At 42.1% G+C, this 144,179-nt stretch overlaps 1 protein-coding gene across 1 annotated transcript; it reads right to left on the reverse strand.

Moving 5' to 3' along the window:
* Window positions 1-10,304: 10,304 nt before the first annotated feature.
* Window positions 10,305-110,467, reverse strand: rexo1 (REX1, RNA exonuclease 1 homolog). The gene is made up of 16 exons (XM_078555913.1): window positions 110,060-110,467; window positions 77,526-79,420; window positions 65,192-65,287; window positions 63,340-63,544; window positions 61,581-61,744; window positions 54,025-54,159; window positions 52,892-53,015; window positions 49,768-49,893; window positions 46,584-46,724; window positions 35,286-35,399; window positions 30,982-31,055; window positions 25,519-25,629; window positions 24,505-24,620; window positions 22,218-22,356; window positions 12,156-12,276; window positions 10,305-10,885 (listed from the first exon to the last, which is right to left on the reverse strand). The coding sequence occupies exons 1-16, from the start codon at window positions 110,232-110,234 to the stop codon at window positions 10,797-10,799; spliced, it is 3,825 nt and encodes a 1,274-aa protein (XP_078412039.1). The 5' UTR covers window positions 110,235-110,467; the 3' UTR covers window positions 10,305-10,796.
* Window positions 110,468-144,179: the final 33,712 nt, after the last annotated feature.

A 144,179-nucleotide genomic window follows, 5' to 3' on the forward strand; every position in this document is an offset into this window, starting at 1 on the left:
GAGGAGGTAATGAAGTGATGGATACTGAACCTTCCGGATGTTTCCATCAAGCTGCAGTTGCCACCATGGAAATGCCAAGCCAAAAGCAAACATTTTAATATATGTCTAAATTAAAATTTACAGCAACGGAGGTTGCAGTGGTAACATTGATAGTCAATGGTGTGAAGTTAGAAATAAATGATCTGGATGAGAAGCTTGAAAATCATTAATTTCCCATCTGTAAATGTCCTTTTTGTTTTACAGTCCTGAAATACATCAGCATCTGACGCCGCAGCTACATCTCCCAGCTAGATTCTGTTCTGACTCGAATGCATTCCCCTAAAGGATAGAATATCTCTATATCAAAGTCTTAGTATGACCCTGCTCTTACATCTCCTCCTCATTCTCTATGTGGACTTTGCTGTGGTTCGTCTGGGTCCTTCTTTATGGCATCATCCCATAATAGGTCCACTTCTATCAGTTTCATTGCATTTAGCACTTCTCTTAAATGGTTTCTCCACTATAACCATATCCCTCGAATGCTCCTAGACTCCATTAGAGTTGCTAACCCTGCCGGATTGGGCTATGAATCTCTCAAGCACCGCTCTTAGCAATCTTGGGGAACTTGTATCACTGTATTCTGTGACATCACTGACCACTAGCTGAAGTGATGTCAAACTCCGGTCATTGAAATGAGCATTTGACTTGGACACCTGGAAGTCAGCAATTCCTAATTTAGCAGATGTTGCAATTCCGGGGGTGATCGAGCCAGAGAGATCGTGCCCTGAAATTGATCTCCCATGCTAATTTTTATTTTTGCCCACACATAGGCACAAGGGGACCATTTCCCCCCATTCCGTTCAACTTCCACCAGAAACTACATGCAGCAGAAACTGATCATGTTTCACCAATCAGACTGGTGCTGGTGGTTTGCCAGCTCTGATGTGTACAACATTGGCCTGAATTGATTTTCAAGCTCCTCATCCAGATCATTCATTAACTTCACACAATTGACTATCAATGTTACCACTGCAGCTCCCTTGCTGTGAAAAGCCTCGACTCCTTAGTCATTGCTAAACTTAATACCGCCAATGCTCTTCGGAGCTGTGCCTCTGTTACGTTTTGGGATTTTTTTCTAATCTTCTTATCCTTGAGTATTTTGGTTTTCATAACTTAGATAATTCTCATGTGTGAATTCCAATTTCTTTACCATATCCTTACCTTGACTGAATAATTAGTTAAGCTTTTGACAATGAGCCCAGGAAATGTCAACTAATAGCTTATATAGCTACTGGAAATGTCTTATGCCATCACGAGTCTCACTTCAGTCTTCGAAAGCAACAATGCGATATCAAACCTAATGGTAAGATAGTAAATTTATTTTGAATAAGTGCATAATCAGCAGCTATCCACTCATCCACACCTTTTCTTAATTGGAAAATATAAATTACATCTCCGAGAACACAAAGTGAAAACTCGCACCTTTCATGACCCCAGGACGTTCCAAACCAATTGCCTTCCAGCAAATAAAAAGTACTTTGACGTGTAGTCCTTGTTGTCGTGTAGAGGAATGGGCAGGCAATGTGCGCATACTTACATCCCAGGGTCAGCAATGTGATCATAACCAAATCAAGTGTTGACCCTGGGATGATCAATAGCCAGGACACCAGGGGCGAACTCCCCTACTCCTTTTCAAAGTGGTGCTGTGGGCGAATAGTTTCATATCTCTGCCGCAAGGCGGCACCTCCAACAGAGCAGCGCCGTCTCAGTAACGCACTGGAGTGTCAGCCTAGAATGTGTCCTCTGACTCAAGGGGCGGGAGTGCTCCCAACTGAATCACAGTTGAGATTAAGCTAGCTTGTTGTAATCAACTATTAAAAACATCGACATATTTCTTTCCTAACAATTCTCTTACTATGGTTGGAACTTAACTTCCTTGGAAATTCAAACCAATTTTTCTCTTTTAAACCATTGGTCCTTTTCAATTTGACTCCTCTGAGATTTTCAAACTGTCCCTTCGATTCGAGTTCTAGGGTTGAATCACTCAGATTTAAAAGGGAATCAGTAATGTTTAAATTGAACCAATTACGCATCATTAAGTTTGAATTACTGTATTCATCTTTCATTCTGTAACTGTCGAAAACTAGCCACCTTGCACCAAACTAAGCTTGGCACAGGAATCTTATCTTTATTTGTGCATTTAAGCAGCTCATGGACTGTGACCAAATTTAAATGACAGTCACTAAAGCAAAACTAGACTAAAATATTTTTTTTGTCCTGGCCCTCTTTTGAAATTGATACTTTGTGACACCTAGGGTCGAAACTTCAATTCTTCCCTATGTGACAATGCGTTCTCATTTTGCAGATCACAATGATGTTGTCAATCCATGTTTATTCTTGCAAGGCAATGATCCATTGCAATAGATGTGCAGTTTCGACATTGTTTGTTTGTGAGTTTATATAGCGGAATGCACTTTAAATGCTGGTCTGCATAAATGATTTCTGCAATGAACAAAGTATTCTTTTTCATGTATGCAACAAGTAATTTGCAATTTAAGATCATTTACTTGGCTCCGCATAGCACCTATTTGACTCTGTATCAGGAAGGAGCTTAAAGTGAGACCAGTCTCCAGTCAGGCATCTTTGCCTTGAAAAACTCGATCAATTGATTGGTCTTCCTCTTCAAGGTGAACTTAACTGTACAGCTACTGGACTGTAATTGGGAAACGGGACTGCAATAACAGCTGACTAACACGAAGAATCTCGTTTCACAGTCGAAGTGCAAGTCCACTGACATCGAATTCAAAATAAAAACCGCAGCCATACGTTTTGTGGCCTTCACCATGGGCTTTGCTTTACTCAATCATGTCACGCAGCGGCTCAAGGCGGCAGCTCACCACCACCTTCTCAAGGGCAATTAGAGATCAATAAATGCTGGCCCAGCCAGCGATGCCCACATCCCGTTAATGAACAACAATAAAACACAATAACATGGGCGAGGTGTTTCCATCATGTCCAATTAAAACTGGCATCACCAATATATGACAGTAAGTAATTCCCAGGGCCTATCAGAAGGATACTGAAAAAAACTGAAGGGAACAGGACCTCTGTGCATAAACTTTCTCCAAATCTAGAATCATCAGAGCCTCTTCACAAAACTGTGTGGTCTAATGCCACTGATGGTCAAGGGCTTCAGTGAGCTGCATTACTCTTATTCCTCGTGTCTCTCTCCCTCCAATTTGCCACTACCAGCTGGACCTCCATCTACCTCAAATGTTTCACGAAAATTCTCTCACTTAAATACTTGCCCCATCTTGTCTCCCCTCTCCATTTCGAGAGTGCTCTCAAACCGCAACTCTGACAATACTTTCAGCGACCTTTCCAACTTCCTAGCAAACTGATTGCGCCACTTTGAGCTATTGAGCTCGGGGATATTACAAATACAGGTAGGAATGAGGCCATTGAGGTATTTGAAAGCAAGGATAAGAATTTTAAAATTGATTTGTTGCTTAACTGGGAGCCAATGTAGATCATCGAACACAGGGGTGATGGGGGAAACAGGACTTGGTGCAAGTTAGCACAGGGGCAGCAGAGTAAGATGACCTCAAGTTCATGGGGCCAACCCATTCCTGTCCAGGAATGTATTATCACCATCCCACATATATCCCACCATAGCTTTCTCTAGGGTGAACAGGACTGCACATTGGGCAACATCAGTCCCTCATGTATGGCAGCAGATTACCCCATTGTGCCAAGTGAACAACAAAATTCGGTTTACCGTTCAACCAAGAAAGCAAGCTGGCTAGCATTTCAAACCCAAACACCTGGCTCAGAGCCGGGCACACTATTGATTTTTATATTCAGCTGCCATCAATAAGTAGGTAAATTTACATTGCCCTAGAAACAATACTTTAAATTCCTCACTGAAGCTTTTGTAACATTGACACTCAGTATAAATGTCCAATTTGAAGACAAATGAATAAAACCATGAAATAGCTTTTTTGTAAAACCTTTTGTTTCAGAGCAACGCAATACTTTTCACTTGTAATGTATTAACAGCCAATTTTCCGCATAGGGCTGGCCAATAGTATTGACTATTAACCCATGTGTTTCATTGATGTTGATTGAGGGGTACATATTGGCCAGGACAGTTGACAACTCACTTGCTCTTAAAGTAGTGCCATTAGATTTTCTATAGTCACCACAGAGGACAGATGGGGGCTCCAATTAACACCTAATCTGAAATAGAGCAATTCTGACTGTACAGCACTCCCTTAGCACTGCACTGAAACGCCAGCCTAGATTAAGTGCTCAAGTATCTGGAGTGACAATGATGAACTGTTTCAAACCCTAAGAGCAAAATTTTATATCGACACTCCATGTGAACAAATACAAAGTCCATCTAGTTCACTTTCTACATATGCTAGCGACACGTACAATGGAGTTGTTGACTAATCATGGAAACCAATCTCGAGCAACTATCCTGATGTATTGCATTTGTTTCAAATTTGCTTCTCCAAACAAAATATTGAAAATTAGCAGCAGTTATAACAGCAGTCATTTTACTGAAGTCTTTTAAAATTATTTTCCTTGATAAAGGTTCCTACTATAAGAACTGTGCAGGCAAGATGTGTACAGACTTCATAAACTATGGTTGCATATTCTTATAAGATGTATATGTCTGTACATCTAAATATTCAGTGACCTCAAAATATTAACATGGATAAAACCTTAATTTTACAATGGATACATAAAATGTACAAAAGTACATCTATTTGTAAACTAACTCCACAAATTGCAAATGCTCGTGAGATGCCAACACATTGTGATCTCAAAACATTTGCCTGGGGGAAAAAAGTGATCAATATTTATAGAGAAAGCAAGTATACTATTCAAATAGATTAAAAGACTACATCCTGCAAAAGCACATACATTTATATACTGTAGTGCATAATATAGCAAATGACACAAGACCAAGACATTATAGGCAACCATGTTTTGATGATTGCAAAGCTCTGTTATTGTAATGAAAAGCCATTTGGACCATCTAAGTTCTATATCCAAGATTTACTCTGAACTCTAAGCTTTGAGCTTAACTAATAGCCTTTTGTGTGGAACTTTGTCAAATACTTTCTGCAATATGTCTGGAGGTCCAGCTGAGTGTCACATTCTCAGAAGTCAAGATTGGTCAAGCATGACCGTCTTCTAAAGCAATGTTGACATCCACATGCTATGTTATTGTACAAATAATCTTCACCTGATAATAAATTCCATTATTTTACAAAGGAATGAACAATTTCTCCCATTGTCCTGGCTATTGTTTATTTTTCATTTGCACATAGGCTACTGATTGATAGCAGAGAAAAGTAACCCACAACAATTACTTGTACCTCCCATCAGGTTGACATAAGTGTGGCTCTGAAGTCCACAGAGCTCTATGTGGCCTAACTTGTCCAACTATTAGCTAATCAATTGAAAGGAAATTTCACTGGTTCACATGAAACTGATTTTATTTTGTTTTGTCATTCTTAGTCAATATACTGAGTAATTAAAGAACAGTTGGAACATGAAAGAGTGCATTTTATTTAGTTTCAAAATTACATTGGTGCGCATCTTCAGTTCAGATTAGCAGGAATTTAGTGCTACTGAATCCTTCATTGTACTTTCAGAAATTAAGTATACTGGTAAATTTAGATAGTGCTTTTCAACATTCCAATATTGTTCAGATTTGTTTATAAAATACAACTTTGAAATTAAGGTGGGCAATATTTTCATATGTGGGGCAGGTGAAAACATGGTTTCTAAAATTTGCATCAGCTTTATCTTTCTACAACAGATGCTCAGCCAATCTGTCCAAGGTTAATTTGATAATCACCAATCAATATAGAAATTAACATTGGTATTCACTGGTCAGTTAAGCACTTAAAAGCTCTTTACTGCTCTGCAAAACTCAATTGGTGATCAATACCACCACAATGTAGCCTTTCAACTTTAAGAAACAGACGACAACATAGCATGTGCTTCCAAAAGCACAATAAAGGAAAAGTTAAAAGACTTCCTGATTACCAAAATCGATCTCCTTAGTCACCTATAACCCTTAAGGTCATGGACATTGTATAAAGGTCAACAGATGAGGCTATCCTCTGGAAAAAAAACCTACATGGATCAGACATTCAACCAAAACCTGAGCGTTTCTACCCAACAGGATTTAAGATATAACAGTTTAAGATAAAATGTCAGTAACTGTTAAAAGGAAGGACTGCAATGTAATGAAATTCTTCAATTAAATAAACTGTTGCACTGGTGAGTTACTTGTATAAGCAGCTTAAAAAGTGAGCATTCAATGGTTTTCCAACTTTAATATAAAAAAGACAATTTATTCTTAGTTAAGGTGTACTTTTCATCTGTTTAGAAGCAGGCTTTAAATTACCAAATACTTTGCACTCATCCACAATTCTGCAACCAAGGCAGTTCAAATCAATGATTAACACCAAGTGATGTGTTCAGTATGTTATAATACTTAATGTCCACTTGAATATTTCAAATGTTTTATTTCACCTCCTGTTTATTTAACCCCCTTCTGAAATTTTGGACAATGGATTTTTCCACTGATATGTTCCATAGCTTATTTTTGGGAGTGGCACAGCAAAAAGTGTTAGATTGAAAGTCCTCTGCCCCAGCAGCCTCACCCCTTCTAATAAAATTAAATGGAATGGTTGATCACAGTATTCCACATAGCTAATTCCTGAGAAATGCAATGTGACACAAACCAACTCCGCAGAACTACCCAGTTGGAAGGAGTAGTAGTTCAGTTACTTGTGCCAGCAGACTCACTGTAGCAATTTTCATTTTCACAGTAGTGAGATGCACCTTAAACAGCCATTTTAACACTAAAACATAAATCAAGTGCACAAGAAATCTTTTGATTTTTTTTTAAAAAAAGATTTATTGCAAAACAGGAAATGTAAATTACTACAGAATATATATATGTATATATACTCTCGGTTCCACCTCTTAGTAATGCTTAGTAGATGCTACAGAAGTTTAGTTTTCTATCCAATGTGGTTTAAAATTCAGTACTGTATTTAAATTTTTCAATTAGTCTTTCCAAATCATTAGCAATTATTTTCTGTTCAGAGACCAGTCATAAAGGCCTACAAAAAGAACATCTTTTGAATACTATAAATCTTTACATTACTCACTGCATTTTCATGCTTACTGTACATCAGGGCACTGCACTGATTGAGCATAACCCCTCCCTCACTGCATTATTTTCATAGAATCTTAGTACTATACATTCAAAATTAAACATGAAAAAAATCACAAACTTGAAACATGTAATACATTAAACTGATTAAAATATTAACAGATGTCATGTTTTAGTACCAATTTGAGGGGTCTTTAAACAAAACTTAAAAGGTGATGATGTTTCCCAATATTTTCTCTAGCTCTTGTACATTTCAAATGAAAATTCTACTGTTATTCTTAGTACTTATAATTACTTATAATTAAATATAAAAGTATATATAAGTACTTATAATTAAATCATAAAGTCAAAAGGTCTTGATGGATAATCCTTCTCCCAACTCGCAAATTTTGCTACCAATTATAACATGACTTTACAAACGTGTATTACTTCATAATTTATCCCCAACAAAAATTTCAACTCAGTCAAAGTATGACTTGCAGCCCACTCTTTCTATTACTTTAAACTAAGATGATAGGACTGTCTGGCCCAAAGGTTTTTCCCTCACACTAATACTGTTCAATAGCAAGCAAGAGGTGTGACTCTACAGCATTTGTTTTGTCCTATTCTGTCATCATGAAGTAGCCTATTTAATTAGTAGCCTAGAAGCTGGTTTTCTGAAACAGAATGAGTGCCATTGGAAGCAGAGAATCAAACTCAGGCCACCTGAATAGAGGCCTGGCCATTTAAAGAAAGTACTATCCCAATTTATTAAAACTTGGGATAATGTGGGAAAAAAAGGCTGCCCAAGTATTGCAAGCACAGGGCAGACGAGGCATTCATTTTTAAGAGTTTAATTCATCTTTATTCCCTTGAACACCATCACCTTTTCTGAAATAAGCCACAAGAGAAAGCCTAAGACAGTGAATTTTTTTAGCTGCAGTTCTAAACAATAATGAAATATTGTGCATTTAACAAAAAATTAAACAGTATAAATAAGAACACAGATTTCCCATTTGCTCCTTTCTCAATTCCTGGTGGGGTCAATTCCGTGTGCCAGCAGCACTCCAGTCAGTAACTCAATCATGTGGCCACAGTAAGTGTTAGGAGGCTATTGTCATTTGCAGCCCTTCACAGTTAAGTCAGATTCTGTCCTCACCAGACACCTTTCTAGCAGTAGCGATAGGACAGCAATCAAGCACAGGATCCCTAGGTGACTGTGCTCTTGGGTTAAAGAAAAGATCAAAGGCGAATTGTGGTAGCCCAACTGCTGCTCTGAGATCAGCTAACCCTGTTCAAACCAGGACTAGAATCTATGAACTTTTGTATGGCTTTGGACCACACCATACGATGCATTTGTTGACTTAGTCATCAAGGTCATTAAGGAAGTTTGATAAAAATAATTTGAAGAAATAAAATGCTAACTTTTCCTCCCAAGAATATTCAGTGCAGCTATTTGTCTTTACTTACTATTCAAGTTGTAAAAAAAGACAATGTGATAGCACCATCTTCCCCTCCCAACAGGAAAGTATTAATTGATGTAAGATATGTTTCTATGCAAACTAACAGCCCCCATGTACCCCACCCTGGCCTTCAGTTACCCTTGAACATGTACTGTCAGCGGCTAATAACTAGGAGTGGGAACCCTAGTTGATCTTCCCTGCCTTAGCTCAGAGATTAGAAGTATTACCCTTGTCACCCACTGCAATTAAACAATGCAGCAAAGATTTGAGACTAAAACTGAACCTTTCCAGCCCTAATGGTTCTTTTCCACACTGAATAAATCAACTGAGCCTTCAGGAAGCCGGCAGTAGTTTTCTTAACCAACAAAGTTTCTTTATTTTACACTGTTGCAGAATTGCCTCCTGCAACATTAGCCCTTTGTCACATGTTGCAATGTACCCAAAATTACTCAATGACTGTCAAACTACCTTGTCAAGTTTAGATTGAAAACTACTGCCTTCAAACAACAGTTCATGGCAGACTCCAGTGTGCCAAGCCACCTTAAGTATAATATTTACCATTTCAGGAATATGTAAAGCAGTTACAAGGTACAACACAATCTTAGGGCCCCAAGTGATTTTCACAAACTGGTGTCATTTAGGAAACCTTAGAATACCTGTAATCTCTCTAGTGTTTCACCCTTGAAAAAACACACAAATATTTACATACATACATATATATATATAAACTTTAAAAAAGATATTTCTACCATTTGCTGGATAAGCAATAAAATCAACTGCAACTATCAGGACATGATTATTCTGCAGGTCAAATATCATAATGTGCAACTAAAGCCCTATCTGAATTCTTGCTAGAACAAGTGTTTAGTGCTATCATAGAAGCTTATAAAGCAAGTTCAATTCATCTAATATTCAGCATGTAAAGCAGAACTTCCATTTTGTTAAAGACATATTGCCATTGAGGTACAATTTTAAGCTACTAAAAGCAGCCAAACATTTACTGTAAAAATACCTATATTCCATTTAACAGTTAAGTCCAACTTTCTTTCTAAAATGCATTGAGATTTTAGACTTATGCACAAAAGAGTGTGTGCGGGAATGTGTCCTTGCTGTATGTTGTCGCTAAACAATGTGGCACATTGTTATGATATATTCACTAAAGTTAGTCCCTAATAATTTCTCATTTCAGATGCAACAATTGGTGTGAAGATAGAAAGATATAGTAAGAGAAAGGAAACCAAATGGGCAATAACATGCATGAGATCAATCTAGTAACAAAGCCACAATAAATCTGTCAGTATGGAATTAGGCAGTAACATATGATTAGGTAGTGCAATCGATATGAAATTGGAAGTCAACATGTCTTGTTTGGTCTACAATTGTCTCAATATGGACCCGCATGGCCAATTAAAAAGCATAACAGAGAGGTGAGAGGTGAGGCTAGGCTTAATGAAAACGAGACACAAAGAAAAAGTCAGCCAGTCTGTCCTAAGTTCTGGAGTGGAACGAGAAAGGAGTGAGGAAGTGATATCTGAGCAACAACTCAAAAGTCTGTTGTTTCTAACTATAATGTAACTGTAGACACGAAAGATAATATATCAAATCAGTCTTACAAAAACACTTCTGAAAAATTGTGTGCGGCTAAAGTGAAAAAGTTATTCAGCAGGCTTTACATATAAAAGAATCAGATTTTTAATCCTTTCAGCATTGAAAATCACATAACACACAACATTGAAGAAATGAAACAGAAAAGTTAAGAAAAAGCATAATCTATCTTTGGGCCGATAGTCAAAATGTTTTTCTTAAATCGGATTTTTTAAAAATCCACTGGCTTTGTATTGTTGAGTTATACTTACCCATACATACGAGTTGCTTAGCAGCAAGAACAACTGCATTTCTTGGAATGCCACTTTAAAGAAATGTCAAAATGCTACTAAGTCTAACTGTGGCCACCGAACATTTACAATGGGTGTGGAGTAATTTTTATGACAAGATTTTTACATATATAAAAACAAATAAATACTGTAAACAAAAAAGGCAGTTTTGGGTCATCTTTTAACAGCCTAAACTTTGCCTTTTGTTCTGCAAGACAATTACAAATCACAACATCTTTATGATTTTTGTTGGCAACGTTAGTCCTTTGCACATGTGACAAAAGACAGGAGATGTCATCTTCTCAATTTTGCATCTTCTTTTAATCGCCACATCATTAATTCCATGCAGGCACTAGCATCTTCACTGGAATCATGTCCTTCAACTAGTAACAAAAATGAAAAGAATTATTGAGGAGATTACGTATTGTAACGGTCTAGAATTATCAAAGCCCACACCGACACAGTGTGCTGTGATTAATAGGGTTTATCATCACATTACTTCTCAAAGGGATATCTTATGACTAGTTGGAGAACGAGCTGAAGTAATATTAGATCATTATATAAAAGTAAATTTGAATGCATTACATTGTCTACAATTACCAGAATATCTTGATTGCACACTGTGGGAAAAATAAACCGTCATTAATAGAGATGGTTGCATGCTGAAAGCTGCAAAATTGGTCAGGGCACGGGGCAGGGCAATATGGTAGGCAAAAAGCACTCCAGGAAGAATTTTTAATCCAACACAAGCAGCTGTGAGGTAAGTCACCTCTCTTTGATGGCTTTGAAGGGTTACCAAGGCTACTGAACATTGCTGCCTCAAATCAGTTCCAAGACAACATGATTCCACAGCAAATACACACTGTCTTTAAAATTACAAAGGGCAGAGAATTAAGAAATTAAGTTGGTGCTATAAATGGAATTCATGCTTGTGACAGTGGTACATCAATGCCCTTTATGTGTCCGTATTAATTTTACTTCATCCTCTTTGAAACAGATAATTTATTTCGATAATAACACTCTAACCAAGAAAGAATAAGCAATTGAGAAAGAATGGACTCTTTTTTTTCTCAGACCTCGACTCCAAAGCCATCTACTAGGTGATAATGCATGCGGCTCAGGGTTATTTGTTGGCCTACTCGTGGCACTGACATTCAAAGTTATGGATCCAACAAGATAGACATTCTCTATACTATGCAGTATAAGTTCAATAACAAAACAAAATGTTTAAAATATCAAACGCCATTATACACAGGGGCACTTTCAACGGAATTTGAACTATGGCTTCATAACCAGTCTCTTTCCAGTGGGAAGGCAACAGCCATAGCATTCTATTTAATTTCTTAAACAGATAATGTGTAAATTCAAAACATAATACAAACAATGGTAATTGGATTCCTCCCATGCTTTTACAAGTTGAAAAACTAAATGTGCTTCCAGTATAACTGTACAGGTTTCTGATCTTCCAAAAAAAAATTAGGCATCTGTACTTAATTTGGAGGAGTTATGGTACATTTATAGTATGCTCAGGCAATAAACAATTCCAAAGCCTAAATTATATTCATTTAAATATAATAGTATAAAGTAATTTACACATAATTGCACCTTGGAAATCCCAGATACACTGCCTTTTCTTCACTAACTACTACATACCATTATCCTGGATGATGCGTTTGAGGTAGTCTGCCATCAAATTTTTCAGTGCTCTTTTATACGGGAATCCCAGTCGATGTGGAAACACAACTGCTGTGTCAATCACTGTGCTATGTATAAGCTGGAGGAGAAGAAATACAGTTACACTGTCTATTCTGCCATCTCCACTTATTCCCACCATAGTTAATGGAAATCAATTTCCTCCCATTTTTAGTTTAGTTCAGCAAATCATACTTAAATGTATTAACATTCAATCAACAACTTATATCAATAAAGCATTTTTTACATAGTAAAATGCCCTAAGGTGTTTCACAGGAGCTTTATTAAACAAAACCATGAGACATTAGGACATGTAACCAAAGGTTTAGTCAAAATTATTGGTTTCAAGGAGCATCTTAAAAGGAGGGGAGGTAGAGGCATGGAGGTTTAAGAAACGAATCTCAGAGCTTGGGGTTTAGGCAACTGAAGGCTCCACCATGAATAATGCAGCAATTAACATCAAGGATGTGCAAGAGGCAGGGATTGGGGGAGAGCAGAAATCTCGGATGATTCAAGGAAATTATAGAGATAGAGAAAGGTCAGATCATGGAGGGATTTGAAAACAAGGAATTTTAAAATTGATGCACTGCCAGACACGGGGCCAATGTAGATCAGTGAGTACAAGGGATGTGGTGCGAGTTAGGCTATGGGCAGAGTTTTTGATGAGCACAAGTTTATGAAGGCTGGAAGATGACAAGACAGCCAGGAGAAGATTGGAACGGTCAAGTCTTGCGGTAACAAAAGTAGTGGATGAGCGCTTTACCAGCCGATAAGCTGCAACAGGGGTGGAGACTGGCAATTTCTATTGAGGTGGAAGTAAACAGTGTTGGTGATGGAACGGATGTGTAGTCAAAAGCTCATCTTTATCAAGTATAACGCCAAGGTTGTGGACTGTCTGGTTCAGCTGCAGATAGTGGCCTGGGAAAAGAATGGAGGCGGTGGCTGGGGAATGGAGTTTTTGGCAGGGGTTGAAGACAATGGGTTCAGTCTTCCCATTATTTAATCTAAGGAAACTTCTGCTCATCCTGTTCTGGATGCCAGATAAGCAATGTGAAAGGTCAGGGGGAGTGGAGGGAGAGAGAGACAAGGTGGTGGTGAGGTAGAGTGGGGTACTATCAGCATACAAGCGGAACCTGATGGGTTTTCGGATGATGTTGCCTACAAGCAACATATTTTTGAGAAATAGGAAGGGCCCAAGCCTAGATCCTTGGGGAATTCCAGAGGTAACAGTGCAGGAGTAAGAAGAGGAGCCATTGTAAACGATTCTCCAGCTATGACAGGATAGATGAGAAAGGAACCATGCTAGGAAAGTCCCATCCAGCTGGGTACGGGGAAAGACAATGGAGGAGAATGGTGTGGTCAAACATGGCAAAGGCTGCAGAACAGATCACTTGGAAAAGGAGGGATACTATGATCACATGCATACAAGATATCATTTGTGATTTTGATGAGGTCTGTTTCATATTGTGGTAGGGCCTAAAGTCTAATCGGCAGGATCCAGACATTAAAGATGGGCACGGATTTGGGAGGCAACAATGCACTCAAGGACTTGAAAGGAAAGGGAAGTTGGAGAAAGGGAAAGTCCTTGTAAGAACTTTGTTTTTAAATTCCCTGACCTCCAAGAAAGGTACAACTTGAAAAGGAAAGCTCAATAATGGGAACCATGCCACAACAAAAGATATGAAAAAAGTAAACAAAGACTTGCATTTATATTTCATGACCACCTGATGTTGTAAAGCACTTTACAGTCAATAAAGTACTTTTTAAATATGTAGTCACTGTTGTAATATAGGAAATGCAGCAATTTGCACACAGCCACAAACAGTAATGTTATAATGACCAGATAATTTACTTTTATGTCGATTGAGGGATAAATATTGGCCAGGAGACCAAGGGTAATCCCTCAGTTCTTCTTCAATATAGTGCCATGGGATCTTATGCCCACTTGAAAGGGCAGATAAAGTCTCTGTTTAAGGCATGTTGTAACAAGTAAAATTTTGCAATATATTCAAGATTTAATCAAATTCTGGACTCTAAATAATATCCCATAAACTACTCAAACTACACTTCTGTGGTACACGAATTGAACAAATTTCCATCTGAGTGCTTTGCAGCCTCACAGCATCTTATATTATCTAATACACCCTTCATGTATGCATATATAATTTTAGGCTACTTCTTACCAACTTAGCCTTCCTGTCCTGAAGCTAGTGATTCCATGTTAGGATATATTGCCAATGGTGCCAAAGGTCATTTGATATTTAACCCAAATAATAATTTTTAAGGCATGAACCTTAAGAGCAAACAGTAGAGGCAGCAATTTGATTGGAGAGGCATCAAAGCCAACTTTGATCTTGGACTCATCCAAGATTGAGCATGTGCACTTCTGATGGGAAGCATGGACTGGGGATGAAATAAGGGGCATATACTTGGTCTAAATGTTTCAGATATATGATCTAACTGAGCCATTGTGGAGCACTGATAGTACTTTAATGAATTATCTAGAAGTGGCAGTTTTTGTCTGCTCTTACTTAAGCTATTGCCTTGGTAAACAATCCCATAGCTCAAATTTTCATATAGCAATCTGTAAATCCATTAGAGGGCATTAGCATTTTACTCTTGAAACATCATAAGCTATAATAATTTGCCAAGTTGAACAAAAGAATCAAAACCTTAATTGTTCTGCAAATATGTAGTCATTTGCCATTTTTTGTCAAGAATAATGATATCCAAATTTACATGATACATCCTCCACAAAGTGTATGTACAGTAAAGTCCCAGGGGAGCTGCCTTCAAATTCAGAATAAGCAGAGCTTTCTGATAGCCAAGGAGGCCCAATTTGCCACATGAATGCATCTCTATGCAATCTGATATGCCTCCAAATGCTTCCAACATTTATTTACTTTGTTTTTCAGATTCAAATGCCAAATTAAAAAAAACACATTAAAACTGTAAGAAACTGTAAAAAAGTCTTTATTACATTTGTTCGTAGTTTACATTGTGTTGGTCTTGAGAAAGGCCAGGATTTAGCACTGCAAAAACTCTAATCTTTTTCTGCTTAGCGTACTGTTTTCAGATTTGTGCCATATAGTCTGCCATGCCATTACTGCATTCAAACAGGTTTTCAGATTTTGGGCAGCAGTGCGAAACCCCAGAGCATCTCTACAGTGTTCACAGCATCAGCCAGAAAAATGGGTGGGCATTCATCAGAATCTTCAGGGTCATCAGCTTCCTTGGCTGGAGATCGTACTGCATCTACGATAGCATCATCTGGCAGTTCCACAATGCATCGATCAGTGTCGTCCGTCTCCATATTAAGTTTCCATGGTGGGCTCTGCCAGAATCTCCATACCAGCCTCCAGTAAACACGTGAAACTTGTCTAGTCATTGGGTTGGTTGGCGTCACCTTGCTCCTCCTCGTTCTGGTCATCTTGTGCAGCTGTAATCTGTTTGAACCCATCATGGTTAAAGCAGTTCGAGATTGTGGCTTTCTTCAGCATCAACGTGGTCTCTAGTACAGTGGGATTGTAGTCCTGCTTCTTATTGATGGCCTCCATAAGCTGAGAGGTCAGCTTCCATTGGTTGTGGGATTTCAAGTTCCTAATTACCTCCTGATCCATTAGCTGGAGCTTGGCCGTGGTACTAAGAGACAAGAACATCAGCTTGACGCTCTTCAAGCCCATGATGGCAGTTCGCAGGGTAGCTGTCTACAATGAGGGCAGTCTTTTTTTACTGTTGGCATGTTTTGTCCATTTTCCTGACCTAAGTATCCAAAATGTTGGAGGTCGTTCAGGCAGTTTTATTTGCCTTGTACTGTATCTTGACTTTCACAAAGCACTATGGCTTCTTGGACTTCCCTATCACGAGAAGTGGCAGCTTTTTAGTGCCATTCATGCTGGCACCAATCGTAGCAGTGACACATACCTGCTCTGCTTTTCACCATTACACATGTCCCCCTTAAACATCAAAGAGGGGTCTGGAAAAAGATGGTAAAACAGTCCAGTTTCATCCACGTTAAAAATGTCCCTTTGTGCATACTCGTTCAAAATGTGCATGAGACCATTTTGGAGCCAATCACCGGTCATTGCTGTCATAATGTTGGTGCCCCCACCACTTACCGAGTAGATGATGATACCGTGCCTTGTTTTGAATCGGTCCAGCCATCAGTTGCTGCAGGTAAATTCCATTGTCCCAGCTCCTTTCCTTCAGGATTGAGCCGGAGACCAGCACATTCTTTGCTCGGGCTGCCTTGAACCATGTTAGCAGAGCTTCTCTGGCGTTGGGATAAGCAATCATTCTCATCCTCTTCTATGCTGGAGAGAATGCCTGATGAACTGTTCAAAGATGTTCCCCATGATTGTCAGAATGGTGGATAAACTTGAATGTGGAATCTCCCACTCTTTCGCAATGTCTGCCTTCACACCACTGTTTCCCGCTTGCCCTATCAACTTCATCTCTCTGATCAACACTTAGCTTTCTTACAGGTTTGACCATACTTGCACACTTTGCAAATTACTTCAGAGAAATTTGAGCGCACTTGGGTCCAACTGCTCTGCTGATTGGTCAATGCAGTCAGATGAGCCCCGATTTCGGCATTATTTTTCTTGCCAGCGCCAAACAAAAGCTCAGCCAACCCGGATCAATCACTGCAGAATTTTGGCTAATCATGGGCATTGTTCCATAGCTTTTGCTATTCTGTTGGTGGGAATGGTTGATAACTTTGACACATGCAGAATCTCATGTCACCTAAGTTTGACTCATCAAGGTTCCAATGTACTTGAATGGTTCTAGGGAAACAAAATGCTATATATGCCCATATAAATGTTAGTGATATTACAGCTAGACAGTGCAAAACCCAGTTTCCTAATATTGTATTGTATGAAGCCTCAGCACCTGTGCCAAAGCATTAGTTTATGTTGACCTGAAGCAAAGTAAACTATGTAACCATGGGTCGAGAACACTTCCCTCCTCAAGATACGATGCCTCTACAGGCTTGGATAGATGGGATTATAGCACGAGTGGAATAATACAGGTGGAGGAGGGGGGAGGGGCTGGGGTGGGTGGACGGCATACCACGTGCCCCTCCCCCGGAAGCCAGGTCGGCATGAAGCTGACCTACCCACAGCCATAAAGCACTGCGGGGCAGACTAACGAGAGGCAAGTGGAACTTCTACCCCTCAGCGAGGCAGAATTCCAACCCTCTGGAGCTGCTGGTCAACCCAATTGGCAAGGTGGTGGTGGGATGGGCGCCAACCAGACTTTATGTGCCCACCTCACCCCTCCCCATTTTACATGCCTCCCCACACAGGAAATATGCCCACTGGTGGCAAGTAAAATTGAGCCCAAGGTGTGTACATATTATTTGATGAATTAGGAGCATGCCAGATACTTCTGATGAAAGGTCACAAATCTGAAATGTTAACTGTTTTTCTCTCCACAGATGCTGCCAGGCCTGAATATTTCTAACATTTCCTGTTTTTATGCCAGATACTTTGCTTATCTTCATTTAAGAATCCCACATACATTGTAGGAGCATATCAGAGAGTGAATGGGGAAAAAGTGGGAATGGATAAGCCATAAAATTAGCTGTTGAGACTAATTTCCCAAACACACATTTAGCAAATATCAATATTAGGAATAGTAGGCCATTCAGCCCTTTGAGCCTACTCTGCTATCCAATTGGACCATGGATGATTTGCACCTCAACTTCACTTACCCACCATAGCTCCATATCCCTTAATAGCTTTACCTAACAAAAAAAGAAAAAATCCCTCAATTTTGAAGTTCCAACTGTCCTAGTATGTTTAGCTTTTTGGTGGAAAGTGTGTTCCAGATTTCTACGATCATGTGTGTATGAAAAACACTTCTCAATTTAGTTCCGGAATGGCCTAGTTCTAATTCCAAAGATATATCCTCTTGTTCTCCATTCCTCTAAGAGAGGAAATAGATTCCCTGTATCAAGACTATTCAGCTCATTTAACATTAACACTTTGATCAGATTCTCTCAATCTTCCACACTCAGAAGAATACAAACCTCGTTTTGGGAGGCCTGTCCTCATAATTTAACCCTCTAAGCATAACTCAAAGTATAACTCTGGTGAATCTGTGCTACATCCTCTCTAAGGACAATATACCCTTCCTGAGGTTTGGGTCTAAAACTGAATGTATTCCAGATGAGGTCCCATCAAGACTCTAAACAACTAGAGCATAACTTTCTCCCCTTCGTATTCTAGTTGTCACTCCCACATAGCCTTGAGAAAAAGGTCAAAATTCCATTCGCCTTGTTAATTGTTTTTTGTATTTAAAAAAATTAATTTACAGGATGTGGGTGTCGCTGGTTCGGCCAGCATTTATTACCCATCCCTAACTGCCCTTGAGGTGGTGGTGGTGAGCTGCCTTCTTGAATTGCTGCAGTCCATGTGGTGTAGGTACACCCACAGTGCTGTTAGGGATGGAGTTTCAGGATTTTGACCCAGTGACAGTGAAGGAATGGCAATACATTTCCAAGTCAGGATGGTGAGTGGCTTGGAGGGGAACTTCCAGGTGGTGGTGTTCCCATGTATCTGCTGCCCTTGTCCTTCTAGATGGTAGCAGTCATGGGTTTGGAAAGTGCTGCCTAAGGAGCCTTGGTGAGTTTCTTCAGTGCATCTTGTAGATGGTACACACTACTGCCACTGTTCGTTGGGGGACAAGCGAGTGAATGTTTGTGGATGAGGTGCCAATCAAGCAGGCTGCTTTGTCCTGGATGGTGTTAAGCTTGAGTGTTGCTGGCGCTGCACTCATTTCAGGCAAGTGGGGAGTATTCCATCACACTCCTGACTTGTGCCTTGTAGATGGAGGACAGGCTTTAGGGAGTCAGGAGGTGCGTTACTCATCACAGGATTCCTAGCCTCTGACCTGCTCTTGTAGCCACAGTATTTATATGGCTAGTCCAGTTCAGTTTCTGGTCAATGGTAAACCTCAGGATGTTGATAGTGGGGGATTCAGTGATGGTAATGTCACTGAATGTCAAGGGACGATGGTTAGATTCTCTCTTGTTGGAGATGGTCATTACCTGGCACTTATGTGGTGTGAATGTTACTTGCCACTTGTCAGCCCAAACCTGGATATTATCCAGGTCTTGCTGCATTTTGACACGGGTTGATTCAGTATCTAAGGAGTCACGAATGGCGCTGAACATTGCACAATCAGCGACAAACATCCCAATTTCTGACCTTATGATGGAAGGGAGGTCATTGATGAAGCAGCTGAAGATAGTTGGGCCGAGGACACTACCCTGAGGAGCTCCTGCAGTGATGTCCTGGAACTGAGATGTTTGACCTGTAACAACCACAACCATCTTCCTTTGTGCTAGGTATGACTCCAACCAGTGGAGAGTTCCCTCCCCCTCAATTCCCACTGACTCATCTTGCTTTAAGTGATTTACATATGTAGACTCCAAAATCTCTCTGCTTCTCTACAGTTCCTAGTTTTACACCATATAAAAAGTACTTCCATTTATCTTTCTTGAGTCCAAATTAAATGATCTCAATTGCTACTTAATTGGTTTATGTCCTTTTGCAAATTCTTATCTGCACTACTTACTCTTAGTTAACTCACTGGAGAGTTAAATCTAAATGGCGTTTGATATTATCAAGCAAATGTCATCAACTGGAACCATAAAATGATCCTCGACATTCCCCTGGACATTTTCCTTCTAAGATGGTAGCAGCTCACAATGTCCTCCATCATCCATTTAATTAGCTGATATTTCGTCACTAGTTCACTGTGGTTCTTCTCACGGACAATTTGGGATGTGTAACAAATGCTGGCCTTGCCAGCGATGCCTACATACCATGAAAGAATTTTTAAAAATCACAAAAAAAAAGTTGTCCAGTCTTGTGAAGCTGCTTTGTATTTAATAAGGGAGGGAATTAATGGAAACTTAAGGTTTAACCATTAAACCTGAGGAATATTCTATAACTCAGAAGTGTATTGCACACCAAGTACATTACCAGATTTTAAGTTCTAGGAAGAAGTGATCAACATGTAATAGGTGTGTGAAAACCAACAGAGATTGGGCTTGATTTTGCAGTCAGCAGCAAAGCAACAGCACTCACTGCTAACCTCAAAGAAAGCAGCCCAGAAAGAAGTACCAATCTCTGTGAAGTGGGTTTCCCCTTTCCCAACAGTTTGCTGCAGTCAAAGAAACTGAAGTATTCTCAGGCAGCAAACACCATTGAAACCTTCACTTTTAATTTTAAATCTTATAGAGAGTGAAATGACTGGGACATATAGCTGGGATTAAAGTAGAAGATAAAATAAGGAGACTTATATGTGAAATGTTTCATTATAATGGAAAAATTTGGCATTGAACAAATATAAAACTACTCTTTCAGAATCAGAGAGTTTGTTTAGCAGTAATAACGAACTTCTTACAACTATTAAAAACCCAATTACACCTCATTCAACAAGGTGTAACTCTTCCCAAGGGTTTTCACACCAAGACTATTAAGAATAGTGTGGAAGTTCCTGTCAGTTAATGATTTCCAATTGACTACAGTCTGGGGAGGCCTCAACAGTATACCCCCTAGTGAGGTGCAGAATTACAGAAGCCTCTAGATTTCCATGTTTAACTGTGCATCTGCAGACTCCAGAAGCTGCTGTCCATTTTGGAAGAGCAATGATGATGAATATGGACAGTTCTGTCATCATTACTATTGCAAAATCTGGTGCATTTTGTTTACTGATCGCTTGTAGGCTATTAAAAATAGGCATGAAGTCGGTATAAAAGATGATCAGTCAGAACCAGGTTACAGAGAGAACTGCTAGAAGCTGTTGCTATTTGTAGCAACACCAAAAGGCAGAGCAGGTTGTGCAAAATAATTGTGTTTTAAGTAACGTTAAGTAACATTACTTCATATGATGAAAAAATTTAGATTAAGCTGGTCAACAGATTTTAGATAGCAAGTGGTATAGTAAATTGCACACAAAAAAAATCCCGTGAATGAATAAAAAAAAAATCTAACCTATGGCAAATGTGTGCGCAATTGTGTGTCAAAACAGCAAAAATAAAAATGTTTAGAGTGAAAGGAAAGTTTTTATAGCAGTGTTTAAAAAATATATATAGATATGCTTAAAATAGGAAGATGCCCATTAACAAGTCTGTTCATTTAAAACCAGGTCCAGAATTTCAACTTAATATTGTGACACAGTTCACGAGAAGCTATAAACAAAATAGAGAAAGTTTATTGCTCTGGCAAAAATAGAGTCAAAGGGAAAATGTAACATGATATGTGACTATAAGACGAATGCCAAAATCCAAAATTTTAATATCTGCAACACTAAGTCGTGCATACTTCATAGCTACATTCCCTCACTTTTAAAACAGTTCTTTTGCCCACTTGTGCAAATAGGCCAACTTGTGCTCAATCCTCACAGGAACTTCTAAGCTAGGGAGAACATTGCTTCATAATATTTATGGCATAAATGCAAATAGTAGAAAGTTCTTTACAAATACAATAAATGCCATATCAAAGTTTAAGATTTTGGTATCAAGTACCTTATGCAACAATTACGAACATCAGTAATTGCAAATATGCTGTTGCAATTTGAACAAATTTTGCCAGATTTGATACCAGGACATTCAGACCCAACATGTGAAGCACACAGCATAACAGAGAGAAGGAACTTCCAGGTATGTATTTACAAGTACTGTGTAGCATACACAGTAACATATACTCTTGTTCTTCCCTGTGAGTATGCAAATTTCTGCATTAATTAATAGAAATATACATTTTTAAAAAGCACGAATGCTTCAGATATAAAATTCAAGACCAGTTCCGTTATTAAGGTAACTTAAAACATACAAATTTCTAATGGTTCATGAAACATAATATGCCCATTTTTCTAAATACAGAACAGTAAATTCTTGCTAAGTCGTTGTGCTGCAGAAATATTGCCGCAAGGTTCAGGTTAACAGCTCATTAGTTGCTTGAGAACACGAATATTAAATTATCCATCTTATTGTTTAAAAATGCATACCTTTAGTGCAAATAAATCACTTTCCAAGCTGTGCCCAATTAATATGGTTCCAGCACTGAACATGTTCAGTAATACTGCCTGTACATCACGAATAGTTATTGTTGTACTCTCCATATCCTCCTCTGTTACACCAGAAAATCTACATAAATAAAAGAAGAAAAAGTATGAGCTGCCTCATTACAAACAGGGTACCAACACAGAAGAAACACCAGGCCACTAAGATACAACAGCAATCTAGATGCAAGCAAGTTATGGGCTTTAAAATAATCATTGGATTTTGAGTTATGCACTTAATTACAATACCCGTCTCCTTGATCGTTTACACCTGTCCTTCATACAATCCATCAGAACTGATTTGGAGAGACGCAGGGTTCTCAAGAGGGTTGCAGGGCTGGTGGATGTAACAATGCACGAGGATGAAAATTTTAAAATCAAGTCATTGCTGGGCCGGGAGCCTACTGGGTCAATAAGCACAGGCATGATGCGTGAACAGGATTTGGTGCAAGATATGGCCAGCAAAGTTTTGGAAGAGTTCAAGTTTATTAAAGGTAGAAGATGGGATGTTGGCTTGGAGAGCATTGAATAGTCGAGTGTGAAGGTAATAAAAGCACAATGAGGGAAACTGAGAGAGTGGCAGTGACAGGCTATATGATGGAGGTGGGAATAGGTGGATTTTGTGATGGAGGGAATAAGGGGTTGGCTCTGGGTCAAATAAGACATCAAGGCTGATAACAGTCTGGTTCAGTCATTGGTCAGGAAAAGGAATGAAACAGGTAGCCAGGGAATGAAATTTGTGTCAGAGGCTGAAGGTAATAACTTTTAGTTGGAATTGAAAGGCATCCCTGAATGCAGGATCCTAAACTTGCTGAGACTGAATGATAGTTAAATGAGTTGAAACTAAAATTTTCATGCTTAAAGGAACAGCGTGTGCGTTTGGTGCTTATCTTGGATTCTGATTGTTTTCACTAGTTTACACTCATTTTAAATTTGACCACTCTAATGAAGTTGGGAGGATACTTGGATCTAAATTGGCACTGGCAAACTGGGCACAAAATTTGGTGCATTTTCAGGTCTGAATTTCAGCTTGCATTCAAGGAGGAAACTCCAAACCAGTAGAGCTAAGATTTTGTATGAATAGAAGGTTCACTAATGCAATTGCCTAAAAGTAGATCAGTACCCAAACTTCATAAGCATTGAATTTAAAGGTTTTAAGTTATACAACAGAGTAGAAAGGAGGACTGGGTGAATAACAAAGTAGCAATACAATCAAGGGGTTCAGATGATGTCTAATCTAGAGAAAAACTATTGCAGCCCATTAGTCAACTGATGCCCAAAACCAAAGTAATGTCTCAATCCCAAACCATGTGCATAGCATTTTTATTTCATAATTTAAAGTAGTTTCCCCATACCCTAATTATGTAAAATGACAAGTCTTTTCTGCAGAAGCACCCCAGCCCAAATGGAGAGCGGATTGTTTTAAATGGCAATTACACGAAATTCATCACTCCACTGCTTTTGCTGTGGCTCAGTTAATAGGTACATCACCTTGCATGATACTGAGCTAGCTCCGACCCAGGTTTGATCCTCGATTCTGCCGAGTTAGCTGACCTCATCTGAGCAGCAACGGTTGGGAAGGAGTAAAGGGACGGGGGATAATATCATCCCACTGCTAAATAGCGTACATCTGTGCACAGGATTGGGCTTAACTGCCATGCCCGGTTTGGCTGAACGACCCGCTGACAATCGTTGTCTGGGCTTGCACACAGAGTTTCCACTTAGGTCAGACATCAGTGTGCTGATGGCATGCAAACGGTATCCCAGCAAGAACCAGAACTTTGGCAGGGAAAAAGGTGAGGGAGAAGGGAATACCAATTTTCAAAAGGGAGGAATTGGATTAATGGGAAAGTTTACATTCATATTTATTATGGAAATTAAATATGACTTGCATTATTATTGCCCCCCCTCAATTACATCTGAACAACTCAGAGGAACAATTTGCGAGTTGCTGGAAAGTTTGGAAATTACAGAATTTGATCAAGACTTTTATTTTCAGCATAAATGCTTCAAGCCTACATAACTACTTACAAAGATAAAATTTACATTGTGGAAATGACCAGTCTCCTTTCTGCATAGTTATGGTCATCCCTCATCATTGTAACTAGTTCTTGGCAGTGACTCATCTTAATCAAAGCCTAAGTTAACTAATAACCGCAAGAACTAAAGAGCTTGTAATGATAAACTAAGTGTAACAAGTTGTTAAGAGTTGCCACTTAATTATTAAACATACCTGGTGTTATAATCAATGACTTTACTGTCTGGTTTGACAAATGTATCATAAACCACCTTTAGATCTGGGTTGATAACAGTCAATCTGGTCAGCTCCAAACCTTGCTTTGTGTAGCACTGGAAGGAGAGTCATCCAGTTATTAAATAAAGATGAGAAGGAAAGCTATAACACAATGCAAAATTTCACATTACTGTAAATGGGTACATACCTAAATTCCCCTTTAATTTATATATTTGGCTCATAAAATAGTATTTCTGACATCTATAGAATTGTAAAACTAATTCAGGATGGATTACCTTTTGCAAAATTAGGGTCCTAAAAACTTACTGTTCATGTTTTTTGTTGAATAGATTGTTATGCTTTCAATAAATAGCATTGAACAAGGCACCATTGGCGCAAAATATTTCTGCACATCTGCACTGTATAATATAAAATGAACGAGCATATTCAGTGGAATCCTGTCCTACTGATTAATTTGACCAGTAGCCCAAATTATCACTGAAACCAACTGATGAGTATATCAGAAGCTAGCACGCCACAAATCCCATGTTTTCAGTATTGCATAGAATTCACTAATGCTTGAAAAATCTGTTCCGCCCCTCTGTACAGCTCAGCATGTCAGTGCTTCTACCTTGTTCAATTCATGGCTCTTGGCCAAAACCCAGGATGCTTAATATTGCTCTGTGGCTTCAAGTGTTATTGAGTATTGAATAACAAGGCACAGCAGTGCACTCAGTATCCTCAGGATCCTTTCCAGTTTTTTCCCCTCAGCCTCTGGGCTTCATTAGTTATGCAAAAACAGATGACCTGCTCCATGCCTTTGCCAACAATGCTGCCATGCATCATAGACCAGAATGATTCTCGCCTGATTCTTCCTTCCATTTGGAAGCTTCAAACAACACAGCTGATTTTAGGAACTCAGCTGTATGGAAGATAACTGGCACAAACCCATATTTTTATTTATATATGATATATACACACACTAGAATAATGCAGTACATTGATATTCCTTACCATCTCACAATCCAGGGCAAAGATACCTGGGTTTTCATCTGGTGGCATTTCTTTATCAAACGTCTTCATGAAACCAGCTAATTTTTCTTTACGACCATCCTGTACATGTTGCTGCAAGAAGAATACATTCAAAATAATATAAAAGGTTTAATAAATGGTTGCAGGGACTGTTTCAATATATCATCATTATACAATGTTTCATGGAAATGTTCACTTTAGCCTCAAAACGCCCCACTGGCAGTTGCCTTCACAGCTAATGGCATTAACTGTAGTAATCCAAATAAACCAACCTTAGTTTACAACAGGCACTGAAATGAGCAATGGCAGGCTCCTATCATAATTTACTCACACAATGACCACATAGATCATTGACAACCATCATGGGTGGAAGGCCTGCCCGATTTGGAACAAGCAGAAACCTCAGCTCAAAAGGGAGATTAGAGGGACAGCTGCAACATCTGTGCTTGTGCCACTGGCCTCAGGGGGCTGAGAGCAGTTTGCATACCTATCCCCCTTCTCTGCTGCCACTTATAGAAGCTTATTTACTTGTTCAAAAAGTGATCAAAGGAATGCTGGGATATTGTGTTTTGGCATAAATAGTTTCAAATATCAGACACTAAGCAAATCAAGAGATTTGGAGATAAGACAGGAATTGAGGTAGATGATCTGCTATAAGCTTAGTGAATGACAAAGCAGATTCGAGCGGCTATAATGCCTTTTGCTCCTAATTCATACGTTCCTATGGGCAGCCAAGTACGGTCAGTAATACAGATCACTGGTCAGGCTTCATTTGGAGCACTAAGTTTTGAGTTCATCTCCTTTGGAAAGATATATGGTCAGTCCATTTATTAAGGTGTAAAATACATTAGTGTGTAAAATACATTAAGTAAATAAGGCTTGGCACACTGAAATTATAGACTCTAGACAACCTTCAGTGTCCATCATTTGACCACCTCTTGAATATTTTATGATGTGGTTCTTTCCCGATAGACTACATGAAATTAGTGTTCATTTTGTTTGTTCAGGCGAGGTCCCATGCCATTATTTGAAAAGGAACAAGTCTCCAAAATTGTGGCTAAATTCTGTTGTATGATGTTGTATGTGCCTGCATGCCATTGTCGTGTAAAGGTGCTCAGCAGAACAAGGATTAAAGTGGGACTGGAGAATAGCATCGCTCACAGTATGATGCATAGTCACATGGTAATAGACTCAGAAGTCAAGAGAGTACACTCTGGAACCTACCTGGAGGTAACAGTACCATGCATGACAGTAACCTGGGATCTGTAAATAGTTAAAGGTTAACAACAAAGGGTTCATGTTTAAAAATACAAGTCTCAAGATCTCATCATTGAGACATCTAAAGAATCCATGTTTACAACATGGTAGGCAGTGGTGGGAGCTCCTAAAAGATATCACATTAACCCAGAATTGTATCTCAAGGTATGAAACACTAAAAGCAGCTGCAGCCAAACTAGAGAGACGTGTACCTAAGGAGAAAACTTGAAGAAACAATTGCAGAAGTTTCTCTACAGCCTTAGAAGTTGAGGGATTCATCAGAGTGAGTGGTAGCTTATTGCAAGAACCCCAAGTGACATAGAGCAAAATGGAAAAAAAAACCTGGTCGGATCACACTGACAGGTAAGCAAAAATACAAAAATTGCAAAATCCCGAGTGACGCAGAATTAAGGAACCTGGTCAGATACGGGTGAGCAAAAGTACAAAAAAATAGCTGTACTTACATTATGGAATAGGTGGCAGTCCCACGGCACAGCATAACCATAGAGCAGCTGGAAGACAGTTGCAAGCTAAAAAACCCTATAAAAATAAAATTGGCTGGCAGGGTTGAGAAAGAAACATGCAGGGCACAATAAAAAAAAAGGAAAATGCCTGCAGAGTTTAAGAGACAGGGAACCCCCTTTCAGTGGGGAAAAAAAAAGTTTCTTATCAAAGACCAAAAATAGAGATCGCTACTGTTCAAGAGTTTAAGACAAACAGCGCAGGGTAAAAACAAAACAACGAAACCTGTAGAGCTGACAGCTCGTGGCTTCCAAGAAAAACGCGCACCCACCGAAACTCTCAAAACGCCACGGTCAAAGAGACCTGCAGGGTTTAAAGAAAGAAAGAAAGAAGAAGTGCTGCAGTGATTTCTCTAAAGTTTTAAAGAAGGCCCATGATCACAGGGATACCAAAAAAGTGCAGCAAAAATTACTGGGAGAAAACCAGCAGGCTGCAGACAGCCCCCAAAGTTCAAAATAAACAGGATCTACAGAGTTCAAAAAGAAGAAAAGAGAAGAATGCGCTGCAGCTTAAAATTTTTTTAAAAAACCTACAGCCGCGATCACTGGGAAGCCTGTCAAAAGTCAGAAAAGTGCAGGAAAATCAGTGACAGAACCGACTGCTGCAGATAGCCTGGAGTGAAAAAAAATGGTTACTGCAATAACAGTCTTAAAGGGGTAATGAAATTTAAAGCTGTAACTATAAGAAAACACAAACAGCCATCTACAGCACATTAGATGAGCCAGGCACATTTCTGCTATGGAAAGGGCTAATGCAGACCCAAGAGTGGGAGTCTTGATAAGACAAATTTTAATTTACAGAAGAACCGCAAGATTAAATAAGGAATAAGTAGTACAAGTTGTTGAGTTTTTATTCATCTTGGTGGTTCATTTGCTGGCGAAGTACTCCACAGTCAACGTATAAATCCATATTCAACATTTGGTGAGATATTAAAAGGCTTTGATAGATATTCTAAACTCTCAGTAAAACACAGAGTAACAAGAGGCCCCAGAGAGAGGGGGCAACCAAAAGACCCCAGAGAGAGAGAGAGGGGGCACCAAAAGACCCGAGAGAGAGGGGGCACTAAAAGACTCCAGAGCTAAGGAGTAAGATGGCAGTACAGAGTGAGCAGATAGCTATGCATGAAGGAAAGCTGAGGTAAATCAAAAGAAGCAAAAATGTGTAAACATCAAATGAGGCTGTTCTACAGGAAAATGTTCTCATCAGAGCTGAACTGGAAGATCTGAAGTGTAAGATTCATGCTGAATGTATACCTCTGAAAACACACAATACATCGAAGTCTTCAATGAACCAAACTGTTCAAGATCTGAACAAAACTTTCAGAGATGGCACAAAGGTGCCAGCCAGAGATAACAACCATCAATTTCACAGTTGGAAAATCAAAGTAGGATTGGGAAAACTTAACCAAATGTACAGCCAGGCAAAACAGCAGGCAGAAAAGGCACGCAAAGAAGTTGCGACCCTGAAAGACTCCTCGAAGAATCAATATGTAGCCATGGAAAAACATGTGGAGCTAAAAAGAATGTTGAATATTACTTCAGAAAAAGTGGTGCTGAAATTATCAGTAGCAACAAAATGACGCAATGAAGCCCAGAGTGAGTTGGCAAGAGGTCAACAAGAAAACAAAATTGAAAGAACTGATTGTGCCTCAAGATCAAATGCAAAAGGAATGCGTAACCATTCAGCAACATGAAGAAATGAAGACCGTCTTATACAGCAGAATGGAAGCATGGCAGAAGAAACTCGAGGAGACTACTGAATTACAGGAAAACTCAAGACTAAGCAAGCAAGCTTCACAAAGAAAAGGAAAACCTGTTGAAAGACCTTCACATGTTACCAGAATTCCTTCGGACAAAGTTTATTCCTCTGGAAAATTACGAAAAGGAAAATGAATTTAACGTCACTCTGAACAAACTGAAGAACCAGTTGGCAGAGAAGACCCAGCAATGTTCAATATTCTAGGAGGAAGCTGAAAGCTACAAGAAACAGACTGAAGAGCTGATGAAGCAGTTGAATGAAAAAGAGGCATTGAAAGGAAAAGCCATAGCGCTTTTCAAACCGTGAGTGGATAATGAAGTCATAAATTGCACAGCTACAGAACTGAAACAAGATAAGACTTCGCCGGAGAGACCTAGCCAGCCGTGAAACCAAAATGAAGGACAAGGATAAAGTTGCTGGCAGAAAAAGAAAAGACAGAAATACGATTGGAAAATGTAAATCCAACACTGAAGTGCAAGGAACTGGAAGGAGAAACAGCACTGGATGTCTCAGATGTGCTGAGAGCTACTGCGCTGAATGAAAAGATTCAGAAGCTTGCAGAACGATTTGCAAATAAAACAGCGAAGAAATGTTTGGCTGAAATTGGGAAACAAGTGGAAATGAAGGTTCTATTTATAAAACGTCCATGTTCAGTAAGAGCATGGCGGACACCATGGAAAAAGAAAATTTGAGTCCGCTCTAGGATTGAATAGAGCACACATTCCCATCAGAAGGAACGGGGCAGACCCACAGTGTTTGAAAAAAAGCAGACAAGTTTTTAAAAAAGAGAAACGCAACTCGAAGGAGTGCAAAAAGTGAATCAAATGGAGACAGTCAAGTACCAGAAACACAGAGTACTACCACCATTCCTCCAAAAATGACAGACAAAGATGTGGAAGAACCGTCAAGCCTTAAGACCATCTGAATTTATAAAGTCAGAGACTTGATACGGGGAGAACGGACAGCAAGTAAAGATAATATTACAAATAGTTATGCTCCGTTGAAAGGGAAAGTTTTCTTTGGAGAAGAGGGGGGTCATGGCCTGCATGCCATTGATATGTAAAGGTGCTCAGCAGAGCAAGGTTTAATGTGGGACTGGAGAATTGCATCGCCCACACTATGATGCAGAGTCACATGGCAATAGACTCAGAGAACAATCTAGAGAATACACTCTGGAACCTACCTGCACCATGCATGACAGTAACCTGGGATCTGTAAATAGTTAAAGGTTAACAATAAAGGGTTCATGTTTAAATATGAAAGTCTCAAGATCTCATCGAGACATCTGAAGAACCCATATCACAACAACATCCTTCCCTCAATCAACATGGCCAAAAACAGATCAACTAGATAGTTATTTCATTTCTGTTTGTTGGATGTGTGTGTAAATTGGCTGCTGCATTTGCCTATACAGCAGTGACTATTCTTCAAAAATAGTTCATAGGATAAAAAGCATTTTAGCTAACTTGAGATACTATATAAATGATGGTGCTATATTCTCTTTTACAGTGACATGAAGACATTTAATACTTGCACATAGAAAAGAGCAATACACGCGGATGACTCTGACTTCAACAATTTTGCCGATGTCACAACTTTCTGTGCACTAGCTGCAGATTAACTGACCAAAATATGGGGGAATCAATTTACACAGCCTAATTGAGAAGCAGATACCCCATTTCAGTAAAAAGAAATCTTCAACTCAAGTTAACAGTATTAAACTTGGATGTTTATATACCCATTTTAATGCTGCCAGTCTCCAAACTGAGTAGTATGGACATTCTGATCTGCAATTAATTTACACCACATCACTATAGATACCTGTGTGTTAGATTATTTCTCAACATGTTCTTTGGTCCTAATAGTTAATGAGCACATGATCTGTCGCCCTTAATCAGCCCTTCTTACCTTTGCTGTCTGACACCCGGCAGATCCTACTGCTCCTCCACAGCAACTGTACTGGGTTTCCCAACCACCAGGTACTGAAATGTAAACAATAAGATTAAAAAAAATTCTCACATGATTTTAAAAGGAACAAATTCTAGAACTTCATTTGCATGTTTTCTGTCAGAAGTAGAATGTTCTGATAGTGTCAATTTGCCAAACTGTGTATGGGCTATTTGTAACAAAAGAATTCATGATACAAACTTATAAAAGGAGATAAACTACAGCAAAAATATCAAGGGGCATAGCATCAAAACATGCTTTAGCCACTCAGTAGGTCCAAAGGTCAGGATTATGGAGCCTGGAAAGTCATAGAATTACATCGAGTATACAGCACAAAAAGGTCATTCATGCTCATCTGTGTTGGAGTTTATACTCTAGATGAGTGCATTTGCCTCATCTTAGCATTTCAGTGCATCTTTCTATTCTTTTTTCCTCTCGTGTGCTTGCTCAGTTTCCTTTTGAAAGCATCCAAGTTATTTCCTGGTGTAGGGAATTCCACATTTTAACTATTCTGAATAAAGGTATTTCTCCTTATTTCCATATTGGATTTATTCGTACCCATCCTGTCCTTATAGTTCCTTGTTTTTGATTCTCCCACAAGTGGAAACATTCTTGCCACATTTACCTTGCTCAGCTCAATTTTAATTTTAAAAGACCCTTATCACGTCACCTCCCCAAGTCTTCTCTTTTCCAAAGAACAAAGTCCTAAACTGTTCAATCCTTCTCAATATCTATAATCTTAGCTCTAGTACCATCCTTGTAAGTCTTCTATCAATTTCTCCAGTGCTTCTAAGTCCTTTTTATATACACAGCACTCTTAAGTGCCGTTTGGCCAGCATCCTATACAAGTTTAAGACAACTTTACTAGTTTTAGGTTCCATACCTCTAGAAATAAACCCCAGTGCTTTGTTAGAATTTTTAATTACTATGTTGATCTGAAGCACGAGTGATGTTTTTTATTTTTCCTGCCAAAGTTCATCACCTCACATTTATCTATGTTAAAGTTCATTTACCACTTAATTGCCTGATCTGCAAGTTTTCTAAGGTTTCTTGTATTAATTATGCTACATTCTTCCTCGGTGTTAACTACAGGCCCCCCACCGAGTTTGATACTTGCAAATTTTGTTACAGTTACTTGCTTCCAAGTTCAAATTATTAATCACTAAGATAAAAGCAAAATACTGTGGATTCTGGAAATCTGAAACAAACACAAAAATTGCTGGAAAAACTCAGCAGGTCTGACGGCATCTGTGGAGAGAAAGACAGAGTTAACGTTTCGAGTCCATATGACTCTTCTTCAGAACTGAGGAACTGAGAACAGTTAACTTGGTCTTTCTCTCCACAAATGCTGTCAGACCTGCTGAGTTTTTCTGGTAATTTTTGTTTTTGTTTCAAATTGTTAATGTCAATTACGGATAACAATGGCCCGAGCACAGATCCTTGTGAAACAATGATTTCTACGTTCCTCCAGTCTAAGTAACTACCCTTTACCACTACTCTTTTTGTTAGCCAATTTGTTATCCATTCAGCTATTTATCTTTCGTCGTAAACCCTAACCTTTGTCATGAACTTCACAATTGGTTCCTTATTGAAGGCCTTTTGATAATCCAAACATATGACATCTACTATATTATTCTCTTTCCAATACACATTCCAGGAATTTGATCAGGCTAGTTATGCATGGTTTAGCCTTTCAGAGCCATGCTATCTATTGATTGCATTTTCTGTCTCTAGATGCTCTTATCAGTTCTTTTAGTTTTTATTCCAGTATCTTTTCTATCACAGACCTTTACCAGTCCTCTGACTCTGTTTCCTCTTCTAAGAAACTATTAGAGTGTCTCTGCTATCTCCCCCCTAGTTTCCTGGAGAATGTCAGGATGCAAATGATCCAAATTTGGGGTTTTATCCTCTTAGTTTTGCCAGTTGTCAATTATTTTCTCCCTTTTTATCCTAATCATACTAATCTTCTTTAAGCCTAACCTCCAATGGGGTGTCAATTTCATTACCTTTAGTAAAAGCTAAGGAAAAAGTAGTTATTCGGTATTTCTGCCATTTCTCGACCATTACAAAAACGGCCAGCCATTCAGTAGATGCAGATTGCCCTCAACTAGCCCACAGCCACACAGAGGGCTATTTGAGTTTCTAGGTATAGTCTTTTGCTGTACACCAACTGATTTCTAAAATGGATGAGCTTACATCACAGATGTAAGTCAGGTAGCTTGAAGTCAGGTAGTCTCTCCTTCCTTATCACCCAACCTGGGGTTCATCCCCATTCAGTTCACCATAATGCTGCAGCAACTGCCTTGGAGGTGAGTAATCTGTTGATGAGTTACTGATGAGGCAGTTCCATAGAGGTACAAAATAATGCCATCTCCTGAATTTTGCCAAGGAGGGCCTTTGCTGCAATACAACTTAATGTTAAGAGGCCAAATATTGAGAGAACAGGCAGCCATTTGGTGCTGGTCTCACAACACCTGCTGCTTTCTCATTCTTTAGTTGTAAGATTTTGTGTGGGAGCAGTTCAGTTACACAGGAGTACAAATTTCTAGATAGCAGAGAGCTACGCAATGTTTGGAAAGTACAAGGTAAATCTCCAGGCTTCTTGAAAGTAAGTGGCTATTTCTGCTCTTGACCTTCTGACCTATGTTGGTGAGGTGGTCCTTGTAGGGAAGTTATTCCAAAATATTCTGGCTTTGGGGGCACATGCCAGCCCTTTTCCATTCAAAATTATTAAATCTGGACAATCAGATCCCGATTACAGTGGTATTGGATTGGTACCAAGTCCTTTAGGAATGTTAGCAATAATTTCAATTTGTGATTACAAGCATACTTTTATGGAAATCAGAAATTTGTGGCCTTTATTATAATTTGTTTAGCTATGTAGCAAATTTTATGGCTTACTTTTCCACTGCCCCAAAAGTCCAGTACCTACAGGAGAACTGATGAAAGAATTTTTCCAGATTGGAGCTGGGTAAAGATCAATGTTTTGAAAGGAGACACAGGGGAGTGGCAACATTGGAAAGGGGATTTCAAGGATCTGGAAGTGGTGTATTAGGGGTGTGAAAACAGTAGGCAGGATTTCGGGAATTTGGTGCGATATGGTTGGAAGCTGGCTTACCAGTGGGGGGGAAACTGCCACATGTGGGCATACTGATAAGGGTATCAATAAAGTGGCAAAGGACAGGGTGAGGGAAAGAACCTTGTGGGATGCTGAAGCCCTCACTGCCACATTACCAACCACGGCCCAGGAACCAAAGTGGATGTGGGCTTGGAATACAGCAATAACGGCTTTCTCCAGGACAAGTGGACGAGGGGGCGGGTTGTGATGGATACAAGGAAAATGGAAACTTGGGGAAGGTGTTTGGAGCAGGAAGTTCGGAGGTGGTGGTGGGAATGGGTAAACGAGAATAAAAGCTGTTATCAGAGATTCATCTTGTAGGAAGCTGCTCAATACAGGCAACCAGTCGGTTCCCACCATCATCTCAAAAACTTATTCAGGTCATCCTTAAAGCAGATACATACACATTGTTTTTGTATGGTTAATGAAAAGTATTGCAAGTTGCAAGGGCTGCATGGTTAGAAAACAGTTCCAGTCAATAATCGCTGAATGACAGATGGGCCTTTTGTAGATTATAATGGTATAGTACCAACACATCGAAACAAACAATGTTATAACTTTTATACTGAATTTTTGAACATTAGCCAGCAAGAAAGGCAAAGGGTCAGTGAATATTACTGTTCATTTGAAGCAGGGTTCATTTTCGTGTAACCTAATAGAGGCCTTTCAGATTAAAAAAAAGGGTTCTATAGAGTAGAGGTAAGGAAACTGCTTTCAGTTGTAGGGGAGACCAAAGCTAAGGGTCATAAATATAAGTTAGTCACGAATAAATCCAATAGTGAATACAGGGGAAATTTCTTCGCTCAGAGTGATCAGAATATGGAATTTTCTAACATAAGTAGCTGAGGTGAATAGCATTATATTGATAGAGTTAGATGAAGTAGGTTGGAGGAGGCTAGTGCAGAGCTTAAAAAGCAAAGGCCATTGTAACAAAAGGTTTGTTTCTGTGCTGTATGTCCTACATAGTTCTATGTAACATGTTAACTCCAATACACTCACATGAATGAAGATTCTTAAAACTAGTCACAGCAAAGCAGAATTCTATTCAAATATTGACTGATGTAACATAAAACTGTACCCTGATCATGTAGCAAGCTTTTTCTTTATGATTATCATTTCCTGAATTAAATATCAAAATTGAACTCACTTTTATGTCGGCGTAACCGTCCCCAGTGGTAGTTGCACTCTTCTTTGCGGATACAATCCCCACTAATAGAAACACTGTACTCAGCTCCACAACGACTGCAGATCCTTGTTAAAGCTAAATTTAAAAAACACAAACTTGAAATATCTGCATATTTTAGGCAGTCAAGTGTCAATACACAAATGTACAATACACAAATTCAGCCACATTATATTTCTAGAAGTTGTCATCACACGTCCTTTAAGCATTTGTTAGCTCAGGTTTTCTCGCCTTCTGAAGGCATGCTTCCACAAATTCTAATGATCCTCCAAGCGGCCAAGTGAAAATCAGTTGGACATTCAATTAAGCAAGGCATCATAACAGCTAATCCAATCACCCTACAGCCAAATACTTGTACCTAATAACAAGAGGTCACTGGACAGCATTTAGGATCAGGAATGTTGACCCCCCCAAATACAACCCAGGCTGAGACAAACTTATTCAGCACAGACCAGGTTGTGAAGAAAGCAGAGCTTCGCAAAGCTTAAACAAGAACTTTTCTGTTTGCATAAATCATATACAGTATGGATAGCTATCAAGCATCATACCTTCCCTTCTTACACTTGTTGACAACACTGCAATTGTTAAAGAGCACCATGTTCCCCAATTTACCTCAAGCAATGGCACAGGAGTTCTATTTAATAACATAGCTGTTTTTGAATGAATCAGAGTTGAGTGACAACTGTCATTATCTGCCAGTGAGAAAATGGAAGCCCAATGCCAAGATGTCATGAAGTTGCAAGCAAAGCCTTTGGACCTGAAGATTAGCCAGAATGCAGGAGTTGAACCTTGGGGCTCATCAGGTCAAACATTGCCAAAACATTAGTTAGATGTGAGACCAAGACAAGGCATTAATTTTAATTTGCCATATTAATTCATGCGTCTTTCAAATGGCTTTTAAAATAATTCTTTATCTAGAGATCGTTGACAAAGCTAGATTCTAGAAAGTTGGCCTCCATCTAGTGATGCAGGAACATCACCTCACTTGTAAAAGCATTGTATCAGAGTGTGTGCAAATGTTCGGAGTTTTCCAAATGTCTTGCAGCCTAATGCACTGTGTTGGAAATGTATTCTGAAGGAGATATTTAACCTCTTGTGGTTTAATCTTTATGTTGGAAAAAGTGCCACATTGTGTGTTTTTACTTCAATGTATTACCGCACGTAAATAAATTTTACTATCAGATTTAAACTGATTTCATCAGTTTGAGTGTGTGTGGAGTTTCCTGCCTGTCAAGTGGGCAAGAACAAGATTGGCATCTCACACGGGCCTCTGGTGTAGAAGAGTTATTGGCCCGTAACTTCCAGGCTCTCCAGCGTCGGATTTGTGGGGTACCGCAAAGATGCGCTGGGGAATCCCGCTGGGAAGTTCCCAGGCAAGGGTTTGCATGGCAGTTGCCCAGGAATGCACACTTCCTCTGGGCAATTGCGCTGCGCTGGGAACCATCTGAAACCCCACCAAGACCTCTGACCGATGGACCCCCCCCCACCAACCTGGACACCCCCACCCCACAAATCCTATGCACTTACCTTCTCCCTGGCCTGTTAATTTCCCTGACTCTTTAAATTTAACTGCTTGACGGCAGCAAGTGCCATAAAAAGAGTGTGGCGTCACTGAATACGTTGCAGCTACAGTTCGTTGGGGCCTGCAAGGAGTCTGTTGATGGAGGCCCCAAGCAGCTCCAGTGAAAAGAAGTGGCAACGTAATTTAAGGCCAGGTAAGTAGGTATTTATTTCTTCTAATTTCTGTGGGCCAGCACTTTCCGACATTAGTCAGAAGTTATAGCCCATTGTCTTATTCCCATCACACAAGTTTCAATTCATTGAAAACATCACGTCTACAAATTGGAATTTCCTATTCAAAAGAAAGCTGTAGAGTCAGAGAGTCATTTACAGCACAAAATGGATACAAGGTGATTGAAACACTCAACTTTTCTCAGTTCTTAACAATCCAGATTACTCAAGTCACACATTCTAACCATTAGATTATTGGAATGAATTTTATCACCAAGTTTTAAGCATCTCAGCAAAACTATTGAATGATCTACAATCTAGCTAGACAGCCTAGGTCTTCTAAAATAGCATAACTCGCCATAAAATAAAGTCTATTGTCACCATCCTCGTGAGCACTGTATGGACGCACACCATACCCTACTTCTACAAGTTGAAGGCGTAGAACTTCAGTAGCAATTGCTTGTTACTCTGCAACCCAATAATTATTTGTCAAGGAACGAAAACAGAATTACCTGGAAAAACTCAGCAGGTCTGGCATGGGTATAGACGTAGGCTGTCTAGCTATAGCTGTAGCAAATAATTATCAGTGTCTCTCCACTGTATGTAGAATTATCAGTGGATCTGTTACCACCATCCAGGGCAGAGTATCCCATATTTCTTTGTGCACAAGATGCAATCTGCACAAGCTATAAGTTTACGTATGGGAGCTAGTCTATTATTCGTCTTTGAATTGTAACAACTATCATTCCTTATTCAGTCTATGTCACTGAGGGCTGATCAATTGTGGGCGCCCACTTCACAAGATTCTACACATACAAAGAAATTGAGTTGTATTTTTAATACCAATAAATCCGATTTCTTTACATCTAAGCTACAACTTAGAACATGCATTTAAAGTGCCCAATTTGTCACTTTCTTCCAAACAGGTGATAACATCAATGCTTAGTAACTGGCTATAAAATGCAGCTTTCCAACTGATCGTCTTTACATGAGCTTTCACAGACAAGGAATCAAGCAGGATAAATTAATTCATTTGATTGATCTTACCTTTTACAAGACCAAAAGTTTTTGGTAAAGTTAAACATATTATGTACTGCTCTCTGGGTGTAATAAATGCGACACACAAATAAACTAATTTTTCATGTGTTTGGTAGTGTTGTAAATAATTTACTCAACCAGCAAAGCTATTAAAGATAACAGTCTCTTATTTTTAGAAAATATGTTCGAAATTTGATGTTTGCCGATTATGGTATTCTACAAGTGTGATGTGCCTCAAATAATTCTAAAACAAAACCATAAAGGAGCCTGGAATTTATTTTATTTTTCAGAGAACTGAGCAAGACTCACAGCTTAAAAAAAGAAAAAAAGGATATATTTAGAGATGTGTATTATATTTCCAATGATAGCAAAGAATTATGTTTAAAAATATTTGAAAGCACCATTAACTTTTTGATATCTACAGGTCGAATATTCTTCATCTGTAAACCAGAAAACTGAACACATCCAAAAACCGCACTGTTTTCGAACCCCATCGACCTTTAGTCTCTGACCCGAGCCGACATGACCTGATCTGATCCTCGCCAACCGCACCCGACCTTTGGCACAGGAAGTCTCTGACCCGAGCCAACATCAACCTTGCCGATGGCACCTGAATTTTCGTGCGGGAAGTCTAGTTGTTTGTCTGCACTGTTTACCCTGTGAGCCCTCTCTCACAAGCAGAATCACAGATGGTGCCACATGTGGGAAATTATAGGCACCCCCTGTATTTATTATTCAGTGGTACATCTTACTTTTCTACCCATTTTATTTATTTTAGACCATAGCTAGCCTAGGCTTCGGTCATTGTACTGCAAGTAGCCCTAGGCCTATATGCAATATCTGAAAACCAAAATTATTTGAAATCTGAAATGCAATCAGCCCCAAGGATTTCAGATAAGGGATACCCTACCTATATTAAAAGGCTTACACCTGCTCATAATCATAGAACCTTCCACTGTCATACTTGAAAATGTTTCCTTCATAAAACCCAATGTCGATATTTATGGTAGACATTATTTGCCGGCTGTAATCACAGTGTCCCACATTTGGTGGCGCTGCAGCACCTCAATTTTGCAAGTCTATCTCCTCCACTCGTAAGCAGAGAAACTTCAATACTTGAGCCAACTCTACTAACTTTTCCGAACTGCCATAAGTTGTGATTTAATGATATTTGAAATCAAAATATTATGTAAAAATTACATAGAAGTTAAGGATAAACTTTGAGATTCCTAAACAGGGACTCAATTACATAAATGCAACATGGTGATGCTGCCAGACCTGCTGAGTTTTTCCAGGTATTTCTGTTTCTGTTTTTGTTTTGGATTTCCAGCATCCGCAGTTTTTTTGTTTTTATAATTAATTTCCTGCCCTCCATCCCAATTTCACTTGGTTACAACTCCTCGCATGCATCATCACAGATATTTGATTAGTACAAATTGATTTTAAAAAGCCATTATACAAATGCATCTTTGTTTTAACTGGTAAGGCTAGTTTTATGCCCTTTTGTTTGGGCAACTTATTTGGGTAGACAAGTAACAGGCATAATCTGGACACCTAGAACTGAATCACTTGCAGAAGTTTTAGAAATTTAACTTTTTTTGCACTATTAAGCCGTAAAAAGTCCATTGAGTCTTTCTGCCATTAGGAATCATGTCCACGCTCAATTAAGTCAGATAGCTCACCTAGTTTTGGTAGTTAGCAACTGAATTAGTCAATCTAAGCTTCAGCAGCAGTAGAAGAGTTACAAATTGGCCTAGAGTGGAGAAAATTTTATCTCCTGATCACTATCCAAAAACCCATGCTAGAAAAGTGTGAGAATAAACTTGCAGAATGGATGATTTATTGGCAAATGAATTTCAATAACAACTTGCAGTTATATAGTGTTTTAAAGAAATAAAACGTTCCAAGGCACTCCCACAGGAGTATTATAAAACAAAATATGACACCAAGCCACATAAGGAGATATTGCATCAGATGACAAAAGACTTGGTCAAAAAGGTAGATTTGAAGAAGTGTCTTAAAGGAGTAAAGTAGGGTACAGAGGCAGAGAGGCGTAGGGGGGAATTTCGGAGCTTAGGGCCTAGGCAGCTGAAGGCACATCCAATGGTGGAGTGGTTAAAATTGGGGATGTTCAAGGGACCAGAATTGGATGAGTGCACTTATTTCAAAAGGCTGTGGGGCATGAGGCGATTCCAGCGATAGGGAGGAGCCAGGTCATGGTGGGATTTGAAAACTAGGATGAGAATTTTCAAATCAAGACATTGCTTGACTGGGAGCCAATGGAAGCCAGGGGAGATGATGGCACCATGGTAATGTCACTGGACTGGTAAGAGACCCAAGGCCCAGGCTAATACTCTGGGGGCATGGGTTCAAATCACACCAAGGAAGCTACTGGAATTTAAATTCAATTAATAAAGCTGGAATATAAAGCCAGTCTCAGTAATGGTGACCATGAAACCATTGCCGATTAATGTCCTTTAGGGAAGGAAATCTGCCATCCTTACATGGTCTGACCTACATGTGACTTCAGACCCGCAGCAAGGTGGTTGACTCTTAACTGCCCTCTGAAAAGGCCAAGCAAGCCACTTAGTTCAAGGGCAATTAGGGATGGGCAACAAATGCTGGCCTTGCCACACCGCATGAGCAAATAAAAAAACGTGGGAGACCAGCCAGGAACGTGTTGGAATATTACAAAGGTATATGTATATGACCAAGGATTTCAGCAGATGAGCTGAGACAGGGCAATGTTACTGAGGTAGAAACAGGTGGTCTTAGAGATAATGTGAATATGTGGTTGGAAGCTCATCCCAGGGTCAAATATGAAATGATCGTAGCTAAGTGTGAGGTGGTGCATTTGGGTAGGAGGAATAAAGAGGCCATAAGCTGCCTGAATAGTACAAGTCTAAACTGGGATGACAAGCAAAGGGGTTTGGGGATGCAAATAAACAAGTCACTAAAAATAGCAACAAGTTATTAATAAGCCGTTGAGATAAAACAAATCAAGCATTGGGGCTCATTTCTAGAGGGAGAGAATTGAAAAGCAGGGAAGTCATGTTGAACCTGTATAGAATCTTGGTTGTACCACACTTGGGAGTAGTGTATAGTTTTGATATCCATATTATAAACAGGATATACAGGCATTACAGAAGGTGCCAAAAAAACAGCTGCAAAGGTGATATCAGAAAGGAGAAATTATAACTATCTGGAAAAGCTAAGCAGGCTGGGGCTCTTTTCTGTAAAAATAAACATCAGAGAGGCAACCTGAGACATAGAGACAGAGAATGTTTCCACTTGTGGTGTATTCAAAAGCCAGGGACCATAGGTACAAGAGTCACTAACAAATTCAATAGGGAATTCTGGAGAACCATTTTTACCCGAAGAGTGGTAAGAATGTGGAATGAGTTAGCAGAAGGGGTAGCTGAGGAAAATAACACAGCTGCACCTAAGGAAAAACTAGAGAAATGCATGAGGGAGAAAAGATTGGCTGAGTATGCTGAAAGAATTAGATGAAATGGGAGGTGGTTTGTGTGGAGCATAAATGCTGGCATAGACCAGTTAGGCTGAATGGTCTTTTTCTGCACTGTAGGCTTAACGCAATGTCTGGTGACAGTGGCTCAGCTGTGATATATTTAAAGCCAAATAGTCCACCATGTTTCAGACCGGGAGTTTCTGCATGTTTTCCACCCAGATATCAGTGCACTGGGTAGCATTGACCATAATAGCAAAAAATATCATGGAAGTTAAAATGTAAGCCAGCTATACCCACAGCCACTTACACTTCAATCTCTGTGATTTATTATACTGGTTCAAAAATCAATTTGCCCAAAGTAGTCCCCAACCACTAAACTGGCCGCTCCCCCAGTTTGGCATGGTGAGTTTTCAGAGATTGTGCATCTGAAATTATCCCAAATGTCACAGATGCCTGTGGTTACATTAATTCATCATGACCTGCAGCTGCAGCAACCAGCAGTCAACTGAAGCCTCACTCAGGTTTGTTTTTAACCTGATACAACAATTGCTTTAAATTCTGTTTAAATAAGTTCCAATTCAGTCAACTGCTCACCCCTTGGTACAAGATTTTTTCTTATTTGTTCATGGGATGTAGGGATAGCTTATTGCCCATCCCTAATTGCCCCCAAGGTGGTGGTGGTGAGCTGCCTTCTTAAACCACTGCAGTCCACATGGTGTAGATACACCCACAGTGCTGTTAGGGAGGGAGTTCCAGGATTTTGACCCAGCAACAGTGAAGGAACGGAGATATATTTCCAAGTCAGGATGGTGAGTGGCTTGGAGGGGAACTTCCAAGTGGTGGCGTTCCCATGTGTCTGCTGCTCTCGTCCTTCTAGGTGGTAGCAGTCATGGGTTTGGAAGGTGCTGTTTAAGGAGGCTTGGTGAGTTCCTGCAGTGCATTTTGTAGCTGGTACACACTGCTGCCACTATGCATTGGTGGTGGAAGGAGTGCCAATCAAACGGGCTGGCTTGTCCTGGGTGGTGTCAAGCTTCGAGTATTGTTGGAGCTGCACTCATCCAGGCAAGTGGAGAGTATCCCATTACCCTCCTGACCTGTGACTTGTAGATGGTGGACAGGCTTTGGGGAGTCAGGAGGTAAGTTATTTGTCGCAGGAATCCTAGCCTCTGACCTGCTCTTGTAACCACAGTATTTATATGGTAAGTCCAGTTCAGTATCAGGTCACTGCTAACCCCCAGGATGTTGATAGTGGGGGATTCAGCGATGGTAATGCCATTGAATGTCATGGGGCAATGGCTGGATTCTCTCTTGTTGGAGATGATCATTGCCTGGCACTTATATAGCTTGAATGTTACTTGCCACCTGTCAGCCCAATCCTAGATATTGTCCAGGTCTTGCTGCACTTGGACATGGACTGCTTCAGTATTCGAGTCGTCGCGAGTGGTGCTGAATATTGTGCAATCATGTGCGAACATCCCCACTTCTGACCTTATGATGGAAGGTCATTGATGAAGCAACTGAAGGTGGTTGGGCCTAGGACACTACCCTGAGGAACTCCTGCAGTGATGTCCTGGAACTGAGGTGATTGACTTCCAACAACTAAAACCACGTTCCTCTGTGCTAGGTATGACTCCAACCGGCAGGGAGCTTTCCCTCGATTCACATTAACTCCAGTTTTGCTAGGGTTCCTTGATGCCACACTCGGTCAAACACTGCCCTGATGTCAAGGGCAGTCACTCTAACCTCACCTCTGGAGTTCAGATTTTGTCCATGTTTGAACCAAGGCTGTAATGAGGTCAGAAGTCGAGTCATCCTGGCGGAACCCAAACTGAGCGTCAGTGAACAGGTTATTGCTAAGCAAGTGCTGCTTGATTGCACTATTGATGACCTCTTCCTTCATTTTATTGATGATCGAGAGTAGACAGATGGGGCGCCAACTGACCGGGTTGGATTTGTCTTGCTTTTTGTGGACAGAACATACCTGGGCAATTTTACACATTGCTGGGTAAATGCCAGTGTTATAGCTGTATTGGAACAGCTTGGCTAGGGGCGTAGCAAGTTCTGGGGCACGTCTTCATTACTATTGATGGAATATTGTCAGGGCCCATGGCCTTTGCACTATCCAGTGCCTTCAGCTGTTTCTTGATATCATGTGGAGTGAATCAAATTGGCTGAAGACGGGCATCTGCGATGCTGGGGACCTCTGGAAAAGGCTGAAATGGATCATTCACACTGCACTTCTGGCCGAAGATTCTTGCAAATGCCTCAGCCTTATCTTTTGCACTAATGTGCTGGGCTCTCCCATCATGGAGATCATCAACTCCAGTGGAGTTGTTTAATTGTCCACCATCATTCATGACTGGATGTGGCGGGACTGCACAGCTTAGATCTGTTCTGTTGGTTGTGGAATCGCTTAGCTCTATCACTTGCTGCATATGCTGTTTGGCCACAAGCAGTCCTGTGTTGTAGCTTCACCAGGTTGACACCTCATTCTTTAGGGATGCCTAGTGCTTTTCCTGACATGCCCTCCTGCACTCTTCATTGAACCAGGGTTGATTTGCTGGCTTGGCAGTAATGGTAGAGTGGGAGATATGCCGGACCATGAGGTTACAGATTGTAGTTGAGTACAATTCTGCTGCTGCTGATGGCCAACAGTGCCTCATGGTTGCCCAGTCCAGAGTTGCTAGATCAGTTTGAAAGCTAGCCCATTTACCATGATGGTAGTGCCACACAACACAATAGAGGGTATCCTCAATATGAAGACAGACTGTCTCCACAAGGACTATGCAGTGGTCACTCCTACCGATATTGTCATGGACAGATGCATCTGTGGCAGGCAGGTTGGTGAGGATGAGGTCATGTATGTTTCCCCCTCATTGCTTCCCTTGCCATCTGCCACATTCTAGCAGCGATGTGCTTTAGGGCTCAGCCAGCTCGGCCTGTATTTGTGCTACTGAGTCACTCTGGGTCTATCACCCAGAGTCCATTCTGTGCCCTTGCCTCCCTTAGTGCTTCCTCCAAGTGGTGTTCAACATGGAGGAGTACTGATTCATCAGCTGGAGGGTTGGGGTAGGGGGGGGAGGGGGGGGTTGCAGGCAGTACATGGTATTCAGCAAGGGGTTTCTATGTTTGATCTGATGCCATGAGGCCTCATGGGGTCCAGCATTGATGTTGAGGACTCCCAGGGCAATTCCCTCCCGACCACTGTGTCACCACCTCTGCTGGGTCAGTCCTGCCAGTGGGGCAGGATATACCCAGGGATGGTGAGGGTTGTGTCTGGGACATAGTCATACTCATAGAATCATATCTTACAGACAATGTCAGGCACTCTTCAGTGAACCAGACTAGTCTGTGAGACAGCTCTCCCAATTTAGGCACAAGCCAAAAGGAGTTAGTAAGGACTTCAGTCATCGTTTCCAGGTGGTGTCTCCAGTTTCATTCCTTATTGACTTTTTAGCCGTTTGATGCAATGGAGTGGCTTGCTAGGCCATTTCAGAGGGCATTTAACTTGGATTCACACGTAGGCCAGACTAGGTAAGGACAGCAGATTTCCTTCCCTAAAGGACATTAATGAACCAGATGGGTTTTTATGACAATCGGCAATGGTTTCATGGTCAGGTTTCAAATTCAAATTTCACCTCTGTCATAGGATTTGAACCCCGGTCAGATTGTCTCTGGATTACAAGTCCAGTGACAATACCACTACGCCAATGCCTCTCCCTATTGACCAATAGTCAATTGAAACCACTGGTCTGGTTCTTCAGCTGCAGCAATTATTTAAACTGAATATGTTCAGGTTAAGTTTAATTCAGCAATCTTGAGGCCCTATTGTCCATGTTCCAATCAATATTCAATTATGTTTGATTTCATTGCTGTTTTGCACTAATTCATGGGAGATTTTATGTTTTGAGTTTATGCAAAAGAGTTTGTGCAGAACCTGGTGTACAACTTCACCTTGGCAAAACTGGTGCAGCGTCCAGTGAATTTTCTCGATTACACTCCAAGTGGAAACTCCAGGGCCTGGCAGGCAAGCGTGTTCGGCGGTCCTGGGAGGCGTCAGGAACGGACTGCTGACCGCAATCAGCACCCGACCGTGATTTCACACTGGCTGGCCAATTCACAGCCAGCCAGCATGAAACGGGCGCTGAAAAGCTCAGCGCTGCTGGCGGGGGGTGGGGGGGGAGAGGAGGGCTGGTGATGACGTTCCTACGGGCGAGCGCTGAGAGAAAGCTCCCTGAAGGCAGAGAGCTGCCTAAGGGAGCTGCAGGCCCGAAAACCACACAAACACGGGGTGACGTTGGGATGCTCGCCCGATGTCTTCTCCGGCAATTTTATGCCAGGCGCACGCCTGCCCACAGGGCGTAAAATTCTGCCCTAGGTCTCAGTCTAGATGAGGGATGTCCAAACTGTGGCTTGTGAAGCAGTAACTTTATCAATCCACACAACTCAGTTGAGCCTTCAAGCAGCCAAAAGGTTAGGTTCAGGCTCTCACACACAGAATTTTCACTTGAGCATTACCTTGGATGGCAATAAGCAACAAATGTTTCTAAAATAATGACATTCAGCCAATATGACAAGTTTGGGATGTCTGATTCTTAAAAGCTGCTCTGGCATCATCAAAGAGCCTGGAGGAGGAGGAAATTGGCAGATATAAAAACAAGTCTGAGATATTAGAAGGTATAGTGAGCAGAGTATTATTTCAGGTAATTAAAAAGCAGTTAGGGGAATTTAAAACTGCCACTGAGTTTTACAGTAAAGAGTGAAAATTCTAGATTGCAAGATGTGCAAGAGAAATTTATTACAACTTCAAAATTCCAGCTCTACAGTTTTGTTTGGCCATTGACAACAGAAGTTATTTTGCTTATGCTAGAATTCAGAATTTGTCTGTTTGCTTATTATGAGCACTTTAATTTTCACAGTACAAAATTAAAAGGTATCTGAAAGAAATAAATCTGTTGGACCCTGTTATAGGGTCCTTTTTTTTTAAAAAAAAGGACTTTTACTGGTGGTATACATTTACTTACGGTCAGTGTTATTCTTTCTCTCATCCTGATTATAAAGCACTACAATACCAGGCTTCTCTGGATGAGGTCTTGGGTAGGAATTTTCTTGCAATTGCTCTTCTGTTAAAACATACTCTGTCAGCTTCTTGTACAGCATGGTGCCTGCAATGAAATAAATTTGCATCATATTTGGGACAGGTTGCACAGTAATCATTTTATCTTTAGGATCCAAGTTTGAATCCAGCCCAAACTGAGTTGGACTACTTTCCCCCACAGCTGTAATGAAATTAGTTTCAACAGTCTAGATCTTCTTCCTAGTGTATTGAAATGCACAGCACAACACTGATCAAAATTTGTCAGTAAATTGACAGTTTAATTCCAAGCTGAAATAAGGATGCTACGCTGTTGCTTTAGGCATAATAATTATTTTGAATCATTCCAATTCTACCCTTGAATTTGAAGGTCTTGATGTTAAATTGCTTAAATGTAAAAACAATCTGGCCATGATATTTTTCCCCACAAACTTCACCCCAAATATAGATCCAGTATATTTTTGTTTACATTTTAACAAGGTTCTGCTGATGGTGTAAAAAAATTGTTCCATAGTCATTTTTATTTTGGAGAAGCAAGTCCAATTTATCTTAGTGCGATTTCATTGTATTTTCCCAAGTTTTTCACAATTTTGGCTAAGGGTCAATTTAGAGCTTACCTATACAAAGTGGGCACATGGAAATTCCTGGAATGCGGCAGTTCAAATAGCCTCACCTCTTGCAGTAAGGGAGATAGTTAATCATAGTTATATTTTGCTCTGTGCATTGGGTAGTTTAGTCACCATTTTTATATTTTTGGGTTTTTTCTTAATACTTTATTGTTCTTGTTGCTGATATTCAAATTGGATAAGACAAAATGGTCAAGATGGGCATTCTTTTCAGGATTCCAAACATACTATATCATGTAGTCAACAGTTCATGAAAGAGCCAACAAGGGCAGATGCATGACACCTGAAGCATTTTATTTGCCCTCTTCATTACCTCGAGTACTATCTCTAGACAACTTTAGCATGTACTTCAATGTCATAGGGGAACCCAAACTATAACTTCTCTTTTCTCCTGCAGATTCTGCCAAACCTGCTGTTTTTATTCCAGTTTTCCAACATTTACAACGTTTTTTTTTAAACATGTCCTTCAGGACTCAGCCAGCTTAGACATTAGTGGTGCTATCAAATCACTCTAGGTGATGGGCATAAAAGTTTCTCACCCAGAGTAAGTTACTGATGAATCAGTGCTCCTCCACACAGGAAAGCGCTTGGGAGAAGCACTTAGGGTAGCAAGGGCACAGCAGGAAGAGCAATCTGCTCTCAATTTAACTTTTTAATCCCTCATATAATTGTGGTGAATCTGCACTACACTCTCTTCCAAGGCCGATCCTGGTCTTCGATGCCCAATATCAAATATTGTACTGGAGATGGAGTCTGGCGAAGGCTCTGTATAACCAAAGAATTACTTCCTCACATTTGTATTTTTTGATAGACTAGAATCCAAGCTCAATTCCTCATTTACCAACTATTTAATTCAGATTCAGATACAAGAAACTTTGGCATAAGGCAAGCCTACTGACAGGCTACCTCTGTATTGCCAAGACCTCATGCCCTGCAATTCACCACATGGACTGCAGCGGTTCAAGGTGGCAGCTCACCACCATTTTCTCAAGGGCAATTAGGGATGGGCAATAAATGCTGGCCTAGCCACTGACACCCACACCCTGCGAAATAATTTTTTTTAAAAAATTCCACTTTTTGCCATAAAACCAACGGCATATTTTGCACGTAGATGCTGCAAATAAGCCTGAAGAAAAAATTTCCCCACAGTGTTTGGGGGCTTTGAATGATGATTAAGAGCTGTTTAGAAACACCATACACTACTTGCACTTCATTGGAACTTTGCAGTCATTCCTGTCTTTCATCCCTTCTCAGTATAGTCCCAAAAAAGTTGGGTTTAAAAAGTTGGGTTTATAAAGTTGGGTTTATAAAGTTGGGTTTATAAAGTTGGGTTTATAAAGTTGGGTTTATAAAGTTGGGTTTATAAAGTTGGGTTTATAAAGTTGGGTTTATAAAGTTGGGTTTATAAAGTTGGCACCTACCAAAGCTGTAATTGGAACAGATGCCGCTATCTTTATTGTGGACAACATTGCTCTACTCCTTTTTCTATAGATAGACTCAAAGTATTTTGTCTACCCTTGATTGTTATCCAGCAACTACTTCTGCAAAGTCCATTTGTGTGGACAAGATCAGTCTGAAATGTAATATCCCCCCCTGAAAAAATAGCCTAGCAACATTCCCAGTTATGGATCACACTTGAAATAGTCAGAGCATAGGTCTTATTCAGTAAGGCCCTAAGAATCAGTCCTTTCAGACAGCAGGATGAGAATGCAGCAAGAAAACCAAAAGAAAATGGTGGTTATTTCCATTTAAATACCTAGAAATGGAAAACCAAAAGTGAAGTTTAGCAAATTTTCTCAAAAGTACCTAACTGAGCTACACAAATGTATTTTGTGATTGCAACTTGCACGTTTGAGTAATGACCTCAATCATCTCAGTTCATATGCTTGGAAATTCTTATTTTCCTTTCAGTATTTAATGACCAAATGGTAATATAATAGTCAGATAGCTGGATATTTATATCTTATTTTATAGCAACCAAAATGTGGGCTCAACTTGCAAGTTCTGGATACATGAGGAATTGAAGCATGATAATGAAGTCAGTTAGCAAGACTGTAATCAAAACCCAAGGAGGTTAAGGTATCATTAATCTGCAGCAAAGTTGACAGTAGTTTATGACTGACCACAATCTAGGTGACAGCCTTTGCAGTTCACTCCTAGATGCTGTTACCAATCTTCAAAGATTTATAGTACAACATATAATATGCATGTGGTAGATAGGGAATGCTGCTAATCTTCTGCCAGTGCTACTTTGGTACTGGCCAGATTGAACTTGCCTCTCAATTTCTTCTCTTCCTGTGGTGAAGGGCCTGATCTTTATTCAGTACCTCCCCAGCATCATGACAAAGATCAGCAATGCACTCTGCTCAGCACCACAACACAGCATATTGGGAGTTCCAATTCACTATATTATCACATTACATGCAGGTTCCAACTTAGATTGAGTAAGAACAGATAAATATCAATATGTTAGAAACCTTCACTCACCTGTAAGTTCAACATCTTGCTGCTTTCCAGATCTATTTAGAGTGAAACTTGTCTTCATGGCCAACTTTCCCCCAAGCAATGTTTCATGTGACTGGACTTTCTTGTTTGCACATACAGCAGCAGGCTCTGAGTGAATACACAGAATTAATCAGAACCTTTTGAGAGTACTCAAAACAAGCCTGTAATGAATGGCATTCCAGGAGGAAACAAACTATACAGAGAAACACTAAATGCACATCTCTACCACAGAGACATTTTTTCTCTGGTTTGCTTTCCACCAACAGTTTTCTCTAGTATAACTAACATGAAGCAATGCTTGTTGTTCCACCAAGAAGCACCTGGTTCTGAATGGTGTCAGTTGACAAAATTTTCAGTAATGTAGTTTACTAATTCCATACATTTCACACTTCCTACATACTTCACCTCCTAGTGTCCATAGTTTGAAAAACAGATTATATAAACATTATTGAACTTGGTTATTTAATAAATTGCTGATTTGCAAAAACTGTCAGTTTCACATGGAAAGTGTAAAAGGCATGAGGATTAGTAGACTGGTGTTTTACCTGAAAGCACACATTCTTAGAACACGAATCTACGAGACAGCGAGGTGTTTAGTAGATTCGTGTTCTAAGAATGTGTGCTTTCAGGTAAAACACCAGTCTACTAATCCTCATGCCTTTTACACTTTCCATGTGAAACTGACAGTTTTTGCAAATCAGCAATTTATTAAATAACCAAGTTCAATAATGTTTATATAATCTCGGTGTAAACAGCTAAGCAGCATCTGGGTACTCAGAAACTAAGGATACCAAACTGCTTTTAAACAGCATGAGGGTGGTATTCATTTAACATAAATTCAGCAATTGGTTTCCATTTGCAACACTAAATGAACGTAGCAGGAATCAAGTGCCAAGGTCCTGAAATACTCTGAAGTGAAGCAGATTGGGATAACACCCACTGCGGAATCTCATTTTACTTTCTTTCACTCAGGTTGGACACTGAAGTCAGACTGAGGCAGAAACTACAAGCCAAACCTCTTCATAGCACCAAACACTCCCTTAAAAGCCCAATTATTCAATGTAAAAATTAACTAGTTCAGAAATGCCTTTCAATAAAGTGTTTAAATATTTGTTAAATTAAATCAAGATGTCTCTGACTGCTGGCAGATTTGTTGCAGAATCTATAGTTTGTTAACATAGTTATTATTTACACCTCCTTGTTTTAAACATCTGACAGGTTGTGCAAGATTGGGTATCAGACTACATCAATATCTTGCTGTCTTTTTTTCTTTCTCTATATGATTTCACTGGGAAATAAATTTGATCAAGTAGACTTAGCCTATAAGCATACATCTGGATCCTTTCAAAATGACACAAGAATGTCGGCATACCAACTATTCTCCAGTAACTAAAAGATTGCAATTAGTAGTTATCTGTTAAACTTTAACAACGCTAATCAATACACGGTGGAGAATGAAGATGGAAGTTTCAGTTCATAAAGGACACACAATCTGCTTATGAAACTTGCTGTCCTGATGTACACTTAAATAACAGTTTTGAATAAAAGCTCAATCTGCAATAGGGATTTCTGCTAGCATCCACCATTGCCCCTTAGATTTTTCCAGTAGATCAACAATCATTGTTCCTCTCCACATTTCACTCTAGATTGACCTTTCAATCGTAAACAAGGCCCTTCCATCCATGACACATTGCGGACAATAGCATAACCACCATGGATTGGCAGAAACTTGGATCATGGGCAACGGCATCTTGCTCCTTACTAAGGCCTCCCCACATGGTTATACTTTCCATCACCTTCCCTGCCCAAATTGCCAGTGGTAGTTTGGCATTATCAAATTACACTGCTATTCCTCCCTGTTCCTCTGGCACCTTCGACCCAGCTCATCTCTCCTTTAAAATTTTCATTCTCTATTATGTTCCCAGTTCCATCCTGAATTTTTCCCCAGATGCCACCCCCTCCCCCACCCCCCGCCACCCCACTCCCTCAGCCTCTCACAGAACTTCTCCCAATGCTCTAATTTCAATCTTCATCTCAACTCACTCCTCTGATTTCACTCCCAATCTTCCTAAACTGCCCCCTCCGTTTAAACGGCATCATAATAATGGACACCCTTTTGAAGTTGCCATCTCACAAGATTCCTCTACTTTCATGGTTTGAACCACTGAAAAAGCCATCTGATCAGCTCCTTGTAGCCCTCACCACCCCTCAAGACACTAATAATTGCATTTTCAAGTTGCCTAATGCCTATAGGCTTTGTATTTCTATCCTTTACCTTACATCTACCTTTGATGTCACTGTCCTCAGCAAAAGCTTTCCCCATCCCAGTCATGCTCCTGATGTGCCCCATCTTTGCACCTGCAAGTACAAGAGGTGTAGACCTGAGTGTGTCTGTTGCGCAACTGGTTCAGCTATCCATTACCAAGTATGTCTGACATCAAGCATTAATCAGGCCTCACTCACAAACTTTAAATCATTAATTTCTCTTCTCCAAAAGATGAGAGGAGCTCATAGATTTTTCACCTAAAATTGAAATCATCCATTCAGCTACCACTGCTACTGCCCCCACACTTGCAGTTGCCCACCAAGTCAAATACCCTCTCAGGTCCTCCCTTGCCCTAGCCTTATCACAGATCTTTCTCTAGATTCTCTCCTGTCTCACCCCCTATCCTCTTATGAGATTGTCTATGAGACTTACCACCTGCTCTCTTAACCATTTTCCATTGAGCTGCTGATCACCTAATCTTCTTTACCTGGCCCCATGCTAGCTTAACATTGTAAGATCTGGGATCAGGGCTAGAGCATGGGGGGGGAACCTTAGGGTCACTTTTCTATATTAAAGGCACTATATAAATGGAAGTTATTGTTCAAGTGCTCATGGATGCTATATGGTTGGTTTCCTTATATTCCTTGGATGTCAAATAGGCAAAAGACACTCATTGAAGACACGCTGATCACTGATGTAAACAAACACTTGGGCAAGTTACCAGAGATTGTCACTGAAACTTACTAAATAGTCAATGCCTTCAGGAGGAAAGTGAACACAGGCAAGAGAAAAGTATTATAGCCTGATGGTAAGTAAACTAAGTATCATATAGCAACATACTCTTTGTAGGTGATGGCATGATATCATTTTGACTCCTCAGCTTCTTTAAGGTATTTACAGCCACATTCAGGTACACTGTCCTACTAGTGCTTCGGTGATATACAGCCTTCTCTTCACTCAAGGCCTGCAACAGTTAAATAGAAATATCACAGCTGGTCAAGTATACTTTATACATAACAATGATACAACTGTAAAAACATATCCATGTTGAAGAGATAGCATGGGTTCCCATTTTCTACTGTAGCAAGGTTAACCTACATTTACTCATTTGACAGTAATACAGCAAAGTACAAGGCTGAGAGGCAAGTTACAAATTTACCAGGTTATTTTGAAAACCAGAATTAAGACAGCAAATATATGCAGGCTAAAGTTCCAAATGTCCTCATATTAAACAACATTTTTTATTTTAACACTAAAAATGTAGTGTCACAGAATACTTTGCAAGAATTTTAAATATTGCCCGAAAAATGCAGTATTTAAAATTCTTACCTTCATCCTGAAGTTTCTCCCCAGCCTTTTCCAATCCTACCTCTACAACCCCCTCCAGCCCCGTCCTCAATGGTTTGGTCCTCAAACTCTACCTTTCTACTATCTTCCCATTGGTGGCAGAGTCTCCAGCCACCTTGGTCTTATTCTCTGGAACCAGCTTGCCAAACACTTCTTTCTCTAATTCTCTCTACATCTTTAAAAACCATCTTACAACCCAGCTTTTAAGTCAACTTTTCCAATTCCCTTTTTTATGGCTTAGCACTTTGTATCCTGGATAAAACATCGTGGAGCATTTTACTGCATTTATCTAGCAACTTTTAAAGCAAGTGGTGATGAATTTTATACTCATAGCATTATCTTTTTTTCAAATGCTGTTTGGTCAGGGCTCATTTTTAACATTTGCAGGTTATATTTTGAGAGCAAGGAGAAATTAATTAGACAATAATGATTTTGTGCTTAATTATAACAAAAAATCAGTCCCAGATTAAAATGAGCACATTTATGCAAAATCACTTGGCATGTGTTCCTTCGAAAATTGTTAAGTTTTTAACAATTTAATTAAATTCTTAGAAAGCTTCACTATTAGGATTGGCATGCATTTGCCCAACAATTTTAATAACATACCATAGAATAAAATCTTGTACCTTTTCAAAAGCCATTTGTTCAGATCCACAGAATTTCAAACATTCATCAATGAACACGTTCAAATATCGCTGTCTCACATTGGTCGGAACTTTGGAGCCATATTCTGTAGGAATTGTGGGTCTCTTCAAGCTTGGCTTGTTTTTGCAGAAAAATAGTAAAAGAGATGGTTTTATTTAGTTCTGGTGCTTTTTCTAATATTTAGAACAGATTTCAACCTATATACTTTCTCAGATAGCAGAAGTCAACATTATTTTGATGCAAGCATGAAATAAAAGCTAAATACTGCAGGCGCTGGAAATCTGAAATAAAAACAGAAAATGCTGGAAAAACTCAGCAGGTCGGGCAGCATCTGTGGAGAGAGAAACAGGGTTAACGTTTCAAGTCCACATGACTCTTCTTCAGTGTTGGCTCTCAAGAAGAGAGTCATACGGACTCGAAACATTAACTATGATTTTGATGCAAATACATGCTACCTTGTGAAAATGCTGCACTATAAACCTGAACCCACCCTCAGAGAAAAAAAAAACTTTTGTAGAAGATGCACCACTTAACATTTAAAAAATTCTTTCATGGGTTGTGGATGTCACTGGCTCAGCCAGCAATTTTTATTGTCCATCCCTAATTGCCTTAAGAATTGCCCTCCCCTGGAGAACTCCAAATGCAAACTAATTTTTTGCTTCAAAATAAAGGTATGACAGTTTATCCTGTAGTTATAAGCACACACTACTTTCCTCCTTACTCTCAGAAAACATTTAAATATACATTATTTATTCAACAATTGGAGGCAACAGTTCAAGAAAATTAGGTGCGAATATCTAGGTTTTTTACCATCCATTCTCATGAAATCATCAGCTTTATTAAAACACCAAGTTGCAAGTATTGTTCTGATTTTAGTCAAATGAAGGTGATGGTACCATTGAATAAGACACCACAAAGTACAAATTTGAATGGAAAGACTCAATGCTGGTGGGAATGGAAGAAAGTGCACATCAATTTAGCACAGATGAATGCACCAATCGTGTACAAAACAACAACAGTTAAACTGTTTCAATGAGACTGCTGCACAATCTTCTGGGTACTGATGATTGCGTAAACTTAAAGCATCACTATTACCAATTTACAATGTTATAGGTGGTGCTCAATAATACTCCTGAAAACGCAGCAGCACTCCTGACCAATAATTATTCTGCATAGAGCATCTCACTGCAACCCTGCAACATTTACATGTTGAATACATGTAAATAAATGTTTTTAACACAAATTTAAATTGCAAGAAATAGTCAGTTGTCTTGGCGTAAACAGTTATTTCCAGAAAATGATTATACAATAATATATAATATTCAAGCCAATGAGACTACAATTTTTTCTTTTTGAAAACCAGTATTTATTCACAGCAAATAATTCCAACACAACGTCCACTGTATTTAAAAATAAACACCGAAACCCAAGAAGATATAAAATAAATATAAATGCAGACAAAAATACTTCTGCATTTTCTAATCAAAATATAAGCTACTCCTGTTACATATCTATACATTCTAGAATGAAAAAATTAATTATTTTATACTCATGAACGGACCCAAGGCCATCACTTTCGGCCATGAAAAGAGCCCAGTCTACCCTCAGATTACCCTGGAAGGGTAAGGTATCTCAAAAATTTGAGCAACAGGTGAAGCTAGCTGTTACACACTGCTACTGTGCAGTGGCAACATGAGTGGTATTCAGCACTAACAGGATGCTGCTGTCAAGCCAAAAAGATGTTCTGTTTATCACACAAATGAGTAATGTGGTATATGAATTTCAGTGCCAGTGTGATGCTAGTTATTAAGGCCATACACCCCAAAGGCTGGCGGATTGTATCAAACAGCATGTCCCAGCTACTGTTTGCAATGGGCAGAGTACAGACCATACCCAACCAAACGCAAAACACAGTGTCCAACGTTAGATGTGATTCCGTGATTAGGCAACATTTGCTAAATAATCCTCAGTGTGCTAAGAATTATGCTGACAACCAATTTTAAGATTGTCAGTTGGGCTCACAGTGTGACGCATCTGTGTGTACTGGAAGCTACATATATTAATACACAGGGCCCTGTTCTGTGTAGACAGAAAGAACATGTACACACATTGCGCCTGTTTCAGCTAAACAAAGAGATAGCCATTTGCTGGTTCATTCTTCAGGGCAATGCCTTGACTAATCAGGGTCAAGCTGCCTGGTTTAAATTTAAAACAATGTTTGGCAGCTAAATGTCGTTCACCATCACTGGTACATTCTCCATGGCAACACCACTTGCCAACCAATCAGCACTCTCTTCACATACAGTATATATTGTTGCTTTCCCCTTATATTGGTATTCTTGCTAAGTGTCCTGGCAAGTGCAAGACAAAAAGCTTAGGCATATCTCTTTTTTTCAGCAATATTCTGGTGTTGTATATTTTGCAGAAAACGTTGGGTTATAATATCTATATGGAGGTCCAAAATGTGGAAGACATATTATTACAACATAATGACAGACTAAAAGAACATAAACAAATAGACAACATTAGAAAAAGGAAAAAACTAATACAATTTGCTCAAGGCCACCAAAAGACTGAAAACACAAGCAATTACAATATATGTTATTGCCAAAAATAAAACCTCAAACTCATTTTGGTACCACACTGATTAAGGAATACCTTAGCCAATTAAAAGTCTTAACAATGCTTACGGCTCAATGGATACACATTTGCCTCCGAATGAGATGATCATGCATTTATACCTAACACTCGGATTTGAGCAGATCATTTAGGCTGATTGTTCAATGCTGTCCTGAGGGGTTGTTGCACTGTTGGAAGAACTATCTTTCAAATGAGATAGTAGATGGACACCATGGCATTTTTCTTTGAAAAAGATTACTTTACCAGTATCCCTGCTGACATTTATCCTTCAACCAACACAAAAACAGGTCATTTGTTCTATTTATCACAGTGCTGCTTTGGAACTTTGTCAAGTGCAAATTGGTTGCCATTTCTGCCAAAAAAACAAGCCAACACTTTCCAGAAGCAATGAATTGGTTGTTAGGTGGTTTGGGATGCCCTGAGGATGTGAAACATGTTAAGAGAAATTTGGTAGAGTAAGTTAGGAAAGAGCACTTTCGCAAGCAGGTGGGGGGACAGAGGAGAAGAGAGGCACAGAAAAGAAGAGCCTGAAGACCAAAAGCTGCAAGAAGAGAAGTCATTGTGCCCTCCCCGTCCGGTCATAATATGAAAAGTATATACCCCACATTGGAGTAAATCACTGCCCGAGTTTATTGTTTTAGCTTACCTGATAAGTTGGAACAAGTTTATGAAGTTCTCTCATTAAAGTAGTCTCATGACTGAACTTTGGCCAGTCCATTCCTATAACAATTAATGGCTCAAAATACCCCAAAGTCAAATAGGAACAAAGATTGCAATTTGTCTCAGTCTGGTGGAATGAAAGTCTTGTCCCTCCATAAGATAAGTTTGCAGAGTGTCGAAAAGGTCTCACGTCAAATAATTTTGGTAGTCTCACCCTGGAATGATACTTAAGGTTGGTATCCATAATAGAAATGTCAGACTAATGCAGAAGGAAGAAGTTATAATTGCATAGTTGGAATGATTGTATGGCACATTGCACCAATTGTAAAGTCTAAATATATCAGCAATTCTAGCACATTTCTTTCTGAAAAATTCAGTTATTACTAGCTTCACTGAAACTCCAAGGTATTACTATCACATAGAAAAATAGGAGTAGGTCATTTGGCCCTTCAAGCCTGCTCCGCCATTCAACATGATCATGGCTGATGCTCTATCTCAACGGCATACTCCCGCTCTCTCCCCATACCCCTTGATGCCTTGAGTCTAGAAATCTATTTCTTTCTTAAATACATTCAGTAACTTGGCCTCCATAGCCCTGTGATAGAGAATTCCACAGGTTCACCACCCTCTGAGTGAAGAGGTTTCTTCTTAACTCAGTTCTACCCTGTATCCGGAGACTGTGACCCCTTGTTCTAGGCCCACCCCCAGGCAAAGGAAGCACCCAGTCTGTCCAACCCAGTCAGAATTTTATACATTTCAATGAGATCCCCTCTCATTCTTCTAAACTCCAGTTAATACAGGTCTAGTGGCCCAATCTCTCCTCATATGACAATCCTGCCATCCCAGGAATCAGTCTGGTGAACCTTCGCTGCACTCCCTCTAAGGCAAGTATATCCCTTCTTAGGTAAGGAGACCAAATCTGCACACAATACTCTAGGCGTGGTCTTACCAAGGCCCTGTATAGCTGCAGTAAGACATCTTTGCTCCTATACTCATGTTCTCTCATGAAGAAGGCCAGGGCACCATTTGCCTTCTTAACCGCTTGCTGCATCTGCATGCTTGCTTTCAGTGATTGGTGTACAAGGACATCCAGGTCTCTTTGTACATCAACATTTCTCAATCTATCACCATTTAAATAACACTCTGCCATTCTGTTTTCCCTACCAAAGTGGATAACTTCACACTTATCCACTTTATACTGCTTCAGCCATGTAATTACCCACTCACTCAACTTGTCTAAAACGCCCTGAAGCCTCTTATCCTCCTCACCACTCACATTCCCACCTAGTTTTGTCATCAGCAAACTTGGAAATATTACATTTGGTTCCTTCATCCAAACCATTGATATTGATTGTGAATAGCTGGTGCCCCAAACACTGATCCTTATGGTACACCACGAGCCACCTCCTGCGCCTCCAAAAAAAAGACCCTTTTATTCCTACTCTTTGTTTCCTATCTGCTAACCAATTCTCAATCCATGCTAATATATTACCCCCAATCCCATGTGCTTTAATTTTGCACACTGACCTCTTATGTGGGACTTTATCAAAAGCTTTCTGAAAATCCAAATACACCACATCCACTGGTTCTCCCTCATCTATTCTGCTAGTTATGCCCTCAAAAAACTCCAGTAGGTTTGTCAAACATGATTTCCCTTTCATAATTCCATGTTGACTTTGTCTAATCCCATTGATATTTTCTAAGTGTCCTGTTATCACATCCTTTATCAATTCTAGCATTTTCCCTGCCACTGATGTTAAGCTAACCAGTCTGTAATTCCCTGTTTTTTTTCCTCCCTCCTTTTTTAAATAGCAAGGTTACATTTGCCACCCTCCAATATGCTGGGGTTGTTCCAGAATCTACAGAATTTTGGAAGATGATAACCAACGCATCCACTATTTCCATGGCCACCTCCTTTAGGACCCTGTGATGTAGATTATCAGGCCCTGGGGATTTAATCGGCTTTCAGTCCCAGTAATTTCTAAATTTTTTTTAAATAATACTAATTTCCTCAATTCCTCCTCCTCACTAGACTTTTGGTTCCCTAGTATTTCTGGGAAGTTGTGTGTATCTTCCTCCATGAAGATAGAACTAAAGTAGCTGTTTAATTGCTCTGCCATATTCTTTATTATAAATTCTCTCGTTTCGGACTGTAAGGGACCTACATTTGTCTTCACTAATCTTTGTTTTCTTAATATTTATAGAAGCTTTTACAGTCCTCTTATGTTCCTTGCAAGTTTACTCTCATTCTCTATTTTTCTCCTCTTAAATCAATCTCTTGGTCCTCCTTTGCTGAATTCTAAACTGCTCCCAATCCTCAGGCTTGCTACTTTTTCTAGCAGCTTTATATGACTCCTCTTTGGATCTAATACTATCCTTAATTTCTTTTGTTAGCCATGGTTGGGCCACTTTTCCTGTTGTGTCTTGCACCAGAAAGGAATCTATAACTGTTGCAATACATACATTAGTTCCTTAAATATTAGCCATTGCCTATCCACCATCATGCCTTTTAATGAAGTTCTCCAATCTATCTTAGTCAACTCAGGCCTCGTACCTTCATAGATCCTTTGTTTAGATTTAGGACCTTAGTTTTGGATTGGACCACTTCATTTTTTTCCAACCTAAGGGAGAATTCTATCATGTTATGGTCACTGTTCCCTAAAGGGCCGTGGACAACAAGATTATGAATTAACCCCTTCTCATTGTGCAAAACAAACTCTAGGAGCACCTGTTCCCTAGCTGGTTCCTCAACGTACTGGTCTAAAAAAAACAATCTCATACACACTCCAGGAATTCATCCACCACAGTATTGTTGCTAATTTGGTTTGCCCAGTCTCGATGTAGATTAAAGTCACCCATGATTACTGTCGCACCCTTGTCACATGCATATCTAATTTCCTGTTTAATACTGTCCCCCTACCTTACCACTTCTATTTGGAGGCCTATATACAACTTCCACTAATGTTTTCTGCCCCTTGATGCTTCTTATCTCCAGCCAGACACAAAAGGAGCTATATCAAATATTTCACTAATGCTATCTGACATGCTGCTATAGACAAATTAGGAGAACCACAAGGTTACTACTGTATCATATGCAGAAGAAAATATGAAATGGCAAGTAACAGAACTGCAGTCACAGATTGTAATCGACTATTTGTTGGGTAAAGTTTATTGCATATTTTTTTCGTTCTCATTACAGAGGGGTAATGACAGCAGAAAACTCTCAGCATGAGTGCCTACAATACTTGTAAGCTAGAAATTCAAGTAAAGTGCCATAGAGATATATTAAAATAAGCGTCCGAGTGATACAAATCTCTGATCTGTCATAATCACATCGTTGAAATATCCTTAAAAAAAAGACTTTTCCAACACAACTACTTTGGTAAACAAAACCGAAAGCAATGATCCACAGCCAACAACCACAGAATTTGCAAGCTTTGGAAAGATCAGTTTCAAAAGAAGTTGCAAGCAGCTGGACAAGACAGCATTACGCAAACGATAAAAGATATCAGCAATGATATAAAAGCAAAATACTGCAGATGCAAATCTGAAATATGAACAGAAAATACTGGCAATATGCAGGTCTGGCAGCATCTGCTTTGGCACCTTTCTTTCAAAACCAATCTTTTCAAAGCACACAAAAATCTCGGTGTTGGCTGGGAAATCATTTATTTCAAATTTGTTTTCCAAAGTAGATGCATCAGACAGGTTCTTCCTTGAATATTTCAACACTGTAAATGCGAGAGATCAGAATCTGTCCTGCTTTACTTGAGATAATGGATATTAACCCTCATATTTTTTTGATGGTGTCATAAAGTACAAAAGCAGAAAAATTCAAACCAGATGCCACGTCGAAAATTTCCACTGTGCAGCCCCTAATGAAAGGCAATGTCATGTGCTATGAGGAACGAAAACCTAATGCAATGTAGCTTGTGGAGAATGGAGCCAGTTACATGGCACACAGGAGAGGCAGGGCAGAAGGTACCAGACTGCTACTGAGAACACGGAAATGAAACCCCACAGCACAATCCAACTTTAAGAAAGGAGGAAGCTATTGAGAAAAAAAAAAACAAAAGGGGTATATTAGCCTGATACAGAAAGAGAAATAAAACTTCAAACTAATTGCTGCAACAAAATCTGAACCAGAAGCTGCAGTGAGAAAAACAGTTACACTACTGTTCGGAACGCTCCAATTCCCATTCTTTAGCATGTACGGAGACAACATATGGAAGTTTACCTTCAAAGTGGGAGCATGAGCTATCCTCCTCTGTGCTGTAGTAGATACAGTTTTTGATGCCATACCAGCAATGGTTTGAGATTTTAAACTGAGGTTGCTGTTTCTTGGGCAATTAGGAGATACTACAGTTCTATTTAAAGATTCCGTCTTCAGCTTTACTGGAGCTAAAGTACACAAAACACATTACTAAAATTCTGAATTCAACAGTAAATATTGTATCCATATAATATTTATAAAGGATAATAAACTAAAGTTCACAATTGTACCTTTAGGTATAAACGCAATACTCCTGACAGCATAAATATATACATGATTGATATTCACTATTCTAGAAAGATGAAAAGCACTTGAACAGAAATCAGTGCATTGAAGTGCAGTCTATGAAAGTCAAAAGAGTGACCTTTAATCTGTGTTTGAGTTATTTGATGTTAGAAAAGGTGCTGTAGAGGCCCCAAAATTGGATTTGGCACTATAGAGCTGGTAAAAAAAGTTAGGCACCAGAGCTCCTGCCCTTTGCACTACTAGTTATCAAAAGTGTGCATCGTGCAGATGGCAGATCATCCGTGAAGCTCCTCTTGGTAAAATAGCCTGCTAATGTTCACTAAGATAAAAGCAAAATACTGCAGGTGTTAGAAATCTGAAACAAAAACAGAAAATGCTGGAAAAACTCAGCAGGTCTAGCCGCATCTGTGGAGAGAGAAACAGAGTTAACGCTTCGAGTCCATACGGACTCAAAGCGTTAACTCTGTTTCTCTCTCCACAGTCGCGGCTAGACCTGCTGAGTTTTTCCAGCATTTTCTGTTTTTGTTGCTAATGTTCACTGTCCAGCCTCATACATTAAAAAAATGGTTGCTTCAACAAGGTACAAGGGTTTTAATGAGAGCCACAGCAAGGAACATAATGAGACAGGAACAAGAGTAGGCCATTTGGCCCCTCAAGCCTGTTCTGCCAATCAGTTAGATCATGGTTGATCTGTACTATAACTCATCTTTTTGTTAGGCAAAGATATTGAGGGTTACAAACTGCCTCGGCCCCATAACTGTCAATACCCTTCCCTGACAAAAATCTATCAATCTCAGTTTTGAAAGTTTCACTTGATCTTGCCTCAACATCTATGGGGGGAGCGGGGTGGTGGCAGGGAGCCTGCGGGCAAGAGTGTTCCAGATTTCTACTACCCTTTGGACACATTTCCTTAAATGAGTCATTTCAGGCACCAGAGATTCAAAAATAGTTTGAATAATACCAGCCCCATACAAGGGGAAAACTGCACTTTCAAACCAACATCGAGGAGATGAATAAAGATCGCGTTATTCTACTTTTGATTGGAATTGTGCCCTCAACACACCTCGAACTCAAGGACAACTTCAGGAATGCTGCAACATGATACACCGCAGAATTTCTGGATGGGTCTGTATCTTCCATTCCTCACAAAGTGCTCTTGATTCCAAAAAGTTGTGGAGCTTTGAGTTCTATTAAACAAATTCTATTTTAATAGAGCCTTTTCACTTACTGTGTGGAATAACCCTACTGCATATTTGCATTTGCTGCCTTTTTCAGATAGAGAGAAAACGCTGAATCCTAACTTGGTCAACAACCAATGGACAATAATGCAGGCCCAGGGACACGTGGAAAAGCAAATTGGTCATGGGTCAGAGGTGAAAGGGAGTTCGGGTCATAAAATTACTCTAAGGAGTTATGAATACACCTGAATCAAAACATTTCCATGTGGTGTTACACAAAAACAGAAAGGACAGCTTACATTGTTTTGCTGACGGCATTGCATCTGCTTTTGGCTTATGTGCAATTCTTCTCTTCTCCGCTCGATTGGTGAAAGATGTGCTAACTGCTTTTTCCACTTCTGCCAGCTGTGCAGCTTGCTGCTGTGCCATCAAACTCCGCTGATAACAAACCTCCTGAGCAGTAAGTCTACGAAAAGGACGGATGACTGGCTTCACTGGTTCCACCTAATTAAAAATAAATTTTGTCACATGCATTCCTATTATTGCAAAAGGGTTCTGTTTTCCCTCTAAAATGGAAAATTGCAATCACATTTTATACATAAAATTGAAGCTTGAGAGCATTTTTTTTTAAATTCAAATCTGTAAATCATATTTTAAAAATGTTTTATTTCCATTTACTGCTACAGTAACTTTTCAGCCAAACTCTGATTCATCACTTAGTTTAGGCAAGATATAATAATGTAGACTGTAAACCAAGAGTTCATGAGTTAAAAATCACACCACGGTAACGTACATTGTATTCAAAGCACAGAAACAGGCCATTCAGCCTAACAGGACGGGGGATGGTGGCTTAGTGGTAATGTCACTGGACTAGTAATCCAGAGGCCCAGGCTAATGCTCTGGAGACATGAGTTCAAATCCCATCATGGCAGCTGGTGGAATTTAAATTCAATTAAAATGAAACTGAAGTTTCAGTAATTGCAACAAGGAAACTATTAATTGTTGTAAAAGCCTATTTGGTTCACTAATGCCCTTTAGGGGAGGAAATCTGCCATCCTTACCTGGTCTGGCCTACATGTGGCTCCAGACCCACAGTAATGTGGTTGACTCTGAACTGCTCTCTGCAATGGCCTAGCAAGCCACTCAGCTCAAGGGCAATTAGGGATGGACATCAAATGCTGGCCTTACCAGCAATGCCCACATCCCATGAAATAGTAAAAAAAATCCGTGTTGATACTTATGCTCCATACAGCCCCCAAACAGACTACACCTATCCCCATCAACATATCCTTCTATTTCCTTCCCCCAAATTGTGAAAAAGAATTCAAAAAAGTGACCACTAAAACTGCCAGGGTAGAAATATTGCTCCTGTTACCTGGTCCTACTTAATGCATGCCACCTTTGTTTTGTGGCTTCCAGTCATTTGCAAAATGGCCAATATACATAAGAAAAATTGAAAGCACCAGTCAGCTAGCTGCATTATCCTTAGTATAGATGGGGCAATTTCATAAGTTAACAGATTCCTAAATGCAAGAATAACTTTCCCCTTGTCCATCTCCTAATGGTAGAGACTTGCAGTCAGGTAAGCTACCACAGGAAGTGGCAACTTGCTGGAACATCACAGTTGAAAACTATCACTGCTGAGTTCACCCTTTCTTACTTAACACCTCATTCACACTTCCAATCAGCGGTTAATTTTCTTTTACTGAGCCCAGGACCAAAAGGCAAATTGTAGTGTTATAATCACCAGCAAACTCTGCATAAATTCACAGCTGAATGATCTTCCTGGTCTGAATTTTCAGTGCCAACCTGCTTATCTACTAAGTTATCAAGCAAAGTCCAAAATCATATCAAGTTCACAAACAGTATCATAATGATCAAGCTAATTTCTAGAACTTAAGTCTTTAAAAACTGGGAATATTCGCAACTGTGCCATACAAAAACCACTAAACATACTAAAAAAGTAGTACTTCTCAGCACCACATTTTGTAATGCATAGATTAGTGTGCAGGAAGTAAACATGTTCACTTGTGCAATGCACTCTTAACTTTGATGTTAAGTTGAAACAGCAAATCTAATGCAGGATGAATAGACAGATAAAGTGACCTAAATACATGAAGTCATGATGGTAAACCTTAATATTCGACTTACATTTTCTTGTTTTGAAACATGTGAAATTCTCCTTTTCTGCCCTGGGAAAAGTGTGGTTAGACTGGGTTCTTTTTCTTCATTAGCTTCCATAGACACCTACATATGAAACAAAAAAATTGCTGAGTACAAATTTGAAAGTCATGGAGCACTTCTAACCAAAAAGCAGGAGAATCAGTTTCCTAAGCTACATCTAACAAGAAGTCAACTGTTAACAATTGAGTTTGCAGTCTTATTACACATACTGCACATCGGGTGGAGGGGGGGGTGGTGCACTATCAAGTTACAAGTTAATAAGTAAAACTGCACACCAGGAAAATCCCAGGCAATGTCTTTAGGGCTTTCAGTATATTGTAACTGAATAGTAACTGAAAGTAGTTGTTACACAAGTTCTTCGTGAGAAGAGTATTTTCACTTTCAAACTAAACTTGGATAGAATAATACAAGAAAATGCCATCAATTTAGTTCTCATTTTAGACATAGTAATTCTTCCACCGGAGCTAAATTCAAGTGTTCTCTCCACCAGCAAAATGCACGCTCAACTGATACTCAAAGAACACCTAGAAGTAATAAAGATCAAAAAAACCTGAAAAATGAGGAAAATCAAAGAAAAATTAGGAACAGTAACTCCTGAGGCTGATCGACCAAGTGCCAGGAACAGTTGCGCATGTATATCAACTTGCACTGCATCCACCAGTTTCTCCCACCAGACACTATTGGTGTGCGCCTGTCAGCTGGTGTCAGTATGGTTTGCGCTTGCACGATCAGTGACATTGTTCCATCTGCCCCTGCCCTCCCACCCCCACCACTTGCCTGCTGTCAACCATCCCAAGCTCTCGCCAGCCCTCCCCCAAAATCTTGCTGTGCAGTGTTCCTGTTTCCAGCCGTTATTGAGCCATGATCTATCTGGCAATGGTGATGATCAGCTAATTCAAGGTGCTAAAATAACACTGCGTCTACTATATGCATGGTAGTCCAAAAATTCTTTGCACCTCAGTTAGCTCTTGTAAAATTCTATTGTACGAATTTATATAACATGAGCACATGTTGGCCTGTTTGCAGTCTGAGAAATAATGTACAATTGTAACCTTGTAAGCAGAGGATTTAGATAGAGAAAATAAAGAGAAACTGTTTCCAGGACTAAATGCTTAGTAACCAGAGGGCACAAAAAAACCTTTTTACAGAATGAGTGGATCGGATTTGAAACGCACTGCCTGATAGGGTGATGGATGCAGATTCAATAGGGAATTAGATAAATACTTGAAGGAGAAAAACTTGGAGGAATACGGGGCAAAAGAGGAGTGGGATCAACTGGATTGCCCTTAGAAAGACGTGGCAGACTTGATGGGCCAAAAGCCTCCTTCTGTGCTGTATTAGTCTCTGATTTTAGGGCAGGCATGCTAAATGGGTCCTTTGCATCTCTTATCAAACATCAGCCCCAGCCAGGTATGGGTGCTTCTTAATTTTATTCCATAGAAGCCAATGATCTTAGGTGGGGTAAAGGCTGTCAAGGCCAATAAAGTTACTGGACCTGATGACATTTACCCCAGGGTGTTGAAAGAAGTTAGAGATTATTATGCAAGGTGGTAATATACATTCAATAGGTCTGGCATTGTTCCAATACTCTGAAGGGAAGCTCAGAGAGTTCCAATATTTAAGATGAGGAGTGTGGAAATTATAGGCCAGGCTTAAGAATGATTAGGACCGGAAAAAGATATTGAACTCTCTCTGGCAGTTAGTCTGACACTGGAAGGCATTAGAAAAGATGAGATGCACCTCTGGAATTCGCTGAAGTTTAGAAGAATGAGGAGGGATCTCATAGAAACCTATAAAATTCTAACAGGACTAGACAGGGTAGATGCAGCAAGGATGTTCCCGATGGTGGGGGAGTCCAGAATCAGGGGTCACAGTCTGAGGATATGAGGTATGCCATTTAGGACTGAGATGAGGAGAAATTTCTTCACCCAGAGAGTGGTGAGCCTGTGGAATTTGCTACCACAGAAAGTAGTTGAAGCCAAAACATTGTATGTTTTCAAGAAGGAGTTAGACATAGCTCTTGGGGCGAAAGAGATCAAAGGATATGGGGAGAAAGTGGGAGCAGGCTATTGAGTTGGATGATCAGCCATGATCATAATGAATGGCGGAGCAGGCTCGAAGGGCCGAATAGCCTACTCCTGCTCCTAGTTTCTATGTTTCTATCAGCACCTGGAGAACGTCAGTATTGTTTTAGGAAATGGAGATCCAGTTTCACTTACTGAGCTCTTTAAGGAAGTGACCAAAATTAGTGGATGATGGCAACCTAATCGACTTTCTATACTTCAGGTTCCAGAAAGCATTTGGCAAAATGTCACTGGTCAGATTTGGGAAAGCAACGTTGGCTTTGGATTTAATTGCTAGGAAATAGAAAATTAATACAATAATTGGCCAACAAGAGTTTGTCACCACCGTCAACACCCCTTTGTCCTTTTGCCTATGACATCTCTGGCAATCTCTTCTTTGCCTCCACCTATCACTGGCCCTCTATCCAGCTCTACCTGTCTCACCCCCCTCAACCAGCTTATATTTCACCTCATTTCTATTTTTCTTTAGTTCTGATGAAGAGTCATACGGACCCAAAACATTTACTGTATTCCTCTCCGCAGATGCTGTCAGACCTGCTGAGTTTTTTCCAGCTATTTTTGTTTTTGTTTGAGAGTTTGATTAGCCACTTTGAGTATCTTGTTCAGTTGGTCCTCAGACATGTTGGGCATGTCAGGAGAGGGTAGTGAAAATAATTTCCATTCTTAGGTCTACTGGCCATTGAGGCAGGAGAATTTTCATTAGAGAGAAACAGTCTTTGAAAAGACATTTTTAAAATGATGAAGGGAATACATTCCATCAAGTTGGATAGACTAGTTAAGAATTATAGGAATGGGAAAACTAGGGAACAAGTTTATAAAACACATAGGCATAGAGATGGGTTAGATGCTAGGGAGTGTGTATTTGCATAGTGTCATCGTTCTTGGCAAAAGATTACCAAAGCATGCAACGTGCATATGTTCTTTGAATTCTTTCTAAAGGATGTTAAACATATTACTGAGACAGGAGGTAAATTCAAGTAATAAAAGGTATGAGTTCCAAAGAAGAGTCATATTGGATACAAAATGTCAACTGTTTCTCTCTCCATAGATGCTGCCACAGTTTCTCCAGCACTTTTCTTTTATTTCAGACCTCCTACATCAGCAATCTTTTGCTTTTATTAGAATAAAAAAGGTAAGTTGCAGGGTAGCTGAAAATGGGAAACTCATAAGTGTGGTCTCTTTGTGCTTGCACGAGTGGTTCAGGGTGTTGAAAGGAATTTCTGACAAGATGGTCTTTTTCATTCCTCTTCTTTGTACGTCAAATGATTCAGCTCTAGTTTATTATGAGCATAGTGAAGTCAAAAGATATCAAAGTTCAGATTTTCTGAAGTCCAAGTCCTGGCTATAAACGAGTGGCAGGTTCTAAATGAAAATTTGTAGCAATAAATTGAAATGATAACATTTTATTTTGCCTTCATATAATTCATCAGGTATTCTTACAATATGTCAAACACTTGCTATTTCTCCCTTTTGCTACTGAAGCAACATTTTGCTGCATTAGAGCAAGCTACCAAAGAGGTGTCAGCCCATAAACTTCCAGCCAAGCTATTTTCATAGGATAACTGAAAACTGGATCATAGGATAATGGCAAAAGGTTTTTTTAAAAAAAAGATCTTAAAAGGCCTTCATTTCCGTCAAAAAAAACTTAAGCACCAACGGACTGCAGACAGAGCACGTATATTGTAATACAGCTTTATGTTAGGAGAAGCCATGGTAGTAGCAGATCTGTCAAAACACTGAAGGTGATCAGTTAGTAACAACCATTAATTAATCTTCCCTCCTGCTCACTCTGAAGTATGACCAGCAGAAAAGCATAGTCAAATGTTCACTATACCATATATTGTTCTATACTATAAATAGAGGTCTAGCAATAACGGATGAATTATATGAAGGACTCTTATTCTCTAGGGAAGACCAACCCTCTTGCTTCAGCTAATTATCATTTATGGCACAGTGGAATGGAAAGCACAGAACAAAAAACTCCTTTGGGGGAAAAGAAACAAAAATAACTTGCTATTAGCTCCATAATTTGATTGTATTTCTTCTCAATTACATGCCTTCTAGAGCAAGCCCATCTTTTATTTGGGGGAGCTCAAGTGAACTCAACATTGTCCTATTGGCAGATCCAGAATTTTTTGCTCTTTAACTACACAAAGATCGTCAATTTACTGAGAAACAATGACCACTAAAGACTTCCAAGCAGTGAAGCAAAAAACCATGAGGATAATTCTGACAATATTACAGCCTACACTTTTGGTTGATAAATGGAAAGTAGCGTTCTCACCGCACAAACATCACAAGCAATGCCCATCACCAGGAGAAAGATCATGACCATTAACATTCAGTGGCATTACCATCACAGAGTTTCCCACCATCAACTCCCTGGTAGTCACCGTTGACCAGAAACTGAACTGAACCAGTCATCTAAGTGTTGTGGCTACTAGATCAGGTCAGACGTTGGGTATTCTCTGGTAATTGGCTTACCTCCCAGCTTCCCAAAGCCTCTTTACCAGCTATAAAACACAAGTCAACAGTGTGATGGCAAACTTTCCATTTGCCTGGTTGGACACAGCTCTTACAACACAGGAAGTTCAATACGATCAAGGACAAGGCAGTCTGCTTAGTCAGCACCCCATTCACTCCATCATTGGATAGCACTGAAGCAGCATCTTCACATGAATGCAGCTATCCAAGAAGGTGGCTAACCATCTTCTTAGAGGAAACTAAGAATGAGCAATAAATGTCAGCCTTGGCAGCAACGTCCATATCCAGAGACTGAAGTTTAAAAAAAAGGAAAAAATGCCAAACACAGACCGGCAAAAGAGGTACTTTTAATCAACCGCCGGTTAATTAAGTTGCTTGCGAAAGACACCAACAAAATTATATATTTTTATCTAGATTTAACTAGTGAAACTCCCTTTAAAACTTTCTCATCAAATGAAAGTATTCAATAGAAAATAGTTGCAGCTTACATTCCTGTATCAGTTTATTTTGATACATATGTTGCAAGGCAGCTCAAACTGGCTTTCAAACTGCAGGTCATGGGGAAGAAGCCATTAACTAAGCGAGCACAGACACAATCGCAAACTTGAAACAGGCTGGATTTCAAAATGTTATCAAATAGCTTTGTACTAAATACCAAATCTTATTTTACCTACTCAAGGAATTAGATATTTTTAAAAATCTTTGTATTATAAACATAGCATAGTTACATTGTTTTCTCATTGTGTTCGTTCAAATTTAGAATAAGGTCTGATATATTTCTTTGCCATTTTTAGGACTGAAGTGGGATCTTGTGGCAGAGTAAAAATTATTCAGTACCAATAACTTGTTATTCAAAATGGCTTACAAGAGAAGGAATAAAACCCAGATTTAAGGTGTAAGCTCTTTTACCAATATTAGCTGATGCTTGTATATTCATAGAAAGCAACTGCCTGGAAATTGTCTTGGTGTTAGTCATTTACAAAGAGAAGACGTTCAACACAAGGAATGGGGATAGCAGTGTCAACTATACCCTGATCTTTACAGTTTAAGCCTTAATCATATGCTCTAGGCTGTAGGTCAACCCATGGCTGGACCTTGCAGACTTGACCTGCATAAATCATCCTTCTAAACAATTATTTCTATATAGAAATAATCTAGAAACAAATATCAGCAACCAATCCAATAGACTTCGCTGTTAGATAAATATGCAAATTGATGGAGTTAGTCATAGAGTCATACAGCACAAAAACAGGTCCTTCGTGTCTGTGCCAGCCATCAAGCACCTATCTATTCTAATCCCATTTTCCAGTACTTGGCCCATAGCCCTGAATGCTATGGCGTCTCAAATGCTCATCTAAATAATTCTTAAACGTTGTGAGGCTTATGCACACCCTTCACCAGCGCACGCCTCGATGGGACCTAGATCTAGAGCAGGCTCGGGTTCGCAATCTCGTGTTCACCACATGGACATGTGTCCACAGCAGAAGGAGGCAAGTTCAGCCGAGCTCCCTGGCAATCTGAGGACTGCTGGGAAAGAGGCATCTGCGAGATCCTAATCAGGTGACAGGCCTCTGGATTCAATCTTCGAACTCATCGTGGAGAGTCAGCAGAAGGCGGGGGAACATCACACAGAGCTGCTGGAAGCCCACAACAGAGTGGCACACATGTCAGAGGAGTGTGTCCGCCTGCTCTCTGATGAAGTGGTGCCCACATGTGCGCATATGGAGGTCTCCATTGGAAGGATGGCTGACACCATGGAGACCCTGGTCCAGCAGAAGGCAGTGATGAATGCAGACCTGCACTCCATTGCGGTAGCCATGGGTGAGTTCCTGCAGTGGCAACGCAAGAGGGAAAAGGGGCACTTCAACATCCCTCGAGGTGCTCCTTCCCCTCAAGGAGTCAGGCTGGGGCCCTCAGGCACCTGGTGGCAAGAGGAGCGACAGCTGGACACCACTCAGGAATCTCAGTGGCTGTCCTCTCCCTCCTAGTCTCCTTTGCCTGTGACCCCCTCAACCTCAGTCACCATAGAGGGAGCATTTGGCTCACAGGAGGACAACCAAAGCAAGCCGGGACCCCTAAGGCTTTGGCTCTCCAGAGGACCCACGCCAAAGTCATCAGAGGCCACAGGGCCAACCATTGCACAGGCTGTCTCCACCCCTGCTGCAGATGTCAGGGCAGCACCGAGAAGTCTAAGGCGTTGAAAAGTTAAGAAATTCTGATCACAGTTCGTTGCATGGCTGAACACATTTTGTCACTTTACAATCTGAAAATATGTTCACTTTCATTGAATAGTGTGTAATGGTGTGCGTCAGCTTCATTTACATCCATCATGAGTCAGCCCCCTGTATCCCATCCCTCCCCCAATGCAGTCGGAGCACGAGTGATTCTGGAGGGAGAAGTGTGTATGTGGCAGAGCTTCGTGCAAACACTCTCCCACGCACGCGGAGCTTTCCTCCATCACACTCATCTCAATGTCCTGAGCATTTTCAATGCTGCCTGCTGGGGTTCACTTTCAGTTGTCCATCTGAGCTGACCTATATCTCCGCCCACACACTGATCACACTCCCAAGCAGCACCTGTTCTCGCCCACCACGAGTCTCATTTCACTTTTGATTTAAAAAGCGTGGTAGTGGCACAGTTTTACTTCAGGTCCCCCCCCACCCCCCCTTTCCCCCCACCCAGTCACCCACTTCCTTTCCCCCCATTACTGTTGACACCCTGGCCACCTCCCCACCATCATCTACCATTCACAACCCTTGGCAGCAGAATAATGCATCCTGTATTATTCAATACAGGTGAAAATGTGCCAAAGTCAGGTTCTAATTCTTTTCAAGTGAATGCTGGGCAATGTCAAAGTTTAACTGGCGTTCAGGTTGCAGATCACAACCCTGGCTTTGGTTATCTTTGTTAAACATAATTGCCAAGATGAATTAAGAGGCTACAAGACATTCCGATTAGGAAACCATGCATTCTACACAGCTTAATCGAAGGTTTAGCCTTCATCTTATGAAGGCAATAGCCCAGATTTTGCAGCTGTAATGACAGGGAAACTATCAGCAGACACAGTCATTACAACTGTGAATTTGACAGCAATATTTGACATCTGCATTTATACAGTTAACTTGGAAATCTAGAAATCAATGATTCCTTGCTACACCACAGGGTATGGTATTGAAATCCAGGGAGATTGAAATCCTAAGGAATCACTTGAATTGCCTTTAATACCTTCATTAAAGTTTTCACTTGAAGGCACAAAATAAACTTATATTTACATAGTGCCTTTAATGCAATAAAATATCCCAATACATGTAACTGTCCTGCAAAATATAATTTTTTTAGAAAAATTTGTTGCTTAAACCATAATTAGAAAGTTCAATTCTGAATTTTTAAAATTTGTTCATGGGATGTGGGCATCACTGGAATTTGCTATTCCTTAATTGCCCTGTTCAGAGGGTATTTAAGAGTCAACCACATTGCTGTAGGTCTGGAGTCACATGTAGACCAGACCAGGCAAGAACAGCAGGTCTTCCTTCCCTAAAGAACATTTGTGAACCAGGTGTGTTTTTACAACAATTGATCATTAGACTTTTAATTCCAGGATATTATTGAATTCAAATTCCACCATCTGCTGTAGTGGGATTCGAACTTGAGTCCTCAGCGCATTACCAGTACAGTGACAATACCACTACGCCATCGCCTCGCCATATGATGCAATTTCATTACAAATGAAATGTGCATGCTTACATGTAGTTTTCCTATTGTAAATGCTGGTTTAAAACGTATACACTATACATTATATGAACACTACTGGTTCTCCATTGAGATTATGCTGTCATAACACTGAGGGTTATGTAATGTCATTCAATGTACTAGGACCACTATTTTGTTACAACTGAATAAGTCAAATTGCATTATTACATGATATTCTTGGATTTTTGTTGGTGTACTGGAGTCAAATAAGACATTAAGTAGCACTGGAGTTCTCCAGAGCTTTCAAGAACTGGTGGGGATTTGTTCTTATTGGCAGCATTGAGGAAAAGCATGTTGGAAAATGACGATGCTGGGAGAGCAATCCTGGGTTAACCACTAGTGAGGTGAGGAGAAAAGGGAAGAAAGGGGCATTGCTCTGGACACCTCAGAATCAATCCTCTATCAGAAAAATAGAGATTACGTCTCGGAAAAAGGAATTAAATACACTCACAACCAACCAAAGTTCGGAAATGTTACGAGTCAGTTGAAATATTTAGGCTTTTTAAAAAAAAGACAAGTTTAAAATCTATATTTTCAAAAAAAAGAACTGGAAAAACTCAGCAGGTCTGACAGCATCTGCGGAGAGGAATACAGTTAAAGTTTCGAGTCCGTATGACTCTTCATAAGAACTAAGGAAATATAGAAATGTGATGAAATATAAGCTTGTTGAGGGGGTGGGACAGATAGAGCTGGATAGAGGGCCAGTGATAGGTGGAGGCAAAGAAGAGATTGCCAAAGATGTCATAGACAAAAGGACAAAGGGGTGTTGACGGTGGTGATATTAGCTAAGGAATGTGCTAATGGTGACATTAAAGGTAGAAAGCAGGACAAGCAAGGGACAGATAGCCCTAGTGGGGGTGGGGTGGTGGGGAAGGGGTTGAAATGGGCTAAAAGATGGAGATAAAACGATAGATCGAAATAAATTTAAAAATAGGTCACAAAAGAAAAATATATATTTTTTAAATTATAAATTATTGGAAAATTATAAATTATTGGAAAGGGGGTGGGGATGGAGGAGCGAGTTCATGATCTGAAGTTGTTGAACTCTATGTTAAGTCCGGAAGGCTGTAGCGTGCCTAGTCGGAAGATGAGGTGCTGTTCCTCCAGTTTGCATTGAGCTTCACTGGAACATTGCAGCAGGCCAAGGGCGGACATGTGGGCATGAGAGCAGGGTGGTGTGTTGAAATGGCAAGCGACAGGGAGGTCTGGGTCATGCTTATGGACAGAACGAAGGTGTTCCATAAAGCGGTCACCCAGTCTGCGTTTGATCTCTCCAATGTAGAGGAAACCGCATTGGAAGCAGCGAATGCAATAGACTAAATTGAGGGAAGTGCAAATGAAGTGCTGCTTCACTTGAAAGGAGTGTTTGGGCCCTTGGACAGTGAGGAGGGGGGAAGTAAAGGGGCAGGTGTTACACCTTCTGCAGTTGCATGGGAAGATGCTGTGGGAGGGGGTTGAGGTGTAGGGGGTGATGGAGGAGTGGACCAGGGTGTCCCGGAGGGAACGATCCCTGTGGAATGTCGCCGGGGGGGTGGTGAAGGGAAGGTGTGTTTGGTGGTGGCATCATGCTGGAGTTGGCGGAAATGGCGAAGGATGATCCTTTGAATGCGGAGGCTGGTGGGGTGACAAGTGAGGACAAGAGGGACCCTATCATGGTTCTGGGAGGGAGAGGAAAGAGTGAGGGTTGATGCGCGGAAGATGGGCCGGACACGGTTGAGGGCCCTGTCAACCACCGTAGGTGGAAAACCTCAGTTAAGGAAGGAGGAAGACATGTCAGAGGAACTGTTTTTGAAAGTGGCATCATCAGAACAGATGCGACAGAGGCGAAGGAACTGAGAGAATGGGGTGAAGTCCTTACAGGAAGTGGGGCGTGAGGAGCTGTAGTCGAGGTAGCTGTGGGAGTCGGTAGGCTTGGAATGAAATTGAGGGATGTCTTTCCTACCTCCTGCGCATCCGCCCTCACTCCTTCCTCTCCCTCCCAGAACCATGATAGGGTCCCCCTTGTCCTCACTTATCACCCCACCAGCCTCCGCATTCAAAGGATCATCCTCCACCATTTCCGCCAACTCCAGCATGATGCCACCACCAAACACATCTTCCCTTCAGCCCCCCGGAGGCATTCCGCAGGGATCGTTCCCTCCGGGACACCCTGGTCCACTCCTCCGTCACCCCCTACACCTCAACCCCCTCCCACAGCACTTTCCCATGCAACCACAGGTGTAACACCAGCCCCTTTACTTTCCCCATCTTCACTGTCCAAGGGCCCAAACACTCCTTTCAAGTGAAGCAGCACTTCACTTGCACTTCCCTCAATTTAGTCTACTGCATTCGCTGCTCCCAAAGCAGTCTCCTCTACTTTGGAGAGACCAAACACAGACTGGGTGACCGCTTTGCGGAACACCTTCGGTCTGTCCGAAAGCATGACCCAGACCTCCCTGTCACTTACCATTTCAACACACCACCCTGCTCTCATGCCCACATGTCCATCCTTGGCCTGCTGCAATGTTCCAGTGAAGCTCAATGCAAACTGGAGGAACAGCACCTCATCTTCCGACTAGGCACGCTACAGCCTTCCGGACTTAACATAGAGTTCAACAACTTCAGATCACGAACATTCTCCTCCATCCCCACCCCCTTTCCGATTCCCTTTTTTCCAATAATACATAAATTTTAAAAAATATATATTTTTCCCCACCTATTTTAAAATTTATTTTGATGTATCGTTTTATCTCCACCTTATAGCCCATTTCGATCCCTTCCCCCCACCCCACCCCACTAGGACCATCTGTCACTTGCTTGTCCTGCTTTCTACCCTTAATGCCACCATTAGCACATTCCTTAGATAATATCACCACCGTCAACACCCCTTTGTCCTTTTGTCTATGACATCTTTGGCAATCTCTTCTTTGCCTCCACCTATCACTGGCCCTCTATCCAGCTCTACATGTCCCACCCCCCTCAACCAGCTTATATTTCACCACATTTCTATATTTCCTTAGTTCTGATGAAGAGTCATACGGACTTGAAACGTTAACTGTATTCCTCTCCGCAAATGCTGTCAGACCTGCTGAGTTTTTCCAGCTATTTTTGTTTTTGTTTCAGATTTCCAGCATCCGCAGTATTTTTTGCTTTTGTCTGTTATAGCTGACTGCTTAAGAAAAATTAGATGTTAAAAAAATAGAAGTATTTAAGTGACTTGGCCAGTTTACCTTCTACATGCCAAAGAGAAACTATATTACTGAATCACAATGGCTATATGGCCATTGACAGACAGGAAGGGCACACACTTATGTTTCTATAATAATTACTACTACTCTGAAACTTCCTGGAATGGTACTTATTGTAAATCTGAGGATGCGCTGCATTTGAAGTCTAATTATTTGCTCCTAGGAATTAAGCAAGAGATTACAGATATCTTTTGCATCCCTTAGTACTACTTTGTACTGTAGCAAAAAGACAGAGGTGTGACAGATAGACCTACTACTTCTAGTATGGAAGGAAGGAAAGAAAATAGATTTAACCTGAAGGGAAGTAGAGTGGTGCAGTATCAACATTGTACTACATAGGATTGGGATCAGAGTCAGAGTCACATCATATGCAGAGCACTGAGAAGAGACTCCTCCCCACTCTCTCTCTCTCTCTCACATGCCTAATTACACTGTTAAGAGAGGCAACGATAGATACTTCTGAATAAAATTCCCTCTAAACTAGATGGGTGTGCAACTGTGCAGCAATCGGCAACATGCTGAACAGGGACAAAAGACTGTACACAAACAATGGTCCCTTTAAGATGCACACATACACAGCAATCTTAAAGGTATTGCATAATGAAGGGAAATCTGTGCTCAGACACAGTTGGTGTAAAATCCAACCTCAAGGAAAAAAGTGATGGTTGCTTGCATTCAAAAAGACAGAACAAAACTTAGAAATTGGCTCCAATAAGGTGAAATATTTCAAAACAAAGAACACAATTAGATTCTTACCTGCTTGGAAACTCTGCCCTTATCTTCATTCTTTACTTCTTTAGACTCATTGAAAATCCTTAGACATTCCTCCATAGGATCAGACTCAAAATCAAAATCCTTTTCAAGACCAGGGAAATCAACTTCATCCTCTGAAGACAAAGATCTTTGTTGCAAGATTCCCCCCGTTTCACCATCACTCGAACTGGTATAGGGGTCTCGGTCAGAGTTTGAATCTGACTTATAAGTCGCTGCAGCAACTGGTTTACTGGTGCTTTCATCATCACTACTGTCATCACCAAACAAGTCTGTGTGACTCAGTGTTCGCTTTGTAAAGCTTGCATTTTTTTTTCTGTTTTCTGGATGTATTGCTTTATCTTTCAGGGATTTTGACTCCTTGATCTCCTCATCCTTCCTTTTATTACCTACATGAATCCCATTTTTATGCATTAATGCTTTGGATTTTGAATTGCCATTATCTTTGTCAGATTTCTGAATACTTGTGATCATAACTTCATGGCATTTGATTTTTCCTGCACTATCCAATGAGCTATATGATCTAGATTTTGATCGCTTTTCACTTTTTACCCCATTCAATTTGCTCATTTTTCCTTTCTCTATCTTTCTACTAGAACTTCCATCACTTTTAACCTTTTGCTTTTCTTCTTTGACCTTATGTTTCTCATCACCTTTGCGTTTCTTTTCAGCAACTGAGACATCACCATTCTTTTCTTTTTTTTTCAATTTCTCCACTTGTTTTTCTTGCTTAATTTCTAATCTGTTTTTATTGCTTTTTATTTTCCCCTTCTTGCTAGCTTTCTCCAATTGGTGGGAAGTTTTGCTTTTAGTGCTGTCTATTTTGTCCTTTTTCACTGTCAGTTTTGAGCCACCTAGGTCACTACCTTTATCCTTTTTCTCTCTACTTTCTCGACCCTGGAGTTCTCCCTTGTTATATTTTGAAATCTTAGAAGAATGACTGGTAGACTTCAACTTCTGTTTCCCTCTGTTCTCCTGTTGTTTACTCTCAAAGCCGCAAACATCGTCTACATCATACTGAACTGCAATCTCTTTCACAGCCCGTTTATTCAAGTCTTTAGCCTTTAAAGATAATCCTTCATCTGACTTATTGTCACAAAACACAGGATTTTGAAACTTCGAAGTGTCCCCATGACTTTGCGGATAGTTATTACTAAGTTCATCGTCAGAGTCTGGGAACTCCATATCCACATCACAGGCGCCCAAGTTCAATCGATGGCAACGCTTCTTTGTTGCTGCTGTATATGGCTCCTCCAAGCTGTTCTCTCTGGGCCTCTTGGTTCCATGTTCCTTTGACTTTTTTTTGCTCATCAGCCGTGCTGAATAGTTCAATAAAGGATCATACTCTAAATCAGTGCATGGCTTGGTGTTGTCGATCACATATTTATTACTGGGTACAGAGGTAGCATATTTGACTGGCTTAGTCACAAGCGTTGGAACATATTTTAATGAATTACCCTTTGCATCAGCTTCATCATCTGTATCCAAAGTATATTTACTGAAACGAGCAGTAATTGAAAGTGGAGTAGGGGTGTACTCTACATTACTATTTAGGCTGTAACTGTCTGGATTATATTCTAAAGAGTTTGTCAACTTATTCTCAATAGGTAAAAGCTTTGTGCAACTCTTGGTCTTGCCAAGTGCCTTCTGTGTAGTTGGTGTTGAAGGCACATACTCCTCCTCTGCATCCAGAAGATCCTCATATCTTGACAGCTTTTTCTGCTCTTGTTCAACTTCATTCTTGACCGCCTCGATGGCTTTGTTGACCAGTTCCAATTCCAGCGTACTGGAGCTGGATTCCGTAAGGTCAGCTGATATTTCATCTCCATTTCTGGATGAACCCTTAGGAAGCTCAGGATTATAAGGGTCATAACCAAGCTCTAAAGAAAGACAAACATTAAAGTACAGTAAATATTAAGTAAAGGGCTCAAATGGATCTACAAAATTAAATTAATCTTCTACATAAATACAGTTTCTTTCGAAGTAGACCAGAATAAACCATTAAAATGAATCTAAAGATCACTTCACAAAAGTACACTTGCACATGGCAAGGTAATTACTATTTCAATTTCTTGCCCTTTCTTTTTACTCTTTAAGCACTTCCTTACCAAAGCAAAAATACTATTACATAACTTATAAATTTGAACGAGTAGCATGAAGAGAAGAGGAAACTGATGGCAATATTCTAAAGTCAGAATTGAGATGGTTGCATCTTGATTTAGGAATTTAACCATTAAACTGAGCCTGCTGTTAACTGAACTAGATAAACAGCAAAATGTGCATGAAAATGTACTTGAGGAAATCACAAACAATAGCTTCAAAGGGCAATTCCTCTGCTGTTCACAGCATTTATTTCAGCTAGTTGCAATTGTGATGATTTGTATTAATATGTATATAAAGAGTTGTGCACTTTCTCCACCTGTATCTTTCTCTCCCCAATCCAATAATTTTCCAAAGTTCCGGGACTGACTGCCGCTGGGGTGGATGTTGAATGGCAGCTAGATAATACTCCACTGAGTAAAACAGAACCAACAAATCAACATCTAACCGGAGGCACCCCAGGCACACAGATTTCGACAGCTGCTTCAAAAGTACCATTGATAAAGGCTTGGGAGTTTTATTTTTTTGCTTACCCATTGTCATCACAGAAATAACACATGGCAAAGCAACTCTTACAACAGATGTCAAAATATATAAGCCAAAAGGGGTAAACAAGTGTTACAACCATATACCTATTAAAAATTCGCTGACTTTTTTTTTTAAACACACAATCTATTATTCTCATGCAGATATTATTGATGAGATGTGTGCCTGCGCACACACTATTCCTGCTGTAGCTACAAACATCAGGACAATGTAATGTGCTAGTGCGCCTTGACCTGAAACCAAGCTATCTTCACACTCTGACATAAACTTAAACTGAAACTTAAAATATATCCATTTTTGAAGACTACTCACATCATTTATTAAAGGGGCTTTCCCAACCAATTTTTAGTTCCCCAACGGTTTTTTTTAATACCCGGTACTGGTTCCAATTAAACTGTTATGCACCCAATTTACATTCTTGTTTTGGTAGGCTACAGCACAAGAAGAACAGGTTGTAGTTATCCATGATTTTTGACAATAATTATAGCAAAATAAATTCAAAGATAATCCAAAGTCATCAGCCTGAAATGTTAACTCTGTTTCTCTCTCTACAGTTGCTGCCTGACTTGCTGAGTATTTCCAGCATTTTGTTTATTTCAGGTTTCCAGCATCCACTCCGCCCCTGCGCCTCCCCCACCCCCATCCAAGGACAAGGATCTATATCAGGATGGAGATATACTCTCACAACTAGAAAGCAAATGATGTTCCATTATTTTTCACCAGCAACATTTGGTCATAAAGGATAATTTTCTGGTAAGCAGTGACCTGTACCAGACCAAGCATCACTGCCAAGTCCCAATCCAGAGTGACATATTACTACAGCCTAGCAAAACAGATGCCTTTTTAAAAGGCTCCCATACCACTACTTCACCTGTTAATCTTATTGTTGCTGAATGTGATCTGTGTATGCACAAATCAGTTAACAATTGAACAAAAAAATTGTTCAATATATTCGAAAACAGACATTGCAGGATCACATATTGAAAAAAGCTAGGTAGTTTCTGCTCCATAACATTAAGTCAGGAACCAAGAAACCCTATGATTTAATTTGGTTTCATTTTTACTATATGTCCAGTGCCTGGAAGTTCAGCAGTTGAGGAAACTGACTAAACGGTTTCGAACAACTTGTTCTAACGACTGTCATGAAGGTAGTCGCCACATTTCTGAAGTTATCAACTCTAAAATATTACTAGACGTGCATTATCATGTTAATATCCTTACAAAGTTGCCTTTTTAAACATTAAAAAAAACGTCTTTTAATTTGTAAAGTCACTGGTATTGGTTTTCACACAAAGAAATACATGTTGTTGCAAAATGTCTTTATGTTGCTTTCATGCAATTCTTCTGGAATCTCTCCCTCCCTAAAACAGTAACAGTTTCCCCTAAATTCACATAAGTGTAATAAACTTAAAAATAAGAACCCTATAACAAAGAGGTTAGCCCAGTGTTAGGAGGGCCAATAATTGGAAATCTTGGACTTAGTGCTCACATCGATACCAGGTGACCAAGGGTCCACCTGCGCCATTATTATTCAATCGAAGCGGCTGTGGCCATAAAATTAGCATAAATCCAGGAAATTCATGATTGCCATTGACTTGAATGGGACAGTGTAGCTATGATTAGCAACTAGTCATGGATTTGGCAAAAGGCATTTTTGCAAAAGTTCCAGGAAATTATTGCACTGTGAATATGGCATAACACAATTACATCATCATTCACACTGCACCATAATTTACTATTGCGCTGCTCTGTAACTCTCTCTCACCTTAATTTCCTGGGATTTTTGAGCTGAAGAACAGACCCAACAGTGTATATGTGCCCTCAGACTCCTGCATACAGCTAAATAACTAATTTAGTTCAGCAAACTAAAGGGATATGGAATTTATGGAGGCACAAAGTTGGTACCCCCTGACAATGCAAATTGTAGTTTATACTGAGCTATATAGAACAAGATGGTCACATTTTCATTATCTGATCCATACTTGAGTTAGAAGATCTCAGCTACAGCAAAAACACAAATTCTATAATTAGCATCAGCACGCTGAGTTTAGGGAGCAAAATCAAATAGATTGCTTGTTCGTTTTTAAGTTATTTACCAGCATTGAGGTATAGTTCAGCAGGTAATGGCAGCTTTCTGATACCTACCTTGGATTCATTTTTATTTGTAGATTCAGCGGATAAGATAAGGGCAGGCAGGGAGCCAAAGCTAAATCCTATTCCCACCTGACACTTCCACTTGTGTATTTTCCAACAAGGGTCAGACTAAGATACATAACTAATAAAAATCACGTTTCAGAACAGAATGTTTCAATCGCATCATTACTCGCACTTTCAGGATCTGAATGGCAGGTACTCAAAATCTAAGGCTGAGCACCTACTTTGGTCACTGTATGCAGAATAAATATTACAAAATTTGTCATTTCAGTTAATATTTTGCAACTGTTTTGCAAGTAACCTAATGGCTAATTGTTAGTAACACTGAATATGAAAGGAAAAATACATTGCTTAATTTAGCAACGTGCTCTAAATAAACACATAATGAAGCAATAGTCTGATGGAGTTGTACCTGTACCGAGCAACACACAACCCGCTGTACGCTACAAGCTAGTCCTTAATAAAGGTAACTGCTATTATTTTTTAAAACTCATCTATAGTTGAATATATATACTTTAGCATACTAAACAAAGCATTTTATCTTAAATACACTAGTTTTCAAGCTGATCTGCAAAATTCCTCTCATGGCTATATTAAAATAGAAGCAAATGTAATATCTTCTGTATAGTGTAAATACTTAAACTAAAAAAGGCACAATCTTATACTCATTATAAAACATGTTTTGATATACTTGTACACACATGCAGTACACATCAAATATTTTAAGCATTATCTACCTAGAGAATGATTTACCTACAGTACAATGCCATTTGCTATTCTTTTCCAAAGTCTAAAATTAGAACTGCAGACAGACAAACAGTTACCACAATTCTGGTCGCTCAGCAGGTATAAAATATACTTGTTCATGTCTTCCTAGAATTTAACTTTGCAGCATACCACTCACTGCACCACTCATGTTTGCAATATGCACTACCAACAAGGGACCACTTGGCTTCTGAAGATAATATGCTTGTGGTATCAGAGATCCCAGGGTTACGCAGCTGCTAATATCTCAATAGACCATCCCCTAAAAACACCTCAGTAAAAGAAAAGTACACATGCTTCAGTGATGATTTCACCTTCAATTTACACTTCATAATTTTGAACAGTGTTCAAGAATGTGCATATTAATTACTTACACCACTTACATGATTCCACTGGCCTGTAGGAAATTTCTGAGATGCAAATTAAAGCTAGTCAAGAGATAATTGTTCTCAATTCAAAAAGAACAATTCCTATACTAGAGCTCCTCCAAATCCCCAGCATGTAGTGTGGTTTTCTGGGGTCAACGGGCAAGCACAGCTCAGGCTGGATTGAATTCACAGCCCCCACTGTTCCCAATGGATTTGTTCCAAGATGCTCCTTGCAGGACTATAATGAGCTTACACTCAAAAATCAGCCCTGAAAACAGTATATTTACTGCTTACACAACACTTCAATTTCTAACCATGAGGCAACTCCCAACTCTTGACTGTTGGTCCCAGTTGAGGGACCATGGGGAGTTGAACTCAGCTTAAGTCAAAAATATCTAAGTGCGACTCATGCAAAAGTAAAGGCAGCTTTGAAACAGCCACACAGGTGAGGTGCTATTCTCTGTGTTGAGTTACCCAAATCCACTGGGGTGGCATTGGGTGCACCCCTGCCCTACAGTGGGGATGAAAAGTCAACCCTTGCTCCACACCTGACTTATGCATGATCGCTATTAAAACATTCCCTTTGTGGGCATAAGATGAGGAAAGGCTTGGCTGCAATGCCATCTCCAATAGACTGATCAACTTAACTTACCCATGTAAAATGGCCATGCAAGAGCCACCAAAAAGGACCTTAGAACACTTAAAGTCAAAAATAGGAGACACAATTGTCAAAAAAGTCTGTAATTTTACAGCCACTTCAAAGTTAACAAATATGCCCAAATTTATCTAAAAAGGTCAATTCATTAGTGCTAAGAGGCACCAAGATGATATTAAAATGTCATACCAACCACATCCAAATTGTTATACACTACGTTTCTGAATGTCCCTCTTAATGCAGTCTTGACTCTCACCTGAGCATCCAGTTTTTCCCAACATGGGTGAGCAAATCAGATTCAATCGAATGCTGATCTGTGCTCAGCACCAGAAGGTACATTTATTGCAGTACAAGTAAAATAATTCTCAGAAAGTCCCAAGCAATTTTACAGCCAATGAATTACTTTTGAAGATGTAGTCACTGTTGTAATAGAGGCTACTGCAGCAGCTAGTTTACCCACAGCAAGATGTCACAAACGTCAATGAGATGGAAGACAAGTTAACCTGATTTTACGTTGATGGATAAATGTTAGCCATGAATCCAGTAAATCTCCTCTGCTCTGCTTTAAATAGTGCAATGTGATCTTCTATAACCACCTGAGGAGGCAGACGAGATTTAGCATCTCGCCTGAAAACTGGCACATCTGACAATGCAGTTCTTCTTCAGCGATGCACTGAAGTATCTGCCTAGATTATGTATTCAAATGGGGCTTGAACCAACGACCTTCTGATGCAGTGGCTAGGGTGGCTATCATGGGCCAGATATAAGGTGTTCTTCCTAAATGAAGCAAACTATATAGGAACAGAAGGCGGCCATTCAGCCCATTGAGTCTGCTCCGCCATTCAATATGATCAAGGCTGATTGAACACTTCGATGCCTTTTACCTACACAATCCCCATAACCCTCTATGTTATTGTTAATCAGAAATATATCAATCTCTACCTTAAACATACTTAATGACTGAGCTTCCATGGCCCTCTGGAGTGGAGAATTCCAAAGATTCGCAACCCCCTTGAGTAAAGAAATTTCCCCTCATTTCTGTCCTAAGTGGTTGCCCCCTTACTTTGAAATTCTAGACTCCCCAACCAGGGGAAACATCTTACCTGCATCTACCCTGTCTATTCCTTTAAGTATTTTATAGGTTTCAATGAGATTACCTCATTCTTCGAAACCCTAGAGAATACAGGCCCAATTTGCCCAATCTCTCTTCATAAGACAGTCCCACCACCTCCCAGAATAAGTCTGGTGAACCTTTGTTGCACTCCCTCTATGGCAATAATATGCTTTCTGAGGTAATGGGACCAAAATTGCACACAGTACTCCAGGTGCAGTCTAACCAAGCTTCTATACAAGTGAAGCAAATCCTCTTGCGATAAAGGCTAACATTCCATTAGCCTTCCTAGTAGCTTGCTGCACTTGCATGTTAGCTTTCAGTAACTTATGGACAAGGACACCCAGGTCCCCTTGTACATCTACGCTTTCTAATCTCTTACCATTTAGGAAATAGTCTGCACATCTGTTCATTCTACCAAAATAAATAACCTCACATTTTTCCACATTATATCCCACCTGCCATGTTCTTGCCCAATCACTAAGTCTATCCAAATCCTCCTGTAGACGCTTTACATCTTCTTCACAACACACATTCCCGCCTAGCTTTGTATCATCTGCAAACTTGGAAATATTACATTTGGTCCCCACATCCAAATCATTGACACATATTGTGAACAGCTGGGGCCCAAGTGCTGATCCTTGCGTTACCCCACTAGTCACAGCCTGCCAACGCGAGAATGACCTGTTTATTCCTACTCTGTTTGCTGCCTGTTCGCCAATCCTTAATCCATGCCAGTATATTGCCTCCTATTCCACGTGCTTTTATTTTGCTAATCAACCTCCTGTGGTGGACTTTATCAAAAGCCTTCTAAAGATCCAAGTATACGACATTCATCGCCTCTCCTTTATCAATTGTATTAGTAACATCCTCAAAAAACTCCAACAAGCTTGTCAAACATGATTTCCCATTCACAACTCAATGCTGACTGTGCCCAATCAGATCATGATTATCCAAGCATCCATTTATTACATCCTTTATAATAGATTCCAGCATTTTCCCCAAGGCTAACAGGTCGGTAGTTCCCTGTTTTCTCTCCCCGCCGCCCCCCCCGGCCTTCTTAAATAGTGGGGTAACATTTGCTACCTTCCAATCTTCAGGAACCATTCCAGAATCTATAGAATTTTGGAAAATGATCATCAATGCATCCATTATCTGTATAGCAACCTCTTTCAACATTCTGGGATGCAGAATATCAGGTCCCAGGGACTTATCAACTTTCAGTCCTATTAATTGCTGCAACACAACCTTCTTACTTATACTAATTTCCTTCAACTCCTCATTCTCCCTAGTCTCTTGGGTCTTTAAATCTGGGAGATTTCCTGTATCTTCCTCAGTGAAAACAGACGCAAAGTAATCACTTAGCTTCTCTGCCATTTCTCTATTCCTCATTATGAATTCTCCCGAAATAAAAACAGAAAATGCTGGAAAAACTCAGCAGGTCTGAGGGCATCTGTGGAGAGAGAAACTTTGTGCAGAGAGTTAACTTTGAGTCTGTATGGCCCTTCTTCAGGGTTTCGAGAACTTCTCTTTAGCTCTGAAGAAGGGTCATACAGACTCGAAGCGTTAACTTTGTTTTTCTCTCTCCACAGATGCTGTCAGACCTGCTGGGTTTTTCCAGCATTTTCTGTTTTTATTTCAGATTTCCAGCATGCACAGTATTTTGCTTTTATCTTAGTGATGAATTCTCCTGACTCTGCCTGCAATGGACTCACATCTGTCTTAGCCAAACGCTTCCTTTTTACATGCCTATAGAAGCTTTTACCCGTTATGCTTTTTGCTAAATTGCATTCATACTTTATTCTCCTTTTCTTTATCAGTTTCTTGGTCTTCCTTTGTTGTATTCTAAAAACCTCGCAATCCTCAGGTTTACTGCTACTTCTGGAAACTTTATAAGCCGTTTCTTTTAATCTTATACAATCCTTAACTTCCTTTGTCAGCCAGGGTTGACTGACTTTTTTGGGGTTTTTGCGCCTTGAAGGAATGTATAGGTGCTGCAAGCTATGTAATAGTTCTTTGAAGACTATCCATTGCCTATGTACAGTCATACCTTTTAATGCATTTTCCCAATCCACCTCAGCCAATTTGTCCCTCATGCCTTCATAATTTCCTTTATTCAACTTTAACACCCTTGCTTCAGAGTGAACTACCTCACTTTCAAGCATAATGTAAAATTCTATCATATTGTGGTCATTCATCCCTAAAGGTTCTTTTACAACAAGATTATTAATTAGCCCTTTTTCACCAAATACTAGATCTAAAAGAGCCCAACATACTGCTCTAGGAAACCATCCCCAACACACTCCAGAAATTAGTCTTCCAAAGCATTAGTACTCAATTGGTTACCCAGTCTATATGCAGATTGATGTCACCCATGATTACTGTATTGCCCGTGCTACATGCTTCCTACGTGCTACATGTTCTGATGAAGAGTCATACGGACTCGAAACGTTAACTCTGTCTTTCTCTCCACAGATGCTGTCAGACCTGCTGAGTTTTTCCAGCAGTTTTTGTTTTATGCTTCCCTCACCTCCTGATTAAGCCATGCTCCAAATTACCATTACTATTTGGTGGTCTGTAAACAACTCCAACCAATGTCTGCTGCCCTTTGCTGTTTCTTAGCTCCACCCAAACAGATCCCACACATTGTTCTTCCAATCTGAGATCCTCCCTTACTAATGCACTGATCCCATCCCTTATTATCAGCACAACTCCACCTCCTTTCCTTTCTTGTCTGTCTTTCATAAACGTTGAATATCCTTGAATATTCAGTTCCCAATCTTGGTCACCATGTAGCCATGTTTCTGTAATGGCAATTATATCATACCCATTTACCTCTATTTGTGCCTTTTGATCATCTACCTTCTTGCGAATGCTGCGTGCATTCAGGTAGAGTGCCCTTAACTTTGTCTTTTTGACATCATTCCGCATTCGAAGCATGCTCAATGCTTTGTTTCTCCTACCTTCTAGTCTCACTACTGCTTCCTGTTAACAACTTTACTTCCTTCCAATTTGGGCCACCCCTCAGGTTCCCACCCCCTTGACAAGATAGTTTAAACCCACCCCAACAGCATTAGCAAACCTTCCTGCGAGTATATCAGTCCCAGTCCCATTAAGATGTAACTTGTCCAGCTGGTACAGGCCCTACCTGCCCCAGAACTGGTCCCAATGCCTCAGAAATCTAATGCCCTCCCTCCTACACTAATTCTCCAGCCACATGTTTAATCGATCAATTCTCCTATTCCTATGCTCATTAGCATGTGGCGCTTGGATTAATCCTTTTTAATCTCCTTCCTAACTCTCCAAAATCTGCTTTCAGGATCTCAGCCCTCTTCTTGCCTATGTCATTGGTACCAATGTGGACCACGACTTCTGGCTGATCCTCCTTCCCCCAAAGGATATCCTGCAGATGCTCCATGACATCCTTGACCTTGGCACCAGGGAGGCAGCACACCATTCTGGAGTCACGTTTACTGCCACAGAAATGCCTGTCTGATCCCCTGACTATGGAATCCCCTATTTTTATTGCCCTTCCATTCTTCTTCCTCCCCCCACTGTACAGCTGAGCCACCTGTGGAGCCACAGGTTTGGCTCTGGCTGCACTCCCAAGGAACCATCACCTTCATCAGCATCCAAAATGGAAAACCGATTAGCAAGCAGGATAAACTCAGGGGACTCCTGCACTACCTGCCTGGTTCTCTTAGACTGCCTGGCAGTCACCCATTCCCTCTCAGGCTGTGCGCTTTTGACCTGCTGTGTGACCACCTCCCTAAACGTGCTATCCACGTAGTCCTCTGCCTTGGGGATACACAACAGTGACTCTAGCCACCGCTCAAGTTCTGAAACCCGGAGCTCAAGCTTGCGCAGCTGGTTGACACTTCCGACAGATGTGTGTGTCAGGGACACATGGTGCATCTACGGCTACACACATACCGCAGGATATACACTCCACTTGGTTGAGCTGATCTGCCACCCCGAAATTCTAAAAACTATTTATTACACTTAGAGAAAGTAGAATGAGTAGATTAAATTACTAGTAACTTAACCTTACTACACTTACATTAACTTTATCTTACTTTGGTTGACTTTATTACTTTATTTCAATTTGACTTGATTTAACTTTACTTCCCTATTGCTAGTGTTCCTTACTGAAATCCAAGTAACTTCTTTATAAACGATATGTTTTTCTAATTTAAGCTATTTAAATGCACTCCCTAACAGAAGCTCCTCACCAACCAATCAACTTACAGTTTTCCTATGATGTCACTTTTGGATTTTTTTCAAACTCAGCCCAGTGCCCGAGTAGAGGTGACCCTCGCAGGTCCAGCTGTCTGTTCCCGGGAGCAGTATTGAGTGATGTGTACTTAGTCATACAGAAAAAAGCCACTAATCTATGGTTAGTTAAATTATCTAAACTAGACAGCAAAAAAGCAAAATGCTACAGATATGGAAATCTGAGATAAAAGATAAAAACAATGGAAATACTCAGCAGGTCAGGGAGCATCCGTGGAGAGAGGAAGGTAGGGTTCAATGTTTCAGGTCTTCTGGCCAACTGTCCACCCAAGAGAGTAGTTGGGGTTCTGGTGAAGGGTCAGAAGACAGGAAATGTTTAACCTTACCTTCCTTTACACATGTTGCTTAACTGCTGACATTCCCAGCATTTTGTGTCTTTATTTCAGCCAGGCAGCCGTTGGCATACTGCAATTGGCCTCAGCATCCCTGGTTAGTGAAATAAGATTCATTCACTCCCGAATGCTTTCCAGTGACCCCTGCTGATGAAATTAATGTATTAGTGTCAACCAATAACCAGACTGAACTAGGCTGTAAAACTCATTGTCTGGGTGACAGTCTAAATTCCATCAACGGTCTCATAGGAAGAATGGCCAGGTGCATGATCAGGGGGCAGTTGGTAGCTGTGAATCCACACATAGCAAGGAGTCAATACCCTCATGAGGGGGCAGAATGGGGGGGAAAAAAAGCTGACAGCTAAAGGAGGGAGAAAGTGACTATGCCATTTGTCTAACATGGCAACGAAAGCCTAGAGTTAACGTAAACCATGGAGGAAGTGTATAACTACAAAGTGAGACAGATTACAAACTGACTGGAAAAAGGGACAAAGCCAAGTTGGTTCATTGGTTTAAATGCACTTGTGATGTGGCAATGAGCCAAACAACCAGTCAGCAGGGCAGCATTACAGATGTTATTGTTTGTCTTAACGTTCCAAGCCTGTAAGGGCATGGGAGTAAAATCAAACCTAGATTCCTGTGCCTGAGGGATGTAGCATTATTTTGTGTCACTTTAACCAAAGACAAGTCCAGGGCTAAGTCCAATTGTGGTTGCTTTCCCAAATGTTTTGTTAAATCATTTGCTAAACATGTTTAAATCCATTTCATTTGTTACTCTTAACATTTATATCACATACGAGCTATATGATTGGTGAGATGGCATACTGCAATTATTTTGTTGCTTAATGAAAGATGTGCTTTAATGGACTGGTGTAAAATTTACCATTTCAGCATTATGCCTATACTTAACACACCGCTTTGAAAGAGATGTGTTTTAAGTTGATAGGTTGAACATTCATTCCATTAACTAAATGGGTCCTATTCAATTTAATTATCTTTTTTGAAAAAATCACTTTTCAAGCACAGCTTCAGCACACCTCAAAGCTGACCAGCTAAACTCAGCCCTCAAGGTGATAAGTAGACAGAACAGCAATTCAGGGTTACAACAGATGTGGGGAATGGCCCATTCCTGTCTAGGTTCCTGCTGCCTTGAACACCATTCTACATCACCATCTTCAAAAAAAGTGGAGCATATTGAAACACAAAAAACACCAACCTCAGCTCTAGGGTATCAGAGCCATTGTATAAAAAAATCATGCCAAATGCCCAAAGACAAATGGAAATCACAATGCATTACATTTTTGATTGTCCTATTTAGCAACGTTTGGTTTATGAACATGTTTCCTTCTCCTGAAGACATTGATTTCTTGATGGGGTATCACTGAGTGAGCACAGGCCATTTCTCACCCAAGTGCAGTGAAGCATTATATCCATCACAAGCAATGTTCATTCAGCAACCACACAATTGCACTAACTGATATCACTTGTTCTAGAAATAGGAGTAGGAAACCTGCTTGACATTTTTTCCTACTTGGCCAAAAGACACTGAAGACATTTATAGCATTTCTACTGCTACCTCAGTTAAGAGTTAGTTTATCATACAGACAAGGTGTTGAATTTGGGTCTTTCCTGGCCTGATTGGCTCAGCTACACACTACATAAAATGAATGGACTGGATCTTGCTGGGAAAATAATACTGTAATAATACCATACACCATTACTTTGAAAAATTGGCCAGCAAGTTCAGGGATTAGGAGATACGCATGAATCGTGAATCTCCAGAGCGTGCTTGTCCATTTACGCTGCTCCATTTGCTTTGCACGAATGGTATCTTGCTCTCATCATTCCTGTTATTTTTAAGAACTAGCCAGATTTGCTTATGAATTAAAAACAAAAAACTGCAGATGCTGGAAATCCAAAACAAAAACAGAATTACCTGGAAAAACTCAGCAGGTCTGGCAGCGTCGGCGGAGAAGAAAAGAGTTGACGTTTCGAGTCCTCATGACCCTTCAACAGAACAGACCCTTCTGTTGAAGGGTCATGAGGACTCGAAACGTCAACTATTTTCTTCTCCATCGACGCTGCCAGACCTGCTGAGTTTTTCCAGGTAATTCTGTTTTTGTTTTGCTTATGAATTGCCTGCTAAACTCATCAAGCCTGGTAATTAACAGCACAGGCATTTTTTAACTGTGATAACTGTTAATGCAGTGTCAATCAACCAACCTCTCTGGCCCCTCCTTCAGATGGCGAAAAGACATTTTAAAAATGACAAATCTAACATTTTAAATGCGTTTTCTTACTTTTCTTTCTCTTCCTTTCCTCTCTTTTCTCTTTCCACACCACGCCCCCCCCCCCGCCAATCTAATCTTTCCTTCCCTCTTTCTCTTTCTGTACCTAATTTGACTCTAATTTACCCTCCATCTCAGTCATTCATGTTCCTTTCTTCATCTCCTTGGCCATTGTGATTTTAGGATTAAGTGTTGGTCCTGTCGTTCACTTAAGTCCCAGATGCCACGTTGCCCTTTCCACACCTTTCTCACATTTCCAGCAAATTAAACTCATAAAAAGGTTTCGAATCGTAAGGATGCAGGAAACAAAGTGTCTCACCAAGGGGGCAATATTGCTAGATGCCCTGCTTTAGCAAAATCCCAACACAACATGTATTCCAAACAAAATCCATGTATGGCATATGCAATCACAATAACATTTGTTATCTAGTCTCTTTGTTTCTAATGTACCAAGTATTATAAGTGTCTCCTTACATACAGTTCTGCTAGATACAACTGGTTTCCTTATCTTAACCCATTGTTTAGAAACTCACTCTAAGTAATTAATACTTGTTTTCACTCCCTGACATCCACCTTATCTGAGAAAACAGATCTGACACCCATCTCCTGGGACTCAGCAAGTCATGATAAGATGTGGCCAAATAGTTGTAGGTGAATGGTTATCCAACTCCCTCTTCCTTTTTCCCTTCCATTCCCATAATGGGGCTATCTCCAAACTCCATATTACCAAGATGCTTGAGTGTTCATTGGTGTATTCACAAGCAAAACAAATGACAGGCGTTGGAACCCTCAACAATGAAAAGTTAACTGCTGACAGAAATTGTCAAGTTTAAAGCTTATAACACCACAATACTGTTTTGTAGTCATCTGCCTTTTTCAAAAGCGCAAAACTAAATGCAGTGACCAACATAGATGCTCCATAGAAGTCAAGAACCAAAAACATACATGACCCTTGGAGTTACCTTGCTACGCCAACATAACCCAAACCAGATGTACTCAAATGTCCAGATAAAGAAACCCAAATTGCACCACCAGGGTCGGAAATTTAGGGTCTAACTAAAGATTTTCAAGCATACAATTTGCATGGTGCACACCACATTTGCATGTTCTGCACCAGACTATTTTACCCCCAGCACTTGTGCAATTTTCACATATTGCAGCACAATTGGTCTGAATATATTATTTTCATGCCTTATATTAGTGTGATGAAAGTCATTACAACAGGGTCCAAAATTATGTTCAGACAGACCTCAGCAAAAGAGCCATTTTATAAAAACAATTTTTAACAGCAACGCTGGTTCTCTTATGTACAGTATTCCATTAAACTATCTGGATGCTAGCCAATATTCGAGTCATAAGACTAACACAGGAATGGAGGGCCTTTTTGTTGACTACTCTACATTTGCCAATTATACAAACTGTATTGGAATACTGGTGGAAAACAAGAAACAGAGGAAAAGGGATGCAAGACCATTTGTTAAATTTTGTAAAAAAATATGATCCGGTTAGGATGGGTAGTGGCATCAGCTTTGCACGTATATCGAGTGTGTACTGTAATCTGGATATGAAATAAAACAATTAAAGGACTGGAGACCATCATGACATCAACTTCAGCATCAAACCCATTGCAGAGCAACAAAATGAAGTTTAAACCATTTGAAAACTCAAAATTTAACTTAATTTGAACATTAATCCCACAGCTTTCCCAAAAAAGTTAGAATATTGAACTCACTATCACAATAGTTGAGACGAATAGCATAGTTGCATTTAAAGGGAGATAAAGACTTGCATTAATATAAAGCTCTTTACAACTACAGGACGGCGCAAAGTTCTTTACAGCCAACGAAGTACCTATGTATGTAGCCACTTTTATGATGCATGAAATGGGGAAGCCGATTTATAGACAGCAAGCTCCAACAAACAGCAACGTGATAATGACTAGATAGTTTTTTTGTGACATTGATCGAGGGATTGGCCCTGGGATAACTCCCTTTCATTTTTTCGAAATAGTGCCATAGAACCTTTTTGGTCCATGTTAGTGGATTGGGCAGACAAGTGGTAGATGAAGTTCAATGCAGAGAAGTGTGAGGTGATTCATTTTGGCAAGAAAAATATGGTGAGACGGTATAAAATAAAAGGGAAAAATTCTAAAGGAGGCACAGGAACAGAGGAACCTTGGTGTATATGTACATAGATCATTGAAGATGGCAGGGCAGGCTGAGAGAGCAGTTAATAAAGCATATAGTATCTTAGGCTTTATTAATAGGGGTATTGAGTACAAGAGTAAGGAAGTCATGTTGAACTTGTATAAGACATGAGTTAGGCCTCACCTGGAGTACTGCATCCAGTTCTGGGTGCCATACTTGAGGAAGGATGTGAAAGCTTTGGAGGGAGTACAGAATATATTCACAAGAATGATTCCCGAGATGAAGAACTGAAGCTATGAGAATAAATTGGGACTCTTTTCCTTGGAGAAAAGGCAGCTGAGAGGATACTTGATAGAGGTATTCAAGGTCCTGAGGTGTATGGACAGGGTAAGTAGTCAGAAACTGTTCCCATTCAAGAGAACATTTCACCATTTCAAGAGCGAGAGGGCACAGAGTCAAAATAATTGGCAAAAGGAGTAAATGTAATGAAAGGAAAAAATTTTTCACCCAAAGGGTGGTTGAAGTCTGGAACAAACTTCCTGAAAGTGTGGTGGAGGCAGGTTCAATTGACGTATTCAAAAGGGAATGGGATTGCTATCTGAAAGGAGTGAGTGTGCAAGGTTATGGGGATAAGGCAGGGGAGTGGGACTAGGTGGAATGCTCCTTCAGAGAGCCAGTGCAGATTCGATGGGCTGAATGGGCTCTTTCTGCACTGTAAAGATACTGTGATTCCTGATGGGACAGAGGGGGTCTTGGTTTAATGTCTCATCTGTAAGAAGACACTATCTCATTGGGTCTCACCAAAGTCCCGTGCTACCATAGCAAGGCTTCTTTATTCTTGCACACTAATCCCTTTGAAATAAAGGCTAACATGCCAGTCACTTTCCTAAATGCTTACTGTATCTAGCTGGATGCTAACTTCTTGTGTTCCTTGTACAAGTGCACCCAAGTCTCTCTGAACATCAATATTTACAAGTTTCACACCTTTTAAAAAATATCGTGCTTTTCTACTCTTATGACCAAAGTGAATAATGACACACTTCCCCACATTACACTCCATCTGCCATCTTGTTGACCACGCACTTAACTTGTCTATATTTCTTTGCAGCCTCTTTGTGTCCTCCTCACAGCTTGCATCCCCACCTAGCTTTGTATCAGCAAACTTAGATACATCACTCTTTGTGTCTTCATCCAAGTCATTAATATAGATCGTAAATAGCCGAGGGCCCAGTACTGACCCTTGCAGCACTCAACTAGTCACAGCCTGCCAGCTGGAAAATGACTCATTTATCCCTACTCTCTGCTACCTGTCCGTTAGTCAAACTTCTATCTATGCTAATATATCAGTCCATAAGTCCTTGTGTTGCGTATTAACGACTCGTGCGGCACCTTAACGGATGCCTTTTGGAAATCCAAGTATATTAAATCTACCCTACTGGTTACATCCTCAAAAAACTCTATTAAGTTTTTTACCTGGATTTCCTTTTTGTAAAACCATGCTGATTTGTTCTAATCAGACTATGCTTTTCTAAGTGCATTGATAAGACTTCCTAAATAAAGATTCCAGTACTTTCCTGATGATAGACATCAGGCTAACTGGCCTGTAGTTTCCTGTTTTCTCCCTCCTTCCTTCCTTTCTTTCTTGAAAAACAGTGTTAGATTTGCTAACTTCCAATCCACTGGAACCATTCCAGAATCGAGGGAATTTTGGAAAATCATATCCAGCTGGTTCATTATCTCTGCAGCTCTTTTAGAACCCTAAAATGTAGGACATCAGGTCCTGGGGATTTGTTAGATTCAAGTTTCTCCAGTACTTTTTCTATGCTGGTATAAATTACCTTAATTTCCCCATTTAAATTAGTCCTTAGGTCACCCTCTACTTCTGGTATGTAACCTGTGTCTTCTACTGTGAAGACAGGAAATATTTGTTCAATGTTTTTCCCAATTTCTCATTCCCATTGATAATTTCTCCTGTCTCTTCTTTAAAGACCAATGTTTACTTTAGCTACTCTATTCCTTTTTATACTTATAGAAGCTCTTACAATCAGTTTTTTTCTCTTGGCTAGTTTACTCTACTATTTTTTCCCTTATTAAAATCAACTTTTTGGTGGCCCTTTGTTGGTATCTGAAACACTCCCAATCCTCGGACTTGCTACTGCTTTTTGCAACATTGTAAGCTTCTTCTTTTAATCTATCCTTAGCCTTCCTGGTAAGACACGATGGTTAGTCTATTTATGTAATCAACCTTAGCCAGTTCTCCCCTCATGCCTATGTAATTGCCTTCGTTAAAGTTTAATATTATTGTTTGTGATTGGAGTATGTCATTTTCAATCTTAATGCGGAATTCAATTATATTATGGTCACTATTTCACAGTAGATCTTTTACTATTACTAATTAACCCTGCCCATTGTACAATACTGGATCTAAAATAGCTTTATCCCCAAGATAAAAGCAAAATACTGTGGGCGCATGAAAATTTGAAACAAAAACAGAAAATGCTGGAAAAGGCAAAACTCAACAGGTCTAGCAGTATATGTGGAGATAGAAACAGAGTTAACGTTTTGAGCCCGTATGACCCTTCTTCAGGGCTAAAGAGAAGTAGAAACGTGGTGAAATTTATACTATTTAGGGGGGTGGGGGAGAGATGGAGCAGGTGAAGCTAGACAGAAGGCCAGCAATAGGTGGGGGCAAAGGAGAGATTGACAGAGATGTCATGAACAAACGGACAAAGGGAGTGCTAATGGTAGTGGTAAGGGCTAAAATAAAGAGCTGATAGTGGCATAAAGGTAAGAAAGCAGAATGTGATAATAACAGAAGAAGAGTAAGCACTTTAAAATAAGATGGAACAAGTTAAGGATGGCCCTTTTGGGGGTGGGGTGGGGTGAAGGGGCAGTGGTGGGGAAAATGGATAGAAAATGGGTTGAAGGGGGGGATAAAAAGGGGGTAAAACAAAGAATAAAAAAAAAATAAGTGGATAAAAAATAAAAATGAATTCTGAAAAAAGGGATTAAAAAAGGGGCGAGGATGGAGGAGAAAGTTCATGGTCTGAAGTTGCTGAACTCCATGCTAAGTACAGAAGGCTGCAAAGTGCCTAAGCAGAAGATGAGGTACTGTTCCTCAAGTTTGTGTTGGGTTTCATTGGAACATTGCAGCAGGCCAAGGACGGACATGTGGGCATAAGAGCAGGATGGTGTGTTGAAATGGCAAGCGACAGGAAGGTCTGAGTCATGCTTGTGGACAGACCGAAGATGTTCCGCAAAGCAGTTACCTAGTCTGCGTTTCATCTCCTAAAGAGACGACCACATTGGGAGCAGCGAATGCAGTAGACCAAATTGAAGAAGCTGCAAGTGAAGCACCTGAAAGGAGTGTTTGGGCCCTTGGACAGTGAGGAGGTAAAGGAGCAGGTGCTGCACCTTCTGCAATTGCATGGGAAGGTGCTGTGGGAAGGGGATGGGGTGTTGGGGGTGATGGAGGAATGGACCAGGGTGCCCCAGAGGGAACAGTCCCTACGGAATGTTGATGGGGGTGGGGGGGATGTGATTGGTGGTGGCATCGTGCTGGAGTTGGCAGAAATGGCGAAGGATCTTCTATCCAGCTTCACCTGCCCGCCCTCCCCCCCTCCCCCCCAACCCACCCACCAACAGTATAAATTTCATCACATTTCTACTCTTTAGTTCTGAAGAAGGGTCATAAAGACTCGAAATGTTAACTCTGTTTCTAGCTTTATCCCCAGTTGGTTCCATAACCTGTTGCTTTTGTGACGGTTTCCTGGAGCATTCTACAAACTCATCTAACGGACCACCTTTGCCAATTTGATTGCTCCGGTCTATAGGACAACCAGCAACTAATGCATTATATTGTTGCAAGCTCCAATAATTAATTGCTTAATGCTCTGTCCAACAGTATAACCATTGTTAGGGGGCTTATAAACTACTCAAGTACTGGCTAATATCAGATTCTATTATTACCATTATTTTTCAGACCCAGCCACCCCACCTATTCCCTCCCAGCCCCAAGCATCTACCAATCTACCCACTCAGTTCTGCACAAGAAGAGAATGAAGGCGCATGGGTCATATTGGCAAAAATAAAAAGAAACAATGTCACACATCCCTCCAAGTGGGACTCCTACTGCAATTCTGAGTCGGAGCCAAAGTCTGGCTTAGGTCCATGTGAGGGTGCAGACAGGTAGAAATGTAAAGAAAGACAGAGAATGAGGCAAACAGAATGTGAAAGTGAAGAAAAGATAAGAAAGCGGTAATTGGACTCAAGGACAAAACGTGCACAGAAACAACAATGGGTTGCAATATTTTCTCCAGTTTTTATGTATCTGTAACAAACTAAAAGTTTCAGGTTTGTAATCAAAATTGCAAAACAAATTCTTCAAGAACATTCAAGATTTCATTAGAAATAGTCAAAGAAAATCTTCCCATCATATTAATGAGGTCTAACATATAGCACCAGAGACAGCCTCCTCAATAACAGAAAGCATGCAAAAGACATGGAGTAAGGGAAACAAAAAGGAGAGAAAAAAATGAAAGAGGGGAGGTATGTGGGAAACAAACAGGAAAAGAAACATTTGTCTCTGAGCAACACCACAGGAGATAAAATTGTACAAAAAATATACCCACAATATGCAAACTTTTGTCAGCAAGATATATGCAAGTATAAGATTCACTGAGCTGAAACTGCTGTATAAAATTCACTTATTTTTAATGTCCTTCAGAATTTCAAACTCCAAAGTAGGACTGAAATAGCTGTACAGGCAGAAAACCTTGAGAATGTAATTTTCCTTTAAAGAGTGCCTCTGCAATTTTAACTACAAAAAGTTAAATGTGTTACAATATTTTTTCAGGTATTCTCCCTCCCATTCCATTTTCTGTGTAATCACAAATTTGCTTGTTGTTCTGATGTTCTCCAATTAGGTACAGATAAGTTGTACAAGAGCAAAATACTGTTGGAGACCTGAAGTAAAGAGAGAAAATGCCAGAAATACTCAGATCTGGCAGCATCTGTGGAGAGTTTCAGGATGAAAGGTCATTGACCTAAAACGTTAACTCTGTTTCTCTCTCCACAGATGCTGCCAGACCTGCTGAATATTTCCAACCCTTTGTCTTCGTTGTTGATAAGTTATCCAAATTTCTTTCAGAAGAAACATTGACCTAGGAATCAGCCCAGTTGACAAGTGATGATTCTCACCCACTATGCACACAGTCGCAACTGATGGTTCTGATCAAACCTAGGTGATGGGCAAATCTGACTACCTGATTGAAGCATTGTCTTCTTTTAGCAAAGGGGGGTTCAAACAGTTCAACATGAAGTAAAATGCTAAAATTAGAATGATCAGACAACACTTCAGAAAACTGTCCACGTTTCACTATTTGTTTCTAAACATGCATTGTTTTTGACAGTAATCTCAGATTTTCAAAATCCAGCACCAGATAACAAAACAAGTGCAATTTTAACTATTGCGTGACAACTTAAGATGTAATGTTCACATGAAATTTTATATTAAAAAAATTACAAGATTCTCCAAAAGCTAGGCTGATAATCACAACACAACTGTATCATACAGGCCAAATGGTAACAGGTGCAATTCCTAATCTGAGCTGTGTTAACTGGTTTCAGCAAGGTCATATACGGAGATACCAATGTCAAGATCTCAAGAGGGGAAGATTAATAAATTGATGCTCTACAGTATATACCTAGCAGTATAACAGCTCCTTAACTCTAATTAAATAGATGCTGCTTTTAAATCCTCAAACACAACATCCTTTTCCATGGAAGCAATCTGCAATTGGCATATGAAAGTACAATTCAAAGGCTCTTTTAATGTTAATGTTATCTATACTGTAATACTGCTTTTTTCACTTTCACAGAATCACAGAAACACAGTGCAGAAGAGGCCCTTCGGCCCATCGAGTCTGCACCGACACGTGAGAAACACCTGACCTACCTACCTAATCCCATTTACCAGCACTTGGCCCATAGCCTTGAATGTTACGACGTGCCAAGTGCTCATCCAGGTACTTTTTAAAGGATGTGAGGCAACCCGCCTCCACCACCCTCCCAGGCAGCGCATTCCGGACCGTCACCACCCTCTGGGTAAAAGAGTTTTTCCTCAAATCCTCCCTAAACCTCCTGCCCCTCACCTTGAACTTGTGTCCCCTCGTGACTGACCCTTCAACTAATGGGAACAGCTGCTCCCCATCCACCCTGTCCATGCCCCTCATAATCTTGTACATCTCGATGGGTCACCCCTCAGTCTTCTCTGCTCCAACGAAAACAACCCAAGTCTATCCAACCTCTCTTCATAACTTAAATGTTTCATCCCAGGCAACATCCTGGTGAATCTCCTCTGCACCCCCTCCAGTGCAATCACATCCTCCCTATAATGTGGCGACCAGAACTGCACACAGTACTCCAGCTGTGGCTCACCAAGGTTCTATACAACTCCAACATGACCTCCCTACTTCTGTAATCTATGCCTCGATTGATAAAGGCAAGTGTCCCATATGCCTTTTTTACCACCCCACTAACTTGCCCCTCCGCCTTCAGAGGTGTACGGAAACACACGCCAAGGTCCCTTTGTTCCTCAGAGCTTCCTAGTATCATGCCATTCATTAAATACTTCCTCGTCAAATTACTCCTTCCAAAGTGTATCACCTCACACTTTTCAGGGTTAAATCCCATCTGCCACTTATCTGCCCATTTGATCACCCCGTCTACATCTTCCTGTAGCCCAAGACACTCAGCCTCACTGTTAACCACCCAGCCAATCTTTGTGTCATCTGCAAACTTACTAATCCTACCCCCCACATAGTCATCTATGTCATTTATATAAATGATAAATAATAGGGGACCCAGCACAGATCCCTGTGGTACGCCACTGGACACTGGCTTCCAGTCACTAAAGCAGCCTTCTGTCATCACCCTCTGTCTCCTACAACTAAGCCAATTTTGAATCCACCTCATCAATTTACCCTGTATCCCATGTGCATTTGCAATCTTTATAAGTCTCCCATGTGGGACCTTGTCAAAGGCTTTGCTGAAATCCATATAAACTACATCAACTGCACTACCCTCATCTACACACCTGGTCACCTCCTCAAAAAATTCAATCAAATTTGTTAGGCATGACCTCCCTCTGACAAAGCCATGCTGACTATCCCTGATCAAACCTTGCCTCTCCAAGTGGAGATAGATTCTCTCCTTCAGAATTTTCTCCAATAGTTTCCCTACCACTGACGTGCGACTCACTGGTCTGTAGTTCCCTGGCTCATCTCTACAACCCTTCTTAAATAATGGAACCACATTAGCTGTTCTCCAGTCCTCTGCCGCCTCCCCCGTGGCCAGAGAGGAATAAAAAATTTGGGTCAGAGCCCCTGCGATCTCCTCCCTTGCCTTCCTCAGCAGTCTGGGACGCAAATCATCCAGACCTAGAGATCTGTCCACTTTTAAGCCTGCCAACACCTCCAATACCTTGTCACTCCCTATATCAATTTGCTTAAGAACCTGGCAGTCTCTCTCCCAGAGTTCCATACCTTCATCCTCATTCTCTTGGGTGAAGACAGATGTGAAGTATTCATTCAACACTCTACCGATGTCCTCTGGCTCCACCCATAGATTTCCCCCTTGGTCCCTAATGGGCCCTACTCTTTCCCTGGTTATCCTCTCTCCCCATTGATATACTTATAGAATATCTTGGGATTTTCCCTACTTTTACCAACCAGAGCTTTCTCATATCCCCTCTTTGCTCTCCTAATTGCTTTCTTAGGCTCCACTCTGCACTTTCTGATCTCCACTAATGCCTCTGCTGATTTGCTCTCCTTGTACCTGCTAAAAGCCTCTCTTTTCCTTCTCATCGTTTCTTGAATATCTCTGGTCATCCATGGTTCTCTGGGCTTGTTATTCCTTCCTATCACCCTAAAGGGAACATGTTGAGCCTGTATCCTCCACATTTCCTTTTTGAACGCCCCCCACTGCTCTTCTGTAGATTTCCCCTCAAGTAGCTGTTCCCAGTCTACCTTGGCCAGATCCTGCCTTATTTTACTAAAATCCGCTCTGTCCCAATCCAAAACATTTTTTTGCAACTTGTCTATTTCTTTGTCCATAACAAGCTTAAATGGTACCATGTTGTGGTCGCAATCACTAAAATGCATTAAAGTAGAGGCCATCCAGCCTTGCCTTACTCCCTTGAAACTTAATGCAGCTGTAGTCCCTCTGACTTGATTGTTTTACTGTATTATGAAGTGTCCCTATTCTGCTAACATTCTGTGTCCCCTCCCCCTGCCGAATTAGTTTAAACTCCTCCCAACAACACCAGCAAACCTGCCCGCAAGGATGTTAGTCCCGCTCTGGTTCAGATGTAGACCGTCCCGCTTGTACAGGTCCCACCTTCCCCAGAAACAGTCCCAGTGATCCAGGAATCTTTATTTCAGATTAAAATAGCAATGGTAGAAAAAAAAAGGTGAACTGTGTGTCAAGGCTAGCAGAGTTGAAGTCATTACATTACCAAAAAACGTTTTAAATGCTTTCATATGTTATTTGCAGATATATGTAAATCCAAAGTTAAAGTTTAACAGTGCACAAGGCCTTCATAAACACTCTATATAGATCCCATGTGCAAACTGTAATGTTTATTAGTAATCATGAGAAGAAGCACAGTTACATTGACGCAATAGCATCTCTGGTATAAAGGTCACGTGGTCCCCTAATTTTTTTTTCAGCAAAATGTGAAAGCATTTATATCATGAATGATTAAAAGGGAAACTTGAGAATCAAAGTATTTTGTTTAAAGATATAGCATTGTAATATCTGGTCTACAACTTCATCTGCATTACATAGAATGTACAGCACAGAAACAGGTAATTCAGCCTAACTTGTCCACGTGTGTTTATGTTCCACAAATCATTCTCCCACCCATATTAGCACAAACTTATATTCCTTTTTCCTTCATTTATTAATCTAGCTTCTTCTTAACTGCGTCTGTGCTATTCATCTCAGCCACTCAGTGGTATCAAGATCCACATTCTAACTACTCTTCCAGTAAAGAAGTTTCTCTGGCATGTTTTTGGATTTATTCATGAATATACTATATTTGTGGCCTCCAGATTTGGTCTCCCCACAAGTGGAATCATCATCTCTACATCTATCCTATCAAACCCTTTCATAATCTTAAAGACCCCCATCAGGTCACTTCTTAGGCTTCTCTTTCCTAAAGAGCCCTAGCCTGTTCATCCTTTCTTAATGGGTGTAACCCCTCATTTCTAGTATCATCCCTGGAATCCATTTTTGTACCTTCTGCAGTGCCTCAGATTCTTTTCTAATGTAGAGACCAAACTGTGCACAGTATCTATTCACCAAGATGGGGGGCGGTGGGGTGGGGGCGGGCGGGGGGGACTGTGGGTTACCATCAGAATAACTTTGGAGAAAGGGAAACATTATTTCAGTCAGCTGCATTTTGACCTCATGTCTTTGTCAAAAACTAATATTTGAGTAATTGTTGATACCTGCTCCAAAAATGTGGTTGGCATTAAATCTGAAGCTAACTTACGCATTTCTCTGCTTTGCAATATAGTGACAACACGTCAAAAGGACTTCAATAGCTACAAAATGCTTTAGGGCATCTTGAAATTATGAAAGGTACTATAAAATGTAAACGTATTTCTTTCTTTACACCAGATGAAATAATCAAAGTGACTGGTGTGAGAATGAAGGGAGAAATGCTTTATGCATTGGAAATTTCAATTTACTTGTAAAACAATTACTATTTAATGGATATGAACAAAGTTTGCGTAATAGTGCGTAGATCTGTTTGAGCTCCCTCCACTTGCTTTCCTTATGGAACTTTGCTTTGTGCAGGCTGTAAAAGCTTGTGGCTGTTTTTTGAGATTCAAAAAAATTCCAGTCTACACCAGCCCTGGGCAAGTAACTTCCCAGCTTTGGCAAGATTGAGAACAGAACTTAGAAGGAACATCATTGTGTTAGTGCTCCATTTCCAAATCTTTGAGTGTTTTTTTTCCCCCCAATTCCTGTTGTACTTCTGGTTCTTTGTGGTAATGCTTTCTTACCCAATTTAAAATTTATCGTGTATTGTTGAGATCTCCATTTCATTCGCTTTTAAATTTCTGTTCATGCAGGAATGGTCGAGCGCGCGGGGGGGGGGAGAAGAGGTCGATCCTTCAAAGAGAAGATAGTTCGGGTAAAGTCTTGGTACGTATAAAAGAGAAAAAAGGGAAAGGCATCCAAAGCTAGAACTAGGTGATTAAAGATAGAGAGAAACAGAAAAAGGAGGCCAATGCTAATTGTCAGGCTCACAATAAGGTACAGAATCAAGCTGAACACAGAACACACAGAGAACCGAAAAAGAAAGTAAAAGTGTCGGAGAGAGGCTACAAGAAAAGATTAGCAGATGACATCAAAGAGAACAGTGAAGCTCTTTTTCTTATTCACTCACAAGATGTGACCATCACTGGCAAAGCCAGCATTTCTTGCCACTCCCAACTGTCCTCAAGGTGGAGTGAGCTGCCTTCTTGAACTGCTGCAGTTGTGTAGGTACACCCAGTGATGGTAGGGAGGGGATTCCAGGTTTTGACCCAGCAGTGAAGGAACAGCAATATAGTTTCCAATCAGAATGGTGTCTAGTTTGTTGGAGAGGTCTGAATATTATTGCACTTCCTGTAATAACCATTTTGAAATGTTTGTAATGTTCCTTTTATTGTACTGAAGCACCTCAGAGTGCAACATGACTGATGTAGAAAATTTCAATATCACTGTGCTTTGAGATGGCCATTTTCAAACATTTTGTAATGTTCTTTTGGATATTTTATGAATAAAGTATATTTTTTGCACAATAAACCTGCAAGTGATGGCGTTCCCATGCACCTGCTGCCCTTTTCCTTGCAGATGGTTGCCGATTTAGCACATGCTGTCAAAGGGTGAGTTGCTGTGTCATATAGATAGTGGACACGGTCCACCAGTGTGTGCTGGTGGTATAGGGAGTGAATGTTTAAGGTGCTGATAAACTGGGCTGCTTTGTTGTAGATGGTGTTGAGCTTCTTGAGCATTGCCGAAGCTGCACTCAATCAGGCAAGTGGGGAGTATTCCATCACACTCCTGACTTGTGCCTTGTAGATGGTGGACAGGTTTTGGGGAGTCGGAAGATGAGTTACTAGCTGCAGAATTCCCATCTTCTGAATTGCTTTTGTTACTACAATATTTATATGGCTACTCCAGTTAAGTTTTTGGTCAATAAACATATAATTATAAAAGGATAGTCAAAGAAAGGCTGGGTCCAATTAGGAACCAAAAAGGAGGCAACAGACGAGATACAAAATGAAGACATTGCAACTCTCTTCACAAAGCAGGAAAGGAAGTAGTATCGAAATTGGACAGGATAGAAACAGTAAAAGAGGAACAGTTGGCAGCACCCAAAAGTAAAAAAGTCACCCAAGTCCCAGGTTGCTGAAGGAAGCAAGGTTAGAAATAAAGGCTGCTTTAATCACAATCTTTCAATGCACCTTGGATGTGGGAGTGGTGCCAGAGGGAAAAAGGAGTTTGTGTGACTAGCAGAGGGGATTGATGAAGGTAATGCAGTTGATGTGTATATGGACTTGCAAAAAACACTTGATAGGGTGCTACATAATAGGCTTCAATTTTGCTAACAAATCTATGGGATTAAAGAGGTAGTGGCAGCATGGATACAAAACTGACTGAGACAGAAAGTAGACAGTGGTAGTGATTGCTGTTTTTCAGATTGGATAGAAGTATATAGTGGTGACCCCAGGGTTGGTGGTAGGACCACCGCACTTTTCGATATATATTGATGACCTGGGTTTGGGCAGAGGAGCATCATTCCAAAGTTTGCACATGACACAAACCTGTTTACTACGTTTTCAAGTTAAGAGCATAGCAGCAGACTTCAGGAGGTCAGATACCGGTGAATATGGCAGACAGATGGCAGATGAAATTTAATGCAGAGAAGTATGAAGTGATGCATTTTGGAACCAAAAATGAGGGGAGGCAATATAAACTAAACATTACAATTTTAAGATGGGCACAGGAACAGAAAGGCCTGGGGTTCACTTACACAAATCTTTGGAGGTGGATGAAGTAGACAAAAAGACTGTTAGAAAAGCATACGGGATCTTTGGCTTTATAAATAGAGGCATAGATTAAAAAAAGCAAGGAAGCCATGGTAAACCTTTATAAAATCACTACTCAGGCCTAAGTATTGGATCCAGTTCTGGACACAATACTTTAGGAAGATGTCATGACTTTGGAAAGGATGGAGTGGAGAGCTACTAGAACAGTATCATGGCTTAGAGAGTTACATTATGTGAAGAGACTAAAGGAACTGCGATAACTGTTCTTAGAGCAGAGACCATTATGGGGAAATTTAATAAAGGTGCTCAAAATTACAATGGGTTTTTATAGAGCTGACAGGGAGAAACTGTTTCCACAGGCACAAAAGTTTGTAACCAGATGAAACAGATTTAAGATAAATGACAAAAGAAACAGGGAGAGATGAAGAGAATTTTTTTTTAAAAACACAGCAAGTTAATATGATCTGATTGAAAAGGTGATGGAAGCTGATTCAACAGCAAATTTCAAAAGGAAGTTGGAAGGAAAAAAAAACTTCTGGGTCACAGGGATTGGGGCTAAGTTCCAGCACGGACACGATGGGTCTAATAGCCTCCCTCTGTGCTCTGTGATTCTATGAAGTGCATAAATAAAATGACCAAGATATTAAAACAAATTCTGCAACCTCCTGCAACACTAGCCACACAGTATGCATTTAAGATTCTGGCAACTTTGTGATCAGACGCAGTTACTATTTGTATCGCCAAATATAGGTCAATTTTAATATGTAGCAGCTTTATCATCAAGCGCATAACACAAAGTATGTTTTCAGAAGGTCTCAACTAAAGAAAGAAATTACATTTACATTGTGCCTTTCACAACCTCAAGATGGTTCAGAGATATATATTGGCCAAGACAACAAAAGAACGTGATGTTTCATATCCAGCTGAAAGGACAGACTGCATCTCAATTGAATATTGAATCTGATGCACGGCACCAGCAGAGCAGCACACCCTCAATACTACACTGAAGTGTCCACGTATATTATTTGGCTAAATGTCTGGAGTGGGGCTTGAACTCTCAATCTCCTTATAGAGACAAAACTGCCACCACTGAGCATTGGCTGACACTTAACCAAAGCTTTCTAGTTTCCTGTAAGTTTTGAAAAATATTTTTTCACTTATTTCTCCGTTTGGCCCTTCAGTTCCAAGTATACACTTGCAAATAAATTGAGAAGACCGACACTTGTGGTGTACGCACATTTTCTAGCATACCACAAAAGAGCATCGCCTCAGCCAAGAACAAATGTCGAATGCTTTCAGCAAGATGCAATGCTCAGGAAGTGATGAAAGAAAATCAGACTCTACACATGTAATAAAGGACTTGGGTATTCCAGTAACGCTTGGAAGAAAAACTTAAAGTTAACTTTGAGGTACAGAGGTTAACCAAGAACCGTCGGCATAGTTTTTTTAATGGAAAGGATGTGTTTGACAAATTTAACAGAATTTCTTGAAGAAGTGACGAATTGGATTAAGGCAAAACGAGTAAATGCACTGCATATGGAATTTCAAGGGCATTCCATAAAGTGGCTCACTTTACAAAACACTCAGGTGTACGGCATATCAGGAAATGTCAAATGAATAGAGAGTTTGTTAATGGACAAAAAAGTTAAGTCAACAGGTGCTGATTAGGTTGGAGAAAGATTGGAAGTTCCAGAGCCATAAAGCAATATGGCATTTATTTTTTGTTTGTACACAATTAGATGATTTAGATTGGAGTATTGGGAGAACAATATCAAAAGTTACCAATGGCACAGTATGGCAAAAGGCAAGCAGTAAAGTGGATTGTAAAAGCCTTCAGGAGGGCAACAGCAAACAGATCATAGATAAAATTTAATGTAGGGAACTGTGTGCAATGCCTTTAATAAAGAAAAAGGAATTAGAATATATACTCAATTGTAAGATGCAAAAGGCGGTAAAGGAGCAGGGACTCAAATACATTATTTCTTGAAATTCAAGGCTATGGGCCAAGTGCTGATAAATGGGATTAGGTAGGTAGGTCAGGTGTTTCTCATGTGTTGGTGCACTCGATGGGCCGAAGGGCCTCTTCTGCACTGAGAGATTCTGTGATTCTGCAGGGGATAAATACAGCTTGAAAATAAACAGGCAAATGTTAATGGTTTTTTAAATAGGAAGGTAGTGAACAAGGCCAAAGTAGTAAAGGTAAATTTGTACAAGGCTATAGTTGGAATCACAGTCGAGTTTTGGATGCATCGTTATAGAATAGGCATTAAAGCTATGGGATATGGTGAGTAGATTCATTAAAATGGCACCTTACATGAGAAACTGTAGTTCTGAAGAGAGACTTGAGATACTGGGGTCATTTGCATTTGTTTCAAAGAAAGTAAAAGATGATGTAATGATGGTTTTTAAAGTTAAAAAGGGTTTTGATGGAGTGAACAGTGAAAGGTTATCCTGTGATGAAGGACTATCAATTTAAAACAGTTACAAAATAAATGCACTGAAGTTTTGAGAAATTTCTTTACACTGAACTGTTGACGCATGGAATGCTTTGTCACAGAAAGGAGTACAGGTAGAGATCATTCCATTTTTTGATGAGAAAAATATTTGAAGCAGGGGAATATTCAAGGTTATGGGGTTTGTTTCAAAATACTCTGGCAAACAGCTGAATAGTCACCTTCTGAGCTTTAAACATTATTGCTGTCAGGAAAGTGTATATCTCTTTATGCTCTTTTAATTATTGCTGTATGAAATAGTGTACTTGAAATATCTGTAAAAAAAAAACTGATGTACCTCAGGCAGAATTATCTAAATTTACTGTACTGTACATCAAAGATACACTTTTCCTTGAACTTTGTCTAAACGTACAACTGACCCAATAATGGTTGATCAGTTCTCCAGGCTTTATAATTAGAGCTGTAAGAAAGCTGGAGGCCACTGCTTCCTTTCCAGATTCATAGCACTGCTCCCCACCCACCCATATTGCTATTGTGGAGCATAATGTTGATCACATCATTAGCTTAGCAGCCAGCCAAAATATTTAGCCATGAGAAAATATTGATTATAAAAAGGATATATATTTGAGGTCAAGTTACATGGACATTTCATACATTTTTTTCTGAGAAACGTGTCACGCCCCTTTTAACCTAAGCAGAGCCAGTCACAGCATCAGTTACACAAAACAGAAACACAGGGTATCTCAGGTGACCACACAAATTGACCTGGTGATATAAATTCACTCTTGTTTTGTCGTTGGAGTGAACGATGGAAACTGGCTGGCCTGGCTTGGCTTGACACCTTAAAAAAAACTATTGCCTTTGAGTCAGAAGGTTGTGGGTTCATGTCCCACTCCCGGAAAAAAAAAGTCAAGAACTGTGAATGTACTCGAAAGAGTTACAAGGAGGAAGTCCCTCCCCTCCCCCACTCCCCCCCCCCCAAAACAAGGGGAAATTCAATTACATAATCCGCTTCAGACACACCATCGACAACACAAGACTTGAAGACCCTTCCCCACACCCCCCACCCCCCAAAATATAATGAGCCCAAGCCCCATGGAGTGAGCCCCCGGGTTAGAGGGTTCAATGGAGACCCTCCACTTCCCCGATAAGGACACAGGCCATCCGGACGCACTCTCCCCCTCCCCCCTGCCCACTCACCTCCGTCGGCTGCTAGAGGCTGCCCGTCTCCCTCCGGCTTCTCCCTGGGCTTCTGGCTGCGGTGCCTGAAGTGACAATAAGGCCGGTTACAGGAGGTGGAGGTGGAGGAGGAGCCGGAGCCGCCACCGTAAAACGGACACTCGATGCTGCGGAAAAACTCGGTGGAACGCAGCATTCTGCACTCGGGCCCCGGCCTCGGGGACAAGGCATAATCCCCGAGAGAGTAATGGGGTTTTGTTTTGGGAGGGGAAGGGTGGTTGGGGGGTGGGGGTTGGTGTACAACACGAAGCCGGATAGGGAGGGTGGGTGGAGCGGCCTTCAACCCCCGAGTGGGCCTCTCTCACTCCCTCAGCTCCGCCCGCCCCCCGCCAGCCGCCGCCATCTTGGTTCCTTCCAGCCTGTGACGTCAGCGAGACCTCCCGCCCTCAGCGCACGTTTCGCGAGGGGAGGGCGGGGGGTGGTAAAGAACAGAAATTGCATTTATATAGCACCTGTCACCACCACTGGACGCCCCCCACCCCAGAGCATTTTACAACCGGTGTAGTACTTACTCTAAAGTCACTGCTGTAAAATGTTGGAATCAATTTGCACACAGCAAGCTCCCGCAAACCACAAATGGGATCACGAACAGATCTTTTTTTTTGTGATGTGGATTGAGGGATAAATGTTGGCTACTTAAGGGCTGACTCCCCCGCTTTTCTTAATCACACCATGGATCTTTTACGAAAACCAAAAATACCTGGAAAAACTCAGCAGGTTTGACAGCGTCTGCGGAGAGGGACACAGTTGTATGACTAAGAGTCATTCGGACTTGAAATGTTAACTGTGTTCCTCTCCGCAGATGCTGTCAGACCTGCTGAGTTTTTCCAGCTATTTTTGTTTTTGTTTCGGATTTCCAGCATCCGCAGTATTTTGCTTTTATCGTGGATCTTTTACATCCAGCTAAGAGAAGGCTTTAATATTCACCACTGGATGGTAAAAAGATTGGTGTTGATTTTAATCCCCACCGCTTCCAATATTGAAGTTAATTTCCAGGAGTAACACGTGCAGGGGGATTTGGCTCATTGATAGCAACCAACACAACCGGAAGGAAATCCTCTCGCAACCGTGGGACGGTGTGATGTATGACACAGAGGTGGCAGACGTGGGGACCATGTCAAGTGAATTCTTTTGTGGGGTGCAAGGGCAAGCTTGGCCACGAGTTCCGGGAGTTTGAGTTCAGGCCGGACGTTAAGGGTTGACCAGAATGTCTGGAGACTGTGGTGTGGCTATGTATCCTGAGCCTGGGAAAGTTAAGAGTTGGTGGAGGGAAAACTGCTGCTCCTGAATGTCTCCGCGTCACTATGCAGCAGCAGCAGCAACAGCAGCAACCCTCCTGTACAGCTCCCTAACTGTAAAAAATTACAGACCTTACAACTCCCTGCACACAGCTTTCTCAAAAATAGGCATTTCAGGGTTTTTGAAGCTCAAAGTTCCCAGGAACTGAAGCAGCATCAATATCCCCAAACACCCTGTTACGTTTGCCGACTGAACATTAATTCCTTGGCTGCGATGGCCTGAGGATGTGAAACGCAGCATAGTGGTTCTATTCCCTGCTGGCAGCTTTACATGGAATTTACAGCAGAGAAACAGGCCAATTGGCCCACCTCAGCTATATTGGTGTTTATGTTCCACACAAGCCTCCTCCCACCCTTCTTGATCACATTATCAGGGTAGCCTTCAGCTTCTTTCTTCCCCATGTATTTATCAAGTTCCTTGAATGTACCTATACTAGAATCATAGAATGGTTACAGCACAGAAGGGGCCATTCAGCACATTGTCTCTGTGTCTGTTCTCTGCAACAGCAACTCAGCTAGTCCCACTTCTCCACCTTTTCCCTGTAGCCCTGTAAAGTCTTTTCTCTTCAGATAATTACTCAGTTCCCTTTTGAAAACCCCAATTGAATCTGTCTCCACCACATGCTCAGGTAGTGCATTCCAGATCCAAACCACTTGTTGCATAAAGAAGTTTTTCCTCATAAAGATAAAAACAAAAAGCTAAAAGCTACTGCGGATGCTGGAAATCCAAAACAAAAACAGAATTACCTGGAAAAACTCAGCAGGTCTGGCAGCATCGGCGGAGAAGAAATCAGTTAACGTTTCGAGCCTTCATGGCCCTTCGGCAGAACTGAAGCATAGTTAGAAGAAGGGAGAAATAATTTTATTTCTCCCTTCTTCTAACTATGCTTCAGTTCTGCCGAAGGGCCATGAAGGCTCGAAACGTTAATCGATTTCTTCTCCGCCGATGCTGCCAGACCTGCTGAGTTTTTCCAGGTAATTCTGTTTTTGTTTTAGTTTTTCCTCATGTTGCCTCTGGTCCTTTTGTTAATCATATTGGGGTTCTCAACCTTCTGCCAATGGGAACAGTTCCTCCCCATTTACTCCATCCAGCCCCCTCATGATTTTGAACACGTCAAAGAAATCTCCTCTCAACCTTCTCTTCTCCAAGGAGAACAGCCCCAGTTTCACCAATCTATCCAAGTAACTGAAGTCCCTCATCTTCAGAACCATTCTCGTAAATCTTTTCTGCACCCTCTCTAAAACCTTCACACCCTGTTGAGGCTGAACCAGTGTTTTTAAAGGTTCATAACTTACTTACTTTTGTACTCTGTGCCCCTATTTATAAAACCCAGGATTCAGTATAATTTATTAACTGCTTTCTCAACCTGTCCTGTCACCTTCGATGATTTATGCTCATATACACTCAGGGCCCTCAGCTCCTGCACTTCCTTTAAAATTGTACCTTTTATTTTATGTCACCTCACCTTGCTCTTCTGACCAAAATGTATCACTTCACATTTCTCTACATTAAAGTTCATCTGCCACGTGTCTGCTCATTCCACCAGCCTGTCTGTGTCCTCTTGAAGTCTATCACTATCTTCCTCACAGTTCACAATACTTCCAAATCTTGTGTCATCTTCAAGTTTTGAAATTGTGTGCTGTAAACCTAGGTCTAGGTTATTAATATAAATCAAGAAAAGCAGTGTTCCTTTTATATAACATCCCCCTGTCAGAAGTAAGTAAAGTTTTCTGTAATTCATATTTTTAATAGGCTTGAATTAAATAATTAAACTGTTGCATAGTGAAATTCTAGCTATACTAAAAACTAATGATTCAAAATGCCACATTGTTTGAAATAAAATGCATACTGGCATTAATATTTTTCACTTAAGAAGCATAGTTTTACTGACATTTGGGGACTCACTTGATTAATATATAGGAAAACAACAAAATAGTAGATTTAGAAATGATATGGGCAACACATTTCCTTAGAGCTCCGACACCTCAAAATTTGGCACCACACCCCTGGCTTCTGCTACTTCACCTGGTAGAAAAAGGATTATCATTAGCCTGTAACATCCTATCCTATGACAAAGTGCATAAGATTATGGGGAGAATTTTCTCCCCGTCGGGCGGGCCGGTCGGGAGTGGGCGTGGAGCTGAGCACCGCCCGCGATCAGCACCGCGCCGCCATTTTATGTGGGCGGGCCAATTAAGCCCCACCCTGCATGAAACGCGGCTCCCAAGGACAGTGGGAGTGGGCAGGCGGGTGGTGGCGGGACTCTGTGACCGCCGGGTCCAATGGCAACCCGGGCGGCCTGTTTAAAAGTGCTCCTGCAGCCTTGCAAAGGCTGTGAACCATGGCCAGCAGAAGGGCTCCCCAGAGCGCTGCTGGTGAGCAGGCCAGGCAGGAGGACAGGTCAGCGGGACTGTGCCCCTTGCTTTTCGGACGAGTGCCTTGTTGCACTCCTCGAGGAGGTGGCAGCACGGCGTGAGACCCTCGTTCCCAGGGATGGCAAGAGGAGGCCCCCCCCCCACCCCATGACCAAACATGCCTGGGAGGAGGTGGCGGAGATAGGGAACTCCCGCGACATGGTGCGACGCACCTGGATCCAGTGTTGCAAGCGCTTCAATGACCACTTGCGCTCGGGAAGAGTGAGTACCATGTTGGTATAGGTCACTTAACCCAGCAGTTAGGCTTTTCCCCTCAGCAGCCCCCCCACCGAACCCTGAGTGTAGTGACTGCATTGAATCATTGACAACATGTGTCCTTCGCTGGGTGGGCCAATAGATATTGCCCATGCCTAGTTCACCCTGAGAGGGTTGTGCTGAGATGGATTCTACACCCGCTACATGTGGTAGACTGACACCCACGGTGCTGTTTTGGGGGCTACCTCAAGGATCTGCATCTAGGCACAGTGCTGGAACTCCAAAACATGTCAAAGTCAGGCTGCTGACAATCTGGGAGAGGAACTTCCAGGTGGCGGGGCACCCATCCATCCACTGCCCTTGGCATTCCACGCGCTTGTGCGTCCTTGCTTTGCAAGGTGAAACCGTGTGGGTGGCAAATGTGATGGAGGCAGCATGTGAGCAAGGGGAGGCCAGCCTTGGCTGCTTGGTGTGAGAGTGCGGCAGCTGCAGGGTCACCATACACTGGAGCCCTGCAATGTTTCACTCAGGTGGGGGTGACAGGGATACAATAGCAATCCAGGTACTTGGTGGACTAATCAACGCTCCACCCTCCTTTTCAGGAGAAGACTGCACACAACACACAACACCACAGAGCGGATGTGGACTGGCGGAGGCCAGGCCCTGTTGGCCATTGTAACCAGATACAAGCAGGAGGCGATGGAGCTGGAGAGGTGCTATGCGCCCAGGTCCACCAGTGGCGGTGAGGCTGGGGTGCCTGGGGGAGGTAAGAGTGCCGTGCACTGAGGTCATCATGTCTGTCCCAGCAACCATTCCACTGTTGAATGTTCAGTGGTTTAAGCTTCCAGCATGGGTTTCCCATTGATTATGGAAGGATGAGCGCATACTGATCTGGGGGCCAGGCACGCACATTGACATTGTCTCTACTTCAACTAATCAAATATGCTTGTTCTTCCTTTCAGCATCACCGGAGCAGGGCCAGGAGGAGGAGGCAGAGGGGCTGCCTCTCACACCTGAGGGCCCAGATGAATTAGAAGCACCAGCGTCAGACCATCTCTGCCAGGCAGGCACCAGAGCAGATACTAACACCACGGTGGGAATTAGCTCTTTGGCCAGTGTCCCGGAACACAGCGGTGATGGCCCTTCACACTCGCTTGAGGCACAGGCAGAGACAGGGGGTGTCCATGGCGCCGGCAGTCAGAGGACTGCAGGAGACCAGGCACATGCTCAGTCGGTGGCTGATGATGTCCCTCTGGAGTCGCCCCTGAGGCAGCAAACGCTGGAAGTGTAGCAGGGTGTGTGGGAGGATCTGGCGGAGATACATGAGGCTATGCATGGCATGGTCTCTGTGCTGGAGGAGTCCATGCAGCCCATCGCCAATGCAATGACCCTCATGGCCGAGCGTCATGGAGAGAGTGGCGACTCTTGTGGAGAGGCTCCTCCAGGAGAACAATCAGGACTTCCTGGGATTGCGTTTGGACATGCAAGCCCCCAGAGCAGCATTGACCTCAGCTGGTCAGTGCCAGAGTGGGAGATGGTCTGGGCATCAACTTTCCTTGCTCGGTGCCCATCCATCTACGGTGAGCAGGGAGGTCCGAAGCGACCTCACGTCGGCACAGCGGCTGCTTGTCGTCTCTGCGGGCTCCTCCCAGGGCGATCCGGATGATGGCAGCAGCTCCTCCACCCCTCTGCCAGTGACCGTGAGATCCAATGAGGCAGCAGCGACTGGGAAGATGCCAGCTGTGGGTACTGGCAGCTCCCTCCCAGGTGTGGCCATCAAAGGCTCCACAGGCCAGAGGACAGCCGCCAAGGTCATCGAGGCCAACGGGACAGCACAGTGAGCAGGCTGTCTCCAATGCCAGTGCCAGCGAGGGGACAGCACCTAGATGTAGCACCCGAAAACGTAAATTTAAGGCACTTTAGGCACCACCACGGGCTTCTCACTGGTGGTTTTATGTTGTCCCGCTATTAGTTGATGCTGAACACCTTTGAATTAAGTTTCTTTTCTGTTTTATTTTGTGAATTCATTAAATGCTTCATATGTGAACATGGCTCAAGGTGATTCCTTACTTCTGCAGGTGGATGGGAACCCATGATGTTATGAGTGACTTGTTTGTCATTGAGCTTTACTGACAAGGCACATAGTTAATGTCCCTAACCAGGCAGATGTTCCTGTCAGGTATCGAGAATGGAGTCTGCAGCCCTGGCGTTTGTTGGAGGCCCATCTGTGCCGTGCTAGCTGAAGGTTCATTGGATTAAAGCCTCCCGGGTGTCCCTGCCTCCCTGGAGGTTGCCTGGGTCAGCGTCTATCCCCTCAGCATTCTCCTGTGTGTGCTCATCCTCGGACTCACTGCTGGACTCATCATGTGCAGCCGGAGCATCTGTGTCTACATCTTCTTCCTCCTCTGCATACCTCCTTTCCAGCGCCAGATTGTGGACAGTGCAGCATGCAACCACTATCAGTGACACACGATCAAGGGGGTATTGGAGTGCGTTCCCTCAACAGTCCAGGCATCGAAAGCACATCTTGAGAAGACCGATGGTTCTCTCCACCACTGCCCTTGTGGTGCCCTGGCTCCTATTGTACCGCTGCTCAGCTTCTGTTCTTGGATGGCGGAGAGGTGTCATGAGCCACCTTCTGAGGGGATAGACCTTGTCACCCAGCAGCCATCCATCCAGTCGGGCTGGAGCACTGAAGAGTCCCGGCACTTGGGAGTGTCTGAGAATGTAGGCATCATGGGAGCTGCCTGGGTATCTTGCACAAACTTGTAGAATCAGCATCCTGTGATCACACACTATCTGCACGTTCATGGAGTGAAACCCCTTCCTGTTGACAAAGGCACCGGGCTCACCTGCTGGTGCCTTGATGGCCACATGTGTACAGTTGATTGCACCCTGGATGCGGGGGAACCCAGCAATCGCTGCAAAGCCTCTGGCTCGCTCAGCCTGGCTGGCACCTTCCCAGCGGTAGTGGATGAAAGTCAATGCACACCTGAACAGAGCATCTGTCACCTGCTTGACACAAGTGTGGACAGCTGATTGGGAGACACCGCAAAGATCACCCACCGAGCCCTGGAAAGAGCCGGAGGCATAGAAGTTGAGGACAGCTGTGACCTTCAATGCCACTGGCATGGGGTGCCCACCCACACAGTTGGTGCAGATCTCAGGGCCTATCATCTGACAGATATAGTTGACTGTCTCCCTTGTGAGACAGAGCCACCTTCGGCACTGCACCTCAGACATATTGAGGTAGATGCTTCGCCACCTGTATATCCTGGCAGCAGGATAGTGGCGTCTTCTGCGGCCCCTTCCGCCTTGGACTTCCTGTTGGCCCTGCGTCTGTGCCTGTCCTTCCAAAGGTGGCTCCCCTGGAGGCTGTATATGGACGCCTGGCCTCCTCCCCCTTCTGGCCCTCCCTTCCTCCACAGAGGAGGTGCCTCCAGTGGAGAGCACAACTCCCATGCCCAGGATAAGGGAAGGCTTCCTGAAACCAGCAAGGCCCCAAGAATGATGTTTACTCCAGAGTCAGAACCTGAAGCCTGTTACTCCTGTCCAAGCAGCTGTGAAGAGATTCGGAGTATTTCCGCTCACACAGGCAAGTAGCAGTAAGTTTAAGCATTAAATGTCTACCAAAGACCACTCGCAACTGCTTTCACCCCTCCTATCCCACCCGTGAGTGAGGTTTATAAAAATATGGCCTACCCGCCTGCCCGTTGTGCCCATGCAACGATCTGAAGATTGCACGGGCCCTGAAAAATCAACGTCAATTAGTGGCTCAAGGGCCTTAACTGGCCCGTTAATTAATGGCAGGCGCACATCGGAGATCACCGAAATATCACAATGGCGCGCGGTGACATCGGGACTCAAGTCCACGTGTCATTTTATGTGTCGGTGGGCGGGGCCCACCTCCACACGCCGACGAGAAAATTCTGCCCTATAAGTTTCAGGTTGAAGGTGACACAGATCTGCTTATGGAAACTGTTTGCCTACTATGTGAACCTGAGCCAGACAAAGCCTGAGTTGTAACAATTCACATGCACCCACTTTCCAGCAAAGATTAACTGAATTGTAGAGGGGAGTGAGATCCCTGATCATTTTTCCCCTCCTTACACCAGGGGCGCTGAGGCCAATTGTAATGTTCCTTTGCTGTCACAGCTCTTACTTCAACTCCACCCTACAGACCCACAACTTCTAATAACAAGAAAATAAAGAGCAGCAAATTCATGGGAACACCGTCCCTTCCTAGTTACCATCCAAGTGACCGTCATCAATGGGCCAAAATTTGGGAATTCCAAGGTGGGAGCACCATCATCACATAGGATGGCCAGTGTCCGAGGCCACCAAAACTGGATACCTTCACGACTCGCTTCAGGTGATGTCATCACGCATGGGCTGATGTCACCATGTACAAGAGTGATGTCAGCACGTACGGAGATTACGCGCTGTTGGGCAAACAATGGGCGGGGGGCGGAGTGCGGGGGGTGTTAAAGTATGAAAAAAAATCTGCTTTTTGTGTCTCTGTCGCATCGAGGCTGCTGCCAATGGGGCAAGGAACGAGCACAGGCTCCTGCCAATGCTTTACTAAAGTAAGTGGACTAAGATTCAAAGTACAGGGTGTGAAGCCGCCTGGAGCAGACAGCGGCTAGACCAGCTAAAAACCGGGAGGCCCGGTACAAGTCCAGATGTCTGGCTACTCTATCACCACACAGAGTTACATATCGCTAAAGGTTTCATCACCAGACCTCCTTCTGCCTGATCCAGTGAAACTGTCTTTATTCCCCATATTTTTATGACTAATAAATAGAACTGTTGAAAGAAACTGAAATAAACACACAATTGATTTTAATATTCTCATGGTTTTTCTCCCTACTTGCCTGCAGCGGTGCCCTGGAGATTGATATTTAATCCCTGGAGACTCCAGGATAGTCCCGGAGGATTGACAACTGTATCACCACAGGGATTGCATCAACAGAAGGACAAGGCCCCCTGTCATCTTCTCAAGGCAACTCAGGATGAGCAATGGTTTCAGCATTGCTGTTTCCCTGAACCAAACTATAAAAAAAGCCAGGATTAGTTAATTCAGTTCCAGGACTGGAGAATTTTGGTCTGTGATGAAGCACTATACTAGGAACTGGCTCTTTCAGTTTGGCCAGCAGGGAGTCTGAAGCTAACATGTTCCTTTTTGAAAAGAGGTTTTCATGGATTAGCATTTGTTGCAAATGCACCCTTATTTGTACATTTAAAATATGAAAATGCAAAATAGTTATGGATTTATAATCGGGAAATGCAGCAATTCACATAAGTATCTGATATTATTTTTTGAAACTGAACTATTGCCAGACTGGTAGATCATTGAAATATAGGAACAGTAGAGCATTCAGCCCCTCAAGCCTTTTCCACCATGCAATTAGATCATGGCAGACATCCAGTTTAACTCTAGCTATCCACCTTGATTCGTTATCCCTTAATTTGCCGAACAAACATTTATCAATCTGAGGTTTAAAATTTTCTATTGGCCTAGCCTCAACAGCCTTTTGGGGAGAGGGGTCAAGGTTTCCATTACTTTTTGTGTGGGGAGGTGCTTTCTGACATCGCCTCTGAACAGCCCAGCTCTAACTGTAAGGTTATGCTCGCTTGTCCTGGACTATCCCACATAGTCATCAAAGTCTTGCAGGAGCACAAGTTTCTCATACACATTCTTGCTCTTTAAAATAACCAGTCTCTTCATGCATGCACATATATATATATATATATATATATATGTATTTCCAGTCTCACAATCACGACTGTCACAAAGGTGTAGTTGTGATATTCTAGGGGCAAAATTTTCTGTTTGGCCCCGCATGCATCCCGACATCATCGCCCGTCATTCCAATCTTTCATTCGGTGGGCGCGCTCTGGAGTCAGCTGCACGCCCGCCGAACTGTCAAAGGCCTGTTAAGGCCATTAATAAACTAATTCACTAATTTGACAGGGCCCAGGCGGCCTTCGCATTTTTCATGAAACCTCGCCCACGGGTGGGATGGGGTTTCATGAAGTGTTTATTAGATTAATAAATATTTTTTAAACATTTCACAAACATGTCCCAGCACATATGACGCTGTCACATGCGGGGACATGTGTGAATGATTTTTAGCTTCCTTTATTTTAAACGTTAAAACTGAACTCCGTGCCTCAGGGAGGTTTCTGCGCTCTTTCGCGTGCATGTGCGAAAGAGCGTAAGCCCCGACTCAGCCTCCTTCCCCCGCCCGCCCAGGTGGCGCTGCTCCCAGGCACGCGTCATGCTGGGCGGGTCTTCATTGGCCCGCCCACATAAAATGGTGGCGCGCAGCTGATCGCGGGCGGTGATCAGCTCTGGGCCCGCCCACGCCCGCTCCTGACCGGCCTGCCCAAGGGGGAGAAAAGTCCCCCCTTGGATTTTATAAAAAAAAATCCTAATCTCCCTTTGAAGTGGACACAAGGAGTCTTAAAGATGCCCTTTCTCAACTGTAATGTGGTCAAGCTCTAGAAGGCTTCAATTGGATTGCAGGTATACCCAAACATGTGAAGATATTTGAAATTCAATCTGCATTTCCACAAGGGTAAAGAGAAACTCATTGTGGCTTCTCTGGAGGTGTGAATAGCTTCTTCTTATCTCTTCAAACCTGGGAGAATGAGAACCATTCAAGTTAATGGCTGAGACATTTAAAAGTTTAATTACCTTGGCTAAAATGTTAATAGATGGGACTATGCCACCAGACTGGGACTAACCCAATAGCTAATATGGAAGCATGATTTGACAGTGTGGGATAGCAGCCATTTTAAGTTTTAGAATGGCATAAAGTCTGGCTGAGAACAGCCATTTTGTGTGTAGAACCCTGGAAAGAACTCTGAGAAACAATGTTTCAGACAGGGTTCTTGGCCAAGGGAGGACGAAGAAATCAACTGTTCTGCCAAAAGAGTCTCGGCAATCTGCAAGTGCCATAACTGCAGAATTAGTGAGGAATAGGAAACCTTCTCTCTCCCTCCCAGAAACCTACTGACCTGCTGAGTCCAAAGAAAGACAAAGCTTCGAATAGTCGACTGCAGAAGCCATCGCAGCTGCTAAACCCACCTCAAGTTTCAACTCCTCCACTTCAGAAAGAAGGAGTTCAAGCAAAGGATCCACAACGATATCTCACGGAGAATGATTTGAAATCTCCTCTTTAAGTATCTTTTTACCTATATCCGCTTTTAATCTTTGTATCTGTATGTTAGTTAATAACTTTATCACTTTTATGTAAGTAACTTTCAGCAGTAGTTTTTGCAATACTCTAATCTTTATCTTGCTTAAGACTAAAGCTTGTCTGCTGGGTTATTTTCAAATTGAACCACTCATATATTAAAAGGGGGCTACATATACAAATTCTTAGCTCACGGACCACTTTAAAGAAATGCCTTTTACTTGGCCATGGCACAATCGCAACCAGCAATTCTGTTTTTTGAAGGTGGAGAAGGAAAAGGACCAAACCTGAGATCTTTCTAGTACATCATTTAAAATAAAAGGGCACTCACCTTTGAAAGTCGCTTTCTTATAATATCCTTCATTGGCAATGTTTACATATCTTCAACAGCATATGATTTTACAACCACTGACATCATTTTCCCTGACAACAGGTCTCTCAATGTTAGGAAGAACGGCATAAAATGAGCTTTTTCTTCAGTAGGTCAGTAGTTTAAATGGAATTGCTACAGGAAATGTTCAATCATTTCATTGAACATTTTATTTCTTTTATTTATGTTTACTAATCAACATTACATTCCTTCCTATAATAAACAACTAAAAACATGATAATATTGAAAGCTTTGAGATTTGAAGTTCTTTAGATAAAATTCCACATGTTGTAGGACAGGCTTGTCCAACCCATGGCTCGCATGTCCCGACCTTGCCCCTGAAGCCTCTGTATCCGGCCCACAGACTCAGTGTTCAAACTATGGGAAAGCTCAATGAAAGATTTGCAAGGAGCTGCTCCTCCAATCACAGGCTATTTCTCTCCTGTGTTTACTGCTGATAGGCTCACTGGCAAGCGTGTCAGCAGCAAATTCTGGAGCGAATCAGTCTCTGATGGGAGGGCCAGCAGGGAGCCTGCAGATGAGCGGCTTCCCCTTTGTTTTCACAGCATTGGCTCTCTCTCGCCACGGCCCCTAAGGGAGCACAGGGCCAAGGTGGGTTGGAGGCCACGAGGAGAAGCAGAGCTGCAGGAACAGCACCTGCCCACCCGTGGCAGCTGGGGCCTCTGACAGGGCGGAGTGAGGAAATGCAACTTGGCACCATCACAGCCAGTGCGCTTTCTTTCAAGTGTGGTTGTTTAAGCCTGTTTCATTTTGGGCAATCTGTCACCAAACAGCAGCTAGTCCACAGCCTCACCTGAATATGCCTCTTTTTTGACTGTGTCTCTCTCTCTCTGTTGTTTGCTTTTTTAATTCATCATAGATATATCTTTTTCTTTAAAAGGCTGAAATAAAATACCAAAACCTGCAAAGACACGCAGAGCTGGCTGGGAGCATGAGTTGAAATCGTGCTGCTTCCTGCCAGTGCTGGTTGGCTGATCACTCAGCGGGCCTTCCTAGGCAAGCAAGGCAAGCAAGGGCTCAGGACACGGGCAGCGGAAATGGTGGCGAGCAGGAATCAACAAGTGTTCAGCAATTGGGTGCAGGTTGGTAAGTTCCGCAAAGTGTGTGGAGGGCGGGAAGGTCTGGGGAGTGGGTGGGGTGGTTGGAAAGGCCCACCAAGTGGGAGGATGGCCCGCCCACCCACTACCTCCTGATGGATTCCTCCTGAGGTAAAGGCCAGGGTTTTCAGTCCCTGCCGCATCAGGCTCCACCATGGTGGACGCGGCAAAGCCATTCAAATGTTCATTCACTTCGGCAGGACCGTAAAATCTGGCCAGTGGGTAGGGGCTGGAAAATCCTGGCCAAAGTGTCCAAACTTCATGGGCCCAGGCGGGGAATGAGTCTGAGCGAGTGATTGGGTGAGAATGAGAATCCTGAGGCTGGGAGTGAGCCAGACACACACACACACACACACACACCCTGCTGTCCTCATCCCTCCTCAAAAACCAATCCACAAAGAAGGCCAGGAAAGGAAGGAAACCCAGGCTGAAAGACAACCTGCTTCCGATCCCCGCTCTCGTATGAATTCTGCCAAGGCCAGCACCGAGTGTGTACCACCAAAGGCAAATGCAAGGCCAGTGTTAGTTCAACCCAACTCCTTAGCTCAGAACCGGTCCCCACCCCTTCCCTGGTGACCAGGCCTAGGGGCCTAGTCTGTCCTTCTGTAACTCTGCTTCTTAAGCAAAAATGCAAAGAAGGTTTTATTGGTTAACTCTGCTGCTTGACACTTTTTTTACTGGTAATTTTTATTAATTGCTCTTTTTTAAATTATCAACTTATTGCTTTGACATTCATTTTTTTTTTGAAAATCATGTTCAATGATGTGCCGAACCTTTTCTTGCCAAAATTTACTCATTGGCTCCTTGAATGAGAAAAACATTGAAATGTCCTCCCCCGCCCCCCACAAAAACACAAAAAGGTTGGACAAGCCTGTTGTAGAAGGTCAGTGATGCAAATGAGCTGCCCTATTGCCTTCAAACATGTTTGGACAAACAGAGAATAGGCAAAAGAATAGTTTGTGTTTGTTAGCGAGAGCGAAAGAGCAAGCGACTACTCTCGCTATACTTAATGATGTCACTTTAAATTGTACAGCACATTCTTCCCTTGTGCTCCTGGCTTTATCTGAACACTTCAGTGCCAATCACGTAGCTGACTAATCTTACAAAACCTGAGATGAACGTGTATGATTACACAGCACTCACTCGATGCTGATTGAGGAGTCTGAGCTGATACATACAATCAGTCTGCTCCATGAGTTGAATATTGCCAGTTTCACACAAATTGCCACAGGAAGGAATAAAATTTGGCCTCCATTTCAGGCACATGATTAAGAATATCTAAATTGTCACAATACGCCATCTTCATGGGTAAAATTATCTTACCACTGTAAAAGTAAAATACATGTTAAGCATTTTCATTTAGATTATTTAAACTAACAAAATATTTTCCTGTGATGTTTCCTGATTCTATTAGGCTATTACCAAAAGAGTCATGGTTTCACAGTTGTAGTAATGTACAGCTGATTCCTGTTTAAATTAAAATCATATTAATAGACAGGTAACACTCCGTTACTAGGATGGAAAGCAATAAAATGGCTGATGAACCATATATTACATTAGCCTCAAGCATTGCTTATGCTTTGAAGCTTTTTTTTTGTATTAAATGTTATTAACTATAGATTGAACCACAAACTGAAAGAGGAAATGGTTAACTGTATAAACTAGACTAATGTCCAGACCAGCATGTATAGTCGCATCATAAAGCATGATAAAACTGTTCCCACCAGTAGCTAATTTATCTGGTGAATAGCAGGGACATATAGATTAGGAAGGCCCCTAGCTCGGTCTCTCATTTGTGCTGAGGTTAGCTGATTTCAGCTGGGGTTTCTCAGCAGAGGTTAGATTGAGGAAAATCAGCTAGTATTCTGGCTCCTGACTGCCAGCTATAAACTCCTCGTGGATGTGTATACAAATGGTCATTGGATGAAGATGACATTAAATTAATTAAACTATGAGGCCTCCTTGTTAGACTTCATGACCATGTTCTGTGAGTGACTCACGAAAGCCCTCCCCACCCTGGAAGACTGCATAGATAGGATAGGTAACGCAGCCTACGTTACAAAGGTAGATTTACTAAAGGAATACTGGCAGGTTCCCTTGACCGCTGCATGAATGAAATCTCCACCTCCGTGACTCCGGATGGGTTATCCCAGTGTTGAGTCATGCCATTTGGACTCAGCCATGCCCCAGTCACCTTTCAAAGGCTGATGAACCAGGTTAAAAGCAAAATACTGGTGGATGCTGGAAATCTGAAATCAAAACAGAAAATGCTGGAAAAAAACCAGCAGGTCTGACAGCATCTGTGGAGAGAGAAACAGAGTTAACGTTTCAAGTCTGTATGACCCTTCTTCAGAGCGAAGATAAAGCCAGGGGCACAAGGGAAGAATGTGCTCTACAATTTAAAATGACATCATTAAGTATAGTGAGAGTAGTCACTCGCTCTTTCGCTCTCGCTAACAAACACAAACTATTCTTTTGCCTATTCTCCGCCTGTCCAAACTTGTTTGAAAGCAATACGGCAGCTCCATTGCATCATTGACCTTCTACAACAGGTTTGTCCAATCTTTTTGTGTTGAGGGGTGGGGTGCCACATTTCAATGTTTTTCTCATTCAAGGAGCCAATGAGTAAATTTTGGCAAGATAAGGTTCGGCACATCATTGAACGTGATTTTCAACAAAAAAAAATGAATGTCAAAGCAATAAGTTGATAATTGGAAAAAAGAGCAATTAATAAAAATTACCAATAACAAGTGCTAAGCAGCAGAGTTAACCAATAAAACCTTCTTCAGGTAGTGCCAGGCTTATCCAATTATGTAGTATACCTAGACAATCTCCCAGTGCAGGGTGACACGTGGGAAACTCACTTACAGCAACTGGATGCCCTCTTCCAGAAATTACTAGTGGCCAGCCTCACAAAGAGTGAGTTAGCTCAGGCTCAGGTGACCTGTCTAGGACACGTGGTGGGTCAAGGACAAGTACAGCCCAGAACTGCGAAGGTATGGGCAGCAATACAGTTTCCCATCCCCACAACAAAACAGGAAATCATGAGATTTTTAGGGGTGTATGGGGTGTACCATGAGCTCACCCCAAACTTCAGCACTATAGCTATCCCACTAACAGACTTACTACAGAAAAAAGGCAAAAGTAGTATGGACCGAGAAATGCCAGACAGCATTCAGGAAGCTGAAAGCCATTTTAATAAAGAAACCAGTGCTAGCAGCTCCAAATTTTAATCAAGCGTTTAAATTAGTCATTGATGCTAGTGACCTCGGGGTAGGGTCTGTCCTCCTCCAGGAGGACAAATCAAGAATAGAGAGAACAATCGGGCACTTCTCCAAAAAACTGAACAAACATCAGAAACGATATTCCACAGTAGACAAATAAATCCCAGGTTTATTACTGCCTCTCAAACACTTTGAGATACATGTCCAAAACGGAAACTGGGAGACAGTACATATTGAACACAAACCTCCATTGTGGTGAAATTCAAAACACGGAATGCATGGTTATTCTGCTGGAGTTTGCCTCTCCAACCATATCACCTAAAAATAACCCACATTGCAGGGAGATTGAACGTGATTGTGGATGCCCTGTCCAGAACTTAAAGAGACCCACTTATAACTGATGGGATAATCCAGACCAAGGCTGAGAGTGAATAGAAGTGAATGTGTCTTTTTTTGTTTTGTGTTTTTATACTTTGTAATTAAATTAAAGTGAATCTCGTCTCATTTATTTGCAATGGGGGCGGGCGGGGGGGGTGTCACCGTGCTGTGTCCCTTTATTTTTGAAACTATGATTTTTCGATTTTCAGCTGACTGGAATTTAACAATTTCAACTGAGACAGAGTAAACTGCTTAAAAATACAATGCCAAATTCCAGGTTGAAGGTGAGAGACCAACAAATCATCCTCAGGATTATGTGAAGAGAGAGATATTTTCTAAAATCTAGACATCTATCAAAACTCATAACTGTCTAAGGAAGATACATTAAAAATGCAAAGTGCTGGATATTGAAACAATGGCTGCCATAGACAGACACACCCAAAACTTCTTGGAAATACACAATGGGTGAAGTATTTCAAGGCAAGACTGCCCAGCCACTAAAGAGACATTGCAAGTGACACAGGTGGTCTCAAGAAACTCTTCAGCAGAGGAAACAGGCTGAAGGCTTCTCTTTCTCCCTCTCTCTCTTTTGGAGTAAGCGTGTCACCCGATTCGAGATGCCAAGCCTACAAGAAACTTACCGGAAAACCGAGATCGCGTAATAATTGCAACATCTGACCACATCCAAGAAACCAGCTGACACAAACTAGCTGCAGCATTTAAAACCTACGCTTTAAGCATCATTAAAGGACACTTAACTGGATATTCTCATGAGGGTCGAATACTGGGTATTGCGTTTTTATTATTTTCCTTGGATTTAGCGGTTAATAAATTTGTTCTTTCTTTGACTTAAGAAAACCTTGTTTGATTGGCTCCTTATTGCTCATAGCTTAAACAGTTAAATAATTCTGATTTGGAAAAGGCATATCCTCGTCAAAAAGAAGCTTAAACCTTTGTTGTGACCAACTGAGGAGATTGAATAGAGGGGAGCCAGTTCACCCCTTCTCACCAGGCTGTGACACCATAAATTTAATGTAAAAGTCCCCAAAGAGTTTGGAGGAATGGAGATATCTATGGATGCATGTACAATAATTCCTTGAAAGTGAGGGTTGAAAAAAATGTGATCTTGTTATGACCAGTTGAGGAGCGGTAAAGTGGCTCCTTTTTTTCCCACTCCTTGTCTGACCACAACAAGGGTTTTTTTTTAAATGGATATGCTTGCCAATTTGGTAAGTATTTAACTGTTTACATGCTGTGAATGTAAATTACAGAGCCAGATAGTTTTCCTTGTGTGTTTTTTAAAAAGAAAAGGGAACAGGTGAGAACTGGAGGACTGCTAACATTGTCCCATTATTAAAAAAGGGAGGAAGGGATAGACCAGAAAATGACAGGCCAGTCAGTCTAACCTTGGTGGTGGGGAAACTACTAGAAAGAATTCTGAGGGACAGAATATATCTGCACTTGAAGAGGCAGATTAATCAGGGATAGTCAACATGGATTTGTTAAGGGGAGGTCGTGTTTTACAAATTTGATCAAATTTTTTGAGGAGGTAACCAGGAGTGTTGATGAGGGTAATGCATTTGGTGTGGTCTACATGGACTTTAGCAAGGCTTTTGATAAGGTCCCTCATGGCAGACTGGTCAAGAAATTAAGAGCCCATGGGATCCAAGGCAAAGTGGCACATTGGATCCAAAATTGGTTGAGAGGCAGGAAGCAGAGGGTGATGTTAGAGGGATGTTTCTGTGACTGGAAGTCTGTTTCCAGTGGGGTTCCACAGGGCTTGGTGCTGGGACCCTTGCTGTTTGTGCTGTTAATAAATGATTTGGACTTAAATGTAGGGGGTATAATCAAGAAGTTCACAGATGACATGAAAATTGGTAGGGTGGTAAATAGTGAGGAGGATAGCCGTAAACTGCAGGAGGATATCAATGGACTGGTCAGGTGGGCAGAGCAGTGGCAAATGGAATTCAACCTGGAAAAGTGTGAGGTAATGCACTTGGGGAGGGCTAACAAGGCAAAGGATTACACTATGAATGGTAGGACCCTGGAAATTACTGAAGATTAGAGGGACCTTGGTGTGCATATCCACAGATCCCTGAAGGTAGCAGAGCAGGTAGATAAGGTGGTTAAGAAGGCATATGGGATACTTCCCTTTATTAGCTGAGGCACAGAATACAAGAGCAGGGAGGTTATGCTGGAACTGTATAAAACGCTGGTTAGGCCACAACTGGAGTACTGCGTGCAGTTCTGGTCACCACATTATAGGAAGGATGTAATTGCACTGGAGAGGGTGCAGAGCAGATTTACCCAGATGCTGCCTGGGCTGGAGGGTCTGAGCTATGAGGGAAGATTGGATAGGCTGGGGCTGTTTTCCTTGGAGCAGCGAAGGTTGAGAGGGGACTTGATAGAGGTATATAAGATTATGAGGGGCATAGGTAGGGTGGATGGGAGGCACTTTTTCAATTAGTGGAGGGGTCAATAGCCAGGGGGCATATTTAAGGTAAGAGGTAGAAGACTAAGATGGGAGTTGAGGAGAAATTTTTTCACCCAGAGGGTGGTGGGAGTCTGGAACTCACTGCCTGCAAGGGTAGTTGAGTCAGAAACTCTCGTAACATTTAAGAAAGATTTAGATATTCAATTGCGTTGCCATGGCCTCCAGGGCTATGGGCCAAGCACTGGAAAATGGGATTAGTGTAGTCAGATCTTTGTTGACCGGCGCTGACACGATGGGCCGAATGGTCTCCTTCTGTGCTGTAAATATCTATGGCCAGAATTTTCCCGTTGGCGTGCGGGCAAACATCCCGATGTCACCACGCGCCATCGCGATATTTCATTGGGCATGCGCGCATTGCTGTCTGAGGCGCGCCATCCATTAATTAACGGGCCACTAAAGGCCCTTGAGGCAGCAATCAACGGCGATTTGTCGGCACCCGTGCAATCTTCGGGTCAGCGCAATGGTCAGGCGGGTAGGACACATTTGTATAAACCTCATCCACGGGCGGGATAAGAGGGCTCAGTGGGGTCGCGAGTGTGCTCTGTCAAATATTGATTTTTCAAAGTTACTGATATTTGCCTGTGTGATCTGGAAGACTTCAAAATGCATTCCAGCTGCTTGGTCTGGACTCACAACCTTCAGGTCAGCACTCTGCAGTGAGGAATCATTTCTGGGCCTGCACGTTTCAGGAAGCCTTCCTTTAGCCTGAGAATGGGAGCTGAACTGTCCACTGGAGGCAGCTCCTCTGAGGAGGAAGGGAGGGCTAGAAGGGGGAGGAGGCCAGGAGTGGACATTCAGCCTCCAGGGGAGCCGCCTTTGGGAGGACAGGCGCAGGCACAAGGGGTGCAGGGCCAAGAGGTAGTCCAGGGCGGAAGGGGCTGCAGAGGACACCACTATCCTGCTGCCAGGGTTTACAGGCAGCGAAGCAGCTACCTTAATGTGTCCAAGGTGCAGTGCCAAAGGAGGCTCCATCTCTCAAGGGAGACAGTCAACTATATCTGTCAGATGATTGGGCCTGAGATCTCCGTTAACTGTGTGGGTGGACACCCCATGCCAGTGGCTCTAAAGGTCACAGCTGCCCTCAACTTCTATACCTCTGGTTCCTTCCAGGGCTCGGTGGGTGATCTTTGTGGTGTCTCCCAATCAGCTGCCCACACTTGTGTCAAGCAGGTCACAGACGCTCTGTTCAGGCGTGCATTGATCTTCATCCACTTCAGTTGGGACCAGGCAAGTCAGACACAGCGAGCCAGAGGCTTCGTGGCCATTGCTGGCTTCCCCCGTGTCCAGAGTGCTATAGTCTGTACACATGTGGCCATCAAGGCACCAGCAGGTGAGCCCGGTGCCTTCGCCAACAGGAAGGGCGTCCGCTCCATGATAGTGTGTGACCACAGGATGCTGATTCTACAAGTCTGTGCAAGGTACCCAGGCAGCTCCCATGACGCCTACATCCTCAGACACTCCCAGGTGCCGGGGCTCTTCAGTGCTCCAGCCCGGCTGGATGGATGGCTGCTGGGTGACAAGGGCTATCCCCTCAGAAGGTGGCTTATGACACCTCTCCACCATCCAAGAACAGAAGCTGAGCAGCGGTACAATAGAAGCCACGGCTCCACAAGGACTGTGGTGGAGAGAACCATCGGTCTTCTCAAGTTGCGATTCTGATGCCTGGACTGCTCAAGGGGTGCACTCCAGTACCCCCCAGATCGTGTCTTGGTGATAGTGGTTGCATGCTGCACTCTCCGCAGTCTGGCACTGTAAAGGGGGGATGCAGTGGACGATGAAGATGTAGACGCAGTGTCTGCGGCTGCACACGATGAGTCCTGCAGTGAGTCTGAGGATGAGCACGCACAGGTAAATGCTGAGGGGGTAGACGCTGACCCGGGCATACTCCAGGGAGGCAGGGACATCCGGGAGGCTTTAATCCAATGAACCTTCAGCTAGTACAACACAGATGGACCTCCAGGACAAGCCTGGGCTGTAGGCTCCATACTCGACACCTAAGTGCAAAATCTGCATGGTTAAGAACATTAACTAAGGGCCTTGTTAATAAAGCTGAATATCCCACAAAACACTCATAACATTATTGGAAACCATCCACCTGCAATAGAAAAGAGGCACCCTCAGCCAGGGTGACATGTCTGAATTTAATAATACAAGCAAAGAAACTTAATGAAACAAAAGGACAAAGGTGTTCAGAATCACTCCAACTCATAAAGACCTCATCTCGGGCCAACACAAAAGCCCCAGTGATAAACCCGTGGTGTGCCTAAGGTGCCTTATGTTTACGTTTTCGGGTGCTATGTCTTGGTGCTGACCCCTCGCTGGGACTGGCATCTGAGATAACCTGCTGGCTCTGCTGCTGTCCTGTTGGCCTCGATGACCTTGGCGGTCGTCCTCTGGCCCGTGGAGCCTGTGCTGGCCCCGCCTGGGAGGGAGCTGCCAGTTCCACAGCTGGCATCTCCCCAGTCGTCGCAGCCTCACCGGATGCTATGGTCACTGGGAGAGGGGCGGAGGAGCTGCTGCCCTCACCCGGAGCGCCCTGAGAGGAGCTCACAGAGATGCCAGGCAGCTGCTGCGCCGACGTGAGGTCACTTCGGGCCTCCCTGCTCACTGTGGATAGATGGGCACCAAGCTGGGAAACTTGGTGCCCAGACCATCTCCCATACTGGCACTGACCAGCTGAGGTCAATGCTGATGTGAGGGCTTGCTGGTCCGAACGCATCCCCAGGAAGCCCTGATGGGTCTCCTGGAGGAGCCTCTCCACAAGAGTCGCCACTCTCTCCATGGAGGACGCATGGCACTCGGACATGAGGCTCATTGCTTCAGCGACAGTCCACGTAGACTCCTCCACTGCGGAGACCAAGCCAAGCATAGCCTCATGTATCTCCCCCAGACGCTCCCGCACACCCGGCCGCATTTCCTGCAGCTGCTGCTTCGAGGACGACTCCAGAGGCACATCATCAGCTACCGACTGAGCATGTGCCTGGTCCCCTGCAGTCCTCCGACTGCTGGCGCCATGGGCACTCTCTGTCTCTGCCAGCTCCTCCAGCGAGTGTGAAGTGCCCTCACCGCTGTGCCCCAGAACACTAGCCAATGTTCAAATTCCCACCGAGGTGCTAGTATCTGCGCTGGTGCCTGCCTGGCAGAGATGGTGTGACGCTGGTGAGACTTCAGGGCCCTCAGGTGTGAGAGGGGGCCTCTGCTGCTCCTCCTCCCAGCCCTGCTCCGCTGATGCTGAAAGGAAGAACAAGGACATTGGATAAGTTAATGTGGAGACAATGTCAATGTGTATCCCTGTCCCCCGGATCATTATGCGCTCATCCTTCCATACGCAATGGTCAAGCCATGTTGCAAACTTCAATCACTGAACATTCAGCACTGCCATGGCTGTTGGGAGAATAATGGTGACCTCACTGCTGGGCAAACATACCTGCCCGTGGCACCCCAGCCTCACCGACACCAGTGGACCTGGGCGCATGGTGCCTCTCCAAATCCAGGGCCTCCTGCTCGAAGCAGCTGAGAATTGCTAACTGTGCCGGCCCTCCGCCAGTCCTCACCCGCTCAGCGGCATTATGTGCATTCTTCTCCTGAGAAGGAGAGAAGAGCATTGATTAGTGCGACTTGTACCTGGAATCTCTTCACTCACGGCCCACCCCAACCAGAGTGGGACATTGCAGGGCTCCAATGCCTCCTCACCCCGCTGCTGCCGAACACTCACATAAAGATGCTCGGCCTGTCACCCCACCCCCCATTGGCCAAATGCTGCCTACGTCACATTAGGCACCACACGGTCTAATCTTCCATAGCCAGGAGGCACCAGCATGTGGAATGCAGAGGGCAGCAGATCGATCGGTGCCAACGCCACCTTGAAGCTCCCCTCCCAGCATCTCACCACCCTGACTTTGACATGTCCTGGAGTTCCAGCACTGCGCCCAGGTGCAGCTCCTCCAGATTGCCCCCAAAACAGTCATGTGGGTCTCAGTGTAACACATGCTGCGGGTGCAGAACCCATCTCTTCACCACCCTCTCAGGGTGACCTTGGCATGGGCAATATCTGCTGGCCCACCCAGTGAAGGACACATGCTGTTGATAATTCAATGTAGTCACTACACTCAGACTTGCTGGGGGGGACACCAGGGGGGAAAGCTGACCTGCTGGGTTAAGTGACCAATGCCAACATGTTCCTCACCCTTCCTGAGTGCAACAGATCATTGAAGCGCTTGTGACACTAGACCCAAGTGCACCGCACCACATCACGGGAGCTCACCACCTCCACCACCTCCTCCCAGGCACGCTTGGTCATGTAGGGGGGGCCTCCTCCTCCCATCCTGGGATACCAGGACCTCCCGCTGTGCTGCCACCTCCTCGAGGAGGGCAGCAAGGCAATCATCAGAGAAACGAGGGGCACAGTGGCCCCCCTGCCCTACCCTCCTGCCCAGCCTGCTCACCAGCAGCGCCCTGGGGAGTCCTTCCACTGGCCGTGATTCACAGCCTTTGAAAGGCTGCAGCAACTTTTTAAAACATTGCAGTCCCGCCGCCCGCCCACTCCCAATGTCCTCGGGAGCCGCGATTCACGGTGGGTGGGCCTTAATTGGCTCGCCCGCATAAAATGGCGGCGCGGACCCAATCGCGGGCAGCGATCAGGTCTGCGCTTGCTCCTGTTCCCTCTCCTCCCCCCCGCCAGCCAGGAAATTCTGCCCTATGAGCCTATGGGCAGAATTGTACCATTGTCGGGCGTGCTCAGCGAGGCCGGGCAGGGGAGGTCGGGAAGCCGCTAATTAAGTCCCGCCTTGCGTGAAAGGTGAGCAGCTGCGCTCAGCACTGCCTGGCCAGGCGGGGGAGGAGGGCGAGCAGGAACCCGGCGCATGCGCGGGCGCTTGAAAATCCCCCAGAGGCACGGAGCTGCCTCAGGGAGATAAACAGTTTTAAAAATTAGAAATAAAGATGTTAACAATGTTATAAGACACGTCTCCTCATGTGACTCTGTCACGTGAGTAGGGACCTGCTATAAATGAAATTTAACTATTTTTATTTTATTTTTATTTGCTGTTGGAAACCTCATCTCACCCGTGGATGAGGGTTCCAAAAAAAATGCAAAGGACCCTTGGCCGTTTCACCTGCCGCCAACTGTAAGGTTGGATGGGCAGCGAAAAATTTGTTTTAATGACTTCGTTAATGGCCTTAATAGGTTTTTTAATTGTCAGTGGGCGCGCTGCCAACTCCGCCAAGCGCCTTCCCACCGAGGTAAAAATTCTGCCCAATGAGTCTATTTATTGTACTTAACACACAGTCTAAATAAAATAATAAAACTGCTCCAACTTTCATGCACATATACAGCCAAAGATTCTCTCTCACACACACACGCGCACACACACACACACACACACACACACACACACACGTAAGCAGCAAAGTGGTTGGATAGATTAAGCAGTCTTTAAAGTCCAATAAAAGTTACTGATATATGGGTCTTGTAGATTGATGAATTGGCTGGTTTAAAGTTGGGCTTGATGGTCCCTCGGGATTCGGTGTTGAGCTGCTTTAAAGATGTTGATGGACAATTTATCTGTTCTTCTGGAGACAAGAGCTTCTGAGTTAGTTCTTGAAAACACTACCTGCAGTCAGTGTATGGTCAAAGCAGCAGGCAGGGCTCAAACTTGGAGGGTGGGTAGAGAGCGAGAGAGAGAGAGAGAGTGCCACACTCAGGGGTTCTGCTTCTTTGGCTTCTCTTCTGCTTCTGTCTTGTGGCCTGAAGAAAAACAGGCAAAAGGAGGGTTAGTCAGCTCGTCACATGATCTCTCTTCAGCTTTACCAAAATATGGTCCTATCAAGTTGAGTTCAGGTGCATGGTTTCGACTCTATCGAATTATGGCTGGAAAAGCTCCTTTGTCCATTGTCCAAAGTGACTACGTCGGATGCTGGTTCCACACCCAGGTGAATATCCCAGTGACTGTCTCGATGTTCTGTGAATGGGGTCAAGAGGTGGTCCATTTACACTCCTTCCAGGTGATTGTCTCAGATGGGGTTTTCTAGACAGGCTGCCAACAGTTTAATTACTTCGGAATTTTTAAGGTATGGTGATGCAAATATTTGGCCATCTTAGCAGCTGTTGTTTAAGTCCCTTTTCAAAAGAATGCTGCTGTTTAGTCCTTTTAAAACTCCACCAGTGGTCTTTAGTATGATAAATACATAAAGTCATTTTCTATATAAAGCATGGCTTTATAACAGACCTAAAAAGGTTAGTTAGCCCAAAGCAGAATATTTAAATCACACCTCTCGGCGCTAGGAAAACTGAGAGGGTTAAAACTACGATCCTGGAATGAAATGGGGTTGAAAGTCCAATGGGCCAGATCCACCAGTGGTAAGTGTGGCAGAACAGGCATCATGCCTTCCAAAATCTAAGGCCACAGATAGGACAGGGTAATTTATATGATCGAGGAAGGTCTCTTGTGCCTGAGATTCATTCAGAAGTGCTTGTCCTGATCTGTTGTTGTAAGGCAGAGCAACCAGTAATCATTCCAAACCATAGATCTAGAGGCCCAGCCCAGGACTGTAGACAAATGGCAAGTCTGAGTTCTTCAGCCCTTATGAGAGCCAAGATGCACCACAGCAAAGTCCTGCCATTTTCAGGCGCTACATTGCTGTGAAACCTCTTAAACGGCAAAATCGTGAACGATGAATATTCTTTACAACAGCTATCCTAAAATCTTATTTGTGTGTGAAGGATCAAAGGAAATAAAAATTATATTTTTAATAAAGTTAAAAGAGAAATTTACTGGAGAAATTGTTTAATAAAACAAGAAAAATATAAAATTTGTCACACTTAAAGTGCTTCACTTGAGAACGGAGGCGGGCAGTGATTAGGAATTAAATCTCAGCAACAAGGAACACCCACGTGTAAACAATGTCAGACGATGCACGCGCTGTGTACATTTTCTACTGCAGGGAATACGTCATGGACACCTTCATTTTTAAACTTTATTTAGGTGTTTTTTCTTTCTTTTGGCATTTTCTAAAGGTGAGCAGGATTTTCCCCTCGTCAGGGACTCCTGCCTGCGATCAAGGCCCACCCAGCGTGAAACATGGCTCATCACTGGTTGGGAAGGGCCGAGCGGGGCAGGTGCCTATTGATGAGTGCCTCGCTGTCCTCCTGGAGGAGGTGGCTGCCAGGAGGGACACCCTTCTCCCCAGAGACGGGAGGAGGAGTCCACCGCACCTCATCCAGAAGACTTAGGAGGAGGCGGCAGACCTGGTGAGCAGCCATGATGCGGTGCAGCGCACATGGATGCAGTGCCGGAAGCGGTTCAATAACCTGCTGTGTGCAGGCTGGGTGAATACTGTGTTGGCATGGATCAGTGTGCAGATATGTTAAGGTCTGGCTGTCCTCCCGTGGAGCTCAGGGGTGTTAGAGTCTGAGAACCAACTGTCAATGACGCCGGAGTTGGCCAAGGGGGTGAGCCCTGGCTGCTTGGACTGAGTGTCTTGCGGCTCGAGGGCCATGACTCGGATGTGCCCTGTGAGGTGTTCCTCAGCTGGGGTTGGCCAGGCTGCAATGATGTTGCAGGTAGAGAGTGGACTAATCAATGCTCCTTTGTCCTTTCAGGAGAAGATGAGCCATAACCAAGTTGAGAGGGCACGTACAGGTGGAGGCCCTACCCAACCTGCTGCTGCTCTCCCGGTTCGAGCAAGATGCCCTGGAGCTGGAGAGTCAGCTGCTCCCTGTGCAACTGGGCGTGGAGAGGCCGGGGAGCCAGATGAAGGTAAGAGTGTAGTGCACAGAGGTGAGAGTTTCAGATTGTGCAACCTTTCTAGTGTAGTCTCCTCATTGATGGGAGCCTCAAACCTGGAGTCCCCATTGATCATTGAAAGATGATGGCACCGTGATGCAAATCTCCATGGTCTCACCCGTGTGTCTGGCATGCACAGTGACAGTGTGATGACTTTAACTAATAACATGTCCTTCTTCTCCCTTTTAGGTTCGCCAGCAGACGTCCGATCTGCAGACCCCGAAGGGCCACCTCTGACACCGGAAGACCACCAGGCATCATTTTCTCCAGTGTCACACCCACTCTCTGAAGCAGGCACCAGCGCAGATACCAGCAACTCGGTGGGCATTAGTCCGGCAGCTAGTATCTCAGTGCACACTTTTGAGGGCACTTCACAGTCACTTGAGGAGCAGGCAGAGGCAGAGAGTGCCCAGGGAGCCGGCAGTTGGAGGTCTGCTGGAGACCAGGACGATGCTCATTCGAAAGCTGATGATGAGCCTCTGGAGTCGTCCATTAGCAGCAGATGCTGGATGTCCAGCGGGGTGTGCGGGAGTATCTGGTGGAGATCCATGAGGGTATGCGTGCCATGGTCTCCGTTATGGAGGAGTCCATGCGGAGCGTGAGCACTCCGGTGACCCACATGGCCGAGTGTACTGCCTCCTCCATGGAGAGAGTGGCGACTCTTGTGGAGAGGCAGCTCCAGGGACAGAATGAGGGGTTCCTGGGGTTGCACTCGGACCTGCAAATCCTCACATAGGCACTGACCTCAGGTGTCCAGTACCAGTGTGGGAGATGGATGAGGCATCCATCAATGATGTGCAGGGAGGTCTACAGCGACCTCACATTGGCTTACGAGCTGCCTGTTGTCTCTGCGGGCTCCTCTCAGGGTGCTCTGGATGATGGCAGCAGCTCTTCCTCCCCTCCACCAGTGACCATGGCATCCGATGAGGCTACATCGACTGGGGAGATGCCAACTGTGGCACTGGCTGCTCCCTCCCAGGTGGGGCCAGCACAGGCTCCACGGGCCAGAGGATGCCCGCCAAGGTCATCAAGGCCAACAAGACAGCAGAGTCAGCAGGCTGCCTCCAGTGCCGGTGCCAATGAGGGGGGAGCACCAAGACATAGCACCCGCAAACATAAGTTAAAGGCACCATGAGCACAAGAGGGACAGGTCACAGGTGATTTTATGTTCATTTATGTTTACTTTGTCTATATTGGTCTGGGAATGGAGACCAGAGAAGTTCATGACAATAATTTGGAATTATCAAATTTTGTTTTTGTTGTCATGGCCTGAGTATGTTTCACCTTTTTATTTTATTAGTGCAGGTACACCAGTGTGTAATGCTGGACGTACGTGGCTCTGAACTTTATTGCACAGGCACTGAGTGTTCTTTGGGTTTAAATGAAAGGGACATTTCAGATATCCGGGATGGAGGAAGCAGCCCCGGCTGCATTTGAAGCTGATCTTTGGCAGCCTAGCTGAAGGAGCGTTGGATCAAGGCGTCCCTGGTGTCCCTGCCTCCCTGCAGGTTACTGAGTTACTGAGGTCTGGCTCCACACCCTCAGTGTTCTCCTCACTGGGCTCATCTTCTGACTCACTACTGGACTCATCCTCTGCGGCCTGTGCAGCTGCATCAAGATCTCCTTCCTCCAGTGGGTCCCCCCTTGCCAGTGCCAGATTGTGGAAAGAGCAGCATGCAACCACTATCAGTGACACCCACTCTGGGGGGTAGTGTAGTGCGCCCCCTGAATGGTCCAGGCATTGGAAGCGCATCTTGAGAAGACGCATGGTCCTCTCCACCACCGCCCTTGTGAAGGCTTGACAGGTATTTTAATGCTTCTCTGCCTCTGTTCTTGGATGGTGGAGAGGCATCATGAGCCATCTCTACAATGGATAGCCCTTGTCACCCAGCAGCCATCCATCCAGTCGGGCTGGAGCACTGAAGAGCCTCGGCACCTGGGAGTGTCTCAGGATGTACACATCATGGGAGCTGCCTGGGTACCTTGCACAGACTTGCAGAATCTGCATCCTGTGGTCACACACTATCTGCATGTTCATGGAGTGGAAGCTCTTCCCCTTGACAAAGGCACCCGGTTGACCCGCTGGTGCCTTGATGGCCACATGTGTCCAGTCGATTGCACCTGGACACGGGGGACCCAGCAATCACTGCAAAGCCTCTGGCTCACTCAGCCTGGCTGGCCTCATCCATATGGTAAAGAATAAAGGTCAGTACCCACCTGAACAGATCTTCTGTCACCAGCTTGAAACAACTGTGGACAGCTGATTGGGAGACTCCACAAAGATTCCCCACTGACCCCTGGAAAGAGCCAGAGGCATAGATATTGAGGGCCACTGTGACCTTCAGATCCACTGGCACGGGGTGTCAGTTGGAGCTGATGCCTGGCCTGACCATCTGGCAAATGGAGGTCATGGTCTCCCTTGAGAGGCAGAGCCTCCTTCAGCATTGCACCTCAGACATATTGAGGTAGCTGCATCACTGCCTGTAAACCCTGGCAGTGGGATAATGGTGTCTTCTGCGGCCCCTTCTACCTTGGACTACCTGCTGGCCCTGCGCCCCTTGTGCCTGCGCCTCTCCTCCCACAGGTCGCTCCCATGGAAGCTGCCTAGGGACACCCGGCCTCCTGTCTCTCCTGCCCTTCTCTTCCTCCCCAGAGGAGGTGCCACCAGCAGAAACCACAATCCCTATTACCAGGGTAAGGGAAGGCTGTCTGATAACTGGAAGGGTCCACACGGTCTGAATCCTCCTGGGCCCTGGGAGGCAGCAATGAGTCCTGAAATGAGGCCCGGAAATGCTAAGAATGAAGCCCCAAACAGAGATGAAGCTGCCAAGTACCAAGAAGCAGTCAACTGCAAACTATCTCCAAAACTCCTCACAACTCACACTGACAATGCTGTTGACCCTTTTTATCCCACCCTTGATGAGGCTTGTGAAAATGTCGGCTGCCCGCCTGCCCGTTTTGCCAGTGTGACGAGCAGAAAATCGCATGGACAAGGAAAAATCACAGTTGGACTGTTAAGGGCCTTAAGTGGCCTGTTAATTAATGGCGGGTGCCGCTCTGGTACCCATGTGTGCCCACCGAGCGAAATATATCACGAGCGTGGGATGAGGTCAGGATGCTAACATGACGTCACCGCGCGCTATTTTACTCCTGTTTGGGTGGCCATGGACCTGCCCGCGGGGAAAAAAAATTCTGCCCATGGTTTCATTTTTTTATTTTTAAAGCCGCAGGAACGTAACCCCTACGCACAGCAGGGCTTTACTGTAATGCATTTTAGCTCTTATAATAGCTGAATAATTCAAACGTGCCATTAGTCTATAGTCCTGGGTTTGGCATTTGGGTCCAAAATGGGTCAACTGGTGTACAAAGACTTTTGCGTGGTTAAGTGAATTTGCGAAAGAGGATGTTGCAAACAGCAATACTTTGCTGTATTATTAAAATAGTTGATCAGAGAGTCATTACTTTAGTCTCTAGGTAGCAAATGAAAACTTTCCACCTCAACAGAATTCATACAAGCTCTCAACTGCCTGGAGTTCAGTTGATGTTTTATAAGGGGATACTGAATAGAATTATCGGGAAAGCCCAGGATTTCCCAGACATGCCTCAAAATGTAGGTTGGGAGGGCAGAAGGTTTGTTTGCTTCAGCCCACAGTGACTTAAAGTGAAACTTAAAACCTGGATCCACCACAAATTGCTTCTCCCACAGAGCAGTTTGCTTATTCTATGCCCTAGTTCCAAAACAGAATTTCAGGGCCTATATTTTTAAGAACTAAGATCTCATCTTAAGTTGGAGTTTAGAAGCCAGACTGTCAAGGCTAAGAAGCGAATGTCTTCCAACGGATAAAAATGTAATGAAGTTTTTATCTTATCAAGTTTAAGTTAAACACATTGAAATAACAAATAGTCAGGTGGACCTTGGTTGGCTGATTAAAATTAACCATCACAGGCCCCTGACTTGTATCTGTACAGAGCAAATTACAACCGAATCGTCTTGGATGGTCAACAATAAATAACTAGGTGGGAAAAGGAGTCTAACTGTGAAACTATTTGTTTAAAATATTGGGCTTTTCACACCCAAAGCATAAATTAAATGCAGATACAGAAAGTTGAAGGTAGCAATTAGAAACAAGTCAGGAGATGTTGTGTGAAATTCAATAGGATGTAATTTAATGGCCCCACCCCCCAACCCCTGCAAGGTGAGTTTGGAGGTGGGGGGGGGGGCATTTAATTTGGGTGGGAAGGTGGTGGGTGGGGACCTCGCCACCTTCCTGCCTCTGCCCTGATTAAGTCCATGGTGGGAAGGTTCCCCGATGGCAATTGAGGCACTTGAGTGAGCAATTAATGCCCTCTTAAGGGCCTCACCCTCTGCTGCTGATTTTCAACCATGGCGTTCAGGGCAGTCACCTTGTGGGGACTCTGAAAAGCAAATCCTGTCAGGTTTGTTGCCAGGTCTCTGGGGGGGCGGAATCCCTCATTCGAAGGCATTCAGTGCCTGACTGAGAGACCTGGCATTGGAAAAGAGGGGCCTGCTGAGAGCCAAACCCACCCCACCCCCCACGGCCACTGCCCTTTCCACTGACCTCCCTGTCCCTCTAGCCAGCAACCCCATTCTGTGACTCCCACCCCCTCCTCCCCTTCCCCCTCCCCCTTCCCCTCCCCCTCATCACCTGTGGCTTGGGTCCCGGCTATCCCGGCCTCTGTTAGATGCATCGCCGGCGGCTACAACCGTTTCCCAGGCGGAGCTGCCTTCAACAGGGGGCTTCTGGCCTCTGATTGGCCAGCAGTTCTCGGAGTGGGGGGGTGCGGGGGGTGGGGGGGGAGAGCGGGTGGGATTTACATCCCCAGTGTCCTTGATCCTAGGGAAGGCCTGATGCTGGCCACTTTAATCCCTGAGAGGTACTTAATGCAGTGGGCCTTCCCCTAGGGAGGCGACACGGGATCTCGCCAGCTTTCTACCCAGCGAGAGATCAGCCCCTGTCACCTGGATTAAACTTTGCCCATAGAGTTCTTTCAATATATTTTGGGAAGATCTCTATCATTGAAGCCAATCTGTATTTCAGTGATGCACTGTGAACCTCAATGGTTTAGAAATTAGTCTGATCTTGTTTTCAGCTAAACTTCAATTATATTTCTTTTCTTATTACTTATAATGGGGCATAACAGGTGCAATTGCAAAGAATGCTCATGCGCACATAGAATCTGAGCTGAATAGTGAAAACAGGCGACCAACACAGCTGTATGGGTACACACACCCAAACCCTCTCCACTATACAGAAATTGGCTGCTCCTCAAAGGTTGATAAGTCTCTCATGCACCCCATTAATCTGTATCATTTTTACTCCCACTCTGTTTCCGATTCCTCCAACATATTATTTGTTCCTTCCTTTCTCTTTTGATTTTGGAGAAGATAGTTCTGCGATGGGAAACTCTCCGCATGTTTGTACCCAGATAAAACAAATTGGCATCTTTCTTCATAACTTTGGTGTGGTCTTCCAGATTCTATTTGCTATAGCAAATTTTTTTCTTTCCCCTGTTGAGGGCTTCCATCTCCAACCATTTTGTTTTAATGTGTTCCAGGGCTCTAGCATTAAGGGCACATTCTAAACCTTATCACTTCATTTGCAGTCGGTTTAAGTTATACACAAGATTTGCAATTGCAAAGAATACCTTGATGCAAAGTGCACTGAACCACAGAATAGAATAGCAAAAACACAACATGATGCTATTGCAAAATGCAGCTCCAGATAAATGTGCAGCATGTAACAGGTGTTTCAACAGTAAGTAATTTTACAGATTTTGGTACTTAAAAATAGTAAAGATAAGTTTTGCAAATGTACCAAAAATTTTCAGGAAGTTTCACATCACACAGCAAACTGTTTACAATGTTATGCATTGTGCCAAGCGAGGCTGAACATGTTGTATCTCTTGCCTTTCCAAATTAATAATGAATAAATACAATTGTCTGTTTTGAATTGTTCCTAAATAATTAAATCCTGGAATTGAAAGCAATTCCACTGTTTATTGAGAACAATTCCCAACATGAAATTTGCTTTGCTCTCAGCTATTCATCAGTTATGTGGCCGCCTAAAGGTTCCATGTCGATGGCAAGGCAGGAGGCTACCTCGATGTGGAATAACTTCCCGAAAATTACCGCTTAAAAATAGTTGTCATCCCCAGGCAGGCTTACCTGCAGATGTATGAAACAAATTAACATTTTACTTTTAAGAACTACATGGCGAATGGACAATCTGAGTTGCAACAAGATGGAGTTAAGGGTTTCTGGTGACCTCCTTCCATTAAAATGGAAAATTTACATTAAAATGTAAATGATCTTTTGGTACATTCCATTGAGAAGGCATTAAAAACGCAACAGATATCTCCTGGGCTTAACAGCTGTAATTGTTCAATTCCTACAAAAACTGATGACCCCATAGACTTAGTGGCTGCAAAATGAAATTCTACAGAATTGGTGTGAGGAAAAACCATTCTATCACAAGGAGATGCAAATGGCTAAGATTCAAACCCCATTGTGTGTCAGAGACCATTTGTGTAGACAATGGGAGCACCAATACTATGGTCACCTGACAGATACCAGCTTGTGATGAGAAACATTCATTAATACATTATTTGAGAGCAGTCTCAGGTCAGCCAGTCTGGCAGATGGAGATTCAGAGGAACAGATCCCACCCAGCAAAGGAAGGACCCTGCCTAGAATTCACTAACAGGCAGAGAAATGGGGCTAGCCATTTACCTACTGATTTGAAGAACAATGCCAGATCATCACTACAGGGGGTCAACTTTATCTCAACTGGAGCAAAGCCAGAAATCTGCTGTTGCAAGGAGTAAGCCACCCTGAATTCATCACCAGAAACTTCCAACCTCCATTTCCTCAGCGAATTAAAAGAGAACCATCAGGCCTGCAACATTTACAACTTCCATCTCGAAAGACTCAACAGTACTCATGAATTTTTGGACTTTTCTAGAAAACCTCAGTGCATGCTACCTCTTTTGTAATCACCTTTTCTTGTGTGTGTGTGTGTGTGTGTATGTGTGCATCTTTGTCTTGTGTGCATGTATTTGTCTTGTGTGCATGTGTGAGTGGGCGCTGTTGTGATTATATTCTGGTGCTGAGAAATAAACATTTATTCTTTCATTTTCAATTCACAAGAAATACTGTCTTGTGCTTGTCGTTGAGAGTCACAGCACTCAAGAGGTTAGAACACTTCTTCTTTAAAACACGTTTCATGTAGTTCAATACAATTTCATCATAGTACATTAGGTTCTCTCCCTCTAATCATCATTCTTATATATTCCTCAATATTATTGCCAATTCATCATAACAGTCACCCTGGGCTTTTTGTGATGTTTTAAATTTACATCTGTATACTTGAAGGTGAAAAAATTACAAGGCTACAAGGAAATGGCAGGTCAAAGGAGCTAATTGGATAGCTCTTTCAAAGGGCTGACATATGGCAGGGTGAGACAAATGCCCTCCTTCTATACAGTATTGTCTTACTATTCTGTGCTTGTGGCATGTGGTTAAAAACAGGAGGAATCATTCATTTAGTAATCCATAGATCTA

This window comes from Cetorhinus maximus, chromosome 13 (assembly GCF_964194155.1).
Source record: "Cetorhinus maximus chromosome 13, sCetMax3.hap1.1, whole genome shotgun sequence".
NCBI classification, from domain to species: Eukaryota; Metazoa; Chordata; class Chondrichthyes; order Lamniformes; family Cetorhinidae; genus Cetorhinus; species Cetorhinus maximus.

Coding starts and splice junctions, on each gene's coding strand:
- rexo1 (XM_078555913.1), bottom strand. CDS start 110,234: ATGCTGCGTTCCACCGAGTTTTTCCGCAGCATCGAGTGTCCGTTTTAC. Junction 61,745..63,339: donor AATGCCGTCAGCAAAACAAT/GTAAGCTGTCCT, acceptor TGTGTACTTTAG/CTCCAGTAAAGCTGAAGACG. Junction 12,277..22,217: donor GTGATTTATTTGCACTAAAG/GTATGCATTTTT, acceptor CTTCTCCTCCAG/CTTATACATAGCACAGTGAT.